At 51.5% G+C, this 141,369-nt stretch overlaps 3 protein-coding genes across 3 annotated transcripts; 1 reads left to right on the top strand and 2 right to left on the bottom strand.

Moving 5' to 3' along the window:
• Nucleotides 1–26,701: 26,701 nt before the first annotated feature.
• LOC136106431 (olfactory receptor 14J1-like) lies at nucleotides 26,702–73,743 on the bottom strand. The gene is made up of 2 exons (XM_071813657.1): nucleotides 73,191–73,743; nucleotides 26,702–26,814 (listed from the first exon to the last, which is right to left on the bottom strand). Exons 1-2 carry the CDS (start codon nucleotides 73,741–73,743, stop codon nucleotides 26,702–26,704), a joined length of 666 nt encoding a protein of 221 aa, XP_071669758.1.
• A 12,265-nt stretch (nucleotides 73,744–86,008) lies between these two features.
• LOC136106529 (olfactory receptor 14A16-like) lies at nucleotides 86,009–86,941 on the top strand. The gene has a single exon (XM_065846881.1). The coding sequence runs from the start codon at nucleotides 86,009–86,011 to the stop codon at nucleotides 86,939–86,941; it is 933 nt and encodes a 310-aa protein (XP_065702953.1).
• Nucleotides 86,942–98,423: 11,482 nt separating this feature from the next.
• LOC136106574 (olfactory receptor 14A16-like) lies at nucleotides 98,424–99,380 on the bottom strand. The gene has a single exon (XM_065846960.1). It carries the CDS (start codon nucleotides 99,378–99,380, stop codon nucleotides 98,424–98,426), a length of 957 nt encoding a protein of 318 aa, XP_065703032.1.
• Between the last annotated feature and the right edge of the window lie 41,989 nt (nucleotides 99,381–141,369).

The following is a 141,369-nucleotide window of genomic DNA, read 5'->3' as shown; positions in this document are numbered from 1 at the left end:
GTCCCACCCTGATACAGCACTGGTCACTTTATCTTGTCAATATTCAGAGTTATCTGATGGGTACATACCAGATGCGTGGAGGTCTGCCTGGGGACAGACAATGTCAGCTGAAGGTTGAGGAGTCAGCATGAGAGGGCAGAACAACATGGGCAGTGTTGTGGTGACTGGACATCAGCTGGAGGATCTCTGATGAGGAAGAGGAATTAGATGAGGCCTCCTTCAGACAAATGAAAGAAGCCTCATGTTTGCAGGCCGTTTCCTTGTGGCAGACCTGAGATATCCCAATATCTGCAAGGTAGCAGCCATCCAGGAGGGGTTGGAGCTCATTGACAACATCTTCCTGACACGGGTGACTGAGGAGTCAGTGGGGTGAGGTGCCCTGTGGGACTTCACACTTACAAACCAGAAAGAGTTGGTCAGGATGGAACAGTCAGGGATGGGAAAGTGGAGCTGAGGCTCCTGGGAGATGATCACAAGGCAAAGAGCACAGCTGTTGTGCAGCATTTTTTACCCTTTCTCAAATACAATATCACAAAGGTGCTGCCAGCACCACTGAGTGGCTCTAATTTGGCAAGGAGTGGGTCCAGCTGAAATCGACTCTGTCTGACATTGCTCAAACTCCTGTTGTCCTCTTAGAGAGGTGACAACTGTAGCACAGCCACACTCACCCCCTGTTCCAAGACTATGTAAATCCAGTACAGGGTGGCAATGTGTCAGATGTTACAAACTACTTGATCATGGAGAAGAAATGGAAAAGATCTTCTGTCAGTAACCTGACAAAGTCTTCTGTCAGTGAGCAGGTTCCTGTGGGGAACTGTAATTGCCCTGACTTTCACTGGCCAGGCAAAGCAGTGGGTGACAACAGTCCAGGATGCTGAGTTATCTTATTGACATGGCTGCCTGGCCAACAAGGGTGATGCTCACCTGGTTCTGAAACTGGGAAACAAGAAAGAGCTGGTGAGGGATGTGAACATCAGTGTCCAGCTTGGTTGTTGTGACCAGGACACAGTGGGGTCCCAGGCACCAGAGAGGAGGGAAGAAGGCCAGCAGCAGAGCACAGGCTGGTGGAATCCAGAGAAGTCTTGTACATAACTGGAGAACACCCAGGAGTGGATGGGGCTCAAGTCAAGTGTTACTTGAGAAACTCAGACAAAATTATAGAACAGGAGATGGGTCATTTGACCAGGTCCCTGAACACAAGTATCACTGTGCACAGCACCTGCGATTCCCAGGAACACCCACCTCTCGGTCCAGAGGAGTGTGACTCCTCTTGAGGTGTCCTGGCCTGTCTCCTCACCCACGTGGTGATTTAGGTACCCGCTTTTCCGATATATTCAGTCTTTATCAGGAGACACTCCGGATCAATATGAACAGGAGACTGCTGATGCCACCCGTTCTGGGAAGGGAGGGAAGGGTGAGCAGGGAATGAAATAGAGGAAATACTGCTTTGTTGCTGTTTATTATGGAAATGCTCACTGTTTGGCTGTTTCTGATATCCCCCTAATCATCCACACCAGACTTGAAGCCTTTAGGAAAGTGATCACAGAGCCTTGGCTTGTAAGAGCATTTTAGATGTTAGTGAGCCCTCTGCTGCCGTGATCCCGAACTGCAGGCGCTGAAGGAATGAAGAAACCTCTGATGAAGTGAAAGGCAGAAGCAAAACCCAAGTTCTGCGGGTGTGTGGGACCCCACGAAGGGCCATCACTGACACAGCTGTGAAGGAAACAACCAGTCCAGGTCCCTGTCCCTGGAGGCTGGTGAAGCAAAAGCCTTGAGACACTGGTTACGGGTGGGGAAGTTGATGTGGAAGTGGCTCTGATGCCATGTCAGCCCTTCATGTCTATTTACCATCAGGATGGCTGAGCCCTGACCCCAGAACCAGACCAAGGAGACCCTTTCTGTCTTATGTTTCTCAGGCTCTGACAGTGCTCACTGTGAGTGTTTTGTGTTTTGGGGGTGTGTTTGGTGCCAAGTGCTGTTGCTTTAACCACAAGGCTCTGGTTTTCTGACGATTTGGCAATGACTGTGAGATACTCAAAACCCATTGAGCTTCTTTCAGAGACCTGGCAATGGTCACCAATCACCTGAGCTGTCCCAGTCCCAAACTTGCTCGAATCCTCAATTTGGGTCCATGCTCCAGCACTGAAATGCACACGTTCCTTCTGTTGCTGCCCTAAAATCAAAAAGAAAAATCAGTCTATTCCACATTAGTATGACCAGCCCATGCTCTTCAGGTCTTCTTCTTTAACACACTTACTGCTACGCATGGACCTCTCTCTTCCTGCACTCCCATGTGTCTCACAAACCTTTCACTCTTGTCGTTCAGTAATGGGCCAACACTCCAGGAGGCTCCATCCAAGTGTGGGCAGTGTAAGAGAGGAGCAGAGCAGGATCAGTTCATGGGCCATGACTGAGCACAGCCACCCCAGCAGCAGCCATTTCCCATCTCCCAGGCACAACCATGCCCACAGTATGCAAATGGCACTGCCATATATGATTAGTCCGAGGGAAACCTACCTCCAAAAATATGCTTCCTATTCCCCTTCCACCCACAGACATCAGCCACATTCCACTTGTGTCTCAGACATGGTTGTAAGGATTTGCTGAAGTCATCAGCCATCACCCTTTTCTACCCCATGTTCCCTGATGTCCCCTCTCTCCCACACCACACATGGCCAGTCACTGCTGCTCAGGTCCTCTCGCTCTTCAGAAGAGGTCTTGAACTTCTTGGCTCTTCCTGATGCTTGTTATAGTCTTTCTCCCTCCAGATCTCACAGTGAGATTACTTGTTCATGACAGGGCCTTTGTAACCATCTTTTATGAAATTGTTGTCTTTTTGTGATCATCTGTGCAGGTGTTATCACCGAAAAGCACCAAATATATCAACTCTGATACAGAGTGAAATGCAATAAAACCTTGTTGAGTCACCCAAATAGCTGTGCCTTCCAGCAAGGAGTTTCTCCTGAGAAAGGGTTCCAACCTCTGCTACTCTCTGCAGAGGCACATGAGCAGTGTCCATGCACCTGGGGACACAAAGGGTGACTTTTGCAAGATCACCCTTTATCTGGATCATTTAGATATGTACCTGTGGATGGGGTATCAAGCCTTATAGTGCAGGAGAGACTGGAGTTCTGAGCTTCCTTCATCTGCCCTGTGTGACAGTCTGTAAAATACACTACCCCAGTCAAAAAGTTTGTTTTGATTCTCTTCACAGCTCTAAGCACCACATGGGTCAGGAGACAAGCCAGGATTCCCAATGAGGACTCACATGCTCTGCTCATCAAGTTTAGGTGTTCCCAGGTGTGGGAACGGTAGGATGTGCAGTTCCAGCCAAAGGATCTTGAACAGATTATACAAAAGTATGTGTTGTTTTTTTTTTTTTTTTATGAGTGTAAGAAGTGATAGCCCAGGACAGTGAGAATAACATCTCGGGTTGGAAAACCACCCCATATGTACGATGTGTGAATGTTGGCCCTGGGCACGTGGATGAGTGGGTCGGAATGTCGCCCACAAGATATGCATGGGAACGTGACTGAAAAGACTCACAGCATGAGAGTGGTGTGTTTACAATAACATTTATTGAAAAAACTGTTCAGCCTCTTGGCCGAGCCCTGTATCTGTAAACACATAAGTTGAGAACTGTTAATAAAAGAGAGTTCACCTCTGCCTGGCTCTGCTCTCACTGCTAACAAGAACCCTGTGCCTGTGTGTCTCTGTCTGTGTCTGTAAGAATCGTTCTCATTGCAGCACCCTGGAATCTCAGCAGACATGTCACACTGATCCGTGGGTTCAAGGAGCTGGTCAAATGCTTTGTCACCATTTCTGTAACGGTGGCTTTGCTGCCAGGCTGATGTGCAGACTCTGAACATGGAGACTGACACCTCTTGAACAACCTGCTCTGAAAGGATGAAGAAGGGGGCTGTTCTTTCTGGAAGGGTATTAAGACAGCAAAAAAGAACCTGGGTTGGGGCAAATGAAAAGGGGTGCAAAAGATGTGGTCTGGACTGATTGGGGGCACTTGCAAAGCAGCCCTGCACCTCATGTGAATTATTCCTATGGTCAGGGAGAACCTGAGAGCTTTGTCTAAATTGAAAACATGAAGGGGATGAAAGGACAGTGTCATTCAGGCTGGTTGGGATCTTGAGAGGTGTCTTGACCAACCTCCTGCTCAAAGCAGGGTCAGACCAGATTACTCAGGGCTTTATCCAAACACATCTTGGTCACTTTCAGTAACCAATGTCTACTGCCACCATGTCTCACTCATCTTGTCTCACTGTCCTGCTCAAGGCCAGGTGAACCAGGGGAGGTTGTTCAAGGCCTCAACCCACCTTCGCATCCAATCCCTTTCCCAGGGACAGAGGCAGGCTGACCCACTTGCAATTCTCCCAATGCCTGTTCTTACCATTCTTGAACATGGCTTTGATTTCTGCCTTTTCCAAGGACCCCAGAACCTCTCTATTTACCCTGGTTCTTATGAGAGCACAATCCAGAAACAGAGGCAAGGGTGACAGAGCAGACTGGAGCACTTGCAATGATCTTGTCCAAGGCAGCTGAGATCAATCTCATTGGGTCTGTCTTGTTTGTTCCTGGAGTCACACACAGAAATGTCAGGTTCTGTCAGGTGTCCACATCCGAGCTGTCCTCATGGACTCCTTATGCACCCAGGGATGCTCAGAGACAGAGTCTGTCCCTTTTACACAGAGGCAGGAGTCACAGTGTCCCTCTGGCCTCCTGTTGCCTCTCCCAAAGGACAGGAGGCACCTCAGCCCTGTGATGTGTCACCCTACTCTGGACTCAGCTGAGAAGTCCCATGTTGTGAGGAATGGATGCGGGGATCACAGATTCAGGAAGAAGATCCCAGTGGGTGGTTTCCCATTGGCTGTTACTTCCAAGTGACCTCGAGACACTGTCTGTCCCACAGGCCTTCATGGAACCCCCAGGAACAGCTGATGGTGTTTGTGCTCACTTGGGTTCATCTCACCTCACATACATGATGTGCATGCTCACATCTCATCTGAACAATGCAAACACGGACTTCTGACCTGCTCATTCAGTGTTCCTCCATGGAGGGAAGAACAATCTCTGTGAGCTGGGGAGAGAGGCCAGTGGTGGAAATGGTGGTTGTGAGGGGCCAGTCCATGACAATTGCCCTGGGGCAGCTTCCACGGGGTGTCCAGTGCACACAGGCACAGCCCAGCCCCTGCTCTGCTGGTCCTGCAGGTCTCTTTCAGGAGGCCTGGCTGTGAGAGGATGCTGCTGAATGCCCCAAACCTACAGGCCTATATTTTTTAGCTTGTTCAATCTCTCAGTCACTGTAATGGGCATGTTCTTGAGAGAATCTTTGGAAGAAGACCTAAACCTTCAGGCCCTTCCCTGAGGAGATCACCTTTCTATCTGGAACGGCTGTTCTGAGGCCAGTTCTGTCACACAAGTGCCCATTACTGTCCCTGCGTGTGGTCACAGCACTGACACACAGCAGGACGGGGACCAAGCTGCCAGAGCACTCAGGCCTTGCACCAACACAAGGGATGAGACGGAGAGTGTGGAAGTGGAACAAGAAGACCTCTGGAAGGCCAAGCGCTGGTGCTCCCTGGCAGTGCTGCCAGGCTGGACACCTTTCCCTACACCCATAGACACAGAGACAGTCCCTCTAGCTCAAAACAAGCCTTGGAGGAGGAATCTCAGAGAAAAAAAAAGCCACTGCAGAGGCATTTATTTTCTTTAAATACACAGAGAGCATGGCTCCATATTTACACAGCCAGTGGGTTTGAAAAGAAAAGCAGACAAGGAGTTAGAAAGAGGATGACAAAAATATCATGACTGATTAAAAAAAAACCACCACCAACAGACACACACACAAAAGTCTGGGCCTCTAATGAGTTACATTAAAGCTGTTATCTGTTAAAGAGAAGATGATGAACACTTTATTATTTTTGAAATGCATCCCACCATTAGTTTCCTCAGGGCATCCTTGACCTCCTTGTTCCTCAGGCTGTAAATTAAGGGGTTCAATGTTGGAGGTATCAGTGAGTATACAACAGACACCACCAGGTCCAAGGATGGGGAAGAGATGGAGGGGGGCTTCAGGTGGGCAAAAAAGGAGGTGCTGGCAAACAGACAGATGACAGCCAGGTGAGGGGGGCAGGTGGAAAAGGCTTTGTGCCGTCCCTGCTCAGAGGGGATCCTCAGCACGGCCCTGAAGATCTCCACATAGGACAGCAGGATGAAAACGCAGCAGATAAAAGCTAAAGATCCACTAAACACAATAAGCCCAAGTTCCCTGAGGTAGGAGTGTGAGCAGGAGAGCTTGAGAATCTCAGGGATTTCACAGAAGAACTGGCCCAGGACATTGTCCTTGCAGAGTGGTAGCGAAAATGTATTGGCTGTGTGCAGCAGGGCATTGAGAAACCCAGTAACCCAGACAGCTGCTGCCATGTGGACACAAGCTCTGCTGCCCAGGAGGGTCCCGTAGTGCAGAGGTTTGCAGATGGCAACGTAGCGGTCGTAGGACATGACAGTGAGAAGGAAATATTCTGCTGTAGCACAGAAAACAAACAAAAAAAAGAGCTGTGCAGCACATCCTGTGTAGGAAATGTTCCTGCTGTCCCAGAGGGAATTGGCCATGGTCTTGGGGACAGTGGTGGAGATGGAGCCCAGGTCGAGGAGAGAGAGGTTGAGCAGGAAGAAGTACATGGGGGTGTGGAGGTGCTGGTCCCAGGCTATGGTGGTGATGATGAGGCCGTTGCCCAGGAGGGCAGCCAGGTAGATGCCCAGGAAGAGCCAGAAGTGCAAGACCTGCAGCTCCCGTGTGTCTGTGAACGGCAGGAGGAGGAACTGGGTGATGGAGCTGCTGTTGGACATTTGCTGCCTCTGCTGAGGATCAGTCCAAAGAAGAAAAGACAGTGACAGTTTAGGTGAGACGTCTCTGAAGAAAAAAGGTCATTTCTCATAGAAAATCCCCTCCCTGAATGAGCAAAAATTCCACCTATTCTACTTGACTGCCAACTGAATGACATGGTTCTTCACAGTATAAAAAAGTAGCTTCAGCATCTAGTTTCCCTGAGGATACTTCTGGGACAGGACTCCCAGTGTTGGTGTCTGAGAAAAAACTGACCCACATCCCCACCCAAACCCTGGACAGTGAGAGCACCAGGGACAAGTGAAGAAACAGGGAAGAAAATGATAGTACTACAGAACAAATAAAGCAAGGACAGAAAGGCAGATGGGCATGCTGGGAAACCTTCTCCCTGCCCAGCTGTGCTCACCATCACTCACATGATGTCACTATAGGACAAGTGCTTTTACAACCTGTTTTGTGTACCCCATCCTAGGAACCCTTCACCTGAAGGTCCAGCTGCCAAGGTGGAGACTCATGCCCTGGACCCCATGGCTTTGGGGCAGAGGCTCTACTGGGGAGGAGACCAGGGGGTTGCACTGGAAAATGTGTCTGCACTGCAGGGGATGGCATTTCTGGTTGCAGCTCCCTCTCCCTGCCTGTGTTTCTGCTGCCTGGAGCTGTCCCTGCTGGGAGCTGTTTTTCTGTCCCTGGGTCTGCTCCTTGTCAGTGTCACAGACCCTGTCCCACCCACTGTGTGCTCAGTTCTGTCCTGCTCACACCTCCTGACACTGCCCAGGGGCAGCTCTGTGTGTGCAGGGGCTCAGGAGCAGCTCAGAGAACTCCTAAAAAGAACTAGGGTGTCAGGAGCTTCTCCAGGACAGAGAAATAAATTCCCATCTCCCACTGCCCACTCACCCAACGAAGAATCAAAAAAACTCCAACCTTAAAATCTTCCCTATCAGATAAATGCTGCCTCAGTGTCTCCTGAAGGAACCTCTGAAAATGTCCTGGGGGTGAGCTGGAGCTGTGAGCAGCCCTGACACACGGAGAACCCAGCAGCAGAAGGACCCTGACCTGATGGGAGTCACTCCTTCCCCCAACAGCTTCTCCTCTCAGTGTTGTTGGGATCTCCCCGGGCAGGCTGAGCGCTGATCCTGGCAGGCGGCAGAGTCCCTGCCCCGGCACAGCCCTGGGGTGCAGGGACCCTGCTCTGCAGGACAGCCCTGGGCACCCCTGCCTGCACATTTACATTTAAACCCCACAGCCATCCTGGGGACAACACAGCATTCACGTCTTATCACTCTGACAGTGCAGAAGGCAATCCCTGCTCTGCAGCACATCCTCTCCTCTGATCAGAGAATCTCTGAGAGTTGTACTTACATCTCTCATAGGCTCTGCAATGTGACAGCTCTCTGAGATCCTGCCAAGATTTGCAGATGCAATGCCCTGCAGCCACAGCTTTAATATCTGAGAAGATTTCTCATTCAGTGATCTCTCAGCATCCTCCCTCCCCAGACTGCATTTCCCTCTCTCTGCCTGGCTCCTGTGCCCTCGGTGCTGCAGGCAGAGCCCTCAGCCCTGCTGCGCTGTGCAGAGGAGCTGCTCCTGGGCAGAGCTGTCTCTCTGCAGCGCTGCCGCTTGCCATGAGCTCCCTCTGTCCCAGGAGCCCAGCCCAGCTCAGCAGCACAGGAGCAGCCCATCATGTCCCTTTCTCTGTCCTCTCTGGGCTCCCTCCAGGGGTCCCTGGGGCTCCAGGGGCACGTCCTTTGAAATAACCTGAAGTAATCAGTGATGTTGATTCTTTCTCCTCTTCAGAGACACTTCTTGCCAGCATTGTATTTTTCATTTTAAAAATAAATCGGTATGAGAATCATCTTTTCTTGTCCCATCATTAGACAGGACAACAGGAATATTACAGCAAAGTATCTAATTTCTCCAGGCTGGGGGAGGAATATCTTCAGTTGAATGAGTTCAGGCATTTTATTCTGGTTTTATATCCTCAGTCTAGAGAGACATTCATCAATCTTTGGCCATGTCATGTCTGTGCTCTGAAGCAAAGCCTTTGCTCACATGGGCTCTTGGACACTTGGTACCAGGTTTCTTGTGGCAGGTCAGAGCTGGGCTGGTGCCACAGCTGGGGTGGTTCAGCCCAGATGTGAGGCAATGGCCTCAGCCAGGGACCTGACTGGGGAGCTGGAGCTGTCAGTGCTGCAGACAGAGCTGTGACACGGGTGGAATGAACTGCCAGGCAGGGTGGCAGAAGTGAGTTCATCTGGTCTGCAAGGACAGCAGCCTCCAAGCACAGAACAGCCCAGATCAAAACTCAGTCTAGACCTGTAAGGCAATTCAAGTTCCCATAATGAGCTATTACTACAGGAGGAACAGTTAAAGCAGAAATAAAACCACAGTGTGGCCACTGATGAATATAATAAGAGTAAGAGGTGAGAATCTCTGTGTCCTCCTTGTCCTCCCTCTTCACCAGCAAGGTCTCCCAGGTCTCTGTGACTGGAGATAGAACAACCAGCAGTGGATAGGGATCAAGTCAGGGGTCACTGGAACTAACACAATCCCTTCCAGTCTATTGGACAGCAGGGGCAGCATCCCAGGAGCTGAGACAGCAGGACGATGTCACAGGGAGGCCACTCTCCACCATCTTGGAAAGCTCATGGACACTGGGGGGACTCCCTGACCACTGGCAGCTCTCACACAGTGTGTGCACTTTTCAAAATGGTCAGTGTGTGAGCAGGGGAACTAAGGGCTGTGCCCCAGAACATGTCCACTGGGACCCCATTTCTGGGTGTCTGGAAGAGAAGGCGATGGGGTTTACCCAGGGCAGGTTCTGCCTGTCCATCCTCTTTGCTTTCCATGAGGAAAGGACAGGGTTGTGGATGTAGGGAGAACATTGATGATCTATTACCTGGAAGTCAGCAAGGCATTCAGCATCATCCCCCACAATATTCTTGCGTCCAAGGTAGGATATCATGATCTGTGTCAGTGCGCAAGTAGATGAGTAAACAATCTGGATGGTTGGGCTTGGAAAGGTGCGATAGAAAGGGAGAAACTTTCCAGTGATGAGGACAGTCCAGCACTGGAAGCTGTTTCCTAGGAGTGCGCACTCACTCTGTCCAAGAAAGTGACCAAGATCTGTTTGGATGAAGCCCTGAGTCCTGGTTTGTTTCCCGACCCATGTGGTTCTTCAGGTTTTGAAGAGAATCAAAACCAACTTTTTTACTGGGGTAGTTCCATTTTACGTGTGTCACATAGGGCAGATGAAGGGAGCTCAGAGCTCCAGTCTCTGCTGCACTATAAGGCTTGATACCCCATCCATAGGTACATATCTAAGTGGTTCAGACAAAGGGTGGTCTTGCAAAAGTCACCCTTTGTGTCCCCAGGTGCATGGACACTGCTCATGTGCCTCTGCAGAGAGTGGCAGAGGTTGGATCCCTTTCTCAGGAGAAACTCCTTGCTGGAAAGACACAGCTATTGGGGTGACTCAACAAGGTTTTATTGCATTTCACTTGGTATCAGATTTGACATATTTGGTGCTTTTCTGTGATCACTCCTTCTGCACAGATGATCACAGAAAGACAACAGCTTCATAAGAGTTGGTTACAAAGGTCCTGTCATGAACAAGAAATCTCATCGTGAGATCTGGAGGTAATGAGGAAGATTATAACAAGCACCAGGCAAGAATCTCGAGGCCTCTTCTGAAGAGCGGGAGGCCCTGAGCAGCAGTGACTGGCCATGTGTGGTGTGGGAGAGGGTCAGGGGATGTGGGGTAGAAAAGGGTGATGGCTGATGACTTCAGCAAATCCTTATAACCATGTCTGAGCCACAAGTGGAATGTGGTTGATGTCTGCGAGTGGAGGGGGAATAGGAGGAAGATTTTGGGGGAGTTATATAAGGAAGGAAGGTATGCTTCTCTTGGACTAGTCATATATAACAGTGTCATTTGCATGCTGTGGGCATGGTTGTGCCTGGGAGATGGGAAATGGCTGCTGCTGGGGTGGCTGTGCTCAGTCATGGCCCATGAGCTGGCCCTGTTCTGCTCCTCTCTTACACTGCCCACACTTGGATGGACCTCAGGAATCATCAATGAGTCTGAAGGAAGCACCAACATCTTGGAGTGTTGGCCCATTACTGGTGGACAAGAGTGAAAGGTTTGTGAGACACATGGGAGTGCAGGAAGAGAGTGGTCTACGTGTAGCAGTAACTGTGTTAAAGAAGAAGACCTCAAGACCATGGGCTGGTCATGCTAATGTGGAATAGATTAATTTTTCTTTTTATTTTAGGGCAGCAGCAGAAGGAACGTGTGCATTTCAGTGCTGGGGCATGGATCCAAATTGAGGATTCGAGCAAGTTTGGGACTTGGACAGCTCAGGTGATTGGTGACCATTGCCAGGTTTGTGAAAGAAGCTGAATGGGTTTGGGGGACGTCACAGGCATTGCCAAGTCCTCAGAAAACCAGAGTCTTGTGGTTAAAGCAACAGCACTTGGCACCAAACCCATGCCCAAAACACAAATACCCTCCCAGTGACCACAGGCAGAGCCTGAGAACCACGAGAGTGAAAGGGTCTCCTTTGTCTGGTCCTGGGGTGAGGACTTGGCCATTCTGATGATGAACAAACATGAAGGGCTGACAGGGCACCAGAGCCACCTCCACATCACCTTTACCACCTCTGACCATTGTCTCCAGGCTTCTCCTTGTCCAGCCTCCAGGGACAGGGACTGCTTGTGTCAGTGATGGCCCTTCGTGGGCTCCCAAACACCCTCAGAACATGGGGCTGGGTTCCATCTTTTACTTCGTTAGAGGTTTGTTCATTCTTTCAGTAGCTGCAGTTCAGGATCATGGCAGCAGAGGGCTCATTAACATCCAAAATGCTCTTACAAGCCAAGGCTCTGTGCAGCACTCTCCAAAAGTCTTAAAGTCTGGTGTGGATGATTTCAGAGATTTCTGAACTGTAGCCAAACAGTGAGCATTTCCATAATAAATAGTAATAAATGCAAATATCTTACATCTCCGTCCCCCTCCCAAAGACCTCATTTCCAGAACAGCTGATATCAACAGTCTCCAATAAATATTGGTCTAAAGAGTCTCCTGATAAAGACTGAATGTGTTCGAGAAGTGGGTGCCTAAATCACCACTTGAGCGAGGAGACGGGCCAGGACACCTCAAGAGGAATCACACAACTCTGGACCTAGAGGTGGGTGTTCCTGGGAATCTCAGGTGCCACAGCACAGCGATACTTGTGTTCGGGGAGCTGGTCAAGTGACCCATCTCCTGTTCTGTAATGGTGTCTGAGTTTGCTCAGGTCACCCCTGACCTAAGCCCCATCCACTGCTGGGTGTTCTCCAGACTCCTGCCTTCAGGAACAAAGTCCCAGGAGACCTTGCTGGTGAAGATGGAGGCAAGGAAGCGATGAAGAACCTCAGTCCTGTCTGATTCTACTCGTATGAATTCAGCAGCAAGCCCATGATGGCCCTGTCTATTCTTTTACTGTGAGGAAGCTGTATCAGCTCATCTTGCTGCCCTCAGCCTCCCCTGCAGGTATCAAGTCCAGGGCAGCTTGGGCATCATCCCCACATCCATGGACAGGGTTTCTAAATTCCTGCATTGCAGCTTCCTCTGCTTCCACCTCCTGTGTGCTGCCTTTGTGCCCTGGAGCTCTATCAGTTCAGAGGAGGAGCCTCACGAGATAAATGCTTCTTTTCATGGGTACTCGGAGGGATCATTCTTGTGCTTGGAGCAGCCTGTCCTGTAAGGCTTGTCAGATTTCCTGAGCTCCTTCACCCTCCATGACTTTCTCATGTCACCACCTTTATTGGTCGCCATCCCCCAGTATGTCCAAGTCTTCTCCTCTGGAGCCCACCAGCCTGTGCTCAGCTGCTGTCCTTCCTCCCTCCCCTCTGGTGCCTGGGACCTCACTGTGTCCTGGTCACAACAGCCAAGGTGGACACTGATGTTCACATCCCTCACCAGCTCTTCCTTGTTTCGCAGTTCCAGATCCAGGTGAGCATCACCCTTGTTGGCCCATCAGGCAGCCACACTAAGACTTTGTCAGTAGATCTTCTGGACTGTTGGCACCTGCTAGGTTGCCTAGCCAGTGAATTTCAATGCAATTACAGATCCCCATAGGAACCTGCTCATTGACTGGAGAGTTTCTCAGGTTGCTGACAGAGACCTTTTCCATTGCTTCTCCATGACCAACTCATTTGTAACACCCCACAGGTTTTCACCCTGTATTGCGTTTCCATGACAAAGTCTTGGAACTGGGAGTGGGTGTGGGTGTGCTACAGTTGTCACCGCTCTGAGAAGACAGCAGGAGTCTGACCAACGTCAGACATAGCGGATTTCAGCTGGCTCCAAGATGGACCCACTCCTTGCCAAATCTGAGCCACTCAGTGATGCTGGCAGCACGTCTGGGATATTGTATTTGAGAAAGGGTCAAAAAAGCTGCACAACAGCAGGTGGGAGAGAGGAGGGAGCAGATGTGAGAGAAAAGCACTGCAGACACCAAGGTCATGTCCCATAGCACCCAAGCAGGTCCCTCAGCAGGCCAAAGCTTGCTCTCCTGAAATCCTGCTCTTGGCCTTGTGATCATCTCCCAGGAGCCTCAGCTCCACTTTCCCATCCCTGACTGTTCCATCCTGACCAACTCTTTCTGGTTTGTAAGTGTGAAGTCCCACAGGGCACCTCACCCACTGACCCATCAGTCACCTATGTCAGGAAGATGTTGTCAATGAGCTCCAAACCCTCCTGGATGGCTGGTGCCTTGCAGATATTGGGATATCTCAGGTCTGCCAGGAGGACACAGCCCTGGAAACATGAGGCTTCTTTCATTTGTCTGAAGGAGGCCTCATCTCATTCCTCTTCCTGATGTCCAGTGACCACAACATTGCCCATGATGTTCTGCCCTCTCATGGTGACTCCTCAACGTTCAGCTGACATTGTCTGTCCCCAGGCAGAGCTCCATACATTCCTGCTGTTCTCTGACATAAAGGACAACTTGCCCTTGGAGTCCAGACGTGACATTATGAGTACCGGGACCCAAGACCCCACAGTTTCTCCAGGAGATGGTATTTATAGTGCCCTGCAGCTCCTTATCTTGTTATCTTGGGAGACACACCCTCGTCAGGACAAGCCCTCTACATGCAAACAATAACAGCTGAGCAAATGGAGCTTCAGTCCAGGGAGAGTCACACCTTTGAGGATATCTGGGATTCACCCATTAGAAAGCTCTTCAGTTTTACAAGGAGAAGTGAAACATTCTGCATAAGGGTAGGAGAATTACCCCACCCACCAGGACAGAGCAGGACCCGACATGCTGAGCAGTGACCCTGAGGAGAAGGGCCTGGGCACTCCAAGGTCCCCACACCAGCCCGTGGTGCACGCTCACCATGAACAAGGGAGCTGCACACGGGGCTGCATGAGGAGGAGCGTGGGGACCCAGACACCTGCAGTTCTCATCCCATTCGGTTCAGCACTAGTGTGACCCCACACACACGGGAGTGTGCCAGTGTGCGGCTTCCCAGTTTGGAGAAGCAGGGAGGAACTGGAGAGTGCAGGGCTCTGCCAAGGCAGGTTCAGCACCTTGTGCACATGGTGTGGGATGCTGAGGGACCTGGGCTGCTTTGGCCCAGCAGCGCTGGGGAGGCTGCAGCAGTGCAGGAGTCGCCTGAGAGTGCTTGAAGGGTGGTTTCAGAGGTGGTGGAGGTTTTCTGCATAGTGGGAAAGAGCATGAGAAAGAAATAATGGCCCAAAGTGCAGCTGGGGAGGTCTAGGCTGGACAAAAGCAGCAAGGAATGTGACTGGAAGGGCAGTGCTGTGGTGGAGCAGGTCAGCAGAGGGAGTCTGCATCAGCCCAGGGCTTTGTGCTTCAAGGAACACCTGGGGAGGATGCAGAGATCTCAGCAAAGGAAGGAAGATGCTCAGACAAGAGCAAGGTGGGGCAGCAGGGGGGATGTCTGCAGCCTGTAGGGAAAGAGGTGCAGGGGATGCCACAGCACAGGACAGGCTGTGGTGGAGATGAGCAAGGGATGTAAAGAGGCTGAAAGCCCCAGCAGACATGAGCTCCTTCTCCCCTTGGCTATGGCTGTTGTCTGCACCTCTGATGCCTGTGAGGAGATGCCTTGTCCTTCCAGCACAGGGGCCTCATGGCCTCCTTGTCCCCAGCCAGGAACCTGGGAGGTGTGGGACCATAGTCCTGCCCTTGGCCTTGCACAGCCCCACATCACACTGTCCCAGGATGGGTGCATGGCAACATTGGTGGACAGGATCTGCCTTCGAAGGGGCTGGGGGTCAGTCTTGAGCCTTTGCTTAATGAAACACATACAGGTTTACTCATCCTCTAAGAGAACTTCACCTTGCTTTTCCTGACCTGTTGTCACTGCATCCCGTTTTCTTCTCTAACCAGACCCCAGGATCAGTTCCTCAGTAGTGATCCTCAGTGCGACTCATAAACATTGCAAGAAAGTTTGGAGTTTGAATCTGACTTCTTGAGAGGTTTCATCAGCTTCGCCTCGGGGTCTAAAGGCCCATGGACTCAGCACCAAAGCCACCAGAGGGGTCATTAAAGCGCCTTGGGCTGCTCCTGTGCTGCTGAGCTGGGCTGGGCTCCTGGGACAGAGGGAGCTCCTGGCAAGCGGCAGCGCTGCAGAGAGACAGCTCTGCCCAGGAGCAGCTCCTCTGCACAGCACAGCAGGGCTGAGGGCTCTGCCTGGGGATCTCAGGGAGACAAGCAAGGCAGAGAGAGATTAAAGGTGGTCAGGACTGGGAGGATGACTGAGAGCTCACTGGAGGAGAAACCTTTGCAGCCCTTGCCGTGGTAAGTCTCTGGGTGCAGGGCAATGCAGCTGTAGCTCCTGGAGGCATCTCCTCAAACTGGCACAGGCACAGCTGGTGGGATCTGTAAGGGCAGGGATCTTTATCAGCAGCTTTGAAAATCTGAGAAGCAAGTTGTGCACCCAGGGGTGCCCAGGGCTGTCCTGCAGAGCAGGGTCCCTGCACCCCAGGGCTGTGCCGGGGCAGGGACTCTGCCGCCTGCCAGGGTCAGCGCTCAGCCTGCCCGGGGAGATCCCATGGCAGAAGCTGCGGGTGGAAGGAGCGACCCCGGCAGGGCAGGCAGGGAACTTGTGGGGTTGAAGGGTGCTGTGTGGGTCAGGGCTGCTCAGAGCTCCAGATCAACCCCACAGACATTACATGGGGTCCTTCTGAACCACCACATCGAGAAAGGAACAGCTGCAAGGGAAGGAGCCTGCACTTCAATTTTCCACTGTTGGTTCTCTGGGTGTGCAGTGGGAGATGGGGATTTATTTATCTGCTTTGGAGAAGACACTGAGACCCCAGTTCTCGTTAGGACTTGTCTGAGCTGCTCCTGAGCCCCTGCACACACAGAGCTGCCCCTGGGAAGTGCCAGGAGGTGTGAGCAGGACAGAGCTGAGCACACAGCAGGTGGGATGGGGTCTGTGACACTGACAGGGAGCAGAGCCAGGGACAGAGACAGAGCTGCAGGCAGCACAGACATGGGCAGGGAGAAGGAGCTGTGACCAGAAATGCTGGGGAGGGGATTCAGGACCCCCTGCCATCCCATGCAGTGCAGACACATTTCCCAGTGTAACCCCTGGTGTCCTCTCCTCCCCAGCAGAGCCTCTGCCCCAAAGCCATGGGGTCCAGGTCATGAGTCTCCACCTCAGCAGCTGGAGCTCCAGGTGAAGGGTTCCTGGAACATGGTACAAAAAAGAGGTGCTAAAAGTACTTGATCTACAGTATCACTATGTGAATGGCAGCAGCACAGCCAGGTAAGGAGAAGGTTCCACAGCATGCCCGTCTGCCTTTCTGTTCTTGCTTTATTTTCTGGTAGCACGGCAGTGTTCTTCCCTGTTTCTCTACCTCTCCCAGGGAGGGGGTTTTCCCTGAGAAACAGCACGTTTAATTTCCAGAGAGAAGTCTCCTCTAACTCGTCACTGTCTTTTCCTCCTTGCACAGGTTCTCATGCCCACAGGCAGCAAATGTCCAACAGCAGCTCCATCACCCAGTTCCTCCTCCTGGCGTTCACAGACACACGGGAGCTGCAGCTCTTGCACTTCTGGCTCTTCCTGGGCATCTACCTGGCTGCCCTCCTGGGCAACGGCCTCATCATCACCACCATAGCCTGGGACCAGCACCTCCACACCCCCATGTACTTCTTCCTGCTCAACCTCTCCCTCCTCGATCTGGGCTCCATCTCCACCACTCTCCCCAAGACCATGGTCAATTCCCTCTGGGACACCAGGAACATCCCCTGTACAGGATGTGCTGCCCAGCTCTTTTTTTTCTTGTTCTGTGCTACAGCAGAATATTCTCTCTTGACTATCATGTCCTACGACCGCTACGTTGCCATCTGCAAACCCTTGCACTACGGGACCCTCCTGGGCAGCAGAGCTTGTGTCCACATGGCAGCAGCTGCCTGGGCCACTGGGTTTCTCAATGCTCTGCTGCACACGGCCAATACATTTTCACTGCCACTGTGCAAGGGCAATGTCCTGGGCCAGTTCTTCTGTGAAATCCCCCAGATCCTCAAGCTCTCCTGCTCACGCTCCTACCTCAGGGAAGCTGGGCTTATTGTTGTCAGTGTCTTCTTAGGTTTTTTATGTTTTGTGTTCATTGTGGTGTCCTATGTGCAGATCTTTAGGATTGTGCTGAGGATCCCCTCTGAGCAGGGACGGCACAAAGCCTTTTCCACCTGCCTCCCTCACCTGGCCGTGGTCTCCCTGTTTATCAGTACAGGTTGCTTTGCCTACCTGAAGCCCCCCTCCAACTCCTCCCCATCCTTGAATCTGGTGGTGTCTGTTCTGTACTCGGTGGTGCCTCCAGCAGTGAACCCTCTCATCTACAGCATGAGGAACCAGGAGCTCAAGGATGCCCTGAGGAAACTAATGGCGGGATGCATTTCAAGTGCTCATCAACTGCTCTCTAACAGATAACAGTTTTAATGTAACTCATTAGAAGCCCAGACTTCTGGGTGTATGTGTTAGTGGTATTTATTTTTTAATAAATCATGATATTTTTGTCATCCGCTTTCTAATCCATCACTTCAGACAAGCCAGAAGGGAAAAACTCCAGCCTGGCTGAACAGAGAGTTTCAGGTAGAACTCAGGAATAAAAGAATTCAAAACCTATAGAAGGAGAGACTGGCAACTCAGGAGATACACAGGGATGTCATGAAGCTGTTCAGGAAGGAATCAGAAGGGCCAAAGCCCAACTGGAGCTGAATCTGTCCAGTGCCATAAAGGAAAAATGATATTTCTATAAATACATTATCCACACAAGGAAGGTAAAGAGAAACGTCATCCTTTATTGGATGCAGGAGGAAACACAGTGACAAGGATTAGGAAAAGGCTGAGGTACTAAATGCCTTCTTGCCTCAGTCTTTAATAGTCAGAACAGTTTTGCTCCAGGTCCCCAGCCCCCTGAGCCAGAAAACAGGGATGGGGAGCAAATCGAAGCTCAAAAAATCCAAGGGAAGTGGTTGGTGACCTACTACAACACTTGAACACCCACAAGTCTATGGGGCCAGATGGGATACACCAAGGGTGCTGAGGGAGCTGGTGGAGGTGATCACTGAGCCTCTTTCCATTATCTACCAGCAATCCTGGCTAAGTGGGGCGGTCCCAGTTCACTGGAAGTTGGTGAAAGTGACACCCATCTACGAGACAGGACATAAGAAGGATCTAGGGAACTACAGTCCTGTCAACCTGACCTCAGTCCCAGGGAATAGTATGGATCATATCATCCTGAGTGCCATCACGTGGCAGACACAGGACAACCAGGTGATCAGTCCTAGGGGGCATGGGTTTAAGAAAGGCAGGTCCTGCTTGACAAACCTGACCTCCTCTATGACAAGGCACCCTGTATAGGGGATCAGGGAAGCTTTAGTAAGACTTTGACACTGTTTCCCACAGCACCTCCTGGAGAAGCTGCAGCTCATGGCCTGGATGGTGTATCTGCGATGGATAAAGAACTGGCTGGAGGGTCAGGCCCAAGGAGTTGTGGTGAACGGAGCCAAATCCAGTTGGTGGCCGGTTACGAGTGGTGTCCCCAGGGCTCACTATTGGTGCCAGTTCTGTTTAATCTCTTTATCAAGGATTTAGACAAGGGGATCACGTGCACCCTCAATAAGTTTGCAAATGACACCAAATTTGTTGGGAGTGTTGATCTGCTGGAAGGTAGGAAGTCTCTACAGAGAGATCTGGATCAGGTGGATCGATGGGCTGAGCCCAATTGTATGAGTTTCAACATGGCCAAGTACTGGGTCCTGCACTTGGGTAACAACAACCCATGACAAATGGGTCCCCATTGTGTCACAATGGCCCTGGGGACAAAGGGCGTCCCCAGGAAGTCACAATGGGCCCTGGGGACAAAGGGGGTCCTTTGTCCCCAGGGCCATTGCGACACAATGAGGACCCATTTGTCACTGGGGTCCATTGTGACATCCCAGGCGACCCCCTGGTCCCCAGGGCCCATTGTGACATTCTGGGGGCCCCCTTTGTCCCCAGAGCCCATTGTGAAGTCCTGGGGAGCCCCCTTTGTCCCCAGGGCCCATTGTGACACTGTGGGGACCCCGCTTGTCCCCAGGACCCATTGTGACATCCCAGGACCCCCCATTTTCCCCACGGCCCACGGTGACATCCTGGGGACCCCCTTTGTCCCCAGGACCCATTGTGACATCCTGGGGACCCTCTTTGTCCCCAGGGCCCATTGTAACACTGTGGAGACCCCGCTTGTCCTCAGGGACCATTGTGACATCCCAGGACCCCTCATTGTCCCCAGGGCCCATTATGAACATCCTGGGGAGCCCCCTTTTTCCCCAGGGCCCATTGTGACGTCCCAGGAACCCGCGTTGTCCTCAGGCCCCACTGTAACACCGTGGGGACCCCGCTTGTCCCCAGGGCCCATTGTGACATTTAGGGGACCCCCCTTTGTCCCTAGGGCCCATTGTGACATCCCAGGACCCCCCATTGTCCCCAGAGCCCATTGTGACATCCTAGGGACCCCTTTGTCACCAGAGCCCATTGTGATATCCTGGGGACCCCCTTGTCCTCAGGGCCCATCGTGGCCCCGTGGGGAACCCCCCTTTGTCTCCAGTACCCATTGTGACATCCTGGGGACCTCCCTTGTCCCCAGAGCCCATTGTGACATCCTGGGGAGCCCCTATTTGTCCCCAAGGCCCATTGTGATACCGTGGGGACTCCTTTTGTCCCCAGTGCCCATTGTGACAGGGTGGGACCCCCCTTGTCCCCCGGGCCCATTGTGACATCCTGGGGACCCCCCTTTGTCCCCAGGGCCCATTGTGACATCCAGGGGACCCTCTTTTGTCCCCAGGGCCAATTGTGACATCCTGGGGACCCCGTTTGTCCCCAGGGCCCATTGTGGCACCATTGGGACCCCCTTTGTCCACAGGGCCCATTGTGACATCCCAGGACCCCACTTTGTCCCCAGGGCACATTGTGACACCGTGCGAACCCCGCTTGTCCCCAGGGCCCATTGTGACATTCAGGGGACCCCTCTTTGTCCGCAGGGCCCATTGTGGCACTATGGGCACCCCCCCTTGTCACCAGGGCTCATTGTGACATCCTGGGGACCCCCCTTTGTCCCCAGGGCCCATTGTGACATCCAGGGGACCCTCTTTTGTCCCCAGGGCCCATTGTGACATCCAGGGGACCCTCTGTTTTATCCCCAGGGCCAATTGTGACATCCTGCGGACCCCGTTTGTCTCCAGGGCCATTGTGGCACCATGGGGACCCCCTTTGTCCCCAGGGCCCATTGTGACATCCCAGGACCCCACTTTGTCTCCAGGGCCCGTTGTGACACTGTGCGTTCCCCGCTTGTCCCCAGGGCCCAATTGTGACATTCAGGGGACCCCTCTTTGTCCGCAGGGCCCATTGTGGCACCATGGGGACCCCCTTTGTCCACAGGGCCCATTGTGACATCCCAGGACCCCACTTTTTCTCCAGGGCCCATTGTGACACCGTGCGTTCCCCGCTTGTCCCCAGGGCCCTTTGTGACATTCAGGGGACCCCTCTTTGTCCCCAGTGCTTATTGTGACATCCTGGGGAGCCCCTTTTGTCCCCAGGACCCATTGTGACACCGTGAGGACCCCCCATTGTCCCCAGGGCCCATTGTGACATCCTGGGGACCCCCTTTGACCCCAGGGTTCATTGTGAAACCGTCGGGACCCCCCTTTGTCTCCAGGGTCCTTTGTGACATCCTGGGGACCCCCTTTGTCCCCAGGACCAATTATGAACATCCTGGGGACCCCCCTTTTTCCCCAGGGCCCATTGTGACACCACGGGGACCCCCTTTGTCCCCAGGGCCCATTGTGACATTCAGGGGACCTCCCTTTGTCCCTAGGACCCATTGTGACATCCCAGGACCCTTCCTTGTCCCCAGGGTCCATTGTGACGTCCAAGGACCCCTCTTTGTCCCCCGGGCCCATTGTGACATCCTGGGGACCCGCTTGTCCTCAGGGCCCATCGTGGCCCCGTGGGGAACCCCCCTTTGTATCCAGTGCCCATTGTGACATCCTGGGGACCTCCCTTGTCCCCAGAGCCCATTGTGACATCCTGGGGAGCCCCCCTTTGTCCCCAAGGCCCATTGTGATATCGTGGGGACTCCTTTTGTCCCCAGTGCTCATTGTGACAGCGTGGGACCCGCCTTGTCCCAGGGCCCATTGTGACAAAAGGGGCTCCCCAGGATGTCACAATAAGCACTGGGGACAAAGAGGGGTCCCCTGAATGTCACAAAGGGCCCTGGGGACAAGCGGGGAATGCCCCGTGGGGAACTCCCCTTTGTATCCAGTGCCCATTGTGACATCCAGGGGACCCTCTTTTATCCCCAGGGCCAATTGTGACATCCTGGGGACCCCCTTTATCCCCAGGGCCCATCATGACACCATGGGTACCACCCTTGTCACTGTGGACCCATTGTGACATCCGGGGGACCCCCTTTCTCCCTAGGGCCCATTGTGACGTCCCAGGACCCTCCGTTGTCCCCAGTGCCCATTGTGACATCCCAGGACCCCACTTTGTCCCCACGGCCCATTCTGACTACCGTGGGGACCCCCCTTGTCACCAACGCCCATTGTGACATTCAGGGGACCCCTCTTTGTCCCCAGGGCCCACTGTGACTTCCTGGGGACCTCCCCTTGTCCCCAGGGCTGATTGTGACGTCCCAGGACCCCACTTTGTCCCCAGTGCCCATTGTGACATCCTGGGGACCCCCTTTGTCCCTAGGGCCCATTGTGAAACCGTGGGGACCCTCCTTGTCCCCAGAGCCCATTGTGACATCCTGGGGACCCCGTTTGTCCCCAGGGCCCATTGTGACATTCTGGGGACCCCCTTTGTCCCCAGGGCCCATTGTGATGTCCCAGGACCCCACTTTGTCCCCAGGGCACATTGTGACACCGTGCGGACCCCGCTTGTCCCCAGGGCCCATTGTGACATTCAGGGGACCCCTCTTTGTCCACAGGGCCCATTGTGGCACCATGGGCACCCCCCTTGTCACCAGGGCTCATTGTGACATCCTGGGGACCCCCTTTGTCCCCAGGGCCCATTGTGACATCGCAGGACCCCCCATTGTCCCCAGGGCACATTGCGACATCCTGGGGAGCCCCCTTTGTCCCCAGGGCCCATTGTGACATCCTGGGGACCCCTCTTTGTCCCCAGGGCCCATAGTGGCATCATGTGGACTTCACTTGTCACTGGGGACCCATTGTGACATCCTGGGGACCCTCCTTTGTCTCTAGGGCTCATTGTGACATCCTGGGGACCCCCGTTGTCACTGGGGACCCATTGTGACGTCCCAGGACCCTCTTTGTCTCCAGGGCCCATTGTGACATCCTGGGGACCCCCCTTTATCCCCAGGGCCCATTGTGACACCGTGGGGACCCCCCTTGTCCCCAGGGCCCATTGTGACGTCCCAGGGCCCCTTGTGACATCCTCGGGCCCCCCCCTTGTCCCCAGGGCCCATAGTGACACCGTGGGAACCCCCTTTATCCCCAGGGCCCATTGTGACTCTGTGGGGACCCCCATTGTCACCAGGGCCCATTGTGATGTCCCAGGACTCCCTTTGTCCTCAGGGCCCATTGTGACATCCTGGGCACCCACTGTTGTACCCAGGGCCCATTGTGACTCCGTGGGAACCGCCTTGTCCCCAGGACCCATTGTGACACCGTGGGGCCCTGCTTGTCCTCAGGGTGCATTGTGACAACGTGGGGACCCCCCTTGTCCCCAGAGCCCATTGTGACACCATGGGGACCCCCCTTTGTCTCCAGGGCCCATTGTCACTTCCCAGGACCCCCCTTCGTCCCCAGGGCCCATTGTGACACCATGGGGAACCCCTTGTCACTGGGGACCCATTGTGATATCCTGGGGACCCTCCTTTGTCCTCAGCGCTCATTGTGACAACGTGGGGACCCCCCTTGTCCCCAGGGCCCTGTTGTGACATCCTGGGGACACCTGCCGCGATTGAGAGACGGGATGCAGTTTGATGCAAACAAAACGTCCGCTTTATTCATGTGCTTCACGTATTTTTATACTTCTCCTCAGCAACGTGCTTTGAGCTGATCGTTGTTTCTGTTCGTGCGGTGCAGGCTGATGAGTTCACACTGTGCACCAGACATTCACAGAAGGCTGTTCTAGGACATTTTCTTAAACTGTTGCTACCTCAACCTAAGCAGTCTTCCCTGTGCAAAAACAAGAGTCCCCTTTTACAGGACAACTTTATTAACTTGTGAACCTTATCTAAATATGAAATCAACACTCTCCATTCCTTCCAATTAAGATTCTCGCCTCTATCCTTCCCATGGCCTGTGACCAACAAGTTCCAGCACATCTCCTTTTACCAGTTGGTAAGTGCTGGGAGTTTTGCTGAGGGCTGCCAAATCCTGTCCCACATAGCCCATGTTGTTAACCCTTTCAGGGCAGGTTGTTCAAGAGGTGTCAGCATCCACGTACAGAGTCTGCACGTCAGCCAGGCAGCAAAGCCACCGTTACAGAAATGCAGACGAGGCTCTTGACCAGCTCCTTGAACCCAGATATCAGCGTGACATGTCTGCCGAGATTCCCGGGAACACCTAAACTGTAAGTGCAGAGCATGTGAGTCCTCTTTGGGTATCCTGGTTCATCTCCTGACCCATGTGGTGCTTCAGGCTGTGAAGAGAATCAAAATCAGCCATTTGACTGGGGTAGTTCCATTTTCCACGTGTCACACAGGGCAGATGAAGGGAGCTCAGAACTCCAGACTCTGCTGCACAGCTGGGACTGCAGAGACTGGAAATCCAGGTGACAGTGTTGTTGAGAATAAGGAGTTCCCTGTTACTGTTATTAGTGACGGTACCACTGTTTAAAAACATCCTTCAGAGCGTATCAGTTTTCCCTTGGCTCCAAAGCTCAGCCTGCTCAGAGTTTGAAAGGATTGCTCCAAACCCCTGTGACCCAAATCTCTACAACTGTCTCTCCTCAACAGCCTTCTACGCCAGGAAGGGGAAAACTCCCAGTGCAGGCACCAAACCAGTGCCCAACCTGCCTGGAGAGCCAGGACAGTTGTGCCACGGAACAACCACCCTTGAAGAAAGCTGCGGGTAGTGGGAATTGAAATGGTTTCAAACCAAATCATGGAATCATAACATCATAGAATCATTTAGTTTGGAAAAGGGTGGTCTAGGAAAAGTCACCCTTTGTGTCCCCAGGCGCAGGGACACTGCCCATGTGCCTCTGCAGAGAGTGGCAGGAGCTGGATCCCCTTCTCGGGACAGACTCCTTCCAGGAGAGACACAGACACAGGGGGAACTCATCAGGTCTTTACAGCATTTCACTCAGTATCAGTTTGACACATTGGGTGCTGTCCTGTGACTGCCCTTTCTGCACAAATGATCATAAAAACACAACCATTTAGTAAGACATGGTCGGAAAGGGGCTGTTATGGACAAGAAAGCTCACCATGAACTCTGGAGAGGGTGAGGAAGTTTACAATAAGCACCAGCAAGAACCAAGAAGATCAAGGTCTCTTCTAAAGAGCGGGAGGCCCTGAGCAGCCGTGATTGGCCATGTGTAGGTGTGGGAGAGGGTCAGGGCATGTCAGGGAGAAGCAATGAGATGGCTGATGGCTTTAGTGAACCCTTAGAGCCATGTCTGAGCCCAGAAATGGAAAGCAGTTGATGTCTGCAGGTGGAGGAGGAACGGGAAGAAGATTTTCCTGGGAATATGGAAGGAAGAAAGGCCTTTCTTGGGCCAATCATATATGGTAGTGACATTTCCCTCCTGTGGGCATGGCTGTGCCTGGGAGATGGGGAATGGTTGCTGCTGGGGTGTTTGTGCTCAGTCATGGCCCATGAGCTGACCCTGCTCTGCTCCTCTCTTCCACTGCCCACACTTGGATGGACCTCAGGAATCATCCATGAACCTGGTGGATCCATGAAACTCCTGGAGTGATGGGGTATGGATCCAAATAGAGGATTCAAGCAAGTTTGGGACTGGGACATTGAGGTGTTTGGTGACCATCACCAGGTGTATGAAGGAAGCTGGATGAGTGGTGAGGAACTCACAGGCATTTTCAACTCCACAGAAAGCAGGGCCTTGCAGTTAAAGCAACAGCACTTGACATAAAACTCACCCCCAAAACACAAAACACTCACAGTGACCACAGGAAAAGCCTTGAAAAACATTTGAGAAAAATCTACCAGGTCCCAGGGGTCAGGGCTCAGCCATTCTGGTGATGAACAAGCATCAAGGGCTCACATGGCATCAGAGCCACCTCCACATGGCCCTCACCACCTGTAACCAGTGTCTCCAAGCCTTTCCTTCACCAGCCTCCAGGGACAGGGACCTGCACTTGTTGTTTCCTTCATAGCTGTGTCAGTGATGGCCCTTCATGGGGTCCCGAACACCCTCAGAAACTTGGGGTTTGCTTCTGTCTTTCACTTCCCTAGAGGTTTGTTCGTTCTTTCAGTAGCTGCAGTTTGGGATCATGGCAGCAGAGGGCTCACTAACATCTAAAATGCTCTTACAAGCCAAGGCTCTCTGCAGTATTTTTCTAAAGGCTTGAAGTCTACTGTTGATGATTAAAGAGATTTCAGGAATAGCCAAACAGAGGGTATTTCCACAATAAAAAGCAATAAAGCCAAATTTGTTCTATTTCTTTCCTTGCTCGCCCTTCCATCCTTTTCCAGAAGAGGTGGTATCAGCAGCCTTCAGTTCATATTGATGTGGAGCGTCTCTTGAAAAAGACTTAATTTGTCAGAAAAGTGGGTGCCCAAATCACCGTGTGAGTGAGGGGAAAGACCAGGACACCTCAAGAGGAGACACACTCCTCTGTACCAAGAGGTGGGTGTTCCTGGCAATCTCAGGTGCCACAGCATAGTGATACTTGTGTTTGGGAGCTGGTCAAATGAGCCATCTCCTGTTCTGTAATGGTGTCTCAGTTTGCTCAGGTCACCCCTGACTTGAGCCCTATCCACTGCTGGGTGTTCTCCAGACTCCTGCCTTCAGGAACAAAGTCCCAGGAGACCTTACTGCTCAAGATGAAGACAACGAAGCCATGAAGAACCTCAGTCCTGTCTGATTCTGCTCGTATGAAGTTCAGCAGCAAGCCCATGTTCTCCCTATTTATTTTGTTTGTAAGGAAGCTGTATCAGCTCATCTTGCTGCCCTCAGCCTCCCCTGTAGGTATCAAGTCCAGGAGAGCTTTGGCATCATCCCCACATCCATGGACAAGGTTTCCAAATTCCTCCCTTGCAGCTTCCCCTGCTTCCACCTCCTGTGTGCTGCCTTTTTGCCCTGCAGCTCCATCAGTTCAGACAAGCAGCCTCACGAGGTAAATGCTTCTTTTCACGGGTACTCGGAGAGATCATTTTTGTACTTGGAGTAGGTTGTCCTGTAAGGCGTCTCGGATTTCCTGAGCTCCTTCACCCTCCGTGACTTTCTCATGTTACCACCTCTACCTGCCATCCCCGAGTATGTCCAAGTCTTCTCCTCTGGAGCCCACCAGACTGTGCTCTGCTGCTGACCTTCCTCCTTTCCCTCTGGCGCCTGGGACCCCACTGCTCCCTCGTCACGACAGCCAAGGTGGACACTGCTGTTCACATCCCTCACCAGCTCTTCCTTCTTCGTTGGTACCAGATGCAGGTGAGCATCACCCTTGTTGGCCCATCAGGCAGCTCTCTTAAGCATTTGGCCCAAGATCCTTTGGACTGTTGGCACCTGCAGCTTTGCCTGGCCAGTGACTGTCACGGCAACTGCAGTGCCCCATAGGAACCTGCTCTTGACTGGAGACTTTCATGCGTTGCTGAAAGAAGATCTTTACAATTTATTCTCCATCATCAATTATTTTGTAACATCCAACATGTTGTAACCCTGTACAGGGTTTACATGGCAAATTCTTGGAACTGGGGGGTGGGTGTGGATTTGCTACAGTTGTCACCTCTCTAAGAAGACAACAGGAGTCTGACGGATGTCAGACAGAGCTGATTTCAGCTGGCTCCAGGTTCGACTCACTCCTTGCCAAATCTGAGCCACTCAGTGATGCTGGCAGCACCTCTGGGATATTATATTTGAGAAAGGGTAAAAAACACTGCACAACAGCAGGTGGGAGAGAGGAGGGAGGCGATGTGAGAGAAAAGCACTGCAGACACCAAGGTCATAGCCATAGGACCCAAGCAGGTCCCTCAGCAGGCCAAAGCTTGCTCTCCTGAAATCCTGCTCTTGGCCTTGTTATCATCTCCCAGGAGCCTCAGCTCCACTTTCCCATCCCTGACTGTTCCATCCTGACCAACTCTTTCTGGTTTGTAAGTGTGAAGTCCGACAGGGCACCTCACCCCACTGATTCCTCAGTCACCCGTGTCAGGAAGATGTTGTCAATGAGCTCCAACCCCTCCTGGATGGCTGGTACCTTGCAGATATTGGGATATCTCAGGTCTGCCAGAGGGACAGAGACCTGGAAACATGAGGTTTCTTTCATTTGTCTGAAGGAGGCCTCATCTAATTCCTCTTCCTGATCAGTGAGCCAGTAGCTGATGTCCAGTGACCACAACATTGCCGATGTTCTGCCCTCCCATGCTGACTGCTCAGCCTTTAGCTGACATTGTCTGTCCCCAGGTAGAGATCCTCGCATTTGCTATTTACCCATCAGAAAGCTCTGAATTTTGACAAGATGAAGTGATCAGTTCCGTATCAGGGTGGGACAATAACCCCATCCATGAGGACAGAGCAGGAACTGAGACTGTGAGCAGTGACCCTGAGGAGAAAGCCCTGGGCACTCCAAGGTCCCCACACCAGCCCGTGGGGCACGCTCACCATGAACAAGGCAGCTGCACATGGGGCTGCATGAGGAGGAGTGTGGGGACCCAGACACCTGGAGTTCTCATCCCATTCGGTTCAGCACTGGTGTGACCCCCCACACACACGGGGGTGTGCCAGTGTGCGGCTTCCCAGTTTGGAGAAGCAGGGAGGAACTGGAGAGTGCAGGGCTCTGCCAAGGCAGGTTCAGCACCTTGTGCACATGGTGTGGGATGCTGAGGGACCTGGGCTGCTTTGGCCCAGCAGCGCTGGGGAGGCTGCAGCAGTGCAGGAGTAGCCTGAGAGTGCTTGAAGGGTGGTTTCAGAGGTGGTGGAGGTTTCTTCATAGTGGGAAAGAGCTTGAGGAAGAAATAATGGCACAAAGAGCAGCTGGGGAGGTCCAGGCTGGACATGAGCAGGAAGGAATGTGACTGGAAGGGCAGTGCTGTGGTGGAGCAGGTCAGCAGAGGGAGTCTGCATCAGCCCAAGGCTTTGTGCTCCAAGGAACAGCTGGGGAGGATGCAGAGATCTCAGCAAAGGAAGGAAGATGCTCAGACAAGAGCAAGGTGGGGCAGCAGGGGGGATGTCTGCAGCCTGCAGGGAAAGAGGTGCAGGGGATGCCACAGCACAGGACAGGCTGTGTTGGAGATGAGCAAGGGATGTAAACACCAAAAACCCCACCAGACATGAGCTCCTTCTCCCCTTGGCTATGGTTGTTGTGTCCACCTCTGATGCCTGTGAGGAGACACCTTGTCCTTCCAGCACAGGGGCCTCATGGCCTCCTTGTCCCCAGCCAGGAACCTAGGAGGTGTAGGACCATAGTCCTGCCCTTGGCCTTGCACAGCCCCACATCACACTGTCCCAGGAAGAGCCCAGGGCTGGAGGTCAGGTCTTGGCCCTTTGGTTAAAGAAACACATCCAGGTTTAATCAGTATCAAAGAGACCTTTACTTTGCTTTTGCTGACCTGTCATCACTGCCTCCAATTTTCTGCTCTACCCAGATCCTGGATATGGTTTCTCAGTAGGTTCCCTCAGTGGGACTCATTAACATTACAAGAAACTTTGCAGTTTGAATCTGACTTTGACTTCTTGAGAAGTTTCTTCATCTTCCTCCAGGGTCTGAGGTCCATGGACTCAGCACCAAAGCCACCAGAGGGGTCATTAAAGCTCCTTGGGCTGCTCCTGTGCTGCTGAGCTGGGCTGGGCTCCTGGGACAGAGGGAGCTCCTGGCAAGCGGCAGCGCTGCAGAGAGACAGCTCTGCCCAGGAGCAGCTCCTCTGCACAGCGCAGCAGGGCTGAGGGCTCTGCCTGGGGATCTCAGGGAGACGAGCAAGGCAGAGAGAGATTAAAGGTGGTCAGGACTGGGAGGATGACTGAGAGCTCACTGGAGGAGAAACCTTTGCAGCCCTTGCCATGGTAAGTCTCTGGGTGCAGGGCAATGCAGCTGTAGCTCCTGGAGGCATCTCCTCAAACTGGCACAGGCACAGCTGGTGGGATCTGTAAGGACGGGGATCTTTTTCAGCAACTTCGAAAATCTGAGAAGCAAGTTGTGCACCCAGGGGTGCCCAGGGCTGTCCTGCAGAGCAGGGTCCCTGCACCCCAGGGCTGTGCCGGGGCAGGGACTCTGCCGCCTGCCAGGGTCAGCGCTCAGCCTGCCCGGGGAGATCCCATGGCAGCAGCTGTGGGTGGAAGGAGCGACCCCCGGCAGGGCAGGCAGCGAGATTGTGGGGTTGAAGGGTGCTGTGTGGGTCAGGGCTGCTCAGAGCTCCTGATCAACCCCACAGACATGGCAGAGGGTCCTTCTGAACAACGACATCAAGACAGCAACAGCTGCAAGGGAAGGAGTCTGTGCTTTCAGTTTCCCACTCTTGGTTGTCTGGGTGTGCAGTGGGAGATGGGGATTTATTTCTCACTTTGGAGAAGACATTGAGACCCCAGTTCTCGTTAGGACTTGTCTGAGCTGCTCCTGAGCCCCTGCACACACAGAGCTGCCCCTGGGCAGTGCCAGGAGGTGTGAGCAGGACAGAGCTGAGCACACAGGGGGTGGGACGGGGTCTGTGACACTGATAGGGAGCAGATCCAGGGACAGAGGCACAGCTGCAGGCAGCACAGACATGGGCAGGGAGAATTAAGTGTTACCAGAAATGCTGGGGACAGAATTTAGGAACCTCTCTCACATCCCCTGCAGTGCAGACACATTTCCCAGTGCAATCCCCTGGTCTCCTCTCCTCTCCAGCAGAGCCTCTGCCCCGAAGCAATAGGGTCCAGGTCACCAGTCTCCACCTCAGCAGCTGGACCTCCAGGGGAAGGGTTCCTGGAACGTGGTGCACAAATAAGGTGCTAAAAGTACTTGCTCTACAGTGTCACTATGTCAGTGGCAGCAGCACAGCCGGGTAAGGAGAAGGTTCCACAGCATGCCCGTCTGCCTTTCTGTCCGTGCTTTATTATCTGGTAGCACTGCAGTGTCCTTCCCTGTTTCTCCACCTGTCCCTGGTGCTCTTGCTCTCTGGGGTTGGGGTGGGAGTGTGGGTCAGTTTTTGTTCTGACACCACCTCAGGGGGTCTTGCCCCAGAGCTGTGTTCATGGAAACTGCATGCCCAACTGCATTTTAAACTGCGATGAACTGTTTTTCTCACTTGGTAGAAAGAGAGAATGAGCAGAAACATCCCTCCATTGTGGACAAGGTTTTCCATGAGAAACAGCCCTTTTATTTTCTTCAGAGATGTCTCCCCTAACTTGTCACAGTCTTTTGCTCCTTGCACAGGTCCTCACACCCACAGGCAGCAAATGTCCAACAGCAGCTCCATCACCCAGTTCCTCCTCCTGGCATTCACAGACACACGGGAGCTGCAGCTCTTGCACTTCTGGCTCTTCCTGGGCATCTACCTGGCTGCCCTCCTGGGCAACGGCCTCATCATCACCACCATAGCCTGGGACCGGCACCTCCACACCCCCATGTACTTCTTCCTGCTCAACCTCGCCCTCCTCGACCTAGGCACCATCTCCAGCGTTGTCCCCAAGTCCATGGCCAATTCCCTCTGGGACACCAGAGCCATCTCCTACACAGGATGTGCTGCCCAACTCTGTCTGTTTTTGTTTTTCATTTCAGCAGAATTTTATCTTCTCACCATCATGTCCTACGACCGCTATGCTGCCATCTGCAAACCTCTGCACTACGGGACCCTCCTGGGCAGCAGAGCTTGTGTCCACATGGCAGCAGCTGCCTGGGCCACTGGGTTTCTCCATGCTCTGCTGCACACGGCCAATACATTTTCACTGCCCCTGTGCAAGGGCAATGCCCTTGGCCAGTTCTTCTGTGAAATCCCCCAGATCCTCAAGCTCTCCTGCTCACACTCCTACCTCAGGGAACTTGGGCTTCTTGTGGTCAGTGCCTGTTTAGCATTTTCATGTTTTGTGTTCATTGTGGTGTCATATGTGCAGATCTTCAGGGCCGTGCTGAGGATCCCCTCTGAGCAGGGACAGCACAAAGCCTTTTCCACCTGCCTCCCTCACCTGGCCGTGGTCTCTCTGTTCCTCAGCACTGCCATGTTTGTGCACCTGAAGCCCAACTCCATCTCTTCTCCTTCCGTGGATCTGGTGGTGTCTCTTCTGTACTACTTTGGTGCCTCCAGCAGTGAACCCCCTCATCTACAGCATGAGGAACCAGGAGCTCAAGGATGTCGTGAAGAAACTGATCACTGGATTCTTTTCAAAGGCATTAAACATTCCATCTTCTGCATATCACTCATGACAAAACTCATGACAAATCCTACCTGTCTTTTTTATACTTTGTAGTCGTAGAAGACTGTTTGGAGTTGGAGCAAGGACTGATTGGTTTGCTTTTTAAACTATGATAATATTGCCCACAAAGAGATGTCATTAATCATCCCACTTCTAATTCTCTGTCCACATTTATAGTTCAAGTCATAGACCTTGTAAACGAGAAGTCTTGCTCTCTGTGTATTTAATCAAAATAAATGACCCTGCATTGAAATGTTTGTCTGAGATCTTTCCTCTGTGTGGAAAGATGGAGCAAACAGTCCCAGCAGAGCAGCTCTGCCAGGCAGCACCAGCCTTGTTCTTTCCAGAATCCTTCTCTTTCCACTCCCACACTCTCCTTCTCAGCCCTTGTGTTGGTGCAAGGCCCGAGCGCTCCCAAGGCTTGGTCACCGTCCTGCTGTGTGTCAGTGCTGTGACCAGGACAGGCAATGGGCACTGCTGTGACAGAGCTGGCCTCAGAACAGCATCTCCATCAGCAAGGGCATCTCCTTAGTACAGTGTCTGAAGGGTTAGATCTTCTTCCAGAGCTGCTTTAAAGAACATGCCTAAGGAATAGACTCTGAAGATGCTCGTTGCTTTGCTTGTTTCTCTGTGGACTCAGTGTGATGAAATCAGGGTCCCAGTGTGGCTTTTGAGGGACTTCAGGCTGTTTGTTCAGGTGTCGCTTGTTGGTGGCCAGCACCCACACAGATGGTGAATAAGGCAGGGTCCCTCTGAGCACCCTCCATGGCCACCCAAGAGTTTGTGTGGGAGGTTGTTAGTGGCAGTGACCACCATCAGCTGGGGCTGCCTCCCAGCCTGACCAGTATGGCCCCGCAGAGTCACCACAGCCCGGGCACCACAGCCCACTTGATCTACAGAGCAAAACCCCCAGCTCGGGGCTGTGGGGAGCGTGGGGACAGGGGGCAGGAATGGCAGCCAGGCCAGTGCAGGTGTACTCTCCTTGGGCAAAGGCTTTGTGGGAGATGGGATGTCCCAGGTGAAGAGCAGGACACAGTGTGTGTGCAAGAGAGACATGGAAACAGTCTGTCATGCTGCCAGGTGCTAGCTTGGGGCTGTTGCCTCTTGCAGCCACCATTTTGATCACTGTCCTCTCACCACAGCTCAGAGAGCTTGTTCTTCCCCCCATGGAAGGACAGCAGATGACTAGGTCAGAAGTCCAGGTGTGCACTGAGGGGACATGTGAGCATCCACATCCTGTGTGGGGAGAAATGAACCCAAATGAGCACAAATGCCATCAGCTATTCGTGTGGGGGCCATGGAGGCCTGTGGGGTGGTGTATTAATGTTACTTCATGTTGAAACTGACTTCTCCAAGAAACCACCTGAATGCAGTACTGGAATGTGCTTCCTTGAACCAAGGTCAGTGTGATCTCCCTGGAGACCCGATACAGCTCCACCATCCAGACCCAGCTGCTGCCCAGTTTTGTGACTGACAGCGGCACCATCTCTGCTCACAGACATGTTAAGATTATTTCCTGCAACTCTCGCATGTACTGTTTGCATTTTAGAGCCATTTGTCCCCTCCCTGTTCACATGGGCATCGCATGAGTGCATCACTGCTCTCTACCCCAGTGTAGACAGGCACAAGACCTTCTCCACCAGCTCCTCTAACCTCACCAGTGCCACTGTTTTCTACGGCACTCTCATCCTTGACTGTGGGATGCCCAAACAGCCCTCAAAAGACAGTTCGACACAGGTTTTTTTCTACACCATCCCCACATCCCTGCTCAATCCCCTCATCCACAGCTTAAGGACCAGAAAGGTTGAGTACAAGTGAGGCATTGAGAAAAATGGTCAGGAAAGCTTTGAGGTGCACAGAGAGCCCATCAACGTGCTGGCCTGCTGCTCTCTTCTGAACAGGCCCGGAGGACCTGGACAGCATTTGCTGTGTTCCAGAAACTCACCTGGAAGGTTGAAATATAGAGAAAACTTTTGGTGCGGGAAGGGACAGACAGGTGCTGGTGGAACTGGCTGGTGTGACCGTGAGACATCTCTCCAACATCTCAGAAAAGTCCTGGCTCTCAGGGAGGATGCATGGTCCTCTGAGAAAGAAAATATCCAAAATGACTTATCATAGAATCATAGAATAATTGTGGTTGGAAGAGATCCTCAAGATCATTGAGTCCAACCATAACCTAAATCTGGCATTAAACCATGTCCCTAAGAGCCTCATCTATCTGTCTTTTAGACACCTTCAGTGATGGTGACTCCACCACCTCTCTGAGCAGTCTGTTCCATTGCTTCAAAACCTCTCGGTGAAGAAAAGTTTCCCACTATCCAATCTGAACCTCCCCTGGCACAACCTGAGGCCATTTCCTCTTGTCCTGTCACTTGGTACTTGGCAGAAGAGACCAACACCCTCCATGCTCCAACCTCCTTTCAGATAGCTGTAGAGAGTGATAAGGTCTCTCCTCAGCCTTCTTTTCTCCAGACTCAATCCCCCAAGGTCCCTCAACTGCTCCCCATCACACTTGTGCTCCAGTCCCTTTAACAGCATTGTCACCCTCCTCTGATCTCTCTCCTGCACGTCGATGTCTTCCTTGTCATTTAAAGTGCGACCTCACCAGTGCGGAGTACGAGGGAATGATCACTCCTCTAGTCCTGCTGGCAACACTATTGCTGAAAGAAGTCAGGAGGCTGGTGGCCACCTGGGCACACACTGGCTAATGTTCAGCTGCTGTCAATCAACACCGCAGGTCCCTCCCTTCCAGGCAGCTTTCCAACCACTCTCCCTGAGACTGTAGCGTTGCCTGTGGTTGTTCTGACCCAAGTGCAGGATGCGGCACTTGGCCTTGTTGAACCTCATACAAGTGGCCTCAGCCCAACCCTCCAGCCAGTCGGATCCCTCTGCAGAGCCTTCCTACCGTCCAGCAGATGAACACTCCCACCCAATTTTGTGTCATTTGCAAACTTACTGAGGATTCACTTGATCCTCTCATCCAGACCATTGATAAAGAGATTAAACACAACTGACCCCAATACTGAGCCCTGAGGACACCACTCATAATCGGTCACCAACTGGATTTGACTTCATTCAACACAACTCTTTGGGCCCAGCTAAAGCATCCCTGTAGTCCCCTTGAGTCTCCTGCCAGTTCTTCCAAAAGTTATACATTCTCCTTTTATTCCCAAGTTCCAGCCACAGCTCTGTTCAGCCGGGCCGGAACTTCATCCCTGAGAGCTCGCCTTCTGGCACAAGGGCACAGCCGCTCCTGCACCTCTGAGATCACCTTCCTGAAGAGAGAACACCCTTCCTGGACTCCGTTGTCTTTCTGGACTGCCTCCCAAGGGACTCTGCCAACCAGCCTTCTGAACAGATCAAAGTCTGCCTTTCGGAAGGCCAAAGTAGCAATTCTGCTGACCACCCTCATCGAGTCCAACTCCTGTCCCTGCACAGGACACCCCACAGGTCACCCCGTGTGTCTGAGGACGTTGTCCAGTCTCTTCTTGAACACTGTCAGGTTGGGGCCGTGACACCTCCCTGGGGAGCCTGTTCAGTGTGCAGCACTTCTGGGTGAAGAACCTTTTCCTCATGTCCAACCTAAACCTCTCCCAGATCATATTCTGCCATTCCCTCGTGTCCTGTCACTGGTCACTAAAGACAAGAGTTCAAAGCCTGCCCTTCCTCCTCCCCCTGTGAGGAAGCTGTAGACCATGATGAGCTCAACTCTCAGTTTTCTCCAGGCTGAAAAAAAGAAGTGACTTCAGCCACTTCTCATACAGCTTCCCCTCCAAACCCTGCAATAAGTTCATAGCCTCTTCTGGACACTCTCTAGCACGTAATATCTTTTTAATACTGTGGCACCCAGCCCTGCAAACAGTGCTCCAGGTGAGGCTGCAGGAGAAGACTCTAGAACATAGGAGAGACCCTAGATCAGCATCAATGCTGCAATCACCTCTTCTCCACACTGAAAAATAATAAACTATACACTTTACTAGAAAGAAAAAATAATTTTATTAGAAGGCTTTTGAAATCTTTCTCTGTAACTAGACTAGGAAAACTCTTTAATTAACTGTACAAGGCTAAAAGGAAATTACACAAAGAGACAAAGTCAGAAGAAAAAAGTACTAAGTACCTTGAAGTATTAATGAGTTCCACTGAGGGCAAGTACCAGCAAAGCCTCCCCAGGGACTCGTTAGAGCAGAGAATTGGAGGTCATGATGGCAGATAAACAAAGGGAAATGTGCAGGCAGCTGAGGTGCTGAGAAAACCCTGGTTTTGTTGGGTGAAGCCGAGAGGTCAAGGCCTGACCCCCAGCCCCTGGGAAGGCAGATCCTGTCCCTCACACATTGCTCAGGGCTCTTCCTGGGCCAGGGGGATGTGGGCTGTGTGATGCTGAGTGAAGGACAATGGTGTGACAGTTCCCAGCCTTACTGGGGGTGTGCAAGGAGGCCATGAGGTGCCCCAGTGCCTGAGGACAACATGTCTCCTCACAGGCCTTGGTGGCAGAGGTGATGGCCATAGCCAAGGGAACAAAGACTTGGGTCATCTTGGTGACATCCAACCTTGCCAGTGCCCTTTGCCATCTCCACCACAGGTTGTCCTACACTGTCCCACAGCTGCTTCTGTTTCCCTGCGGGCTGTAAACACCCATCTTGCTTCCTCCCCTTGCTCTCACCCTGGTATTTCCATACATTGACTGATGTGTCTCCACTCTCATGCTCTGTTCCTTGAAACACAAGGAGATGGACGGATCTCATGCTCCTTCTGGGTGATTTCTCGTGCTCTGTGTCATCTTCTATGACATATCATAGAAGATGAGAATAAAGATGTTCAACAGTGTTGTCCAAGTGCTGATCACTGAGAGATGACACCAGTAACTGGCTGCATGGAGGACTTTGTACCACTGATGATATTTTTGCCAGCTTCCCACCCAGACAACATCCCACCTAGCATCCACTTCTTGAGCCCCATCAGCACCACTCTGGCCAGAAGGAGACCATGGCTGAGCTTTGCAAACACCCTGTACACAACATGCCTTTCTTTCCCCTGTCCATTTGGGTTCAGCAGTCCCTTCCTTGTCCTTCACATTCCTGGAAATGGCTTCAGGACCACCTGTCCCATCCCCTTCCCAGGGAGGGAGGTAGGGTGGCCAGCCTGTAATTCTCCGAGTTCCTATTCCTGCTCTACTTCAAGATGGGTCTGCATTTTCTGAAGACCCCAGAATCATTCTGGTTTCTATGACACATTTGAGAGCACAATCCGGAATCATGGCTAAGGGTGACGTAGCAGACTGGAGCACTTGCAATGATCCTGTCCAAGGCAGCTGAGATGAATCTCATTGATCCAACGAGGTTTGTTCCTGGAGTCACAAACAAATATCAGGGTTCCATCAAGCATCCGCATCTGAGCTGCCCTCCTGGACTCCTTATGCACCCAGGGATGTTCAGAGACTGAGTCTGTCCCTTTTTCACACAGAGGCAGGAGTCACAGTGTCCCTCTGGCCTCCTGGTACGACACTCAAAGGATGGGAAGTATCTCATCCCTTTGGTGTGTCACCTGCTCTGTACTCATCTCAGATCTCCCACATCATGAGGAATGGACACATGGACCTTGGTTGAAGGAAGAAGATCCCAGTTCAGGAAGCAGGCCTTCATGGTACCCCCAAGGAACAGCTGATGGCATTTGTGCTCACTTGGGTTCATCTCACCTCACATACATGATGTGCATGTTTACAACTCACCTGTACAGTGCAACATGGACTTCAGACCTATTCATTCAATGTATCTTCATGGAAAGAAGAACAACCTCTCTGAGCTAAGGTGGGAGGCCAGGGTTAGAAACGGTAGTCCTGAGGGGCCAGTGCATGATGATTGACCTGAGGCTCCTTCCAAAGGGGTGTCCAGTGCACACGTGCACCAGTCGTACCCTGCTCTGCTGGTCCTGCAGGTCTCTGGCAGGAGGCCTGGCTGTGAGGGGACACTGCTGTGTGCCAGCCCTGCACACACACAGTGCTCAGCTGTACAATGGTGTTTGCATCCGTGAGCAACTTTCTTGGGCTTGTTCTTGAGAGAAACTCTGTAAAAACACATAAACATACAGGCACTGTCCTGAGGAGATCACCCTTCATTATGCATGCCAGCTCTGTCACAGCAGTGCCCATCGCCTGTCCTTCCCTGCGGTTACAGGTCTCACACACAGCAGGATGGTGACCAAGCTGCCAGAGCACTCAAGCCTTGAACCAACACAAGGGGTGGGAAGGAAACTGTGGAAGTGGAAAAAAACCAGCCCCCCGAAGATCCAGAGACGGTGCTCCCCAGTGACACTGCCGTACCTGCACTTTATTTCCTTCCATACAAATGCACAAACTGTCCCTGCAGCTCCAAAAATACCTTGGAGTAAGGATTTCAGGAAATATTCCCAAATATTTGTGGTGGTCTTTATTATGGTTAAACACATAAAAACAACTCTTTATTTAAAAATCCACTCAGACAGAAAGGCACATAAGAGAGTGAATTACAAAGGGGATGACAATATTCTAGTGACTAAAAATAAACCACCATCACAAAAAAAAAAAAAAAAAGGAAAAATTAAAGAAGAAAAACAAACCACAAACAAAGAAACAAACAAACCACACAAAAAAAAAGAAGATGTAATGCAGTAAATTGTTTTATAACTGCTATGCAGAAGCTGAGGCGAAGACTATTGCTTCAGGAAAATATCAGTCATCAGTTTGCACAGGGCATCCTTGATCTCCTGGTTCCTCATGCTGTAGATGAGGGGGTTCACTGCTGGAGGCACCACCGAGTACAGAACAGACACCACCAGATCCAGGGATGGGGAAGAGATAGAGGGGGGCTTCAGGTAGGTGAATATGCCAGTGCTGACATACAGGGAGACCACGGCCAGGTGAGGGAGGCAGGTGGAAAAGGCTTTGTGTCGTCCCTGCTCAGAGGGGATCCTCAGCACGGCCCTCAAGATCTGCACATAGGAGAAAAGAACGAAAACAAAGCACGAAAATGCTAAACAGGCACTGACCACAAGAAGCCCAGCTTCCCTGAGGTAGGACTGTGAGCAGGAGAGCTTGAGGATCTGGGGGATTTCACAGAAGAACTGGCCCAGGGCATTGCCCTTGCACAGTGGCAGTGAAAATGTATTGGCCGTGTGCAGCAGAGCACTGAGAACCCAGTGGCCCAGGCAGCTGCTGCCATGTGGACACAAGCTCTGCTGCCCAGGAGGGTCCCATAGTGCAGGGGTTTGCAGATGGCAACATAGCGGTCACAGGACATGACCGTGAGGAAAGAATACTCTGCTACTATTAAGAATGCAAATGAAAAGAGCTGTGCAGCACATCCTGAGTACGAGATGGCCCTGGTGTCCCAGAGGGAATTGTCCATGGATTTGGGAACAGTGGTGGAGATGCAGCCCAGGTCGAGGAGGGAGAGGTTGAGCAGGAAGAAGTACATGGGGGTGTGGAGGTGCTGGTCCCAGGCTATGGTGGTGATGATGAGGCCGTTGCCCAGGAGGGCAGCCAGGTAGATGCCCAGGAAGAGCCAGAAGTGCAAGAGCTGCAGCTCCCGTGTGTCTGCGAACGGCAGGAGGAGGAACTGGGTGATGGAGCTGCTGTTGGACATTTGCTGCTGATGGTCATGGGAAACCTGTCATAGGAGGAAAAGACAGTGACAAGTTATCAGTGACTTCTCTGAGAAAAATCAAAGCCATTTCTCACACACCCTCCCCTCCTTCACAACCCCTTCTCCTTTTCCAGACCTTCCTCCAGCTCTGTGTCTGAGCCCTGGGTGGTGCTGGCTGGAGGTGCCGTAGGAGCAGGGCCTGTGTCCGCTGGCTGCCAAGGAGTCAGCCCTGCTCTGCAGCAGGGGGTCATGGTAACGGGGGGCAGGAGATAGTCCTGGGGTTCAGCATTGCCATATGGAGCCATGACATCTCACCCTTTCCTAAGATCTCAGCACCCCACGTTTAGTCCAAGACAGACACGGCTCATTTCACAAACCAAACAGCATTTTCAATGATAAAACATCTATGTGTTTCTCTGTGTTTCTTAGGCAACACTAAGGTGATATAGCACAGGTTTGCATCCTGATGTGGAGCTCACAGCTTTGAAGGAAACCTCAAAGGCATAGCAAAATGTCCTAATAATGTGATTTGATTCAGGGAGACTCACCTCATTACCCTGCCCCACAGACTGCATTGCCCACAGCCCCACAGGTCAGAGGAAAGCTGGGACATGTGTTCCCATGGACACACCTGCAGGAAAGGACCCACAAGATGAGGCTGTGACTCTGCAGCTGAAACTGCCATCCCCAGAGAGCCTGACAGCAAGAACAAGAACACAAGAGCAGTGACCCAGAGCAGGGGAGCAAGAAGGACAATGCGGTGAGGGTGGGTGTGAGAGAGGCCAGGGCAGAGGCAGCCGGGCACTCAGACAGCGTCACCCTTCCCCAGCTGTGCAGCCACCTCCCAGACACCAACATTGCCGGGCAGCTACTCTCAGCCCCTGTGCTCTGCAGAGGAACTGGAGCTCTGGCTGCACAGGAGCTGCTTCATGCCTTGGAGCCCCCGGCCCTGAGGGCAGAGGCTTTGCTGGGTGGGAAAGGCAGCAAGGAGGCTGCTCACAGGAGGGATCTGCATTGCAGGGGATCACAGGGACTTTTTTCTGTTCTCCCTCCCATAACAATTCCGAGTTTAGTTTCCTCTCATTTCTGATCATTTTCCTGCTGCCTGGAGATTCTCCCCCTGGGAGGTGTTCCCCTGTCCATGTCTCTTCCCTGTCAGTGCTCACAGACCCCATCCCACCCTCTGTGCCCTCCCCCTGGCCCTACAGATCCTGCCTGTTCACAGGGCACTGCCTGGGGGCATCTTCCTGTTTGCAGGCTGGAAAACAGGACAGATCAGACTAAGGCTGACGGGTCCAGCCAAGGTGATGCAGGTGTTGTGCACAGGCAGAGGGGTGGTGAAGGGATGTTATGAGCCTTCTGGCAGATGTGCTGATCACTCAGAGTTGCAGTTCAGGAGTCTCAGTGACTTGTTTAAGCATGAGAGCTCATTTTCATTTTATCCTTTCCTGCACCTCCCACCCCTTGGGATAGGACAGTGAAAAGACAGGCTCAGGAAAGCTCCTTATCTGTCTGGTAATCCTGGCATTGAACTTGTCCTTGAGGCATCCCCTTGGATCACCACGCTGGTGGTGATCTGGAGCTGTGAGCAGCCCTGACCCACACAGCACCCTCTCCACAGCAGAAGCACCTTTCGTGCCCTTATAGGATTTACTCCTTCATGCGACAGCTTCTCCCCTCAGTGTTGTTGTGATCTCCCTGGGCAGGCTGAGCGCTGACCCTGGCAGGCGGCAGAGTCCCTGCCCCTGGGTGCTCCCTTAGCAGAACCTGCTGTCATGCCCTGTCCCTCTGACAGTGCGGCAGGGAAGCCCTGCTCTGGACCATGTTCTTCTCCTCTACATGAGAAATACTGTGAGAGAGACATGACAGATGCTGTAAATTGTGGGATGTATCATCATTAGGGTCTCCCTCCAGGAAATACAGCTGCATTGTCCTACAGCCAGACACTTACCATGTTAGAACTGTGAAGATTTGTCTCATTGAATCCTCAGCAACCTACCACCCCACATTGCCTTTAATCTCTCTCTGCCTGGCTGCTCTCCCGTCAGCATCTCCAGGCAGAGCCCTCAGCCCTGCTTCGCTGTGCAGAGGAGCTGCTCCTGGGCAGAGCTGTCTCTCTGCAGCGCTGCGGCTCCCATGAGCTCCCTCTGTCCCAGGAGCCCAGCCCAGCTCAGCAGCACAGGAGCAGCCCATCATGTCCCTTTCTCTGTCCCCTCTGGGCTCCCTCCACATGTCCCTGGGGCTCCAGAGGCACAACTTCAAAGTTGAAGTAATCAGTGATGTTGATTCTCTCTCCTTTTCAGAAACACGTCTTCCCAGCATTGTATTTTTAAGTTTAAAAAATAAATCGATATGAGAATCATCTTTTCTTTTCCCATCATTAGACAGGACACCAGGAATGTTACAGCAAAGGATCTGATTTCTCCAGGCTGGGGGAGGAATATCTTCAGTTGAAGGAATGTAGGCATTTTATTCTGGTTTTATACTCCTAGGTCCAGAGAGACATTCATCAATCTTTGGCCATCTCATGTCTGTGTTCTATAGCAAAGCCTTTGCACTCATGGCCTCTTGGACACTTGGTACCAGGTTTCTTGTGGCAGGTCAGAGCTGTGCTGGTGCCACAACTCGCGTGGTTCAGCCCAGATGTGAGGCAATGTCCTCAGCCAGGGACCTGACTGGGGAGCTGGAGCTGCCAGTGCTGCAGACAGAGCTGTGACACGGATGGAATGAACTGCCAGGCAGGGTGGCAGAAGTGAGTTCATCTGGTCTGCAAGGACAGCAGCCTCCAAGCACAGAAACAGTCCAGACCAGAACTCAGTCCAGACCTGTAAGGCGATTCAAGGGCCCATAATGAGCTGTTACTACTGCAGGAACAGTTAAAAGAGAAACAAAGACCCTGTGTGGCCATTGATTAATTTAAGAAGGGAGAGAAGTGATATTCTCAGTGTGTCTTGTCCTCCCTCTTCACCACCAAGGTCTCCCAGTTCTCTGTGACTGGAGGCAGAACAACGAGCAGTGGATGGGGATCAAGTCAAGGGTCACTGGAACTAACACAACCCTCTCCAGTCTATGGGACAGCAGGGGCAGCATCCCAGGAGCTGAGACAGCAGGACGATGTCACATTGAGGCCACTCCCCACCATCTTGGAAAGCTCATGGAGACTGGAGGCACTCCCTGACCACTGGCAGCTCTCACACAGTGTGTGCACTTTTCAAAATGGCCAATGGGTGAGTAGGGGAACTAAGGGCTGTGCCCCAGAACATGTTCACTGGAACCCCATTTCTGGGTGTCTGGAAGAGAAGGTGACGGGGTTTACCCAGGGCAGGTTGTGTCTGTCCATCCTCTTTGCTTTCTGTGAGGAAAGGACAGGGTTTGGATGTGGGCAGAGCAGTGGTGGTCTGTTACCTGGAAGTCAGCAAGGCATTCAGCATCATCCCCAACAATATTCTTGTGTCCAAGGTAGGACATTATGGTCTGTGTCAGTGTGCAAGTAAATGGGTATAAAGCAATCTGGATGGTTGGGCTTAGAAGGACAGTAGATAAAGGGAGAAACTCTCCATTCCTGAGGACAGTCAAGCACTGGAAACTGTTTCCCAGGAGTGCGCACTCACTCTGTCCCAGAAAGTGACCAAGATGTGTTTGCATCAAGCCCTGAGTAATCTGGTCTGACCCTGCTTTGAGCAGGAGGTTGGTCAAGACATTTCCTGTCATCACATTCAGCCTGAATGATGCTGTCCTTTCATCCCCTTCATGTTTTCAGTTTAGACAAAGCTCTCAGGTGCTCCCTGACCACAGGAATAATTCACATGAGGTGCAGGGCTGCTTTACAAGTGCCCTAAACAGCCCTGACCACAACTTTTGCATCGCTTTTCCTTTGCCCCAACCCAGGGTCTTTTTTGCTGTCCTAATTCCCTTGCAGAAAGAACTGCCCATATTGCTAACCCTTTCAGGGCAGGTTGTCAGCATCCATGTACAGAGTCTGCACATCAGCCAGACAGCAAAGCCACCATTACAGAAACGGACACGAGGCTCTTGACCAGCTCCTTGAACTCAGATATCAGCATGACATGTCTGCTGAGATTCCCAGGAACACCTGAACTGTAAGTGCAGAGCATATGAGTCCTCGATGGGTGACTTGTCTCCTGACCCACGTGGTGCTTTAGGCTGTGAGGAGAATCAAAACCAGCCATTTGACATGGGTAGTTCCATTTTACAGGTGTCACACAGGGCAGGTGAAGGGAGCTCAGAACTCCAGACTCTGCTGCACAGCTGGGACTGCAGAGACTGGAAATGCAGGTGACAGTGTGTGTCAGTGCACACCACATAAAGATTCTGGCGTCCTTTGTGCCTTTGTACCAAAGCCCAGCCTGCTCAGATTTTGAAAGGATTGCTCCAAAGCCTGGTGACCCAAATCTCTACAACTGTCTCTCCTCAATAGCCTTTTACCCCAGGAAGGGGAAAACTGCCAATGCAGGCACCAAACCAATGCCCAACCTGCCTGGAGATCCAGGACAGTTGTGCCACACAACAGCAGCCTCTGAGGGAAGCTGGAGGTGATGGAATTGAAATGGTTCCAACCCAAATCATAGAATCATAGAATCATTGAGGCTGGAAAAGACCCTTAAGAACATGGAGTCCAACTGTAAATTAAACAGTGCCAAGATCACCACTAAACCATATCCCTCAGTGCCACATCTCCAATTCTTCTAAATACCTCCAGCAATGGAAGCTCCAGTCCTGAGCTGGCAGGACACCATTGGCTGCAGTTGGCCATAAGATACTGGTCATGACTGTGAGGTCAGCCCTCGCTGGCAGAATGTCTCACACATCACTGAGGAGGGCAGGGGGTTGGGAGATGGGAGCACGTTTCAGTTTCCAGATCCCAGCACAGAGCCCAAACCATCCTGCCTTTGAACTCTGGCATCCCAGTTCCTGAGATGCAAAACTGGTGGCCTTCTGTGGATAATCATGTTAAAAAGCATCAATAATCCTTCAAGTGTTTGTGTAATTTGCCTAGGAATGTCAGTTTTTAAACAAAAAAAAACCGTTTAATATGCTTATATTTAAATATCTGTAAAATAGAACCGTGCATCTGTGGAAGCCCCTCTCGCAATAACAATTAAACAGGTATTGGCACTATAAGGCTTCAAACCTCATCAACAAGCACACATCTAAGTGGTTCAGATGAGGGGTGGTCTGGCAAACGTCACCCTTTGTGTCCCCAGGTGCATGGACACTGCTCATGTGCCTCTGCAGAAAGTGGCAGGAGCTGGATCCCCTTCTCGGGACAGACTCCTTCCAGGAGAGACACAGACACAGGGGTAACTCATCAGGTCTTTACGGCATTTCACTCAGCATCAAGTTTGAGATATTGGGTGCTGTCACGTGACTGCCCTTTCTGCACAAATGATCATAAAGAGACAACCATTTAGTAAGACATGGTCATAAAGGAGCTGTTATGGACAAGAAAGCTCACCATGAACTCTGGAGAGAGCGAGGAAGTTTATAACAAGCACCAGGAAGAACCAAGAAGCTCAAGGCCTCTTCTGAAGAGCGGGAGGCCCTGAGCAGCCGTGATTGGCCATGTGTAGGGGTTTGCAGATGGCAACGTAGCGGTCGTAGGACATGATAGTCAGAAGACAAAATTCTGCTGAAGCTAAAAAGACAAACAGAAAGAGTTGTGTACTACACCCTGAATAGGAAATGACCCTGGTACCCCACAGAGAGTTGGCCATGGATTTGGGGACAGTGGTGGAGATGGAGCCCAGGTCAAGGAGGGAGAGGTTGAGCAGGAAGAAGTACATGGGGGTGTGGAGCTGCTGGTCCCAGGCTATGGTGATGATGATGAGGCCGTTGCCCAGGAGGGCAGCCAGGTAGATGCCCAGGAAGAGCCAGAAGTGCAAGAGCTGCAGCTCCCGTGTGTCTGTGAATGCCAGGAGGAGGAACTGGGTGACGGAGCTTCTGTTGGACATTTGCTGTCTGTGAACATGGGGACCTGCCATAGGAGAAAAAGACAGTGACAAATTAGGGGAGACTTCTCTGAGCAAAATAAACATGCTGTTTCTCATTAAAACCTCCTCCCTGAAAGAGGGATATGTCAGTTTATTTTGTTTCTACAAAATGAGAAACATGTTTCATCACAACTTAAAATACAGCTTAGGTACCTGGTTTCCATGAATCATCTCTGGGGCAAGACCCCCAGTGTTGGTGTCAGAACAAGAATGGAACCACACTCCCACGCCAATCCCATACAGCAAGAGGACCAGGGAGAGGTGGAGAAACGGGGAAGGACACTTAAGTGTTCCCGAAAATTAAAGCAATAACAGAAAGGCAGACGGGCATGCTGTGGAACCTTCACCTTACCCGGCTCTGCTGCTGACACTCACATAATGACACTGTAGAGCAAGTACTTTTAGCACCTTTTTTGTGTACCATGTTCCAGGAACCCTTCACCTGGAGGAGCAGCTGCTGAGGTGGAGATTCGTGACCTGGACCCCATGGCTTTGGGGCAGAAGCTCTGCTGGGGAGGAGAGGAGACCAGGGGTTGCACTGGGAAATGTCTCTGCACTGCAGGGGATGGCACAGGGGGGTCCCAAATCCCACCTCCCCAGCATTTCTGGTCCATCTCCCTCTCCCTGTCCATGTCTGTGCTCCTGCAGCTGTGTCTCTGTCCCTGGGTCTGCTCCCTGTCAGTGTCACAGACCCCGTCCCACCTGCTGTGTGCTCAGCTCTGTCCTGCTCACACCTACTGGCACTGCCCAGGGGCAGCTCTGTGTGTGCAGGGGCTCAGGAGCAGCTCAGACAAGTCCTAACGAGAACTGGGGTCTCAGTGTCTTCTCCAAAGTGAGAAATAAATCCCCATCTCCCACTGCACAGCCAGACAACCAAGAGTGAAAAACTGAAAGCACAGACTCCTTCCCTTGCCGCTGTTGCTGTCTTGATGTTGTTGTTCAGAAGGACTCTCTGCCATGTCTGCGGGGATGGTCTGGAGCTCTGAGCAGCCCTGACTCGCACAGCTGCTGCCATGGGATCTCCCCGGGCAGGCTGAGCGCTGACCCAGGCAGGCGGCAGAGTCCCTGCCCCGGCACAGCCCTGGGGTGCAGGGACCCTGCTCTGCAGGACAGCCCTGGGCACCCCTGGATGCAAATCTTGCTTCTCAGATTTTCAAAGCTGCTGAAAGAGATCCCTGCCCTGACAGATCCCACCAGCTGTGGCTGAGCCAGTTTTAGGAGATGCCTCCAGGAGCTACAGATGCATTGCCCTGCACCCAGAGACTTACCATGGCAAGGGCTGCAAAGGTTTCTCCTCCAGTGAGCTCTCAGTCATCCTCCCAGTCCTGACCACCTTTAATCTCTCTCTGCCTTGCTCGTCTCCCTGAGGTCCCCAGGTAGAGCCCTCAGCCCTGCTGCGCTGTGCAGAGGAGCTGCTCCTGGGCAGAGCTGTCTCTCTGCAGTGCTGCCGTTTGCCAGGAGCTCCCTCTGTCCCAGGAGCCCAGCCCAGCTCAGCAGCACAGGAGCAGCCCAATGTGCTTTAATGACCCCTCTGGTGGGTTTGGTGCTGAGTCCATGGACCTCAGACCCTGAGAGCAAGTTGAAGAAGTCAAACCAATATCCAAACGTCAATGTTTCTTGTGATGTTAATGAATCCCACTGAGGGACACAACTGAGAAACCATCCCCAGGGCCAGATTGGACAGAAAACTTGAAGGAGAACAAAGGGTAAACAAGTGAAAGGTGGCTCTGATGCTGAGTAAACCTGAATGTGTTTCATTAACCAAAGGACCAAGCCCTGACCTCCAGCCCTGGAAAGGCAGATCCTGTCCCTCCCACGTTGCCCAGGGCCCTTCCTGGACAGTGTGATGTGGGGCTGTGCAAGGCCAAGGGCAGGACTATGGTCCCACACCTCCCAGGTTCCTGGCTGGGGACAAGGAGGCCGTGAGGCCCCTGTGCTGGAAGGACAAGGTGTCTCCTCACAGGCATCAGAGGTGGAGACAACAGCCATAGCCAAGGGGAGAAGGAGCTCATGTCTGGTGGGGGCTTTCAGCCTCTTTACATTCCTTGATCATCTCCACCACAGCCTGTCCTGTGCTGTGGCATCCCCTGCACCTCTTTCCCTGCAGGCTGCAGACATCCCCCCTGCTGCCCCACCTTGCTCTTGTCTGAGCATCTTCCTTCCTTTGCTGAGATCTCTGCATCCTCCCCAGCTGTCCCTTGAAGCACAAAGCCTTGGGCTGATGCAGACTCCCTCTGCTGACCTGCTCCACCACAGCACTGCCCTTCCAGTCACATTCCTTGCTGCTCATCTCCAGCCTGGACCTTCCCAGCTGCACTTTGGGCCATTATTTCTTTCTCATGCTCTTTCCCACTAAGCAGAAAACCTCCACAATCTCTGAAACCACCCTTCAAGCACTCTCAGGCTACTCCTGCACTGCTGCAGCCTCCCCAGCGCTGCTGGGCCAAAGCAGCCCAGGTCCCTCAGCATCCCACACCATGTGCACAAGGTGCTGAACCTGCCTTGGCAGAGCCCTGCACTCTCCAGTTCCTCCCTGCTTCTCCAAACTGGGAAGCCGCACACTGGCACACCCCCGTGTGTGTGGGGTCACACCAGTGCTGAACCGAATGGGATGAGAACTCCAGGTGTCTGGGTCCCCACGCTCCTCCTCATGCAGCCCCGTGTGCAGCTGCCTTGTTCATGGTGAGCGTGCACCACGGGCTGGTGTGGGGACCTTGGAGTGCCCAGGCCCTTCTCCTCAGGGTCACTGCTCAGCGTGTCAGGTCCTGCTCTGTCCTGATGGATTCGGTTATTGGCCCACCCTGACACAGAACTGGTCAGTTCTCCTTTTAAAACTTAGGAGATTCCTTATGGTGGAACCCCAAATTTCCTAAACGTCTGGACCCTCCCTGGACTGAAGCTCCATTTGTTCAGCTGTTAATATTTGTATGCAGATGGTTTATCCTGATGATTGTGTCTTTCCCAAAATAACGGTGTGAGGAGTTAGAGAACACTACAAATACAACCTCCTAGAGAAATATGGGGTCTTGGGAGTCTGCTACTCATAATGTTATGTTTGGATTCCAAGGGGAATGTGTCCTTTATGTCAGAGAGCAGCAGGAATATGTGGAGCTCTGCCTGTGGACAGACAATGTGAGCTGAGAGCTGAGGAGTCAGCATGAGAGGGCAGAACAACATGGGAAATGTTGTGGTCACTGAACATCAGGTACAGACTCACTGATGAGGAAGAGGAATTAGATGAAGTCTCCTTCAGACAAATGAAAGAAGCCTCATGTTTCCAGGACCCTGTACCCGTGGCAGGTCTGAGATATCCCAGTATCTGGAAGGTACCAGCCATCCAGGAGGGGTTGGAGCTCATTGACAACATCTTCCTGACACGGGTGACTGAGGAGTCAGTGGGGTGAGGTGCCCTGTGGGACTTCACACTTACAAACCACAAAGAGTTGGTCAGAACGGAACAGTCAGGGATGGGAAAGTGGAGCTGAGGCTCCTGGGAGATGATAACAAGGCCAAGAGGAGGATTTCAGGAGAGCAAGCTTTGGCCTGCTGAGGGACCTGCTTGGGTCCTATGGGATATGACCTTGGTGTCTGCAGTGCTTTTCTCTCACATCTCCTCCCTCCTCTCTCCCACCTGCTGTTGTGCAGCGTTTTTTCCCTTTCACAAATACAATATCCCAGAGGTGCTGCCAGCATCACTGAGTGGCTCAGATGTGGCAAGGCGTGGGTCCATCTTGGAGTCAGCTGAAATGGGTTCTGTCTGATGTCAGTCGAACACCTGTTGTCTTCTCAGAGAGGTGACAACTGTAGCACATCCACACTCACCCCCATTTCCAAGACTTTACCACGTAAATCCATTAGATGTTACAAACTACTTTATCATGAAGAAAAAATGGAAAAGATCTTCTGTCAGTAAGCTTAGAATGTCTCCAGTCAATAAGAAGGTTCCTATGGGGAACTGTAGTTGCCTGATATTCACTGGCCACGCAAAACTTCAGGTGCCAACAGTTCAAAGGATCTTGGGCCAACTTATTAACATGCCTGCCTGGTGGGCAACAAGGGTGATGCTCACCTGGATCTGGTACTGACAAGGAAGGAAGAGCTGGTGAGGGATGTGAACATCAGTGTCCACCTTGGCTGTCGTGACCAGGAAGTAGTGGGGTCCCGAGCACCAGAGAGGAGGGAGGAAGACCAGCAGACAAAGGCAGGACACAGGAGGTGGAATCAGGGGAAGCTGCAAAGCAGGAATTCAGAAACCTTGGCCATGGATGTGGGGATGATTCCAAAACTGCCCTGGACTAGATACCTAAAGGGGAGGCTGAGGGCAGCAAGATGAGCTGACACTGCTTCATTACAAAAAAAAAGAATAGACAGGGAGAACATGGGCCTGCTGCTGAATTTCATATGAGTAGAATCAGACAGGACTGAGGTTCTCCATGGCTTCTTTGCCTCCATCTTCACCAGCAAGGTGTCCTGGAACTTTGTTCCTGAAGGCAGGAGTCTGGAGAACACCCAGCAGTGGATGGGGTTCATGTCGGGGTGACCTGAGCAAACTCAGACACCATTACAGAACAGGAGATGGGTCACTTGACCAGCTCCCTGAACACAAGTATCACTGTGCACAGCACCTGAAATGCCCAGGTACAACCACCTCTTGGTCCAGAGGAGTGCGACTCCTCTTGAGTTGTCCTGGCCTGTCTCCTGCCTCAACTGGTGCATCAGGTACCGACTTTACAGACATATTGTTTTGTCCTCATCTGTAAATGCTCCAGATCAATGCTCCAGAGGCTTGTAAGAGCATTTTCAATGTTAAGGAGCCCTCTGCTGCCACGATCCTGAACTGCAGCTACTGAAACAATGAACAAACCCCTAATGAAGTGAAAGGCAGAAGCAAACCCCAAGTTTCTGAGGGTGTTTGGGACCCCATGAAGGGTCATCACTGACACAGCTGTGAAGGAAACAACCAGTGCAGGTCCCTGTTCCTGGAGGCTGGTGAAGGAAACACTTGGAGACACTGGTTACAGGTGGTGAGGGCCATGTGGAGGTGGCTCTGATGCCATGTGAGCCCTTGATGCTTGTTCATCATCACAATGGGTGAGCCCTGACCCCTGGGACCTGGTAGATTTTTGTCCAATGTTTTTCAAGGCTTTTCCTGTGGTCAGTGTCAGTGTTTTGTGTTTTGGGGGTGGATTTTTTGTCAAATGCTGTTGCTTTAATTGCAAGGCTCTGGTTTTCTGTGGAGCAGCAAATGCCTGTGAGTTCCTCACAACTCATCCACCTTCTTTCATACACCTGGCGATGGTGACCAATCACCTCAAGGTCCCAGTCCCGAACTTCCTTGAATCCTCTATTTGGATCCACACCCATCACTCCAGGAGGTCCATGCATCCACCAGGTTCATGGAAGATTCCTGAGGACCATCGAAGTGTGGGCAGTGTAAGAGAGGAGCAGAGCAGGGTCAGCTCATGGGCCATGACTGAGCACAGCCACCCCAGCAGCAGCCACTCCCCATCCTCCAGGCACAGCCATGCCCACAGCATGCAAATGACACTGCCATACATGATTAGCCCAAGAGAGGCCTTTCTTCCTTCCATATTGCCAGGAAAATCTTCCTCCTCCTCCTCCTCCACCTGCAGACATCGACTGCTTTCCATTTCTGGGCTCAGACATGGCTGGAAGGATTCACTGAAGCCATCAGCCATCTCATTGCTTCTCCCTGACATGCCCTGACCCTCTCCCACACCTACACATGGCAAATCACAGCTGCTCAAGCCTCCCGCTCTTCAGAAGAGGCCTCGAGCTTCTTGGTTTTCCTGGTGCTTATTATAAACTTCCTCGTTTTCTCCAGAGTTCATGGTGAGCTTTCTTGTCCATAACAGCCCCTTTTTGACCATGTCTTACTAAATGGTTGTCTTTGTATGATCATTGGTGCAGAAAGGGCAGTCACAGGACAGCACCCAATGTGTCAAAACTGATGCTGAGTGAAATGCAGTAAAGACCTGATGAGTTCCCCCTGTGTCTGTGTCTCTCCTGGAAGGAGTCTGTCCCGAGAAGGGGATCCAGCTCCTGCCTCTCTCTGCAGAGGCACATGAGCAGTGTCCATGCACCTGGGGACACAAAGGTGACGTTTGCCAGACCACCCTTACTCTGAACCACTTAGGTGTGTGCTTGTGGCTGGGGTATGAAGCCTTATAGTTCAAATACCTATTTACTTGTTATTGCCAGAAAGGCTGCCACAGATGCAGAGTGCTATTTTACAGATATTTAAATATAAGCATGCTAAAAATTTATTATTTATTCTTTAAAAACTGACATTCTTAGACAAATCACACAAACACTTGAAGGATTATTGATGCCTTTTAACATGATTATGCACAGAAAGCCCACCAGCTTTGCATCTCAGGAAATGGGATGCCAGAGTTCAAGGGCAGGGTGGTTTGGGCTCTGTGCTGGGATCTGGAAACTGAAACGTGGTCCCATCTCCCAACCCCCTGCCCTCCTCAGTGAGGGTGTGAGACATTCTGCCAGCTGTGCTACAGCAGAGTATTCTCTTCTCACCGTCATGTCCTACGACCCCTACGTTGCCATCTGCAAACCCCTGCACTACGGGACCCTCCTGGGCAGCAGAGCTTGTGTCCACATGGCAGCAACTGCCTGGGCCACTGGGTTTCTCAATGCTCTGCTGCACACGGCCAATACATTTTCACTGCCCCTGTGCAAGGGCAATGTCCTGGACCAGTTCTTCTGTGAAATCCCCCAGATCCTCAAGCTCTCCTGCTAACAATCCTACCTCAGGGAACTGGGGCTTATGGTGGTCAGTATCTGTTTAGCATTTGGCTGTTTTGTGTTCATCGTGGTGTCCTATGTGCAGATCTTCAGGGCTGTGCTGGGGATCCCCTCTGAGCAGGGACAGCACAAAGCCTTTTCCACCTGCCTCCCTCACCTGGCTGTGGTCTCTCTGTTTGCCAGCACCTCTTTTTTTGCCTGCCTGAAACCCCCCTCCATCTCCTCCCCATCCTTGGACCTGCTGGTGTCTGTTCTATACTCGCTGATACCTCCAACATTGAACCCCCTCATTTACAGCATGAGGAACACGAAGCTCAAGGATGCCCTGAGGAAACTAATGGCGGGATGCATTTCAAAACTAATAAAGAGTTCATCATCTTCTCTTTAATGGATAACAGTTTTAATGTAACGTATTAGAGGCCCAGACTTGTGTGTGTGTGTGGTGGTGGTGGTTATTCTTTAATAAATCCTTTTATTTTTGTCATCCCCTTTCTAATTCACTGTCTGCTTTTCGTTTTCAACCGGCTAGCTGCATAAATATGAAGCCATCCTCTCTGTGTATTTAAATGAAATAAAGGGCTCTGCAGTGATGTTTTCCTCTGAGCTTCTTGCTCGAAGGCTTTTCTGGAGCTGCAGGGACAATTACTATGTGTGGGAGAAGGGTGAAAAATGTCCAGCATGGCAGCCCTGCCAGGGAGCACCAGCACTTGGTCTTCCAGAGCTGTTCTGGTTCCACTCCCCCACTCTCCTTCTCATCCCTTGTGTTGGTGCAAGACCTGAGTGCTCTGGCAGCTTGATCCCCGTCCTGCTGTGTGTCAGTGCTGTGAGCGCAGGCAGGGACAGGCAATGGGCAATGTTGTGACAGAGCTGGGCTCACAACAGCCTTCCCAGATAGAAAGGTGCTCTCCTCATGGCAGTGCACAATGTTTTATATCTTCTTGCAAATTTTTTTCTCAAGCATATTCCTACAAAAGTGGCCACAGATGAAAACACCGTTGTACAGCTGAACAGTGTATGTGTGCAGGGCTGGCACTCAGCAGTGTCCTCTCACAGCCAGGCCTCCTGCCAGAGACCTGCAGGACCAGCAGAGCAGGGGCTGTGCTGTGCCCCTATGCACTGGACACCCCACAGAAGCTGCCCCAGGGCATCGTCATGGACTGACCCCTCACAACCACCATATTCAGCACTGGTCTCAAACAACAGTTCATAGAAGTTCTTTGTCCCTCCATGGAGAGACACTAAATGAGTAGGTCAGAAATCCATGTTGCATTGTACAGATGAGACGTGAGCACGCACATCATGTACAAGAGGTGACATGAACCTAAGTGAGCACAAACAACATCAGCTATTCCTGGGGGTTCCATCAAGGCCTGTGGGACAGTGTCTCAAGGTCACTTAACGTTGGGAGTAACATCCCATGAGAAACCACCCACTGGGCTCTTCTTCCTTGAACTGAGGTCCCCGTGTCCATTCCTCATGACGTGGGACATCTCAGCTCAGTGCAGAGCAGGGTGACACACCACAGGGCTGAGGTGTCTCCCGTCCCTTTGTAGTGGCAACAGGAGCCCAGAGGGACACTGTGACTCCTGCTTGTGTGTGTAAAAGGGACAGACTCTGTCTCTGAGCATCCCTGGGTGCATAAGAATTCCTGAGACTGGCTCTGATGTAACCCTGGCATTTCTGTGTGTGACTCCAGGAACAATCCCCAGTGGCCCAGTGAGATTCATCTCAGCTGCTGGGACAGGCTCATTTCAAGTGCTCCTGTCTGCTACATCACCCTTGTCCATGATTCTGGATTGTGCTTTCAAAAGTGACTGCAGAATCAGAGAAGTTCTTATGACCTTGGGAAAGGACGATGTCAAACCCACCTTCAAGAAGGGCAGGAAGGAAAATCTGAAGAATTACGGGCTGGTCAGCCTACCTCCATCCCTGGGAAGGGGATAGTCCGCATCTTCCTGTACTGATCTCTAGGCACCTGAAGGACAAGGAAGGGATTGCTGAACCAAAATGAGTGGAAACCCCAGGGAGTCACAAGAAATGCTCTGAGCCCATTCTAGAGCTTTAGACCCCGGGGAATGAGCTCAGTGACATTGCAGCCCATCCAGTTGCATCTGTGTCCCTCACTGAGCAGCACAACCAGCGTGCAGTCACCCCATGGTTCTGTAGCCAACCTGCTCTGCAGAGCATCAGTGCCAGGTTGGGGTCCTGTGGGGGGCACAGGGAAGGGGCCAGGAGCACCAGAGCAGATCAGAGGAGGGATGGGGGAGATCAGACCGGAGCTGACCTGGGCTGGAAATTGCCCTGGAGAGAAAAATGCTGGTGTTCAGCTGCCCCAAGATAACATCCAGAGTTGAGGGTACAGGGCCAGAAGTCCTTGCTGTCCTGCTGCTTCACCAGGCCTGGGAAGTAGCTGGAGAAGGACTGGTGTCCCCCACTTGCCAGCTCTTAGTGCATTATTCCTCGTGAAGGGTGGCATGGAAAGCAAGTCTGGGACCCTGTGTCAGGACTTGCACTGCAGAAAGTATTCACCGGGAACCCACATGGCCATGGCACCCCATTGCCTCCTTGCACCCCCATGGAGTGTCACACCATTGTCCTGCACTGGGCATCGCACTCCCCACATCCCCAGGAGGAGCCCTGAGCCACACGTGACGGACAGGATCTCCCTTCCTAGGGGCAGGGGCTCAAGGCTTGGCCATTGTCCTTCATCAAACAAACCAAGGGTTTTCTCAGCATCAGAGCTGCTGCACTTTGCCTTTGCCTGATGCAATCACTGCCTCCAATTATCTGCTCTAACGAGTCCCTGGGAGGCTTTGTCAGTAACAACCCTCAGTGGGGCCCATTAATGCTTCAAGGTACTCTGGAGTTTGCTTCTGACTTGGACTTCTTGAGCAGATTCTTCAGTCTGTGCTTGGTATCTGAGGTTCATGGACTCAGCACCAAATATGCGATGGGGCTCATTAAAACACAGAAAGCCCTAGCGAGCCATGTTTCTTTCTCTCATTTTCTTCAAGTCTTCCAGACTTGTAGAACTAACTGGGGAGGTTTCAATGGGACACTTGCTGATGAAGATTTCAAAGAAGATCTCATAAAGGAGGGTTTTTTCTTTCAAGGGTGTTTTCTGTCATTTTTCAGTATATAAAGGAAGTGACAGCAGCATTCTACACTGGACATTGATCCAGGGGGTCTCCTGAAGACATCTGGACAGGCAGGAGAACAGTCCCTTGAGGCTGGACACTGTATGGACAACCTCGCTCCTCACCCCCACCTCCAGTCTACCGGTTCCCTCATTGACCACCAGAGACTGCATCACTTTTCCTCACATCAGACTTTTCCACTGAGCTGTGCAGGAGATGCTGCAGCTCCTGTGCACCAGCTCCACCTGCTCTCCTGTGCAAACACTGTACAGTTTAACAAACAGTAAAACACTTTCCTCAGCTGTGTGTGTAAGCTGGATCTGATGAGGTCCACCATCCACAAGGGACATCCACACAAGAACTGGTTTAGACAGAGATAGGAAAGGATAGAAATAAACACAATGAACGTGTTGACTGCCATGTTAATTAGAGCTCTGAAGAACAAGGTAAGTTTGTAACTCCCTGAAGCTCAAAGCAGAAACCAGACAGTTGAGAGGAACTGAATGACCAAAGAGCAAGTGGAGGAGAAACCTGAGAGCACTGGGAAGGGCAATCAGGAGAGGTGGAAAATCCTGAATGATGAGGGAGATGAAATAATAGAGTGTTGGTAATATAAGTACAGGGGAAGACCAATATTTCTTCTCCAATCGTTAGTACACTTCTTCCCCATAATTCACTTTTTGGCTTTATTCTTTTAAATTTTAGTAAGTTAAAAAAGAACTACAGAAAAATCTCCGATTAAACAAACAAACCAAACAAAAGGAAAAAAAAAAACAAACAAACAAACTCAAAACCAAAGCAAAGAAAACCCCAAACTAATTAAACTATAACAACAACCAAAACCAAACGGCAACAACAACAAAACAAACCACAAACGAAACAACAACGCAAAAGTGCACCTTTCCAGGCAGACATCAGTCATCAGCTGTCTCACCATAAACAGCCAGTGCCATTTTAGAGGCCCCAGTGCACTTGAGGTGCTGGTCTGGGATTGGCATCTATCGCACAGGACCTGGGAAACCAGAGCACCTTGCAATGCAGGTGGAGCCTGGGCAGGGGTTCCCAGAGCATCCACACTGGCTCCAGGTGTTTGTGTCCCTGGGGCTGAAGACATTTGTGTCCTAAATCCATGCCCAGTTCTAGAAAACTCTTTCCTATTCAAACAAATAAACCCCCCAAAAGGAAAAAAAAAAAAAAAAAAAGAAAGAAAAATAAATAAAAGTGTGTTGACACCTTCCTCTGCTTTGGATCTTTGTCTTCAGTTCTTCTTATTTTAATTTTCATTGACAATAACTGACATCTGATGGGCCTGCAGGCATGAAGCCAAGATCATTTTGTGTCCTGCATAGCGCCCCATGCCATCTAAACCTTCCCTGCCCAAGACTCCTCACACTTTGCCCAGAGCGAGTCACACTGAGGTGTTGGCTGGTTCGCTGGCTGAGATGTTGGTTTGATGGTCACCTACAGCACAGGTGGATCCTGCCCCATCATCGTCTGCTCTGCTCCAGTTAGAAACAGAGCCCAACATCACAATGGGATCATAAGAGAACTGAGGTTGAAGGGACCTCAGGAGTCTGCAGTCCAACCTGTCACCAACTGGGTCATACCAAGGTGTTCAAGCCTTGATTCAATCCGAGTTTCAGCAGGACTAGAGAAGTGATCATCCCTTTGTACTCAGCACTGGTGAGGCTGCACCCCGAATCCTGGGGTCAGTTTTAGGCCCCTCATGACAAGGAAGACATTGAGTTGTTGGAAAGAGTTCAGGGGAGGGTGACAAAGCTGGTGAAGGGTCTGGAGCTCCAGTCTTATGAGGAGCGGTTGAGGGAGCTGGGGCTGTTCAGCCTTGAGAAAAGGAGGCTGAGGGGAGACTTTGTCACTGTCTACAACTGCCTGAAAGGAGGTTTTATCATGGTGGGTGTTGTTCTCTTCTCCTAAGTAGCAAGTGATAAGACAAGAGGAAATGGCCTCAAGTTGCACATGGAGAGGTTTAGATTGGATATTAGGAATAAATTATTCAGGGAAAGGGTTTTGTAGCAATGGAACAGACTGCCCAGTGAGATTGTGGAGTCACCATCCCTGAACGTGTTTAAAGGACATACAGATGAGGCTCTTAGGGACGTGGTTTAGTGCCAGATTTAGGCTATGGATGGATTCAATGATCTTGAGTGTCTCTTCCAACCATAATTATTCTATGATTCTATGATAAGTCATTTTTGATATTTTCCATCTCAGAGGAAGCACATCCCAGTGCGGCATTTAGATGGTTTCTTGGGGAAGTTACTCTCAACATGAAGTGACCTCAAAACACCGCCCCACAGGCCTCCATGTCCTCCACAGCGATAGCTGAGGCATTTGTGCTCATTTGGGCCCATTTGCCCCCACAAACACTGTGTACATGCTCCCATCTGCTTGCTGTGCACACTCAGACTTCTGACCTAGTCATTCAGAGTCCTTCCAAGGAGGGATAAACAACCTCTCTCAGATATGGTGAGAGGACAATAATCAAAATGGTGGTTGCAATGGGCTGATCTGTGACGAATGCCTTGGGACAGCAGCCACAGCGCATCCAGGAACATGGGCACAGACCAGATCCTGCTCTCCTGATCTTTCATGTCTGTCCCAGCAGGCCTGGCCATGTGAAATCACTGCTGTGTGCCCCACAGAATCACAGCCTTGTTTGGGTTGAAGAGACCTCTGGAGATCATCCAGTCCAACTCACCTGCTAAAGTAGGTTCTCCCAGAGAAGATCGCACAGGATCATGTCCAGGTGGGTTTGAATGACTCCAGAGAAGGAGACTCCACACCTGCTCTGGGCAGCCTGTTTCGGGGCCCTGTCACCCTCCAAGTAAAGAAGTTTATCCTCATATACAGATGGAACCTCCTGTTCTTCAGCCTCTACCCATTGCCCCTCATCCTATCATTGGGCACCACTGAAAGGAGTCTGGTCCATCCTCTTGACACCCACCCTTGAGATATTTATAAACATTGATAAGATCCCCTCTCAACCTCTCTTCTCCAGCTGAACAAACCCCCTCTCTCAGGCTCTCCTCATCAGAAAGATGCTCCAGACCCCTTGTCATCTTGGTAGTTCACCACTGCACTTTCTCCAGTAATTCCTTGTCTTTCTTCAACTGGGGAGCCCAGAACTGGACCTAGTACATCCAGATGCGGCCTCACCAGGGCAGAGTAGAGGGGGAGGATTCACCTCCCTTGACCTGCTGGTCACATTCTTTGCAATGCACCCCAGGTACCATTGGCCTTCTTGGCCACAAGGGCACATTGTTGACTCATGGTCAACCTGTTATCAACCATAACTCCCAAGTCCTTCTCCACAGAACTGCCTTCCAGGTCTGCCCCTAACCTGTAGTGGTGCCTGGGGTTATTCCTCCTGAGGTGAAGGACACTACACTTGCCTTTGCAGAACTTCCTTGGGTTCTCCTCTGTCCAGTCCTCCAACCTGTCCAGGTCTTGCTGGATGCCAGCACAGCTGGTGTGTCAGCCCTTCCTCCCAGTTTGGTGCCCCCACCCTGCACACTCACACACTTCAGCTTTTCACTGGTGTTTCCCTCTCTGGGGCGTTTTCCAGCCCAGCCCAGCAGAGAAGATCCATCTGGGCAGGCCATGTAGAATGAAATGGAGGAAACAGAGGTCAGTGACAGTGCCTCTCTGTCTGCCACGCTCAGGATAGCCCGATGACAGGAAGCCTTCAGCTCCCTGTGCCAGTCCCGCTCCCCAGGACAGCACCAAGTCCTGACCCTGGGGCTCTTCAGGCAGCTCCTGCTGCCCCAGGGACAGGGCAGCCTGACCCAAGTTGTCACCCACAGGCAAAGGGTTTCTCTTTCCATGTCTGCACACAAACTCTGCCCTGCTCTCCTCCTGGGAGGTCCCATCTCCCCGCAGAGCCTTTGCCCAAGGAGAGCACATCCGCACTGGCCTGGCTGCCATTCCTGCATCCTCTCCCCACAGCCCTGAACTGGGGGTTTTGCTCGGTAGATCAAGTGGGCTGTGGTGCCTGGGCTGTGATGACTCTGCGGGGCCATACTGGTCAGGCTGGGAGGCAGCCCCAGCTGATGGTGGTCACTGCCACTGACCACCTCCCACACAAGCTCTTGGGTGGCCATGGAGGGTGCTCAGAGGGACCCTGCCTTATTCACCATGTGTGTGGGTGCTGGCCACCAACAAGCAACACCTGAACAACCAGCCTGAAGTCTCTTCTAAGCCGCACTGGGACCCTCATCTCCTCACACTGAGCCTACAGAGAAACAAACCAAAGAGCCTTTTCAGCATCTGTTACTAGGGAATGTTCTTCAACGAACTTGGGAAGAAGACCTAACCCTTCAGGCACTGTGCTAAGGAGATGCCCTTGCTGATGGAGTTGCTGTTCTGAGGCCGGCTCTGTCACACAAGTGCCCGCTGCCTGTCCTGGTCACAGGACTGACACACAGTACGACTGTGACAAAGCCTGGGGAGTGCTCAGGCCTTACACCAGCACAACGGCTGAGAAGGAAAGTGGGGAAGTGCAAAGAGAACGACTCTGGAAAGAACAAGGCTGGTGCTGCCTGGCAGAGCTGCTCTGCTGGGACTGTTTCCTCCATCTTCACACACAGACACCTTGTATTGAGCTTCACAAAGGTCTCAGAGGAAGGATCTCAGACAAACAATTCATGGAAGGGTCATTTATTTTCTTTACGTATACAGAGAGCATGACTTCTCATTTGCAAGATCTTTGACTCGATCTGTAACGGTGGACAGAGATGTGGGATGAATAATAACATTTCTTTGTTAGAAATATTATCAGAGTTAAAAAAGCAAACCCAAACAAGTCTTTCCCCAACTGCAAAAAATCATCTACAACTACAAAATATCAAAAAGACAGGTTGGACCTGTCATGAGTCATGTCATGAGTGATATGCAGAACATGGAATGCTTAACGCCTTTGAAAAGCATCCAGCCATCAGTTTCCTCAGGGCATCCTTGAGCTCCTGGTTCCTCATGCTGTAGATGAGGGGGTTCACTGCTGGAGGCACCACTGAGTACAGAACAGACACCACCAGATCCAGGGATGGGGAAGAGATGGAGGGGGGCTTCAGGTGGGCAAACATGACAGTGCTGACCAACAGGGAGACCACGGCCAGGTGAGGGAGGCAGGTGGAAAAGGCTTTGTGCCGTCCCTGCTCAGAGGGGATCCTCAGCATGGCCCTGAAGATCTGCATATAGGAGAGTAGGATGAAAACAAAACATCCAAATATTACTAATACACTAACCACAATAAGCCCCAGTTCCCTGAGGTAGGAGTGTGAGCAGGAGAGCTTGAGGATCTGGGGGATTTCACAGAAGAACTGGTCCAGGGCATTGCCCTTGCACAGTGGCAGTGAAAATGTATTGGCTATGTGCAGCATAGAATAGAGAAACCCAGTGGCCCAGGCAGCTGCTGCCATGTGGACACAAGCTCTGCTGCCCAGGAGGGTCCCGTAGTGCAGGGGTTTGCAGATGGCAACGTAGCGGTCGTAGGACATGATGGTGAGAAGAGAATACTCTGCTGAAATGAAAAACAAAAACAGACAGAGTTGGGCAGCACATCCTGTGTAGGAGATGGCTCTGGTATCCCATGTGGAACTGGCCACGGACTTGGGGACAATGCTGGAGATGGTGCCTAGGTCGAGGAGGGCGAGGTTGAGGAGGAAGAAGTACATGGGGGTGTGGAGGTGCTGGTCCCAGGCTATGGTGGTGATGATGAGGCCGTTGCCCAGGAGGGCAGCCAGGTAGATGCCCAGGAAGAGCCAGAAGTGCAAGAGCTGCAGTTCCGGTGTGTCTGTGAACGCCAGGATGAGGAACTGGGTGATGGAGCTGCTGTTGGACATTTGCTGTCTGTGAACATGGGGACCTGTGCAAGGAGGAAAAGACAGTGACAATTTAGGGGAGACTTCTATGAGGAAAATAAACGTGCTGTTTCTCATGGAAAACCCCCTCCCTGATGGAGGGATGTTTCAGCGAATTCTGTTTTTACTATCTGAAAAAAAACAGTTCATCACAGCTTAAACTGCAGCTTGGACATCTAGGTTCCATGAATACAGCTCTGGGTCAGGACCCCCTGAGCTGGCGTCAGAAGAAAAACTGATCCACACTCCCACCCCAACCCCAGAGAGCAAGAGCTCCAGGGACAGGTGGAGAAACAGGGAAGAACACTGCAGTGCTACCAGAAAATAAAGCAAGGACGGAAAGGCAGACAGGCATGCTGTGGAACCTTCTCCTTACCCGGCTGTGCTGCTGCCACTCACTTAATGACACTGTAGAGCAAGTACTTTTAGCACCTTATTTGTGTACCACGTTCCAGGAACCCTTCCCCTGGAGGTCCAGCTGCTGAGGTGGAGACTCGTGACCTGGACCCCATGGCTTTGGGGCAGAGGCTCTGCTGGGGAACAGAGGAGACCAGGGGTTGCACTGGGAAATGTGTCTTTGCTGCAGAGGATTTGAGAGAGGTTCCGAAATCCCATCCCCAGCATTTCTGGTAGCAGTTAACTCCTCCTGCCCATGTCTATGTGGCCTGTAGCTCTGTCTCTGTCCCTGGGTCTGCTCCCTGTCAGTGTCACAGACCCCGTCCCACCCACTGGGTGCTCAGCTCTGTCCTGCTCACACCTCCTGGCACTGCCCAGGGGCAGCTCTGTGTGTGCAGGGGCTCAGGAGCAGCTCAGACAAGTCCTAATGAGAACTGGGGTCTCAGTGTCTTCTCCAAGGAGAGAAATAGATCTCCATCTCCCACTGCACACCAGACAACCAAGAGTGGAAAACTGAAAGCACAGACTCCTTCCCTTGCAGCTGTTGCTGTCTTGATGTTGTTGTTCAGAAGGACCCTCTGCCATGTCTGTGGGGTTGATCTGGAGCTCTGAGCAGCCCTGACCCACACAGCACCCTTCAACCCTACAAGCTCCCTGCCTGCCCTGCCAAGGGTCACTCCTTCCACCCACAGCTGCTGCCATGGGATCTCCCCGGGCAGGCTGAGCAGAGTCCCTGCCCTGGCACAGCCCTGGGGTGGAGGGACCCTGCTCTGCAGGACAGTCCTGGGCACCCCTAGGTGCACAACTTGCTTCTCAGATTTTCGAAGTTGCTGAAAAAGATCCCCGTCCTTACATATCCCACCAGGTGTGCCTGTGCCAGTTTTAGGAGATGCCTCCAGGAGCTGCAGCTGCATTGCCCTGCACCCAGAGACTTACCATGGCAAGGGCTGCAAAGGTTTCTCCTCCAGTGAGCTCTCAGTCATCCTCCCAGTCCTGACCACCTTTAATCTCTCTCTGCCTTGCTCGTCTCCCTGAGATCCCCAGGCAGAGCCCTCAGCCCTGCTGCGCTGTGCAGAGGAGCTGCTCCTGGGCAGAGCTGTCTCTCTGCAGCGCTGCCGCTTGCCAGGAGCTCCCTCTGTCCCAGGAGCCCAGCCCAGCTCAGCAGCACAGGAGCAGCCCAAGGCGCTTTAATGACCCCTCTTGTGGGTTTGGTGCTGAGTCCATGAACATCAGGCCCTAAGGGGACGAAGAAGAAACTTCTCAAGAAATCAAAGTCAGATACAAACTCCAAAGTTTCTTGTAATGTTAATGGGTCCCACTGAGGGATACGATTGAGCAACTGTCCCCAGGGTCTGGTTACAGCAGAAAACTGGAGGCAATGATGACAGGTCAGGAAAAGCAAAGTAACTGTGTCTCTGAAGCTGAGTAAACCTGGATGTGTTTCATTAACCAAAGGGCCAAGCTCTGACCCCCAGCCCTGGGAAGGCAGATCCTGTCCGTCCCAAGTTTCCCAGGGCTCTTCCTCAGACAGTGTGATGTGGAGCTGTGCAAGGCCAAGGGCAGGACTACGGTCCCACACCTCCCAGGTTCCTGGCTGGGGACAAGGAGGGTTTTCGAGCTCATTGACAACGTCTTCCTGACATGGGTGACTGAGGAGTCAGTGAGGTGAGGTGCCCTGTGGGACTTCAAACTTACAAACCAGAAAGAGTTGGTCAGGATGGAACAGTCAGGGATAGGAAAGTAGAACTGAGGCTCCTGGGAGATGATAACAAGGTCAAGAGCAGGATTTCAGGAGAGCAAGCTTTGGCCTGCTGAGGGACCTGCTTGGGTCCTATGGGATATGACCTTGGTGTCTGCAGTGCTTTTCTCTCACCTTTCCTCCCTCCTCTCTCCCACCTGCTGTTGTGCAGCGTTTTTTACCCTTTCTCAAATACAATATCCCAGAGGTGCTGCCAGCATCACTGAGTGGCTCAGATTTGGCAGGAGTGGGTCCATCTTGGAGCCAGCTGAAATCCTCTCTGTCTGACGTTGGTCAAACTCCTGTTGTCTTCTCAGAGAGGTGACAACTGTAGCACACCCACACTCACCCCCAGTTCCAAGACTTTGCCATGTAAATTCAGTTAGATGTTACAAACTACTTGATTATGGAGAAGAAATGGAAAAGATCTTCTGTCAGCAACCTTAGGGTGTCTCCAGTCAATGAGCAGGTTCCTATGGGTAACTGTAATTGCCTGATATTCACTGGCCAGGCAAAGCTGCAGGTGCCAACAGTCCAAAGAATCTTGGGACAACTTATTAACATGCCTGCCTGGTGGGCAAAAAGGGTGATGTTCACCTCGATCTGGTACTGAATGAAGAAGGAAAAGCTGGTGAGGCATGTGAACATCAGTGTCCACCTTGGTTGTTGTGACCAGGAAATAGTGGGGTCCCAGGCACAAGAGGGGAGGGAGGAAGGACAGCAGCAGAGCACAGGCTGGTGGGCTCCAGAGAAGGCTTTGACATACTGGGGGATGGCAGACGAGTTGGTTACATGGAAGAAGGCCTGAAAGGTGAAGAAGCTCAGGAAACCTGAGCAGCCTTACAGGAGAGCCTGCTCCAAGCACAAGAATGATTTCTCTGAGAACCCATGAAAAGAAGCATTTATCTTGTGAGGCTGCTCATCTGAACTGATGGAGCTCCAGGACAAAAAGATACCACTCAGGAGGTGAAAGCAGGGGAAGCTGCAGAGAAGGAATTTAGAAACCTTGTCCATCGATGTAAAGATGATGCCAAAGCTGATCTGGACTTCATAGCTGCAGGGGAGAATGAAGGCAGCAAGATGAGCTTACACAGTTTCCTTAAAATAAGAAACCGGGCATATGTGGGCCTCCTGCTGAACTTTGCAAGAGTAGAATCAGACAGGACTGAGGTTCTTCATGGCTTCTTTGCCCTCATCTTCACCAGTAATGTCTCCTGGGAGCTCATTCCTAAACTCAGGAGTCTGGAGAACACCCAGCAATGGATGGAACTCAAGTCAGGTGTGACCTGAGCAAACTCAGACATTCAGACACCATTACAGAAAATGAAAACTGAGAAGAGAAGGAAAAAGAAGAAATTTGGCTTTATTGCTATTTATTATGGAAATGCTCTCTGTTTGACTATTCCTGAAATCTCCCTAATCATCCACACCAGACTTGAAGCCTTTAGGAAAAAGACTCACAGAGCCTTGTCTCGTAAGAGCATTTTCGATGTTAGTGAGCCCTCTGCTGCCATGATCCTGAACTGCAGCTACTGAAACAACGAACAAACCTCTGATGAGGTGAAAGGCAGAAACAAATCCAAGTTTCTGAGGGTGTGTGGGACCCCATGAAGGGCCATCACTGACACAGCTGTGAAGGAAACAACCAGTGCAGGTCCCTGTCCCTGGAGGCTGGTGAAGGAAAGACTTGGAGACACTGGTTACAGGTGGTGAGGGCCATGTGGAGGTGACTCTGATGCCATGTCAGCCCTTGGTGCTTGTTCATCACCAAAATGGCTGAGCCCTGACCCCTGGGACCTGGTAGATTTTTCTCCAATGTTTTTCAAGTCTTTTCCTGTGGTCAGTGTGTTTTGTGCTTTGGGGATGGGTTTTATGTCAAGTGCTGTTGCTTTAACTGCAAGGCTCTGGTTTTCTGTGGAGCTGCAAATGCCTGTGAGTTCCTCACAACTCATCCAGCTTCCTTCATACACCTGGCAATGGTCACCAATCACTTCAATGTCCCAGTCCCACACTTGCTTGAATCCTCTATTTGGATCCATACCCATCACTCCAGGAGGTTCATGGATCCAGCAGGCTCATGGATGATTCCTGAGGACCATCCAAGTGTGGGCAGTGTAAGAGAGGAGCAGAGCAGGGTCAGTTCATGGGCCATGACTGAGCACAAACACCGCAGCAGCAACCATTCCCCATCTCCCAGGCACAGCCATGCCCACAGGATGCAAATGTCACTGCCATACATGAGTAGCCCAAGAGAGGCCTTTCTTCCTTCCATATTCCCAGGAAAATCTTCCTCCTGTTCCTCCTCTACCTGCAGACATCAACTGCTTTCCCTTTCTGGGCTCAGACATGGCTGGAAGGGTTCACAAAAGCCAACAGCCATCTCATTGCTTCTCCCTGACATGCCCTGACCCTCTCCCACACCTACACATGGCCAATCATGGCTGCTCAGGGCCTCCTGCTATTCAGAAGAGACCTTGAGCTTCTTGGTTCTTCATGGTGCTTTTTATAAACTTCCTCGCTCTCTTCTGAGTTCATGGTGAGCTTTCTTGTCCATAACAGCCCCGTTATTACCATGTCTTACTAAATGGTTGTCTCTTTATGATCATTTGTGCAGAAGGGGCAGTCACAGGACAGCACCCAATGTGTCAAAACTGATGCTGAGTGAAATGCCGTCAAGCTCTGATGAGTTCCCCCTGTGTCTGTGTCTCTCCTGGAAGGAGTCTGTCCCGAGAAGGGGATCCAGTGTCTGCCACTCTCTGCAGAGGCACATGAGCAGTGTCCATACGCCTGGGGACACAAAGGGTGACGTTTGCCAGACCCCCCTTCATCTGAACCACTTAGATGTGTTCTTGTGGATTGCTTATGAAGCCTTATAGTGCAAATACTTATTTAATTGTCATTGCCAGAGGGGTTACCACAGATGCAGGGTACTATTTTACAGATATTTAAATATAACTACAGATTCCAAGACAAATTACACAAATACTTGAAGGATTATTCGTGTCTTTTGACATGATTATCCACATAAGGCCATCAGCTTTGCGTCTCAGGAAATGGGATGCCAGAGTTCAAGGGCAGGATCGTTTGGGCTCTGTGCTGGGATCTGGAAACTGAAACGTGCTCCCATCTCCCAACCCCCTGCCCTCCTCAGTGATGTGCGAGACATTCTGCCAGCGAGGGCTGAACTCACAGTCATGACCAGTATCTTATGTCCAACTGCAGCCAATGGTGTCCAGCCAGCTCAGGACTGGAGCTTCCATTGCTGGAGGTATTTAGAAGATGTGGAGATGTGGCGATTAAGGATTTGATTTACATTTGTATTCTATGTTGTAAAGGGTCTTTTCCAAAATAAATGATTCCATGATACTATAATTATATGATTTGGGTTGGAATCATTTCAATTCCATCACCTCCAGCTTCCCTCAGAGGCTGCTGTTGTGTGGCACAACTGTCCTGGCTCTCCAGGCAGGTTGGGCACTGGTTTGGTGCCTGCACTGGGAGTTTTCCCCTTCCTGGGGTAAAAGGCTGTTGAGGAGAGACAGTTGTAGAGATTTGGGTCACAGGGGTTTGAAGCAATCCTTTCAAAATCTGAGAAGGCTGAGCTTTGGAGCCCAGGATGAATGGAGATGCTCTGAAGGATGTTTTTGAACAGTGGTACTGTCACTAGTAACAGTAACAGAAAACTCCTTATTCTTGGTTATGCTAATGATCTAAAGCTCTTTAATGTCCTTCCCAACAGTCATTCTCAATTCTCAGAACAGATACTACATTTCAGTAGTTAGCCTCTTGTATGAAGTTCTTAGAACAGTGCTTTCTTTCACTTCTACCTTTTTTATCATTGAAAGAATACAACTCTTGAACAAAATTGCTCCCATATCATCCCTATTCCATACATTTTCTCCTTTGTTTTTCTGGTGTGAGGGGCAGGTGGCATAAGGGGGTTGTTTCCTTTTTAGCCGTAGAAAGCCAAACAGATCACGGGGTAGTGAAAAGGCACAAAGGAAGCCACAAACTTTATGTAGTGTGCACTGACAGAACATTTTATCCTACATTTCCAATCTCTGAAGTCCCAGTCGTACAGCAGAGATTGGAGTTCTGAGCTCCCTTCATCTGCCCTCTGTGACACATGTAAAATTCCTAAGTTCCTACTGCAGTCAAGGAGTTGGTTTTGATTCTCTTCACAACCTGAAGCACCACATAGGTCAGGAGATCGTTGCAGCCACAAGGTGGCACTAGCGACCTGGTTCAGTAACAGCACGGCGACCACCCTCTGGCCACTCGATCGATCAGCTCGCAGACACCGATGTGGTGGATGGCAAATGGCGTTTATTGATAGGTAACACAGCAATATATATACCTTGAGTTTTACAACGTCACATCCATCTGCTTAGATCACACACTACACACTACACCTATCAAGGCAGGGGCTACTATCTTTCCGTACAGCGCAAGATCTTCCGGCCGCCAGACAGGAGATGAACCAGGATGCTCAGATAGGACTAAAAATTCTCCGGTCCTAAACTTCAGGGCTTCCCTGTAATCTCAGCAGACCTCTCACACTGATATCTGGGTTTAAGGAGCTGGTCAGGAGCCTCGTCTCCATTTCTTCACTGGTGGCTTTGCTGCCTGGCTGATGTGCAGACTCTGTACATGGATGCTGACACCTCCTGAGCAACCTGCTCTGAGACACTTAACAACATGGGCAGTTCTTTTCGGAAGAGTATTAGGACAGCAAAAAAGACCCTGGACTGAAGCAAATGAAAAGGGACGAAAAAGTTGTCGTCAGGCCTGTTTACTGTTACTTGAAAAGCAGCTCTGCATGTGATGTGAGTTATTCCTGTGGTCAGAGAGAACCTGAGAGCTGTCCCTAAATGGAAAACATGAAGGCGATGAAAGAACAGCGTCATTCAGGCTGGATGGGACCTCAGGAGGTGTCTTGACCAACCTCCTGCTCAAAGCAGGGTCAGACCAGATTACTCGGGGCTTTATCCAAACACATCTTGGTCACTTTCTGGGACAGAGTGAATGCGCACTCCTGGGAAACAGCTTCCAGTGCTTGACTGTCCTCATGACTGGAAAGTTTCTCCCTTTCTGCAGCACCTTACCAAGCCCAACCATCCAGATTGCATTTCACCCATCTACTTGCACACTGACACAGATCATAATATCCTACCTTGGACAGAAGAATACTACAGGGGATGACACTGAATGCCTTGCTGGCTTCCAGGTAACAGACCACCGCTGCTCTGCCCACATCCACAACCCTGTCCTTTCCTCACAGAAAGCAAAGGGCATGGAGAGTCACAACCTGCCCTGGGTAGACCCCGTCACCTTCTCTTCCAGACACCCAGAAATGGGGTCCCAGTGGACATGTTCTGGGGCACAGCCCTTAGTTCCCCTGCTCACCCATTGGCCATTTTGAAAAGTGCACACACTGTGTGAGAGCTGCCAGTGGTCAGGGAGTCCCCGCAGTGTCCATGAGCTTTCCAAGATGGTGGAGAGTGGCCTCCCTGTAACATCGTCCTGCTGTCTCAGCTCCTGGGATGCTGCCCCTGCTGTCCCATAGACTGGAGAGGGTTGTGTTAGTTCCAGTGACCCCTGACTTGATCCCCATCCACTGCTGGTTGTTCTCCAGATTCCTGTCTCAAGCCACAGAGGCTTGGGAGGCAGAAATTCTTCAGAAGAAAGATTCTTCCTTTGAGAGTGCTGGTAGGAAATGTATTTTGCTGAGTAACTGGACACGATTATTTATTTTCCCTATATATTTACCAACACATAAATATATTTCTTTTTCCTTATGATCACTTAGAAAGACAGATAACACAGATCTGTTGAGGTCACTGTCAACATGGCCATCTAAACAGAGAACAGTTCAATTCACCTTTTTATCCTTATTTCCTCCATCAGGCAAGAGTGGCCAACAGCTTCCAGCATGACTCACTGTGTGCCAAGGGTAAAAAGTGGCACTGACAGTCAATGGCAGTGGATTGTTTGGTGCCTTCGACTCTGTACAAGACACAAGGATTGTCTTTCTTAATGCTGGAGGCTTTGGTAGGAGAGAAATCTAGAGAACATTAAAAAAAAATGAGAGAAAAACCAAATGGAAGATGTAGAGTGAAGGGAATGTATTCTTGCAACATGAGGTATGAAACGTTGTTGGTGTTTTAATTCTCCTTTCTTTGTTTTGAATACTTTAAATACCAGTGTTTTCAAAAGAGAGAAAACAGAGACTTTTCAGGATGTGCATTAAGAACAAGAGGAGAACTTCTGATCTTCGACAACATTTCCCTTCTCTGCACTCTCTCTGTTATCTGCACACAAGCACTTGCGATTGCTCTCTGGGTTTTCCTTCCTCTTACTGTTTGATCACTCAGGCACCTGTCAACAACCCAGTTGCTGCTTTCAGCTTCAAGGAGTTAAAAGCTTCCTTGTCTTTCAGTAGTCTGTCTAATTCTGTCTTTACACAACTCTTTTATTGTGTTTATTTTAGAGTTTCCTTTCTCTCTACAACATTACTTGCGTGGTTCTGCCTTGGAGAAGGTGAACCTCAGTGGTGGCAGTTTGTCCTTGGTGTACAGTTGAGGAGTGTGTTTTCTTTTAATCATGACTCTCATCAGTGTTATTTTGTTTGTTCAAAGGTAAAGCAAAGTCCCTCTTTGCTGTGTGCAGCCAGGTCTCCAAGGAGAGCAGGTGGGAGCTGGTGCAAAGGAGCTGGCACATCCAGCTGCAGACTGCAGTGGAGAAGTCTGGTATAAGGAAAAGGGATGCAAGGCCCAGGAGGCCATGAGAGAAATGATGGGGTTGGGGAGGTGAGGAGCAAGGTTGTGCACACGGTGTGAGAGCTCAAGGGACAGCTTCTCCAGCCAGTCCAGACCTCCTTAGGAGAGACCCTGGATCAACATCAGATAATGCTGCAGTCAGGTCTTCTGCAAACTGAAGAGTAATAAAATACACCCTTTACAATAAAAAAGACATTTTTTATTAGAAGCTCTTTAAATCTTTCGCCATGATTACAAAAAGAAAGCTTTCTAATTCACAGTACAAGACTGGAAGGAAATTACAAGAAGATACATGGTTTGTTAGAGCTTTCTTCTCTGTAATGAGCCCCATGGAGCATTTGGTGCTCAGTCCTTGAACATTACTACGGTGCTGAGAGGAGATTGCACAAACCTTTCCAGAAGTCAAAGCCAGAAGAAAAAAGTACTAAGTACCTTGAAGTATTAATGAGTTCCACTGAGGGCAAGTACCAGCAAAACCTCCCCAGGGACTTGTTAGAGCAGAGGATTGGAGGCCATGATGGCAGATAAACAAAGGGAAATGTGCAGGCAGCTGAGGTGCTGAGAAAAGCCTGGTTTTGTTGGGTGAAGCAGAGAGGCCAAGGCCTGACCCCCAGCCCCTGGGAAGGCAGATCCTGTCCTTCACACATTGCTCAGGGCTCTTCCTGGGCCAGGGGGATGTGGGCTCTGTGATGCTGAGTGAAGGACAATGGTGTGACAGTTCCCAGCCTTCCTGGGGGTGTGCAAGGAGGCCATGAGGTGCCCCAGTGCCTGAGGACAACATGTCTCCTCACAGGCCTTGGTGGCAGAGGCGATGGCCATAGCCAAGGGGACAAAGACTTGGGTTCTCTTGGTGACATCCAGCCTTGCCAGTGTCCTTTGCCATCTCCACCACAGGTTGTCCTACACTGTCCCACTGCAGGCTGTAGTCACCCATCTCACTTCCTCCCCTTGCTCTCACCCTGGTATTTCCATACATTGACTGATGTGTCTCCACTCTCATGCTCTGTTCCTTGAAACAAAAGGAGATGGACTGATCTCCTGCTCCTTCTGGGTGATTTCTCGTGCTCTGTGTTATGTCACAGAAGATGAGAATTAAGATGTTCAACAGTGTTGTCCAAGTGCTGGTCACTGAGAGATGACACCAGTAACTGGCTGCACAAAGGACTTTGTACCACTGATGATATTTGGGCTTGATGGTTCAGCCAACTTCCCACCCAGCATCCACTTCTTGAGCCCCATCAGCACCATTCTGGCCAGAAGCAGACCATGGCTGAGCTTTGAAAACACCCTGTACACAACATGCCTTTCTTTCCCCTGTCCATTTGGGTTCAGCAATCCCTTCCTTGTCCTTCACATTCCTGGAAATGGCTTCAGGACCACCTGTCCCATCCCCTTCCCAGGGAGGGAGGTAGGGTGGCCAGCCTGTAATTCTCCGAGTTCCTATTCCTGCTCTACTTCAAGATGGGTCTGCATTTTCTGAAGACCCCAGAATCATTCTGGTTTCTATGACACATTTGAGAGCACAATCCGGAATCATGGCTAAGGGTGACGTAGCAGGCTGGAGCACTTGCAATGATCCTGTCCAAGGCAGCTGAGATGAATCTCATTGATCCAACGGGGTTTGTTCCTCGAGTCACAAACAGAAATATCAGGGTTCCATCAAGCATCCGCATCTGAGCTGCCCTCCTGGACTCCTTATGCACCCAGGGATGTTCAGGGACTGAGTCTGTCCCTTTTTCACACAGAGGCAGGAGTCACAGTGTCCCTCTGGCCTCCTGGTACGACACTCAAAGGATGGGAAGTATCTCATCCCTTTGGTGTGTCACCTGCTCTGTACTCATCTCAGATTTCCCACATCATGAGGAATGGACACATGGACCTTGGTTCAAGTAAGAAGATCCCAGTTCAAGGAAGCAGGCCTTCATGGTACCCCCAAGGAACAGCTGATGGCATTTGTGCTCGCTTGGGTTCATCTCACCTCACATACATAATGTGAATGTTTACAACTCACCTGTACAGTGCAACATGGACTTCAGACCTATTCATTCAATGTATCTTCATGGAAAGAAGAACAACCTCTCTGAGGTAAGGTGGGAGGCCAGGGTTAGAAATGGTAGTCCTGAGGGGCCAGTGCATGATGATTGACCTGAGGCTCCTTCCAAAGGGGTGTCCAGTGCACACGGGCACCAGTCGTACCCTGCTCTGCTGGTCCTGCAGGTCTCTGGCAGGAGGCCTGGCTGTGAGGGGACACTGCTGTGTGCCAGCCCTGCACACACACACTGTTCAGCTGTACAATGGTGTTTGCATCTATGGGCAACTTTCTTGGGCTTGTTCTTGGGAGAAACTCTGTAAAAACACATAAACATACAGGCACTGCCCTGAGGAGATCACCCTTCATTATGCATGCCAGCTCTGTCACAGCAGTACCCATTGCCTGTCCTTGCCTGCGGTTACAGGTCTCACACACAGCAGGATGGTGACCAAGCTGCCAGAGCACTCAAGCTCTGGAAGTGAAAAAAAACAGCCCCCGAAGATCCAGAGACGGTGCTCCCCAGTGACACTGCTGTACCTGCACGTTATTTCCTTCCATAAAAACACACAAACTGTCCCTGCAGCTCCAAAAATACCTTGGAGTAAGGATTTCAGGAAATATTCCCAAATATTTGTGGTGGCCTTTGTTATGGTTAAACACATAAAAACAGCACTTTATTTAAAAATCCACTCAGACAGAAAGGCACATAAGAGAGTGAATTACAAAGGGGATGACAATATTCTAGTGACTAAAAATAAACCACCATCACAAAAAAAAAAAAAAAAGGCAAAATTAAAGAAGAAAAACAAACCACAAACAAACAAACCAACCACACAAAAAGAGAAGATGTAATACAATGAATTGTTCTATAACTGCTATGCAGAAGCTAACGAGAAGACTTGCTTCAGGAAAATATCAGTCATCAGTTTGCACAGGGCATCCTTGATCTCCTGGTTCCTCATGCTGTAGATGAGGGGGTTCACTGCTGGAGGCACCACCGAGTACAGAACAGACACCACCAGATCCAGGGATGGGGAAGAGATAGAGGGGGGCTTCAGGTAGGTGAATATGCCAGTGCTGACATACAGGGAGACCACGGCCAGGTGAGGGAGGCAGGTGGAAAAGGCTTTGTGCCGTCCCTGCTCAGAGGGGATCCTCAGCACGGCCATGAAGATCTGCACATAGGAGAAAAGAATGAAAACAAAACATGAAAATGCTAAACAGGCACTGACCACAAGAAGCCCAAGTTCTCTGAGGTAAGAGTGTGAGCAGGAGAGCTTGAGGATGTGGGGGATTTCACAGAAGAACTGGTCCAGGCCATTGCCCTTGCACAGTGGCAGTGAAAATGTATTGGCCGTGTGCAGCAGAGCACTGAGAAACCCAGTGGCCCAGGCAGGTGCTGCCATGTGGACACAAGCTCTGCTGCTCAGGAGGGTCCCGTAGTGCAGGGGTTTGCAGATGGCAACGTAGCGGTCGTAGCACATGATAGTGAGAAGAAAAAATTCTGCTGAAATGAAAAAGAAAAACAAAAAGAGTTGGGCAGCACATCCTCTGTAGGAAATAACCCTGGTGTCCCAAAGGGAATTTGCCATGGATTTAGGGACAATGGTGGAGATGGAGCCCAGGTCGAGGAGGGAGAGGTTGAGGAGGAAGAAGTACATCGGGATGCGGAGGTGCTTGTCACAGGTTATGGTGGTGATGATGAGGCCGTTGCCCAGGAGGGCAGCCAGGTAGATGCCCAGGAAGAGCCAGAAATGCAAGAGCTGCAGCTCCCGTATGTCTGTGAACGCCAGGAGGAGGAACTGGGTGATGGAGCTGCTGTTGGACATTTGCTGCCTGTGGGCATGAGGACCTGTGCAAGGAGGAAAAGATTGTGACAAGTTAGAGGAGACTTCTCTGGGAAAAACCAAAGCCATTTCCTATAGACCCCCCTACCCCATCACATATAGAGACACTTTTCTTTTCCAGGAGAACGTCCTGACTGGAGTCCTCGTCGGTGCTTGATGAGTGTGCAATGAAGAGCAGGGTCTCTGTCCAGGGGCTCTTGAGCAGTCAGCCTGACCCTGTGTGATTGGGTGGGGCAGGGGCCAGTCCTGGGGTTCAGCTTTGTCAGCTGGAACCGCTCCTGGTGCAGAAGGGACTGTCAGCATCTGTACCCCCAGGCCTGAGAAACTGAGTTTGAGAGGTTTGGTGTTTCTGCAGCTCCTTCTCCCCTCCCACCCTGGGGAGTGTTGTTGGGTGTCAGAAACCCTCAGCATTTCTGGTGCACTCAGGGAGAACAGAGCGAGTCCTGTGAGACCAGAGGATGCCTGTGGGTCAGTGCAGAGTGAGGGCAGCTGCTCTGTCCCTCTGTCTTGCTCCAGCTGCCCTGGGCTGGCACCTTTCTGAGATGGAGACTGATCACACTCCCAGGTTACCCTGAAAAGCCACCAGGCACTGCTGAGAGCAGAGGGAGCCAACTCAGACCATGACATGGCTCACCCTTTCCCAAGGTCTCGGCACTCCACATTTAGCCCTGGACACACGGCTCATTTCACAAACTCAACAACATTTTTGCTGTTGTAGCATCTCTGTGCATTTACATGGGGCTTTCAGATAACACAAGGATGCAGTAGGACAGGTTTGCATTCTAGGAGGAAACCTCACAGCTAGGAAGGAAATCTCAACGAGACAGTCAGGAATTCTAAGGATGGCATTTGATTCAGGGAGACTCACCTCATTCCCCAGCCCCACAGACTGCATTGCCCACACCCCACAGGTCAGAGCAAAGCTGGGACACGTGTTCCCATGGACACACCTGCAGGAAAGGACCCACAAGATGAGGCTGTGACTCTGCAGCTGAAACTGCCATCCCCAGAGAGCCTGAGAGCAAGAACAAGATCCCAACAGCAGTGACCCAGAGCAGGGGAGCAAGAAGGACAATGCGGTGAGGGTGGGTGTGAGAGAGGCCAGGGCAGAGGCAGCCGGGCACTCAGACAGCGTCACCCTTCCCCAGCTGTGCAGCCACCTCCCAGACACCAACATTGCCGGGCAGCTGCTCTCAGCCCCTGTGCTCTGCAGAGGAACTGGAGCTCTGGCTGCACAGGAGCTGCTTCATGCCTTGGAGCGCCCGGCCCTGAGGGCAGAGGCTTTGCTGGGTGGGACAGGAGGCCAGGGGGCTGCTCACAGGAGGGATCTGCACTGCAGGGGATCACAGGGACTTTTCTCTGTTCTCCCTCCCATAGAATTCCAGGCCTAATTTCCTCTCATTTCTGATCATTCTCCCCCTGGGAGGTGTTTCCCTGTCCATGTCTCTTCCCTGTCAGTGCTCACAGACCCCATCCCAGCCTCTGTGCCCTCCCCGTGGCCCTACAGATCCTGCCTGTTCACAGGGCACTGCCTGGGGGCATCTTCCTGTTTGCAGGTTGGAAAACAGGACAGGTCAGACTAGGCTGACGGGTCCAGCAAAGGTGAAGCAGGTGCTGTGCACAGGCAGAGGGGTGGTGAAGGGATGTTATGAGCCTTCTGGCAGATGTGCTGATCACTCAGAGTTGCAGTTCAGGAGTCTCAGTGACCTGTCTAAGCATGAGAGCTCATTTTTACTTTATCCTTTCCTGCACCCCCACCCCTTGGGATAGGAAACTGAAAAGAGAGGCTCAGGAAAGCTCCTTTTCTGTCTGGTAATCCTTGCACTGATCTTGTCCTTGAGGCATCCCCTTGGAAAAATCTTGGGGTGATCTGGAGCTGTGAGCAGTGCTGACCCACACAGCACCCTCTCCACAGCAGAAACACATTTCCTGCCCTATAGCGTTTGCTCCTTCATGTGACATCTTCTCCTCTCAGTATTGTTGGTCTCTCCCCGGGCAGGCTGAGCGCTGACACTGGCAGGCGGCAGAGTCCCTGCCCCAGCACAGCCCTGGGGTGCAGGGACCCTGCTCTGCAGGACAGCCCTGGGCACCCCTGGGTGCTCCCCCTGCAGTCACCCTCAGCAGAAGGTGCCATGATGCCCTTTCCCATTGATGATGCTGCAGGGAAGCACTGCTATGGAGTGTGTTCTTCTCTACAACAGAGATACTGTGAGAGAGACCTGACATATCCTGTAAATTTTAGGATGTATCATCTTTAGGGTCTCTCTCCAGGAAATGCAGCTGCATTGTCCTACAGCCAGAGACTTACCATGTTAGAACTGTGAAGATTTGTCTCATTGAATCCTCAGCAACCTACCACCCCACATTGCCTTTAATCTCTCTCTGGCTGGCTGCTCTCCCGTCAGCATCTCCAGGCAGAGCCCTCAGCCCTGCTGCGCTGTGCAGAGGAGCTGCTCCTGGGCAGAGCTGTCTCTCTGCAGCGCTGCCGCTTGCCAGGAGCTCCCTGTGTCCCAGGAGCCCAGCCCAGCTCAGCAGCACAGGAGCAGCCCATGATGTCCCTTTCTCTGTCCCCTCTGGGCTCCCCCACATGTCCCTGGGGCTCCAGGGGCACAACTTCAAAGTTGAAGTAATCAGTGATGTTGATTCTCTCTCCTCTTCAGAGACACTTCTTTACAGCACTGTATATTTAGTTTTTAAAAATAAATCACTGTGAGAATCATATTTTCTTGTCCCATCATTAGACAGGACACCAGGAATCTCACAGCAAAGTACCTAATTCCTCAAAGCTAGAGGAGGAATATGTTCAGTTGAATGACTTTAGGCATTTTATTCTGGTTTTATACTCGTAGGCCTAGAGAGACATTCATCAGTCTTTGACCATGTCATGTCTGTGCTCTGAGGCAAAGCCTTTGCACACATGGGCTCTTGGACACTTGGTACCAGGTTTCTTGTGGCAGGTCAGAGCTGGGCTGATGCCACAGCTGGGGTGGTTCAGCCCAGATGTGAGGCAATGGCCTCAGCCAGGGACCTGACTGGGGAGCTCGAGCTGTCAGTGCTGCAGACAGAGCTGTGACACGGATGGAATGAACTGCCAGGCAGGGTGGCAGAAGTGAGTTCATCTGGTCTGCAAGGACAGCAGCCTCCAAGCACAGCAACAGGCCAGATCAGAACTCAGTCCAGACCTGTAAGGCGATTCAAGGGCCCATAATGAGCTGTTACTACTGCAGGGACAGTTGAAGGAGAAACAAAGACAGTGTGTGGCCATTGATGAATTTAATAAGGGAAAGAGGTGAGAATCCCTGTGCCTTCTTGTCCTCCATCTTCACCCGCATGTGTCCCAGAACTCCATGACTGGAGACAGGAATCTGGAGAACAACCAGCGGAGGATGGGGATCAAGTCAGGGGTCACTGGAACTAACACAACCCTCTCCAGTCTATGGGACAGCAGGGGCAGCATCCCAGGAGCTGAGACTGCAGGACGATGTTACAGGGAGGCCACTCTCCACCATCTTGGAAAGCTCATGGACACTGCGGGGACTCCCTGACCACTGGCAGCTCTCACACAGTGTGTGCACTTTTCAAAATGGCCAATGGGTGAGCAGGGGAACTAAGGGCTGTGCCCCAGAACATGTCCACTGGGACCCCATTTCTGGGTGTCTGGAAGAGAAGGTGACGGGGTCTACCCAGGGCAGGTTGTGACTCTCCATCCTCTTTGCTTTCCGTGAGGAAAGGACAGGGTTGTGGACATGGGCAGAGCAGTGGTGGTCTGTTACCTGGAAGTCAGCAAGGCATTCAGCATCATCCCCCACAACATTTTTGTGTCCAAGGTGGGATATTCTGGTCTGTGTCAGTGTGTAAGTAGATGGGTAAAAAAACAATCTGGATCGTTGGGATGGAAACGTGCTATAGAGAGGGAGAAACTTTCCAGTCATGAGGACAGTCAAGCACTGGAAGCTGTGTCCCAGGAGTGCGCACTCACTCTGTTCCAGAAAGTGGCCAGGATGTGTTTGGATCAAGCCCTGAGTAATCTGGTCTGACCCTGCTGTGAGCAGAAGGTTGGTCAAGACAACTGCTGAGGTCCCTTTTAGCCTGAATGCAGCTGTGCTTTGTTCCACTTCATGTTTTCAGTTTAGACAAAGCTCTCAGGTTCTCCCTGACCACAGGAATAACTCACATAAGATGCCAGGATGCTTTACAAGTGCCCCCGAACAGTCTTTACCACAACTTTTGCATACCTTTTCATTTACCTCAACCCAGGGTCTTCTTGTTTGCTGTCCTAATGCCCTTCCAGGAAGAACAGCCCATGTTGTTAACCCATTCAGAGCAGGTTGTTCAAGAGGTGTCAGCATCCATGTACAGAGTCTGCACATCTGCCAGGCAGCAAAGCCATCATTACAGAAATGGAGAAGAGGCTTTTGACCAACTCCTTGAACCCAGATATCAGTGCGAAATGTCTGCTGAGATTCCAGTGAACACCTAAACTGTAAGTGCAGAGCATGCAAGTCCTCTTTGGGTATCCTGGTTCATCTCCTGACGCATGTGGTGCTTCAGGCTGTGAAGAGAATCAAAATCAGCCATTTGACTGGGCTAGTTCCATTTTCCACGTGTCACACAGGGCAGGTGAAGGGAGCTCAGAACTCCAGACTCTGCTGCACACCTGGGACTGCAGAGACTGGAAGTGCAGGTGACAATGTGTGTCAGTGCACACCACATAAACTTTCTGGTGTCCTTTGTGCCTTTGTACCAAAGCCCAGCCTGCTCAGATTTTGAAAGGATTGCTCCAAAGCCTGGTGACCCAAATCTCTACAACTGTCTCTCCTCAACAGCCTTTTATCCCAGGAAGGGGAAAACTGCCAATGCAGGCACCAAACCAGTGCCCAACCTGCCTGGAGAGCCAGGACAGCTGTGCCACACAACAGCAGCCTCTGAGGGAAGCTGGAGGTGATGGAATTGAAATGGTTTCAACCCAAATCATAGAATCATAGCATCATAGAACAATTAAGGCTGGAAAAGTCCCTTAAGAACATGGACTCCAACCATAAATCAAACACTGCCCAGTCTACCACTAAACCATATCCCAAAGCGCCACATCTCCAGGTCTTTTAAATACCTCCAGGGATGGAACCCCAAATACTGAGCTGGCAGGACACCATTGGCTGCATTTGGACATAAGATACTGGTCATGACTGTGAGTTCAGCCCTCGCTGGCAGAATGTCTCACACCCTCACTGAGGAGGGCAGGGGGTTGGGAGATGGGAGCATGTTTCAGTTTCCAGATCCCAGCACAGAGCCCAAACCATCCTGCCCTTGAACTCTGGCATCCCAGTTCCTGAGATGCAAAGCTGGTGGCCTTCTGAGGATAATCAGGTTAAAAGGCAGGAGAAGTCCTTCACATGTTTGCATAACTTATCTAGACACAGGGGTAACTCACCAGGTCTTTACGGCATTTCACTCGGCATCAGTTTTGACATAATGGGTGCTGTCCTGTGACTGCCCTTTCTGCACAAATGATCATAAAAACACAACGATTCAGTAAGACATGGCCATAAGGGGCTGTTATGGACAAGAAAGCTCACCATGAACTCTGGAGAGAGCAAAGAAGTTTATTATTATCACCATGAAGAACCAAGAAGCTCAAGGCCTCTTCTGAAGAGCGGGAGGCCCTGAGCAGCCGTGATTGGCCATGTGTAGGTATGGGAGAGGGTCAGGGCATGTCAGGGAGAAGCAATGAGATGGCTGATGGCTTCAGTGAACCCTTCCAACCATGTCTGAGCCCAGAAATGGAAAGCAGTTGATGTCTGCAGGTGGAGGAGGAACAGGAGGAAGATTTTCCTGGGAATATGGAAGGAAGAAAGGCCTCTCTTGGGCTACTCATGTATGGCAGTGTCATTTGCATGCTGTGGGCATGGCTGTGCCTGGGAGATGGGGAATGGCTGCTGCTGGGGTGTTTGTGCTCAGTCATGGTCCATGAGCTGGCCCTGCTCTGCTCCTCTCTCACACTGCCCACACTTGGATGGTCCTCAGGAATCATCCATGAGCCTGGTGGATCCATGAACCTCCTGGAGCGATGGGGTATAGATCCAAATAGAGGATTCAAGCAAGTGTGGGACTGAGAAATTGAGGTGACTGGTGACCATTGCCAGATGTATGAAAGAAGCTGGGTGAGTTGTGAGGAACTCACAGGCATTTCCAACTCCACAGAAAACCAGAGCCTTGCAGTTAAAACAACAGCACAGAAAACCCACCCCAAAACACAAAACACTCACACTGTCCATAGGAAAAGACTTGAAAAACATTTGAGAAAAATCTACCAGGTCCCAGGGGTCAGGGCTCAGCCATTCTGGAAATGAACAAGCATCAAGGGCTGACATGGCATCAGAGCCACCTCCACATGGCCCTCACCACCTGTAACCAGTGTCTCCACGTCTTTCCTTCACCAGCCTCCAGGGACAGGGACCTGCACTGGTTGTTTCCTTCACAGCTGTGTCAGTGATGACCCTTCATGGGGTCCCAAACACCCTCAGAAACTTGGGGTTTGCTTCTGCCTTTCACTTCATCAGAGGTTTGTTCATTCTTTGAGTAGCTGCAGTTCAGGATCATGGCAGCAGAGGGCTCATGAACATCGAAAATGCTCTTACAAGCCAAGCCACTGTGCAACATTTTCCTAAAGGCTTCAAGTCTGGTGTGCATGATTAGAGAGCTTTCAGTCCAGGACACTCAAGAGGAATCACACAACTCTGGACCAAGAGGTGGGTGTTCCTGGGAATCTCACGTGCCACAGCACAGCAATACTTGTGTTCAGGGAGCTGGTCAAATGACCCATCTCCTGTTCTGTAATGGTGTCTGAGTTTGCTCAGGTCACCCCTGACTTGAGCCCCATCCACTGCTGGGTGTTCTCCAGACTCCTGCCTTCAGGAACAAAGTCCCAGGAGACCTTGCTGGTGAAGATGGAGGCAAAGAAGCCATGAAGAACCGCAGTCCTGTCTGATTCTACTCTTAAGAAGTGCAGCAGCAGGCCCACAATCGACCTCTCTATTTAACTGCAAATGAAGCTATATCAGGTCATCTTCCTGCCCGCAGCCTCCCCTTTAGGTATCAAGTCCAGGGCAGCTTTGGCATCATCCCCACATCCATGGCCAAGGTTTCTAAATTCCTCCTTTGCAGCTTCCCCTGCTTCCACCTCCTGTGTGCTGCCTTTCTGCCCTGAAGCTCCATCAGTTCAAATGAGCAACCTCATGAGATAAATGCTTCTTTTCATGAGTACTTGGAGAGATCATTCTTGTGCTTGGAGCAACCTGTCCTGTAAGGCTTCTCAGATTTCCTGAGCTCCTTCACCCTTGAGACCTACTTCCATGTCACCACATCGCCCACCATTCCCCAGTATGTCAAAGTCTTCTTCTCTGGAGCCCACCAGCCTGTGCTCTGCTGCTGGCCTTCCTCCCTGCCCTCTGCTGCCTGGGACCCCAGTGTTTCCTGGTCACGACAGCCAAGGTGGACACTGATGTTCACATCCCTCACCACCTCTTCCTTGTTTCCCAGTTCCAGATCCAGGTGAGCATCACCCTTGTTGGCCAATCAGGCAGACATGTTAAGCAGTTGGCGCAAGATCTTCTGGACCGTTGGAACCTGCAGCTTTGCCTGGCCAGTGAATGTCAGGGCAATTACAGTTCCTTATACGAACCTGCTCATTGACTGGAGACATCCTCCTTGAGTTGCCGGCAGAAGATCATTTCGATTTCTTCTCCATGATCAAGTAGTTTGTAACACCCAAAACATTGTCACCTTATACTGGGTTTACAAGGCAAAGTCTTGGAACTGGGCATGAGTGTGGCTGTGCTACAGTTGTCACCGCTCTGAGAAGACAACAGGACGTTCACCGATGTCAGACAGAACCAATTTCAGCTGCTCCAAGATGGACCCACTCCTTGCCAAATCTGAGCCACTCAGTGATGCTGGCAGCACATCTGGGATATTGTATTTGAGAAAGGGTAAAAAACGCTGCACAACAGCAGGTGGGAGAGAGGAGGGAGGAAATGTGAGAGAAAAGCACTGCAGACACCAAGGTCATATCCCATAGGAGCCAAGCAGGTCCCTCAGCAGGCCAAAGCTTGCTCTCCTGAAATCCTGCTCTTGGCCTTGTTATCATCTCCCAGGAGCCTCAGCTCCACTTTCCCATCCCTGACTGTTCCATCCTGACCAACTCTTTCTGGTTTGTACGTGTGAAGTCCCACAGGGCACCTCATCTCACTGACTCCTCAGTCACCCGTGTCAGGAAGATGTTGTCAATGAGCTCCAGCCCCTCCTGGATGGCTGGTACCTTGCAGATATTGGGATATCTTAGGTCAGCCATGAGGACACTGCCCTGGAAACATGAGGTTTCTTTCATTTGTCTGAAGGAGGCCTCATCTAATTCCTCTTCCTGATCAGGGATCCTGTAGCTGATGTCCAGTCACCACAACACTGCCCATGTTGTTCTGCCCTGTCATTCAGACTCCTCAAACTTCAGCTGGCATTGTCTGCCCCCAGGCAGAACTTCAGGCATCTGGTATTTACCCATCAGAAAACTCTGAATTTTGACAAGATGAAATGACCAGTGCTCTATCAGGGCAGGAGAATAAACCCATCCATGAGGACAGAGCAGGACCTGACACGCTGAGCAGTGACCCTGAGGAGAAGGGCCTGGGCACTCCAAGGTCCCCACACCAGCCCGTGGTGCACGCTCACCATGAACAAGGCAGCTGCACACGGGGCTGCATGAGGAGGAGCGTGGGGACACAGACACCTGGAGTTCTCATCCCATTCGATTCAGCACTGGTGTGACCCCACACACACGGGGGTGTGCCAGTGTGCGGCTTCCCAGTTTGGAGAAGCAGGGAGGAACTGGAGAGTGCAGGGCTCTGCCAAGGCAGGTTCAGCACCTTGTGCACATGGTGTGGGATGCTGAGGGACCTGGGCTGCTTTGGCCCAGCAGCGCTGGGGAGGCTGCAGCAGTGCAGGAGTAGCCTGAGAGTGCTTGAAGGGTGGTTTCAGAGGTGGTGGAGGTTTTCTGCATAGTGGGAAAGAGCATGAGAAAGGAATAATGGCCCAAAGTGCAGCTGGGGAGGTCTAGGCTGGACAAAAGCAGCAAGGAATGTGACTGGAAGGGCAGTGCTGTGGTGGAGCAGGTCAGCAGAGGGAGTCTGCATCAGCCCAGGGCTTTATGCTTCAAGGAACAGCTGGGGAGGATGCAGAGATCTCAGCAAAGGAAGGAAGATGCTCAGACAAGAGCAAGGTGGGGCAGCAGGGGGGATGTCTGCAGCCTGCAGGGAAAGAGGTGCAGGGGATGCCACAGCACAGGACAGGCTGTGGTGGAGATGATCCAGGGATGTAAAGAGGCTGAAAGACCCAACAGACATGAGCTCCACTCCCCTTGGCTATGGCTGTTGTCTGCACCTCTGATGCCTGTGAGGAGACACCTTGTCCTTCCAGCACAATGGCCTCATGGCCTCCTTGTCCCGAGCCAGGAACCTGGGAGGTGTGGGACCATAGTCCTGCCCTTGGCCTTGCACAGCCCCACATCACACTGTCCCAGGAAGGGCCCTGGGCAACGTGGGAGGGACAGGATCTGACTTCCCAGGGCAGGAGGTCAGGGCTTGGTCCTTTGGTTAATGAAACACATTCAGGTTTACTCAGCATCAGAGCCCCCTTTCACTTGCTTACCCTTTGTTCTGCTTCAAGTTTTCTGTCCCAGTAGCCCCTGGGGATGGTTTCTCAGTTATGTCCCTCAGCAGGATTCATTAACGTTACAAGAAAGTTTGAAGTTTTGATTTGAGTTTCACTTCTTCAACTTGCCCTCAAGGTCTGAGTTTCGTGGACTCAGCACCAAACCCACCAGAGGGGTCATTAAATCACCTCGGGCTGCTCCTGTGCTGCTGAGCTGGGCTGGGCTCCTGGGACAGAGGGAGCTCCTGGCAAGTGGCAGCGCTGCAGAGAGACAGCTCTGCCCAGGAGCAGCTCCTCTACACACGCAGCAGGGCTGAGGGCTCTGCCTGGGGATCTCAGGGAGACGAGCAAGGCAGAGAGAGATTAAAGGTGGTCAGGATTGGGAGGATGACTGAGAGCTCACTGGAGGAGGAACTTTTGCAGCCCTTGCAATGATAAGTCTCTGGGTGCAGAGCAATGGAGCTATAAGTAGTGGTGGCATCTCCCAAAGTTACCACAGGCACAGCTGGTGGGATCTGTAAGGAGGGGGCTCTTGTCAGGCAATGTTGAACAACTGTGAAGCCGGGTGAGCACCCAGGAGTGCCCAGGGCTGTCCTGCAGAGCAGGATGTCTTAAGAGAAGGTCCACACAAGGATTACGACACAGATTTCCAGAGCCTGTCGTTTGAGTTTCCTCTCTCAAGGGGTGGGGGGTGCAAAAAAGGATAAAAGGAAAATGAGCTCTCATGCTTAAACAAGTCACTGAGACTCCTGAACTGCAACTCTGAGTGATCAGTACATCTGCCAGAAGGCTCATAACATCCCTTCACCACCCCTCTGCCTGTGCACAGCACCTGCATCACCTTTGCTGGACCCGTCAGCCTTAGTCTGACCTACCCTGTTTTCCAGCCTGCAAACAGGAAGATGCCCCCAGGCAGTGGGGAAACATGGACAGGGAAACACCTCCCAGGGGGACAATCTCCAGGCAGCAGGGAAATGATCAGAAATGGGAGGAAACTGAACCTCGAATTGTTATGGGAGGGAGAACAGAGAAAAGTCCCTGTGATCCCCTGCAGTGCAGATCCCTCCTGTGAGCAGCCCCCTGGCCTCCTCTCCCACCCAGCAAAGCCTCTGCCCTCAGGGCCGGGCGCTCCGAGGCATGAAGCAGCTCCTGTGCAGCCAGAGCTCCAGTTCCTCTGCAGAGCACAGGGGCTGAGAGCAGCTGCCCGGCAATGGTGGTGTCTGGGAGGTGGCTGCACAGCTGGGGAAGGGTGACGCTGTCTGAGTGCCCGGCTGCCTCTGCCCTGGCCTCTCTCACACCCACCCTCACCGCATTGTCCTTCTTGCTCCCCTGCCCTGGGTCACTGCTGTTGGGATCTTGTTCTTGCTGTCAGGCTCTCTGGGGATGGCAGTTTCAGCTGCAGAGTCACATGCCAACCTGTCCTACAGAATTTGTGTGTTATCTGAATCCCCATGTAGAAGCACAGAAATGAAGCAACAGAGAAAATGTTGTTTGCTTTGTGAAAAGAAGTCGTGTGTGTCCTGGTCTAAATGTGGGGAGCTGAGACCTTAGGAAAGGGTGAGACATGTCATGGTGTGAGATGGGTCCCTCTGGTCTCAGCAGTACCTGGTGGCTTTTCAGGGTAACATGGGAGTGTGATCAGTCTCCATCTCAGAAAGGTGCCAGCCCAGGGCAGCTGGAGCAGGACAGAGGGACAGAGCAGCTGCCCTCACTGTGCACTGACCCACAGGCATCCTCTGGTCTCACAGGACTCGCTCTGTTCTCCCTGAGTGTAGCAGAAATGCTGAGGGTTTCTGGCACCCAAGAACACTCCCCATGGTTGGAGGTGAGAAGGAGCTGTAGAAACACCAAACCTCTCAAACTCAGTTTCTCAGGCCTGGGGGTACAGATGCTGACAGTCCCTTCTGCACCAGGAGCGGTTCCAGCTGACACAGCTGAACCCCAGCACTGGCCCCTGCCCCACCCAATCACACAGGGTCAGGCTGACTGCTCAAGAGTCCCTGGGCAGAGACCCTGCTCTTCATTGCACACTCATCAAGCACCGACGAGGGCTCCAACCAGGACATTCTCCTGGAAAAAGAAAAGTGTCTCTTTGTGGGAGGGTCTGTTGGAAATGGCTTTGGCTTCTCCCAGAGAAGTCTCATCTAAAATATCACTGTCTTTTACTCCTTGCACAGGTCATCATGCCCACAGGCAGCAAATGTCCAACAGCAGCTCCATCACCCAGTTCCTCCTCCTGCCGTTCACAGACACACGGGAGCTGCAGCTCTTGCACTTCTGGCTCTTCCTGGGCATCTACCTGGCTGCCCCCCTGGGCAACGGCCTCATCATCACCACCATAGCCTGGGACCAGCACCTCCACATCCCCATGTACTTCTTCCTGCTCAACCTCGCCCTCCTCGACCTAGGCTCCATCTCCTCCATTCTCCCCAAGTACATGGCCAATTCCCTCTGGGACACCAGGGCCATTTATTTTATGGGATGTGCTGCACAAGTATTTATGTTTCTCCTTTGTATTGCAGCAGAGTATTTTCTTCTCACCATCATGTCCTACGACCGCTACATTGCCATCTGCAAACCCCTGCGCTACGGGACCCTCCTGGGCAGCAGAGCTTGTGTCCACATGGCAGCAGCTGCCTGGGCCACTGGGTTTGTCAATGCTCTGCTGCACACGGCCAATACATTTTCACTGCCCCTGTGCAAGGGCAATGCCCTCGGCCAGTTCTTCTGTGAAATCCCCCAGATCCTCAAGCTCTCCTGCTCACACTCCTACCTCAGGGAAACTGGGCTTCTTGTAGTTGGTGTCTGTTTAGCATTTGGGTCTTTTGTGTTCATCGTGCTGTCCTATGTGCAGATCTTCAGGGCCGTGCTGAAGATCCCCTCTGAGCAGGGACGGCACAAAGCCTTTTCCACGTGTCTCCCTCACCTGGCCGTGGTCTCCCTGTTTATCAGCACTGGCATGTTTGCCCACCTGAAGCCCCCCTCCATCTCCTCCCCATCCCTGGACCTGGTGGTGTCTGTTATGTACTCGGTGGTGCCTCCAGCACTGAACCCTCTCATCTACAGCATGAGGAACCAGGAGGTCAAGGATGCCTTGTGGAAACTCATATCTTATAGTTTCCTGAAGCAATAAATTGCCCATTTGCTTCTACATAGGAGTGAAATGTAGCTAATTACAAGTCCAGCCTGTCAGCTGTATTTTCTGTTCTTATTTTTGGGTTTTTTTATTGCATTAATGTCATCAGCCCCTTTTTAATTCACTGTCTGCTTTTGTTTTACAACCGCTGGCTGTGTGAGGAGCCGTGTTCTCCTTGTCTCTAAACAAAATAAATGGTCCTGTAGTGACTTGTTTTTCACTTTATCCTTCCTGAAAGGCCTTTTTAGTGCTGCAGGGACAGTTCCTGTGCATGAGTGGAGGGGAAAAGAGTCCAGCCTGGCAGCCCTGCCAGGGAGCACCAGAGCTTGTTCTTCCAGAGCTGTTCTGGTTCCACTGCCACACTCTCCTTCTCATCCCTTGTGTTTGTGCAAGGCCTGAGTGCTCTGGCAGCTTGGTCCCCGTCCTGCTGTGTGTCAGTGCTGTGAGCGCAGGCAGGGATAGAACTGGCCCCAGAACAGACTTTCCAGATAGAAGGGTGATCTTCTCAGGGCAGGGTGTGAAGCTTTAGGTCTTCTTCCAAAGATTCCCTAAAGAATATGCCCATGAATGTGGCCACAGGTGCAAACCCCAGGGCACAGCTGAACAGTGTGTGTGTGCAGGGCTTGCACACAGCAGTGTCCTCTCACAGCCCGGCCTCCTGCCAGAGACCTGCAGGACCAGCAATGCAGGGACTGGGCTGTGCCCCTGCGCACTGGACACCCCTCAAAATCTGTCCGAGGGCATCGTCATGGAGTAGACCCTCACAAACACCATTCCCAGCCCTGACGTCTCACCCCAGCTCGCAGAGGTTGTTCTTCCCTCCATGGAGAGACACTGAATGAGTTGGTCAGCAATCCATGTTTGCATTGTACAGGTGAGATGTGAGCATGCACATCATGTATGTGAGGTAGATGAACCAAAATGAGTGGAAAATCCAATGAGTCCCACGAAATGCTCTGAACCCGTTTGAGAGCTTTAGACCCCCAGGAAAGAGCTCAGTGACAGTGCAGCCCATCCAGCTGCATCTGTGTCCCTCACTGAGCAGCACAACCAGTCTGCAGTCACCCCATGGTTCTGCAGCCAACCTGTTCTGCAGAGCATCAGTGCCAGTTTGAGACCCTGTGGGGAGCACAGGGAAGGGGCCAGGAGCACCAGAGCAGATCAGAGGAGGAATGGGGGAGGTCAGACAGGAGCTGACCTGGGCTGGAAATGACCTTGGAGAGAAAAATGCTGGTGTTCAGCTGCCCCATGATTATACCCAGAGTTTAGGGTGCAGGGCCAGAAGTCCTTGCTGTCCTGGTGCTTCACCAGGCCTGGGAAGTAGCTGGAGAAGGATTGGTGTCCCCCACTTGCCATCTCTTAGTGCATCATCCCTCATGAAGGGTGGCATGGAAAGCAAGTCTGGGACCCTGTGTCAGGTCTTGCACTGAAGAAAGTATTCACCCAGAAGCCACATCATTTTGCTCTGGTACTTCGGTCCTGGTGCTCATCACATGTCCTGAAGACAAACTTATGCACCCCTCTTGTCAACATTACCCCAAAAGTCACGCCTAGACAAGGCTCCTGAGCTGGGTCTGAGCTGGAGAACTGGGGTCCAGCTGTGACCAGAGGAAGGACAAGGCCTGTCCTGGGTCCTCTAAAGGGCTGGCAGCCTCTGTGATCTCCACCAGAAAAGGAGCTATTCAGGAAACCGTAGACCATCCCCATGGCCATTGGAGGCCCTTAGTAAGAGTTCCTCTCTCCAAATATCCAACCTGACTTGTTTCTGCATGAACAACCTGGAGAAACTGCCCCAGGACCCTCATTCCAGACGCCATCTCCTCCACCCCATACAGTCAGTGCTCTTCCCATTATCACTGCGATGGTTCGAGGGGACCCAAGAGGGGAGGAGATGTTGGGTAGGGATATGGTGTCCTTCAGTCCTCATGGTACCTCCTGCTGGGCTTTGTGCCACTGCTCACAACCCTCTGAGCCTGGATGTTCAGCCAGTTCTCAGTGGTGCTAAACAGGAATATGCCCATGAGCACATTGGGCTGCACTGGGAGGAGCGTGGCCACACAGACAAGGGCAGTGATTGCCCATCTTGACTCAGCACTGGTGTGGTCACATCTGGAGCGGTGTGTCCCAGTGTGAGGTTCCCCATTCTGGAGGAACGGGGAGGAGCTGCCATGTGGTCAGAGAAAGTCTGGGTCACATGTGGAGATGTTGAGAGACCCAAACTTCTTTAGACTGGTGAAGGGGAGGCTGAGGAAATGTGCTGTTTTTACTGAAATTGAGTTAATATTCTTCATATATTTTCCTTCACATCCAGTACAGTCTTTTGTTTAGATTTACTATGAGAATAGTGAGATAGCGCTGTTTCTTCCCTGGGATAGAGTTCATTTTTTTCTTTTAGCAGCTTCACAGTGTTTGCCATTTGCTATGAAAGGAATGTCAGAACTCACTGAGAACTTGGCTGTTGTCAGGGAAACCAAGGACTTCTTTGGCCATCCAGCTGCAGATGCAGATTGGCAGGAGGGGACACAGACAGGACAGTCTGGATTGACATGCAGGCTGATCAATGAAATATTCTCTATGATTAGCGTCATGCTCAGTCTAAAGCTGGAGCCGGCTTTTAGGTCTTGTTACATCCGTTACTCTGGGTTTTCCAGCTGGTTTGTTTGTTCCATTCACAAGTTTCATTCTGTCAGGAGTTCGATGTCAGTTCGGCCTTTTGTGGTTCTACCATTCTGCAGTTGGCCTTTGGGCCTTTCTGCCTGTTGCCCTTCTGCTCTCTCTTGCTGGGATGGGCTGCTCAGGACCAAGGTGCTCCCTTCTGCAGGACTGGCTGTTCTGTGTGACCGAAGTTACACGGGGATAGCACTGAGTATATTTTTTTAATTTAATGTATCTATTTCTATTTAATTTACCTGGACTATTGTCAGGGAAACCAAGGACTTCTCTGGAGTCCAGCTGCAGGTGCAAATTGGCAGGAGGGGGCACAGACAGGACATCACCTTGACTGACATCCAGGTCAATCAATGAGCTATTCTTTACCATTGGTGTCATGCTCACTATAAAGCTGGAGATGCCTTTTCCAGCCAGTTAGTTTTGGTTTGCTGGCTGCTTTGGTTGGCTCTGTTTGGAAGTTCCATTCTATTGGGAGTTCAGTGTTAGTTCAGTTTTATGATGTTTTGCTGTTTTTCAGTTGGCCCTTGGGTCTCTCTGCCTTTTGCACTCTAACTTTCTCTTGCTGGGATCAGCTGTTCAGGGCCAGAGTGCTCTCTTCTTTTGGGCTGTCTTTTCAGCACAACTGGAGTTACGTGGGGGATTGCACTGAGTGTAATATATTTTACTTTATGTGTATTTTAGTATAAGCATATTAGTAGTAGCAATGTATTATCTTCATTGTCTTATTATATTTTTTCTAAACCCACAAGTTTCCCCTTCCCTTTCAGTTCTCTCCCTTATCCCACTTGGGGATTGGGAGCAGGATGTGAGCAGCTCTCATGGTCTTGGTTGGTGGCTCTGGCAAAACCATGACAAGAAAGGGCAGTGGTAGCTCCAGAAATCTTGAAAATCACTTTCCAAGATGACACATTTTATTTTATTTTATTTTATTTTATTTTATTTTATTTTATTTTATTTTATTTTATTTTATTTTATTTTATTTTATTTTATTTTATTTTATTTTATTTTACTTTTTTGGTAGAGGGAACAGCATGAGAAAGGAAAACCATCAGAAACTGCAGCTCTGGAGGTCCAGAGTGGAGCTCAGGATAGAGAAATGTCATTCTGAGCACAGTGCTGTGGTCATTCAGAAGGACTCTGGATCAGCCATGGCTTTGTGTTTCCAGGAGCAGCTGGTGAGGATGGAGAGAGAGCAGCACAGGTTGGGACACACTGGGGTGAGAACAAGGTGGGGAAGCACATGGGGTGTCTGCAGCCTGTGGGGAAACAGCCACAGGCCTGGGACAGTGTAGGCTGGACCGTGGTGGAGATGGCCAAGGGCACTGGCAAGGCTGGATGTCCCTGTAAGAGCCAAGGTCTTTGTCCCCTTGGCTATGGCTGATGTTCCTGCCACCGAGGTCTAAGAGGAGACACATTGTTGTCATGTCCATGGCACCCATTGCCTCCTTGCACCCCCTGGGAGTGTCACACCATTGTCCTTCACTGGGCATCACACTCCCCACACCCCAAGAAGAGCCCTGAGCCACACGTGAGGGACAGGATCTCCCTTCCTAAGGGCAGGGGCTCAAGGCTTGGCTATTGTCCTTCATCAAACAAACCAAGGATTTTCTCAGCATCAGAGCTGATGCACTTTGCCTTTGCCTGATGCAATCACAGCCTCCAATTATCTGCTCTAACGAGTCCCTGGGGAGGCTTTGTCAGTAACAGCCCTCAGTGGGACCCATTAATGCTTCAAGGTACTTTGGAGTTTTCTCTGACTTGGACTTCTTGAGCAGATTCTTCAGTCTGTGCTTGGTATCTGAGGTTCACATGGACTCAGCACTAAATATGCCATGGGGCTCATTAAAACTCAGAAAGCCCTAACGAGTGATGTTTCTTTTGGTAATTTCATTCAAATCTTCAAGACTTGTAGAACTAACTGGAGAGGTTTCAATGGAACACTTAGTGATGAAGATTTCAATAATTTCTTAAAGGAGGGTTTTTTCTTTCAAGGGTGTTTTCTGTCATTTTTCATTGTATAGAAGAAGTGACAGCAACATTCTACACTGGACATTGATCCCGAGGGTCTCCTGAAGACATCTGGACAGGCAGGAGAACAGTCCCTTGGGGCTGGACACTGTATGGACAACCTCGCTCTTCACCCCCACCCCCAATCTACCAGTTCCCTCATTGGCCACCAGAGACTTGCATCACTTTTCCTCACATCAGACTTCTCCACTGAGCTCTGCAGGAGATGCTGCAGCTCCTGTGCACCAGCTCCACCTGCTCTCCTGTGCAAACACTGCACAGTTCAATAAACAGTAAAACACTTTCCTCAGCTGTGTGTGTAAGCTGGATCTGATGAGGTCCACCATCCACAAGGGTCATCAACACAAGAAATGTTTCAGGCAGAAATATAGGAAAGGATAGATATAAATACAATTAATGATTTGACTATCATGTTAATTAGACCACTGAGTTAAGTTTATAACTCCCTGAAGCTCAAAGCAGGAACCAGACAGTTGAGAGGCCACTGAATGACCAAAGAGCAAGTGGAGGAGAAACCTGAGAGCACTGGGAAGGGCAAATCTCCAGACAGTCTGCCGGAAAGTTGTCCTTTGACAGAGACATTGAATCAGGAGAGGGGGGAACTCCTGAATGACGAGGGAGATGAAATAATAGAGTGTTGGTAATAGAAGTACAGGGGAAGACCGATATTTCTTCCCCTACCCTTAGTACACTTCCAGACAAACATCAGTCATCAGCTGTCTCACCATAAATAGCCAGTGTCATTTTAGGTGCCCCAGTGTACCTGAGGTGCTGGCCTGGGATCTCCATCTATCACACAGGACCTGGGGAGACCAGAGCACCTTTCAATGCAGGTGGAGCCTGGGCAGGGGTTCCCAGGGCACCTACACTGGTACCAGGTGTTCGTGTCCCTGGAGATGAAGACATTTGTGTCCTAAATCCATGCCCAGTTCTGGAAAACTCTTTCCTTTTCAGACAAAAGAAGCCCCCTCAAAGAAAAATAAACTATGTTGACACCTTTCTTTGCTTTGGATCTTTGTCTTCCATTCTTCTTATTTTAATTTTCCTTGAGAGTAACTGACATCTGATGGGCCTAAAAGAATTAAGCCAAGATCGTTTTGTGTCTTGCATAGCACCCCATGCCCTCTAAACCTTCCCTGCCCAGGATACTTTGCCCAGAGTGAGTCACACTGAGGTGTTGGCTGGTTCACTGGCTGAGATGTTGGGTTGATGGTCACCTACAGCACAGGTGGATCCTGCCCCATCATCGTCTGCTCTGCTCCAGTTAGAAACAGAGCCCAACATCACCATGGGATCATAAGAGAACTGAGGTTGAAGGGACCTCAGGAGTCTGCAGTCCAACCTGTCACCAACTGGGTCACACCAAGGTGTGCAAGCCTTGATCCAATCTGAGCTTTAGCAGGACTAAAGAAGTGATCATCCCTTTGTACTGGGCACTGGTGAGGCTGCACCTTGAATCCTGGGGTCAGTTTTAGACCCCTCATGGCAAGGAAGACATTGAGGTGCTGGAGAGAGTTCAGAGGAGGGTGACAAGGCTGGTGAAGGGTCTGGAGCACCAGTCTTATGAGGAGCGGTTGAGGGAACTGGGGCTGTTCAGCCTTGAAAAAAGGAGGCTGAGGGGAGACCTTGTAGCTGTCCACAACTGCCTGAAAGGAGGTTTCATCATGGTGGGTGTTGTTCTCTTCTCCCAAGTAGCAAGTGATAGGACAAGAGGAAATGGCCTCAAGTTGCACATGGGGAGGTTTAGACTGGATATGAGGAAAAAATTCTTTGGGGAAAGGGTTTTGAACCAATGGAACAGACTGCCCAGCAAGGTTGTGGAGTCACCATCACTGAAGGTGTTTGAAAGACATAGAGATGAGGCTCTTAGGGAGCTGGTTTAGCACCAGATTTAGGTTATAGTTGGACTCGATGATCTTAAGGCTCTCTTCCAACCACAATTATTCCATGATTCTATGGTAAGTCATTTTTGATATTTTCTTTCTCAGAGGACCATGCAACCTCCCTGAGAGCCAGGACTTTTCTGAGGTGTTGGAGAGATGTCTCACGGTCACACCAGCCAGTTCCACCAGCACCTGTCTGTCCCTTCCCAGACCAAAACTTTTCTCCATATCCCAACCTTCCAGGCTAATTTCTGGGACACAGCAAATGCTGTCCAGGTCCTCTGGGCCTGCTCAGAAGAAAGCAGCAGACCAACATGTTGATGGGCTCCCTGTGCACCTCAAAGCTTTCCTGACCATTTCTCTCAATGCTCCACTTACACCCAAATTTTCTGGTCCTTAAGCTGTGGATGAGGGGATTGAGCTGGGATGTAGGGATGGTGCAGAAAAAAGGCTTTGTCAAACTCTCTCAGGAGGGCTGTTCTGGACATCCCGCAGTCAAGGATGAGGGTGCTGGAGAAACCAGTGGCATTGGTTTGAGGTCCAGGTGGAGAAGGCCTTGTGCCTGTCTACACTGGAGGAGAGCAGTGATGCATTCATGGGATGCCCATGTGAACAGGAAGGGAATAAACGGCTCCAGGGAACAGAATGCCTTTGAACCAGTTCTTTGCCCATCGCAGATACACCATCCAGGCCATGAGCTGCAGCTTCTCCAGGAGATGCTGTGGGATACGGTGTCAAAGGCTTTACTGCAGTCTAAGGACACAGCACCCACAGCCTGTGTGGCGGATTCACTCCCCACCACAGACTTTCCCTCATCTGCTCAGCCGGTCACCTTGTCATAGAAGGAGATCAGGCTGGTCAAGCAGGACCTGCCTTTCACAAAGCCATGCTGATTGGGCCCGATTGCTCGTCTGGTATGTGTGACCTCACAGTCCTTTCCCAGCCATGTTCCTGCTGTTGACCTATCCCCTGCAGAGGCAGAAGTGACCTCACCGTCCCTTCCACAGCCATTGGCTTCCTACTGGACTATGAGTTCCTGAGACACAAGTGACCACATGGCATCGTACCCAGCCATCACCCTCCCTGTGCTCCAGTGTGTAAGCAGATAGAACTGAGCTGCTTTCATCAACTTTATCCAATATATTTCCTATCAAGGGTTTGAGTGGAGAAACGTTCCTCAGAGGAGCTGCTGTGTTTACTCTGGGGCATTTTATATCTCTCTTGAAACAGCTCTCCAAGGAAAAGATTTATGGAATCCTACAATAACACTGGTTGGAAGAGACCCCTGAACACCATCTCTGTCCCACTGGCCTTTATGGCACCCCAAGGAATAGTAAATAGCATTTGTGCTCCCTTGGGTTCATCTCACCACATGCACACAATGGACATCCACATGATGTGTATGGTTACAACTCATCTGCACAATGACACATGGACTTTTGACCTTGTATTTCATAGAATCATAGAATTTCTTGGGTTGGGAGGGGCGCACGAGGATCATTGACTCCAACTCCTGTCCCTGCACAGGACACCCCACAGGTCACACCGTGTGTCTGAGGACCTTGTCCAGTCTCTGCTTGATCACTGTCAGGTTGGGGTCGTGACTCCTCCCTTGAGCGCCTGGTCAGTGTCCAGCACCTCTGGGTGAAGAACCTTTTCTTCATGTCCAACAGCCGTCTTGTGGTCTTTCACCTGACCGGAGAAAAGTAACCTCACCATGATCTTCTAAATCCCGTGAGTGCTGCTGGCCTTTCAGCTTCTCTGGTAGACACAACCATGTCCCTGCTGCTGTCCCATAAAGTTCTCAGGTGGAATGGACATGACAACCCATCTCCAAGACCTCTTCCTGGGTAGGGCCTGTGGGTACTTTGGCAGAGATACCTTCCCAGCTCTATTCCTGCTGCTGGGCTGTCACCTCCATAAACAGAACTAATCTCACTGTCCCCTTCACAGCCATGGTCTTCCAACTCAGTTATGAGTTTCTGAGACACAAGTGACCTCATAATCCCATACCCATCCATCACCCTCATTATGGACCAGGACCTTACTAGATAAAAGCATGCTTGTTTTATCAAATTGATCAAATCTATTTCCTAGTAGAGATCTGAGTGGAGAAGCATTCTTTATGGGAATTTGAAATGTTGACACCTTTTCTATGTCCTCTCCTGCCTCTTTTATTTTATTTTTTTTCCTTTTTCCTGGTCTCTAATTGCGACCTTGGTATCCGAAGTGCAAAGCCAGTCTCACACCCAGAGATGAGATTTTGTTTATTCCAGAGTTGTGGAAGTCTGGATGCTGGAATAAAACCAGCACAATAGATAGAAAAGGAATATCTATTATATCCAAAATCTTATCCCTACATTCAGACCCTCTCGGCAGCCCTAAAGAGCCAAGTGTTTACACGTTGGCATATGGGTTACATAATCATTTTACCACTACACATGCTTGTTGAGGAAGGATCCCGGGCTGACCCCAATCTCTCATCCTGGGGATGTGAATTTTAGTACTACAATGAGTGTATAAGGAGCAAAGTTCAGCTAAAGGACACTTTATGTAACAGTCTTGAGACAGATGTTAAAACAAGGCTCAACTAACTGTGCAGGCTCCAGAGTGTCTGCACTGCAAGGACAGAATTCTTTGCAGGTTCTGATTAGGTGTCTTAAAAGTCACTTTTATCTCTGTTAGAGGAGCAGACTGACCAAAACTGTGAGGTTTTACATATTTTAGGTTAGCAATTGCAGGCAGGATTCATTCTTTTAACTGGAAAGGACTACATCTTCTGTCTTCAAACACCTCTCCAAGGTAAAAAGATTCATTGAATCCTAGAATAACTGAGGTTTGAAGAGAGCCCTGAACATCATCTTGTCTCACTCTCCTGCTCAAGGCAGGATCAACCAGGTGAGATTGTTCTAGGCCTCTGCCCAGCTTTGGATTATCGACAAAGGAGCTGAAAATGTGGTCCATGACACAATGCAGGGGGAGAATAAAGACATTCAACAGTGTTGGTCCCAGTACTCATCACCGAGGGATGCCACTAGAAACCGACTAAACACAGGACTTTGTAACAGTGATGATATTTGGGCTTGGTCATCCAGCCAACTTCCCACCCATCACAACATCCACATCTGCATCCCAGATGTCCCCAAGCTGCTCTAAGGCCACCACAGGAGACCATGTCTGGGGCCTTGCAAAACTCCATGTACACAACATGCCTTTCTTTCCTCTGCCCATTTGCGTTCAGCAATCCCTTCCTTGTCCTACAACTGCCTGGAGATGGCTGCAGGAGAATGTGACTTGTTACCCTCCCAGCGACAGACGTAGGCTGACCAGCCTGTCATTCTCCCAGTTCTCCTTCCTGCCATTCCTGAAGATGGGTTTGACGTCTGCCTTTCTGAGGGACCTCTGATCCTCTCTGGTTATTTTTGTACTTTTGAGAACACAATCCAGAATTTCCCAGAGAGAAAGAGGGGCAGGTGTAGGACTGTGTAGAACAACATGGGATGAAGATGGCAAAGGTGATATAGCAATCAGGGACACTTGCAATGAGCCTGTTCAAGGCAGTTGAGATGAATCTCACTGTGCCACTGGGGTTTGTCCCTGGAATCACACACAGAAATATCAGGGTTCTGTCAGGTGTCCACATCTGAGCTGGCCTCATGGATTCTTTAAACACATTGAGATATTCAGGAACAGACACTTTCCCTTTTACACACAGAGGCAGGAGTCACAGTGTCTCTCTGCGCTCCTGTTCCTGTTCCCAAAGGATGGGAGGAACCTCAGCTCTACGGTGTGTCACCATGTTCTACATTTATCTTTGATGTCCCTCATCATCAGGAATGGACATTGGCTCAAGGAAGCACATCCCAGTGCTGCATTCTGGTGATTTCCTACGGGAAACCCAACATGATGTGACCTCAACAAACTCTGTCTCACAGACCTTCATGGAACCACAAGGAATAGCTGATGGTGTTTGTACTGATTTGGGTTCATATCGCCTCACGTACATGGTGTGCATGCTCAGATATCATCTGTACGATGCAAACATGGACCTTAGACCTGTTCATTCAGTGTACTTCCATGGAGGGACAAAGTACTCTGAGCTGAGGTGAGAGGCCAGTGCTGCAAATGATGGTTGGGAGGGGCCAGCCCATGACGATTGCCCTGGGTGTCCAGTGCACAGGAGCACAGCCCAGCCCCTGCTCTGCTGGTCCTGCAGGTCTCTGGCAGGAGGCCTGGCTGTGAGAGGACACTGCTGTGTGCCAGCCCTGCACACACACACTGTTCAGCTGTACACTGGTGTTTCATCTGTGCCCACTTTTGTGGGCATGTTCTTGACAGAAACTTCAGAAAGACTTAAGTCTTCTGACACTGCCCTAAGAAGATCACTGTTCTTTATAGAAGTACTTTTACAAAGGCCAGCTCTGTCACAGCAGTGCCCATTGCCTGTCCCTGCCTGCGCTCACAGCACTGACACACAGCAGGACGGGGACCAAGCTGCCAGGGCACTCAGGCCTTGCACCAGCACAAGGGATGAGAAGGAGAGTGTGGGAGTGGAACCAGAACAGGTCTGGAAGACCATCCTCTGGTGCTCCCTGGCAGTGCTGCTATGATGGACATATTTCACCCTTCTCCCACGCACAGTAACTGTCCCTGCAGCTCCAGAAAAGCCTTGAAGGAAGAATATCAGAGAAAAACATCACTGCAGAGCCCTTTATTTCATTTAAACACACAGAGAGCATGGTTCCATATTTATACAGCCAGTGGATTGAAAAGGAAAAGCAGACAGTGAGTTAGAAAGGGGATGACAAATATAAAAGAATGTATTAAAAAATAACCACTACCACCACACACACGCACAGGTCTGGACCTCTAATAAGGTCCATTAAAACTGTTATCCATTAAAGAGAAGATGATGAACACTTTATTATTTTTGAAATGCATCCCGTCATTAGTTTACTCAGGGCATGCGTGAGCTCCTTGTTCCTCATGCTGTAGATGAGGGGGTTCAATGTTGGAAGTATCAGCGAGTATAGAATAGACAACAGCAGATCCAGAATGGGGGAGGAGACAGAGGGGTGTTTCAGGTGGGCAAACATGGCAGTGCTGACAAACAGGGAGACCACGGCCAGGTGAGGGAGGCAGGTGGAAAAGGCTTTGTGCCGTCCCTGCTCAGAGGGGATCCTCAGCACGGCCCTGAAGATCTGCACATAGGACACCACGATGAACACAAAACATCCCTCAAAAAAAAAAGCACTAAACATGAGAAGCCCAGCCTCCCTGAGGTAGGAGTTTGAGCAGGAGAACTTGAGGATCTGGGGGATTTCACAGAAGAACTGGCCCACGGCATTGCCCTTGCACAGTGGCAGTGAAAATGTACTGGCCGTGTGCAGCAGAGCATTGAGAAACCCAGTGGCCAAGGCAGCTGCTGCCATGTGGACACAAGCTCTGCTGCCCAGGAGGGTCCCGTAGTGCAGGGGTTTGCAGATGGCAACGTAGCGGTCGTAGGACATGACAGTGAGGAGAAAAAATTCTGCTGCAGCACAGAACAAGAGAAAAAAGAGTTGGGCAGCACATCCTGTGTAGGAAATGGCCCTGGTGTCCCAGAGGGAACTGGCCATGGACTTGGGTACAGTAGTGGAGATGGAGCCCAGGTCGAGGAGGGAGAGGTTGAGCAGGAAGAAGTACATGGGGGTGTGGAGGTGCTGGTCCCAGGCTATGGTGGTGATGATGAGGCCGTTGCCCAGCAGGGCAGCCAGGTAGATGCCCAGGAAGAGCCAGAAGTGCAAGAGCTGCAGCTCCCGTGTGTCTGTGAACGGCAGGAGGAGGAACTGGGTGAAGGAGCTGCTGTTGGACATTTGCTGCCTGTGGGTATGTGACCTGCCATAGGAGGAAAAGACAGTGATGGTTTAGATGAGACTTCTCTGGGAAAAACCAAAGCCACTTCCAAAACACCCTCCCAGAAAGAGACACTTTTATTTTTCAGGAGAACGTCCTGGCTGGAGCCCTCGTTGGTGCTTGATGAGTGTGCAATGAAGAGCAGGGTCTCTGCCCAGGGGCTCTTGAGGAGTCAGCCTGACCCTGTGTGATTGGGTGGGCAGGGGCCAGTCCTGGGGTTCAGCTGTGTCAGCTGGAACCGCTCCTGGTGCAGAAGGGACTGTCAGCATCTGTGCCCCCAGGTCTGAGAAACTGAGTTTGAGAGATTTGGTGTTTCTACAGCTCCTTCTCACCTCCAACCATGGGGAGTGTTCTTGGGTGTCAGAAACCCTCAGCATTTCTGGTGCACTCAGGGAGAACAGAGCGAGTCCTGCGAGACCAGAGGATGCCTGTGGGTCAGTGCAGAGTGAGGGCAGCTGGTCTGTCCATCTGTCTGTCTCCAGCTGCCCTGGGCTGGCACCTTTCTGAGATGGAGCCTGATCACACTCCCATGTTACCCTAAAAAGCCAACAGGCACTGCTTAGAGCAGAGGGATCCATCTCACACCATGACATGTCTCACCCTTTCCTAAGGTCTCAGCACCCCACATTTAGCCCAGGACATGCACGATTTTGTTTCACAAACCAAACAGCATTTTGTCTGTTGCTTCATTTCTGTGCTTCTACATTGGGATTCAGATAACACACAGATGCTGTAGGACAGGTTGGCATCCTGGATGGATGCTCACAGCTTGGAAGGAAACCTTAACGAGACAATCAAGAGTCCTAATGATAGCATTTGATTCAGGGAGACTCAGCTCATTCCCCAGCCCCACAGACTGCATTGCCCACACCCCACAGGTCAGAGCAAAGCTGGGACACGTGTTCCCATGGACACACCTGCAGAAAAGGACCCACAAGATCAGGCTGTGACTCTGCAGCTGAAACTGCCATCCCCAGAGAGTCTGACAGCAAGAACAAGATCCCAACAGCAGTGATCCAGAGCAGGGGAGCAAGAAGGACAATGTGGTGAGGGTGGGTGTGAGAGAGGCCAGGGCAGAGGCAGCCGGGCACTCAGACAGCGTCACCCTTCCCCAGCTGTGCAGCCACCTCCCAGACACCAACATTGCCGGGCAGCTGCTCTCAGCCCCTGTGCTCTGCAGAGGAACTGGAGCTCTGGCTGCACAGGAGCTGATTCATGCCTTGGAGCCCCCGGCCCTGAGGGCAGCGGCTTTGCTGGGTGCGACAGAAGGGAGGGGGCTGCTCACAGGAGGGATCTGCACTGCAGGGGGTCACAGGTCGTTTTCTCTATTCTCCCTCCCATAACAATTCCAGGTTTAGTTTCCTTTCTTTTCTGATCATTTCCCTGCTGCCTGGAGTTTCGGCCCCTGGGAGGTGTTTCCCTGTCCATGTCTCTTCCCTGTCAGTGCTCACAGACCCCATCCCACCCTCTGTGCCCTCCCCCTGGCCCTACAGATCCTGCCTGTTCACAGGGCACTGCCTGGGGGCATCTTCCTGTTTGCAGGCTGGAAAACAGGACAGGTCAGACTAAGGCTGAGGGGTCCAGCAAAGGTGATGCAGGCGCTGTGCACAGGCAGAGGGGTGGTGAAGGGATGTTATGAGCAGCTGTACTGATCACTCAAAATTGCAGCTCAGGAGTCTCAGTGACTTGTTTAAGCATGAGAGCTCATTTTCATTTTATCCTTTCCTGCACCCCCCACTCCTTGGGAGAGGAAAAGACAGGCTCAGGAAAGCTCCTTATCTGTCTGGTAATCCTTGCACTGATCTTGTCCTTGAGGCATCCCCTTGGAAAAATGCTGGAGGTGATTTGGAGCTGTGAGCAGCCCTGACCCACACAGCACCCTCTCCACACCAGAAACACATTTCCTGCCCTATAGAGTTTGCTCCTTCATGCGACAGCTTCTCCTCTCAGTGTTGCTGGGATATTCCTGGGCAGGCTGAGCGCTCACCCTGCCAGGCGGCAGAGTCCCTGCCCTGGCACAGCCCTGGGCTGCAGGGACCCTGCTCTGCAGGACAGCCCTGGGCACCCCTTGGTGCTCCCCCTGCAGTCACCCTCAGCAGAAGGTGCCATGATGCACTTTCCCCTTGATGGTGCCACAGGGAAGCCCTGCTCTGGAGTGTGTTCTTCTCTACAACAGAGATACTGTGAGAGAGACCTGACAGATCCTGTAAATTGTGGGATGGATCATCTTTAGGGTCTCCCTCCAGGAAATGCAGCTGCATTGTCCTACAGCCAGAGACTTACCATGTTAGAACTGTGAAGATTTGTCTTTCAATGAGCCCTCAGCAACGAACCACCTACATTGCCTTTCCCCTCTCTGTGCCTGGCTCCTGTGCCCTCAGTGCTGCAGGCAGAGCCCTCAGCCCTGCTGCGCTGTGCAGAGGAGCTGCTCCTGGGCAGAGCTGTCTCTCTGCAGTGCTGCTGCTTGCCAGGAGCTCCCTCTGTCCCAGGAGCCCAGCCCAGCTCAGCATCATAGGAGCAGCCCATCATGTCCCTTTCTCTGTCCCCTCTGGGCTCCCTCCACATGTCCCTGGGGCTCCAAGGGCACATGCTTTCAAGAAGCCTCAAGTAATCAGTGATGTTGATTCTCTCTCCTCTAAACAGACACTTCTTGCCAGCATTCTGTTCACTGTATTAAAAAATAAATCAGTATGAGAATCATATTTTCTTGTCCCATCATTAGGCAGGACACCAGGAATGTTACAGCAAATGATCTAATTTCTACAAACTGGGGGAGAAATATCTTCAGTTGAATGAACTTAGGCATTTTGTTCTGCTTTTGTACTCTTAGGTGCAAAGGGACATTCATCAGTCTTTGGCCATGTCATGTCTGTGCTCTGAGGCAAAGCCTTTGCACACATGGGCTGTTGAACACTTGATACCAGGTTTCTTGTGGCAGGTCAGAGCTGGGCTGGTGCCACAGCTGGGGTGGTTCAACCCAGATGTGAGGCAACGGCCTCAGCCAGGGACCTGACTGGGGAGCTCGAGCTGTCAGTGCTGCAGACAGAGCTGTGGCACGGATGGAATGAACTGCCAGGCAGGGTGGCAGAAGTGAGTTCATCTGCTCTGCAAGGACAGCAGCCTCCAAGCACAGCAACAGCCCAGATCAAAACTCAGTCTAGACATCTAAGGCAATTCAAGGGCCCATAATAAGCCGTTACTGCTTCAGGAACACTTAAAGCAGAAAGAAATACACTGTGTGGCCACTGATTAATTTTATCAGGGAAAGAAGTTATATTCTCGGTGTCTCTTGTCCTCCATGTTCACCACTAAGTTCTCCCAGACCCCTGTGACTTGAGACAGGAATCTGGAGGAGAACAACCAGGAGTGGATGGGGATCAAGTCAGGGGTCACTGGAACTAACACAATCCTTTCCAGTCTGTGGGACAGCAGGGGAAGCATCCCAGGAGCTGAGACAGCAGGACGGTGTCACAGGGAGGCCACTCTCCACCATCTTGGAAAGCTCATGGACACTGGGGGGACTCCCTGACCACTGGCAGCTCTCACACAGTGTGTGTAATTTTCAAAAGTGGCCAGTGGGTGAGTAGGGGAACTAAGGGCTGTGCCCCAGAACATGTCCACTGGGACCCCATTTCTGGAAGAGAAGGTGATGGGGTTTACCCAGGGTAGGTTGTGCCTGTCCATCCTCTTTGCTTTCTGTGAGGAAAGGACAGTGTTGTGGACGTGGGCAGAGCAGTGGTGGTCTGTTACCTGGAAGTCAGCAAGGCATTCAGCATCATCCCCCACAACATTTTTGTGTCCAAGGTGGGATATTCTGGTCTGTGTCAGTGTGTAAGTAGATGGGTAAAAAAACAATCTGGATCGATGGGCTTGGAAACGTGCTATAGAGAGGGAGAAATTTGCCAGTCATGAGGACAGTCAAGCACTGGAAGCTGTTTCCCAGGAGTGCGCACTCACTCTGTCCCAGAAAGTGGCCTGGATGTGTTTGGATAAAGTCCTGAAGTATCTGGTCTGACACTGCTGTGAGCAGGAGGTTGGTCAAGACACCTGCTGACGTCCCTTTGAGCCTGAATGACGCTGTGCTTCGTTCCCCTTCATGTTTTCAGTTTAGACAAAGCTCTCAGGTTCTCCCTGACCGCAGGAATAACTCACATAAGGTGCCAGGATGCTTTACAAGTGCCCCCTGAACAGTCTTTACCACAACTTTTGCATCCTTTCTCATTTACGTCAACCCAGGGTCTTCTTGTTTGCTGTCCTAATGCCCTTCCAGGAAGAACAGCCCGTGTTGTTAACCCATTCAGAGCAGGTTGTTCAAGAGGTGACAGCATCCACGTACAGAGTCTGCACATCTGCCAGGCAGCAAAGCCATCGTTACAGAAATGGAGAAGAGGCTCTTGACCAACTCCTTGAACCCAGATATCAGTGTGACGTGTCTGCTGAGATTCCAGGGAACACCTAAACAGTAAATGCAGAGCGTGTGAGTCCTCGTTGGGTATCCTGGCTTGTCTCCTGACCCATGTGGTGCTTCAGGCTGTGAAGAGAATCAAAACCAGCCATTTGACTGGGGTAGTTCCATTTTACACGTGTCACACAGGGCAGATGAAGGGAGCTCAGAACTCCAGACTCTGCTGCACAGCTGGGACTGCAGAGACTGGAAATGCAGGTGACAGTGTGTGTCAGTGCACACCACATAAAGATTCTGGCTTCCTTTGTGCCTTTGTACTGACCTGGGATCTGTTCCTTGGCTGCCTTGGTCTCAAAAAGGGACTGTTCCACTATGCCACCTCTACCTCAAGAGGTGTATTCTTTATATAATAATAATAAAAAATGTTTAAAAAAGTGCATTGTTCTACAAACTTCTTTCAAGTCACAACTACTGAGGTGTAGTAGATGCTTGGAAAAGCATGAATGACTGTTAGAACTGAAATTAAAGAGGTTTAGATCATCATGATCACCAGTGAGAATAAGGAGTTCCCTGTTACTGTTACTAGTGACAGTACCACCTTCAGAGCATCTCCATTTTTCCTGGGCTCCAAAGTTCATTCTGCTCAGATTTTGAAAGGATTGCTTCAAAGCCCTGTGACCCAAATCTCTTCAACTGTCTCTCCTCAACAGCCTTTTGCCCCAGGAAGGGAAAACTCCCAATGCAGACACCAAACCAGTGCCCAACTTCCCTGGAGAGCCAGGACAGTTGTGCCACACAACAACCGCCCTTGAAGAAAGCTGCACGTAGTGGGAATTGAAATGGTTTCAAACCAAATAACAGAATAATAACAACATAGAATCATTCCGTTTGGAAAGGGCGATCTAGCAAAAGTCACCCTTTCTGTCCGCGAGTGCAGGGACACTGCTCATGTGCCTCTGCAGAGAGTGGCAGGAGCTGGATCACCTTCTCGGGACAGACTACTTCCAGGAGAGACACAGACACAGGGGTAACTCATCAGGCCTTTATGGCATTTCACTCAGCATCAGTTTGACATATTGGGTGCTGTCCTGTGCTGCCCTTTCTGCACAAATGATCATACAAAGACAACCATTTAGTAAGACACGGTCATAAAGGGGCTGTTATGGACAAGAAAACTCACCATGAACTCTGGAGAGAGTGAAGAAGTTTATAATAATCACAAGGAAGAATCAAGATCAAGGCCTCTTCTAAAGAGCGGGAGGCCCTGAGCAGCCGTGATTGTCCATGTGTAGGTGTGGGAGAGGGTCAGGGCATGTCAGGGAGAAGCAATGAGATGGCTGATGGCTTCAGTGAACCCTTCCAGCCATGTCTGAGCCCAGAAATGGAAAGTAGTTGATGTCTGCAGGTGGAGGAGGAATGGGAGGAAGATTTTCCTGGGAATATGGAAGGAAGGAAGAAAGGCCTCTCTTGGGCTAATCATGTATGGTAGTGACATTTCCATCCTGTGGGCATGGCTGTGCCTGGGAGATGGGGAATGGCTGCTGCTGGGGTGTTTGTGCTCAGTCATGGCCCATGAGCTGACCCTGCTCTGCTCCTCTCTTCCACTGCCCACACTTGGATGGTCCTCAGGAATCATCCATGAACCTGGTGGATGCATGAACCTCCTGGAGTGATGGAGTGTGGATCCAAAGAGAGGATTCAAGCAAGTGTGGGACTGGGACATTGAGGTGTTTGGTGACCATTGCCAGGTGTATGAAAGAAGCTGGATGAGTGGTGAGGAACTCACAGGCATTTCCAACTCCACAGAAAGCAGAGCCTTGCAGTTAAAGCAACAGCACTTGACATAAAACCCACCCCCAAAACACAAAACACTCACAGTGACCACAGGAAAAGCCTTGAAAAACATTTGAGAAAAATCTACCAGGTCCCAGGGGTCAGGGCTCAGCCATTGTGATGATGAACAAGCATCAAGGGCTCACATGGCATCAGAGCCACCTCCACATGGCCCTCACCACCTGTAACCAGTGTCTCCAAGTCTTTCCTTCACCAGCCTCCAGGGACAGGGACCTGCACTGGTTGTTTCCTTCACAGCTGTGTCACTGACGGCCCTTCATGGGGTCCCAAACACCCTCAGAAACTTGGGGTTTGCTTCTGCCTTTCACTTCCTTAGAGGTTTGTTCGTTCTTTCAGTAGCTGCAGTTCGGGATCATGGCAACAGAGGGCTCACTAACATCTAAAAGGCTCTTACAAGCCAAGGCTCTCTGCAGTATTTTTCTAAAGGCTTCAAGTCTACTGTTGATGATTAAAGAGATTTCAGGAATAGCCAAACAGAGGGTATTTCCACAATAAAAAGCAATAAAGCCAAATTTATTCTATTTCTTTCCTTGCTCGCCCTTCCATCCCTTTCCAGAACAGGTGGTATCAGCAGCCTTCAGTTCATATTGATGTGGAGCGTCTCTTGAAAAAGACTTAATTTGTCAGAAAAGTGGGTGCCCAAATCACCGTGTGAGTGAGGGGAAAGACCAGGACACCTCAAGAGGAGACACACTCCTCTGGACCAAGAGGTGGGTGTTCCTGGCAATCTCAGGTGCCACAGCACAGTGATACCTGTGTTTGGGAGCTGGTCAAGTGACCCATCTCCTGTTCTGTAATGGTGTCTGAGTTTGCTCAGGTCACCCCTGACTTGAGCCCTATCCACTGCTGGGTGTTCTCCAGACTCCTGCCTTCAGGAACAAAGTCCCAGGAGACCTTACTGCTGAAGATGGAGGCAACGAAGCCATGAAGAACCTCAGTCCTGTCTGATTCTGCTTGTATCAAGTTCAGCAGCAAGCCCATGTTCTCCCTGTCTATTCTTTTTAGTTTGTAAGGAAGCTGTATCAGCTCATCTTGCTGCCCTCAGCCTCCCCTTTAGGTATCAAGTCCAGGAGAGCTTTGGCATCATCCCCACACCCATGGACAAGGTTTCTAAATTCCTCCCTTGCAGCTTCCCCTGCTTCCACCTCCTGTGTGCTGCCTTTTTGCTCTGCAGCTCCATCAGTTCAGACGAGCAGCCTCACGAGGTAAATGCTTCTTTTCACGGGTACTCGGAGAGATCATTTTTGTACTTGGAGCAGGTTGTCCTGTAAGGCGTCTCGGATTTCCTGAGCTCCTTCACCCTCCGTGACTTTCTCATGTTACCACCTCTACCTGCCATCCCTCAGTATGTCAAAGTCTTCTTCTCTGGAGCCCACCAACCTGTGTTCTGCTGCTGGCCTTCCTCCTTTCCCTCTGGCGCCTGGGACCCCACTGCTCCCTCGTCACGACAGCCAAGGTGGACACTCATGTTCACATCCCTCACCATCTCTTCCTTCTTCGTTGTTGCCAGATCTAGGTGAGCATCACCCTTGTTGGCACATCAGACAGTTCTCTTAAGCATTTGGCGCAAGATCCTTTGAACTGTTGGCATCTGCAGCTTTGCCTGGCCAGTGACTGTCACGTCAATTACAGTTCCCCATAGGAAACTGATCATTGACTGGAGACTTTCATACATTGCCGAAAGAAGATCTTTAAAATTTCTTCTCCATGATCAATTATTTTGTAACATCCAACATGTTGTCACCCTGTACAGGGTTTACATGGCAAAGTCCTGGAACTGGGCGGTTGGTGTGGATTTGCTACAGTTGTCACCTCTCTAAGAAGACAACAGGAGTCTGACCGACGTCAGACAGAACTGATTTCAGCTGGCTCCAGGTTGGACCCATTCCTTGCCAGATCTGAGCCACTCAGTGATGCTGGCAGTACCTCTGTCATATTGCATTTGAGAAAGGGTAAAAAATGCTGCATAGCAGCAGGTGGGAGAGAGGAGGGAGGAAATGTGAGAGAAAAGCACTGCAGACACCAAGGTCATATCCCATAGGACCCAAGCAGGTCCCTCAGCAGGCCAAAGCTTGCTCTCCTGAAATCCTGCTCTTGGCCTTGTTATCATCTCCCAGGAGCCTCAGCTCCACTTTCCCATCCCTGACTGTTCCATCCCTGACCAACTCTTTCTGGTTTGTAACTGTGAAATCACACAGGGCACCTCACCCCACTGACTCCTCAGTCACTCGTGTCCGGAAGATGTTGTCAATGAGCTCCAACCCCTCCTGGATGGCTGGTACCTTGCAGATATTGCGATATCTCAGGTCTGCTACAAGGACACGACCCTGGAAACATGAAGCTTCTTTAATTTGTCTGAAGGAGGCCTCATCTCATTCCTCTTCCTCATCAGTGAGTCAGTAGCTGACGTCCAGTGACCACAACATTGCCCATGTTGTTCTGCCCTCTCATGCTGACTCCTCAACCTTCAGCTGACATTGTCTGTCCCCAGGCAGAGCTCCTCGCATCTGCTATTTACGCATCAGAAAACTCTGAATATTGACAAGATCAAGTGACCAGTTCTGTATCAGGGTGGACAATAACCCCATCCATGAGGACAGAGCAGGAACTGAGACGCTGAGCACTGACCCTGAGGAGAAGGGCCTGGGCACTCCAAGGTCCCCACACCAGCCCGTGGTGCACGCTCACCATGAACAAGGCAGCTGCACACGGGGCTGCATGAGGAGGAGCGCGGGGACCCAGACACCTGGAGTTCTCATCCCATTTGGTTCAGCACTGGCGTGACCCCACACACACGGGGGTGTGCCAGTGTGCGGCTTCCCAGTTTGGAAAAGCAGGGACGAACTGGAGAGTGCAGGGCTCTGCCAAGGCAGGTTCAGCACCTTGTGCACATGGTGTGGGATGCTGAGGGACGTGGGCTGCTTTGGCCCAGCAGCGCTGGGGAGGCTGCAGCAGTGCAGGAGTAGCCTGAGAGTGCTTGAAGGGTGGTTTCAGAGGTGGTGGAGGTTTTCTCCATAGTGGAAAAGAGCACGAGAAAGAAATAATGGCCCAAAGTGCAGCTGGGGAGGTCCAGGCTGGACATGAGCAGCAAGGAATGTGACTGGAAGGGCAGTGCTGTGGTGGAGCAGGTCAGCAGAGGGAGTCTGCATCAGCCCAAGGCTTTGTGCTTCAAGGAACAGCTGGGGAGGATGCAGAGATCTCAGCAAAGGAAGGAAGATGCTCAGACAAGAGCAAGGTGGGGCAGCAGGGGGGATGTCTCCAGCCTGCAGGGAAAGAGGTGCAGGGGATGCCACAGCACAGAACAGGCTGTGGTGGAGATGATCAAGGGATGTAAAGAGGCTGAAAGCCCCCACCAGACATGAGCTCCTTCTCCCCTTGGCTATGGCTGTTGTCTGCACCTCTGATGCCTGTGAGGAGACACCTTGTCCTTCCAGCACAGGGGCCTCATGGCCTCCTTGTCCCCAGCCAGGAACCTGGGAGGTGTGGGACCATAGTCCTGCCCTTGGCCTTGCACAGCCCCACATCACACTGTCCAGGAAGGGCCCTGGGCAACGTGGGAGGGACAGGATCTGACTTCCCAGGGCTGGGGTCAGATCTTCGCCTTTTGGTTAATGAAACACATCCAGGTTTACCGATCGTCAGAGGGACATTTATTTTGTTTTTCCTTACCAGTCATCATTGCTTCCAGTTTTCTGTTCTAACCAGACCTGGGGACTGTTCCTCGATAGTGTCCTTCAGTGGGACCCATTAACAGTACAAGAAAATTTGGAGTTTGAATCTGACTTTGACTTCTTGAGAGGTTTCTTCACCTTCCTTCAGGGTCTGAGGTCCATGGACTCTGCACCAAAGCCACCAGAGGGGTCATTAAAGCGCCTTGGGCTGCTCCTGTGCTGCTGAACTGGGCTGGGCTCCTGGGAAAGAGGGAGCTCATGGGAAGCGGCAGCGCTGCAGAGAGACAGCTCTGCCCAGGAGCAGCTCCTCTGCACAGCGCAGCAGGGCTGAGGGCTCTGCCTGCAGCACCAAGGGAACAGGAGCCAAGCAGAGAGAGAGAAAGGTAGTCTGGGGTGGGAGAATGCTGAGAGATCACTGGAATCCACATCTTCACAGACATGAAGCCAGTGGCTGCAGGGCATTGCATCTGGCAATCACTGTAGGATCTCAGAAAGCTGTCACATTGAAGAGCCTGCAAGAGATGTAAGTACAGCTCTCAGAGATTCTCTGATGCAGAGGAGAGGATGTGCTGCAGAGCAGGGGTTGCCTTCTGCACGGTCACAGTGACAAGACGTGAATGCTGCGTTCTCCTAATAATGGCTGTGGGGTGTAAATATAAATGTGCAGGCAGGGGTGCCCAGGACTGTCCTGCAGAGCAGGGTCCCTGCACCCCAGGGCTGTGCCAGGGCAGGGACTCTGCCGCCTGCCAGGGTCAGCGCTCAGCCTGCCCGGGGAGATCCCCACGGTGCTGTAGGGTGAAGCTGTGAGAGGAAAGAACAAGCACTCTTGGGCAGGAAAGGTTCTTCTGCTTTGGAGAGGGTGCTGTGTGGGTCAGGGCTGCTCACAGCTCCAGATGACCCCCAGGATTTTTCCAAGGGGGGTGCAGGAAAGGATAAAACAAAAATGAGTTCTCATGCTTAAACACGTCACTGAGACTCCTGAACTGCAACTCTGAGGGATCAGCACATCTGCTAGAAGGTTCATAACATCCCTTCACCACCCCTCTGCCTGTGGACAGCACCTGCATCACCTTTGCTGGACCCGTCAGCCTTAGTCTGACCTGTCCTGTTTTCCAACCTGCAAACAGGAAGATGCCCCCAGGCAGTGCCCTGTGAACAGGCAGGATCTGTAGGGCCAGGGGGAGGGCACAGGGGGTGGGATGGGGTCTGTGAGCACTGACAGGGAAGAGACATGGACAGGCAAACACCTCCCAGGGGGAGAATCTCCAGGCACCAGGGAAATGATCAGAAATGGGAGGAAACTGAACCTGGAATGGTTATGGGAGGAAGAACAGAGAAAAGTCCCTGTGACCCCCTGCAGTGCAGATCCCTCCTGTGAGCAGCCCCCTGGCCTCCTGTCCCACCCAGCAAAGCCTCTGCCCTCAGGGCCGGGGGCTCCAAGGCATGAAGCAGCTCCTGTGCAGCCAGAGCTCCAGTTCCTCTGCAGAGCACAGGGGCTGAGAGCAGCTGCCCGGCAATGTTGGTGTCTGGGAGGTGGCTGCACAGCTGGGGAAGGGTGACGCTGTCTGAGTGCCCGGCTGCCTCTGCCCTGGCCTCTCTCACACCCACCCTCACCGCATTGTCCTTCTTGCTCCCCTGCTCTGGGTCACTGCTGTTGTGATCTTGTTCTTGCTCTCACGCTCTCTGGGGATGGGAGTTTCAGCCGCAGAGTCACAGCCTGATCTTGTGGGTCCTTTCCTGCAGGTGTGTCCATGGGAACACGTGTCCAGCTTTGGTCTGACCTGTGGGGCTGGGGACTGAACCATGTGTGTCTTGGGCTAAATGTGGGGAACTGAGACCTTAGGAAAGGGTGAGACATTTCATGGTCTGAGGTGGAACCCTGTGCGCTCAGCAGTGTCTGCTGGCTTTTCAGGATAACATGGGAGTGTGATCAGGCTCCATCTCAGAAAGGTGCCAGCCCAGGGCAGCTGGAGCAGGACAGAGGGACAGAGCAGCTGCCCTCACTCTGCACTGACCCACAGGCATCCTCTGGTCTCACAGGACTCGCTCTGTTCTCCCTGAGTGCAGCAGAAATGCTGAGGGTTTCTGACACCCAAGAACACTCCCCAGGGTGGGAGGGCAGAAGGAGCTGTAGAAACACCAGACCTCACCAACTCAGTTTCTCAGGCCTGGGGGTACAGATGCTGACAGTCCCTTCTGCACCAGGAGCGGTTCCAGCTGACACAGCTGAACCCCAGGACTGGCCCCTGCCCCACCCAATCACACAGGGTCAGGCTGACTGCTCAAGAGCCCCTGGGCAGAGACCCTGCTCTTCATTGCACACTCATCAAGCACCGACGAGGGCTCCAACCAGGACATTCTCCTGGAAAAAGAAAAAAATGTGTCTCTTTGTGGGATGGTCTGTGGGAAATGGCTTTGTTTTCTCCCAGAGAAGTCTCATCTACACTATCACTGTCTTTTCCTCCTTGCACACGTCCTCATGCCCACAGGCAAATGTCCAACAGCAGCTCCATCACCCAGTTCCTCCTCCTGCCATTCACAGACACACGGGAGCTGCAGCTCTTGCACTTCTGGCTCTTCCTGGGCATCTACCTGGCTGCCCTCCTGGGCAACGGCCTCATCATCACCACCATAGCCTGGGATCAGCACCTCCACACCCCCATGTACTTCTTCCTGCTCAACCTCGCCCTCCTTGACCTGGGCTCCATCTGCACCAGTCTCCCCAAGTCCACGGCCAATTCCCTCTGGGACACCAGGGTCATTTCTTATATGGGATGTGCTGCCCAACTGTTTTGCTTTGTCTTTTTCATTTCAGCAGAGTATTCTCTTCTCACCATCATGTCCTACGACCGCTACGTTGCCATCTGCAAACCCCTGCACTATGGGACCCTCCTGGGCAGCAGAGCTTGTGTCCACATGGCAGCAGCTGCCTGGGCCACTGGGTTTCTCTATTCTCTGCTGCACACGGCCAATACATTTTCACTGCCACTGTGCAAGGGCAATGCCCTGGGCCACTTCTTCTGTGAAATCCCCCAGATCCTCAAGCTCTCCTGCTCAGACTCCTACCTCAGGGAAATTGGGCTTCTCATATTTGGTGCGCTTTTTTTTGAGGGATGTTTTGTGTTCATTGTGTTGTCCTATGTGCAGATCTTCAGGGCCGTGCTGAGGATCCCCTCTGAGCAGGGACAGCACAAAGCCTTTTCCACCTGCCTCCCTCACCTGGCTGTGGTCTCCTTGTTTATCAGTACTGGCACGTTTACCTACCTGAAGTCCCGCTCCATCTCCTCCCCTTCCCTGGACCTGGTCGTAACTGTTCTGTATTCACTGGTACCCCCAACATTGAATCCCCTCATCTACAGCATGAGGAACAAGGATCTCAAGGATGCTCTAAGGAAGCTGCTGACTGGATGTTTTTCAGGAGCCACAGGCTGCCTGATTTTCCCTGCAAAGGCCTCCCTGTGTATGTCATGACTGGCCAAGTCTGATTTCCTTCACTACTTTTTTTTCCACTTGTGATATTCTTGCTCTCAAACAAATGTCACTATTCAACCCCTGTTGCTAAGGTATCTGTTCATCTTGGGTGACCCAGAGACTTGTGTGAATGGGGAGTTGCTCAGTGTAATTAAGTGAAATAAAAGAAGCTACAGCAACTTTTTTTTTTTTTTTTTTTTTTTTTGGTCAGAGATCCATCTTCTGCATAGTCAGAATTAATGGGAAATGAAAACAGCTTTCTGGCTGCACCAGGTTTGGAAAGGCTGCTCTGTGCCTGGAGCAGTAAGAGCTCTTGAGGATCTCAAGGACCAGGGCTTTTGTGCTGGCCTGGGGAGAGGGGATGGCATGGAGGGGCTGCAGACCTCTCAGGATCTGCTGGAGAGGAGAGTGAAGGACACACAGGTGCCTCCTTTTCCTATTGCTGTGCATGTTCACCCACCTCTGGGGTGACCCCTCTCTGAGCCCCAGGAGCTGCTGTGCCCTTCAGAGGGGCAGAGGCTGTGGGGTGAGTGCCCAGAGCACCTGCAATGGGCACTGGTGTGGGACCAGCCCTGACTGGGCTTTGCTGGGCAGAGGGCATTAGGGGTAGAGAGAGGGCGGGGGAGGTGGGAGAGACTCGAGGAGCTGGGCTGGGTTGGAAAGGACCTGAGAGAGAAACATCAACCTGTATCTCGTGCTGCATGGCCATGCAGGGTGAAGACTCACACCAGGGGTTGTGGTGCAGAGCCAGGGCTTGTGTGAGGGATCAAAGACATGCAGGTGCAGAAGAGAGGAGGCTGCTCTGTGCCCTTGGTATCATAGACAGACCAGGAAGGTGACCCAGGACTTTTGTCGCCCCCCAACCACTCATCATCTCTCGTGGGCCATGGTCCACCACTGGCTGCTCAGCCCAGGTTTACGGGTGAGGTTCCCTGCGAGACCATGTCCATCCTCCTACTGGGCTGAGGGCCTGTCTCAGGGAATGGCCAGCCCTGCCCAGCCTCTCTCCCGGCCCAGACCCTGGCAGAGCCTGGGGCAGGGTCGTCTGTGACCCCACAGCTGACACGGCCTCTCCAAGAGCTTGGAGAGGCTGCACAACAGGAAGACCATGGGCTGACAAAGCACAGGGACTTCTGTGTGCATCACATTGGGAGACCATTCCCCATCCCAAATACACCCTGCCCTGCGCTGAGCCTGCACTGTGGGGCTGTGGGAACATCTGTGGGGCAACAGAGAGGAGCCACAAAGCAGCTGCCAGGGGTGACAGCAAGGACAGGGGCAGACAAGGAGTTCATGTGCATTGGCTTTGCTGTGCAGGGATGACTTTGGGAAAGGCAAAGCTCACCTGCAGTTGGGGGCTGCAAGAAAAGTCCAGAGCAAAACCAAGAGCTTCAACAGCTGCATCAGAGACCACAGCTGAAGAAGGGAAACGGAGTGCTGAGGAACTCAATGCCTCCTGTACCTGGGTCTTTACTGAAACATCGCCCAGGCTTCTGTTCAAGGGGTTCAAGGAGGAGAACACTTCTTAGCAGGACCCTCAGGAAACCTCAGCAGGACCAACACCAGTGTCTGCCCCTTACAGGGGACTCACCCGGCAATGGCACAGGCTGGTACATCGTGGCTGGGAGCAGCTGTGGGAAAGGTCTGGGTGGGCAGGGAGCTGGACAGGAGGCAGTGTGTGCCCTGGTGCAAGGGAGGCCAGAAGCACCCCGGACTGTATCACCAGGCGCTCGGCCAGGAGGTGGAGGGAAGGGATTCTCTGAAATACTCCATCCAGATCTCATATCCCAATTCAGGAAGGATATTGGCAAGCAGAAGTGGGTTGAGCAAAGGGCCTCAGGACAGCCAGGGACTGGAGCACTTGTCCTGTGGGGAGAAACTGAAGGAGCCGGGCCTTTCCAGCCCAGAGAAGGGAAGGATGACAGGGACCTCATCACAGCCTGTCAGCACCAATGAGGAGGTCATGGAGAACACACAGCCAGACTCTTCACCGTGGTGTGTGGCAGAAGGACAAAAGAGGATGTGTGGAAGGTGAAAGAGGAGAGGTTCAGCCAGGACATCAGGAAAAGCTTTTTGCCTAGGAGAAGGGTGGCAAATTCATTTTCACCGGGCGTCACATCAGCCTCACAGTTGCCTTCAAAGGACCGAATGCAATTTTAGGACCATACAAAAGTAACTACTCCTACATTTATACAGTCCTTAAACTACATTCGGCCCTTTGAAGGCAACCATGAGGTAGACGTGGCCTCCAGTGAAAATGAACTTGATACCCCTGCCCTAGGAGCTCAACCAAGTGCTGTCTCAGGTCACTCAGAGAGGCTCTGCAGCCTCTGTCCTTGCAGGTTTTCAATCTCTGATTGAATCAAGGCTTGAACACCTTGGTGTGACCCAGTTGGTGAACAGGTTGGACTGCAGACTCCTGAGGTCCCTTCAGCCTGAGTTCTCCTATGGTTCCTTTGTGATGTTGGGCTCTGTTTCTAACTGGAGCAGAGCAGATGATGATGGGGCAGGATCCACCTGTGCTGTAGGTGACCATCAAACCAACATCTCAGCCAGGGAACCAGCCAACACCTCAGTGTGACTCGCTCTGGGCAAAGTGTGAGGAGTCCTGGGCAGGGAAGGTTCAGAGAGCATGGGGCGCTATGCAAGACACAAAATGATCTTGGCTTCATGCCTGCAGGCCCATCAGATGTCAGTTAATGTCAATGAAAATTAAAATAAGAAGAACTGAAGACAAAGATCCAAAGCAAAGGAAGGTGTCAACATACTTTACTTTACTTTTTCTTTAGGGGAAGTTTCTTTTCATTGAAAAGGAAAGAGTTTTCCAGAACTGGCCATGGAGTTAGGACACAAATGTCTTCAGCTCCAGGGACAAAACCACCTGGTGCCACAAACACCCTGGGAACCCCTGCCCAGGCTCCCCCTGCATTGCAAGGTGCTGTGGTTTCCCAGGTCCTGTGTGATAGATGCCAATCCCAGGTCAGCACCTCAGGTGCACTGGGGCCCCAAAAATGGCACTATCTGTTTATGGTGAGACAGCTGATGACTGATGTCTGCCTGGAAACGTGCACGTTTGTGCAGTTGTTTTGTTTGTAGCTTGTTTTGTTGTTGCTGTTGTTGCTGTTTTGTTTTTGGTTTTGGTTGTTGTTATTGTTTAGTCGGTTTGGGGGTTTTTTGCATCCGTTTTCTGGGTTTTTTTGTTTCTTTTGTTTGGTTTGTTCATTTGTTTAATTGGAGATTTTTGTGCAGTTGTTTGTTTAACTTATTAAAATTTAAAAGAAAAAAGCCAAAAAGTGAATTATGGGGAAGAAGTGTACTAAAGATTGGAGAAGAAATACTGGTCTTCCCCTGTACTTCTACTACCAACACTACTATTTCATCTCCCTCATCCTTCAGGAGTTCCCACCTCTCCTGATTAAATGTCCCTGTCAAGGGACAACTTTCCAGCACTGTCTGGATGTTTGCCCTTCCCAGTGCTCTCAGGTTTCTCCTCCACTTGCTCTTTGGTCATTCAGTTCCTCTCAACTGTCTGGTTTCTGCTTTGAGCTTCAGGGAGTTACAAACTTGTCCCATTCTTCAGAGCTCTAATTAACATGGCAGTCAACACATTCATTGTGTTTATTTCTATCCTTTAATGTCTCCCTGTCTAAACCAGTTCTTGTGTGGATGTCCCTTGTGGATGGCGGACCTCATCAGATCCAGCTTACACACACAGTTGAGGAAAGTGTTTTACTGTTTGTTAAAATGTGCAGTGTTTGCACAGGAGAGCAGGTGGAGCTAGTGCACAGGAGCTGCAGCATCTCCTGCAGAGCTCAGTGGAGAAGTCTGATGTGAGGAAAAGTGATGCAAGTCTCTGGTGGCCAATGAGGGAACCGGCAGACTAGGGGTGGGGGTGAGGAGCGAGGTTGTCCATACAGTGTCCAGCCTCAAGGGACTGTTCTCCTGCCTGCCCAGATGTCTTCAGGAGACCCTCTGGATCAATGTCCAGTGTAGAATGCTGCTGTCACTTCTTCTACACACTGAAAAATAACAGAAAATACCCTTGAAAGAAAAAACCCTCCTTCATGAAATCTTCTTTGAAATCTTCATCACTAAGTGTCCCACTGAAACCTCTCCAGTTAATTCTACAATTCTTAAAGATTTGAAGAAATCATGGAAAAAAACACTCGTTAGGGCTTTCTGTGTTTTAATGAGCCCCATGGCATATTTGGTGCTGAGTCCATGAACCTCAGATACCAAGCACAGACTGAAGAATCTGCTCGAGAAGTACAAGTCAGAAGCAAACTCCAAAGTACCTTGAAGCATTAATGGGCCCCACTGAGGGCTGTTACTGACAAAGCCTCCCCAGGGGCTCGTTAGAGCAGATAATTGGAGGCAGTGATTGCATCAGGCAAAGGCAAAGTGCAGCAGCTCTGATGCTGAGAAAACCCTTAGTTTGTTTGATGAAGGACAATGGCCAAGCCTTGAGCCCCTGCCCCTAGGAAGGGAGATCCTGTCCCTCACATGTGTCTCAGGACTCTTCCTGGGGATGTGGGGAGTGCGATGCCCAGTGCAGGGCAATGGTGTGACACTCCCTGGGGGTGCAAGGAGTCGATGGAGTGCCACGGCCAAGAAGAGAGTGGACAATCTCCTCACACACACGATGTGAACTGTCTTCGTTGTCCCGCGCAGGGACAGGAGTTGGACTCTATGATCCTGTGGGTCCCTTTCTACTGAAGACATTCTATGATTCTATGAAATACTAGGTCAAAAGTCTGTGTTTTCATTGTACAGATGAGATGTAAGCACACACGGCTTAGGACTCTTCCTGGGACGCTGGGAGTGCAAGGTTGAGGGAAGGACAACACTGGTACAACAACTTCCAGCTTCCCCATGGGGCTGCAAGGAGGCAATGAGGCCCCAGTTCCATGAGGACAACCTGTCTTCTCCTGGGCCTCCATGACAGAGACAGCTGCCATGGCCAAGTGGACAGAGATCTGGGTTCTTTGAGTGCCTTCCAGCCTTGCCAGCGCCCTTTGCCATCTCCACCACAGGCTGTTCCACACAGTCCTACCCCTGCCCCTCTTTCCCTGCAGGCTGCAGACACCCATCTCGCTTCCCCACCTGCTCTCACCCCAGCATTTCTGCACCTTCACTGCTGTGTCTGCACCCTCACTGGCTGCTCTTTGGAACACAAACCATGGGCTGATCCAGCTCCCTCTGGGTGACCTCTTGCACCACAGCACTGCCTTTCCAGTGACATTTCTTCCTCCTGATATCCAGTCTCTACTTCCCAGTCTGCACTTTGTGACTGTTGTTTTTCTCTGCCGCTTTTTCCCACTTCTTGAGAAACCTTTACCATCTCAGAAACTGCCCATCAAGCAGGGATCCCAACCTGTTAGTCTTCTTGTGGTCTTGCACTTGACCAGAGAGAAGGAACCTCACCATGATCTCCTAAATCCCATGACTGCTGCTGGTCTTCCAGCTTCTCTGATAGACACGACCATGTTCCTGCTGCTGTCCCGTCATGTTCTCAGGTGTGATGGACATGACAACCCAGCTCCAACCCCTCTTCCTGGGTAGGACCTGTGGGCATGTTGACAGAGGTTCTTTCCCAGCCATGTCCCTGCTGCTGGCCTGTCCCCTCCGGACACAGAACTGACCCTACTGTCCCCTTCACAGCTGTACCCTTCCAACTCAGTTATGAGTTCCTGAGACACAAGTGACCTCATAATACCATACCCACCCATCACCGTCCTCATAACCCAGGCATAACACAGGACCTGACCGGATTAAACAAATATATTTCCTTCTAACTATTTGAGTGGAGAAAATTCTCTTCAGTAACTACTGTTTTTATGTTGATACCATCTCCTCCTCTGCCTTTTTTTTTTCTTTTTTCATCCTCAAACATTTGTCCAGGGGAAAGATTCATTGAATCATAGAGTAGGTCAGATTTGAAGAGATCCCTGAACATCTTCTTGTTTCACTCTCTTTCTCAAAGCATGGTGTCCAAGTGAGGTTGTTCAAGGTCTCCACTCAGTTTTGTGTCATCTCCATCACATCATAGAAAGGAGAATAAAGACTTTCAGCAGTTTCGGCCCAAATGTTGGTCACTGAGGGATGACACAAATAACTGCGCAGAGGACACTGCATCACAGATTATATTTGGGCTTGATATTTCAGTGAACTTCCCACCAAGCATCCAGTTCTTCAGCCCAGACAGCATCAATCCAGCTCTAAGGACACCAGGGGGGACCATGTCCAAGGCCTGGCACAATTTCATACACATAACATGTCTTTCTTTCCCCTGCCCATTTTGGTACACAAGTCCCTTTCTTGTCCTTCAAGTGCTTGCGGATGGCTGCAAGAGGACTTGTGCCATCACCTTCCCAGGGACAGAGGCAGGCTGAGCAGCCTGTGATTCTTCCCATTCTCCTTCCTACCTTTCTTGAAGATGGGTTTGACAGATGCCAGGTCCTCCTTAGTTGCACTGTCATTTTGAAAGCGCAATCCAGAATCACAGGCCAGGGTGACGTAACAGACAGGAGCACTTGCAATGAGCCTGTCCAGGGCAATCGAGGTGAATCTCACTGGGTCAGTGGGGTTTGTTCCCAGAGTCACACACAGAAATGTCAGGGTTCTGTCAGCGTCCACAACTGAGTTGGCTTTGTGGACTCTCATGTGAGGTAGAATCATAGAATCATAGAACACTCTGATTGAAAGAGACCCTTGGGATCACTGAGTCCAACCACAACCCAGCTCTTGCACAAAACCATGTCTCTAAGAACCTTGTTTAAACACCTTTTAAACCCCTCCAGAGATGGTGACTTCACCACTGCCCTGGGCAACCTGTTCCACCACCTGACAACCCTTTCTGGGAAATATTTTTTCCTAATATCCAAAATAAACCTCTCCTGGTGCAAGCTGCGGCCATTTCCTCTTGTCGTATCACTTGCTTCTTGGGAGAAGAGACCAAGACCCTCCATATTCCAACCTCCTTTCAGGCAGTTGTGGACAGTGAGAAGGTCTCCCCTCAGTCTCCTGTTCTCCAGGATGAACAGCCCCGGTTCCCTCAATTGCTCCTCGTCAAACTTGTGCTCCAGGCCCTCAGCAGCTTTGTCGCCTCCTCTGTGCTCTCTCTAGTGCCTCAATGTCCTTCTTGAGATGAGGGGCCCAAAACTGAACAGAGGATTCAAGATGCAACCTCACCAGTGCCCGAAACAGTGGCACAACTGCTTCTCTAGTCCTGCCGGACACGCCATTCCTGATACAAGCCAGGATGCTGGTGGCCTTTTTGGCCACCTGGGAACATTCTGGCTTATGTTCAGCAACTGTCAGTCAACACCCGCAGGTCCCTTTCCTACAGGCAGCTTTTCAGCCCCTCTTCCCTGAGCCTGGAGCATTCACAGGGTTGGTGTGACCCAAGTGATGGACCCAGCACTTAGCTTTGTTAAACCTCATACAATTGTCCTCAGTCCAATGATCCAGGTGTCCCATGACATGGGACATGAGAATTGGACATCGGGAGCTCAGTTCAAGGCAGTACATCCCAGTGCTGCATTCAGCTGGTCTCCCATGGGATGTTACAGGCAACATGAAGTGACCTCATGACTGACTGTCCAACAGGCCTTCATGGAACCTGCAGGAGTAGTTGATGGTGTTTGTACTGAGTCGGGTTCACCTTATGTACGTGATATGTATGCTCATATCTCATCCGTACAATGAAAACACAGACTCAGTGTCCTTGTGTTGAGGGATGAACAACCTCTCTCAGCTGGGGTGAAGGGCCAATGCAGGAAATGGTGGTTTTGAGGGGCTGGTCTGTGATGACTGGGGAAGCTGCCCCAGGACAGTCCCATGAACATGAGCACACACCAGACCCTGCTCTGCTGGTCCTTCAGGGCTCTCCCAGGAGCCTGGCTGGGAGAGGACACTGCTGTGTGCCAGCCCTGCACACTCACACACTTCAGCTGTTCACTGGTATTTTCTTCTCTGGGGCATTTGCCAGTTCAACCCTCGCACCTCCTCCTGAATCGTGCCCCCCCACCGTATTGCCAGTTGAGCCCAGCAGAGCAGCCACACTGGAACTGGTCCCACAGCAGTGGGGTCCAGTGAGAATGAAGGACACCGAGAATGTTCATCCAGTCGGCATGCTGAGCAGATCTCCAGCCCAGGCAGCTTGCAGACCCAGGTCCAGACTTGCCCCCCAGGACAGTATGAGACATTTGGCCTCGGAGATCTTCAGGAAGGTCCTGCTGCCACAGTACCAGGGCCACCTGCCCCAAGCTGCCACCTGCAGCAAAGGGTTTCTCTTTCCACCTCTTTTCTGCACACATTCCGTGCCACACGCTTCTCCTGGAACATCCCATCTCCCCACAGAGCCCTTTCCCAAGAGAGCTGAGCTATGCTGACCTGTCTGGTTGTTCCTGCACCCCTTTCCCATGCTCCATACAGCCTCGAGCTGCCGGTGCTGCTCTGCAGAGCAAGTGGGCTGTGGTGCCCAGGACCATGGGGTGAGTCCACAGATTCATGTTGGTCAGGATGGGAGGAAGACCCAGCTCAGGGCGGCTCCTACTCACTCCCCCTCAGCACACAGACATGGCTTCTGCAGCTCCAGAGATCTCAGAGAGAGGATTCTGGGCAAACAAGTCAGTGCAGGGTCAGTCCTTTATTTCATTTAAACACACAGAGAGTACAGATCTTTATTTACACAAAGATTAAAGGTCCAATGAGACAGGTACAGAGAGACATAGACATTAGACGATAAATACTTTTCCTTGTGGATAGCATTAATACAACCAAGAAAAGCAAACACCAAAGAAGACAAAAAAACCCTGAAAAACTCAGGCTGAGCTTGTAATGAGCTATATTACAAGTGACATGCAGAAGAAGAAGGTAGGTAACATACTGCTTTTGAAAAGCAAACAGTCATCAGTTTCCTTATGGCATCCTTGAACTTCTGGTTCCTCATGCTGTAGATGAGGGGGTTCACTGCTGGAGGCACCACTGAGTACAGAACAGACACCACCAGGTCCAGGGATGGGGAGGAGATGGAGGGGGGCTTCAAGTGGGCAAACATGGGAGTGCTGAGGAACAGGGAGACCACGGCCAGGTGAGGGAGGCAGGTGGAAAAGGCTTTGTGCCGTCCCTGCTCAGAGGGGATCCTCAGCACGGCCCTGAAGATCTGCACATAGGACAGCACAATGAAAACAAAACACACAGAAGCAAAACAGGCACCGACCACAATAAGCCCAAGTTCCCTGAGGTAGGAGTGTGAGCAGGAGAGCTTGAGGATCTGGGGGATTTCACAGAAGAACTGGCCCAGGGCATTGCCCTTGCACAGTGGCAGTGAAAATGTATTGGCCGTGAGGAGCAGAGCAAGGAGAAACCCAGTGGCCCAGGCAGCTGCTGCCATGTGGACACAAGCTCTGCTGCCCAGGAGGGTCCCGTAGTGCAGGGGTTTGCAGATGGCAACGTAGCGGTCGTAGGACATGATGGTGAGCAGATACAACTCTGCTGAAAATAAAAAGACAATGCAAAAGACTTGGGCAGCACATCCCATAAAAGAAATGGCTCTAGTGTCCCAGAGGGAGTTGGCCATGGACTTAGGGAGAGTGGTGGAGATGGAGCCCAGGTCGAGGAGGGAGAGGTTGAGCAGGAAGAAGTACATGGGGGTGTGGAGGTGCTGGTCCCAGGCTATGATGTTGATGAGGAGGCCGTTGCCCAGGAGGACAGCTAGGTAGATGCCCAGGAAGAGCCAGAAGTGCAAGAGCTGCAGCTCCCGTGTGTCTGAGAACGGCAGGAGGAGGAACTGGGTGATGGAGCTGCTGTTGGACATTTGCTGTCTGTGAACATGGGGACCTGTGCAAGGAGGAAAAGACAGTGACAAATTAGGGGAGACTTCTCTGAGCAAACTAAACATGCTTTTTCTCATTAAAACCTCCTCCCTGAAAGAGGGATATGTCAGTTTATTTTGTTTCTACAAAATGAGAAACATGTTTCATCACAACTTAAAATACAGCTTAGGTACCTGGTTTCCATGAATCATCTCTGGGGCAAGACCCCCAGTGTTGGTGTCAGAACAAGAATGGAACCACACTCCCACGCCAATCCCATACAGCAAGAGCACCAGGGAGAGGTGGAGAAACAGGGAAGGACACTGAAGTGTTCCAGAAAATTAAAGCAATAACAGAAAGGCAGACGGGCATGCTGTGGAACCTCCTCCTTACCCGGCTGTGCTGATGTCACTCACATAATGACACTGTAGAGCAAGTACGTTTAGCACCTTTTCTGCGTACCACGTACCAGGAACCCTTCACCTGGAGGTCCAGCTGCTGAGGTGAAGACTCATGACCTGGACCCCATGGCTTTGGGGCAGAGGCTCTGCTGGGGAAGAGAGGAGACCAGGGCTTGCACTGGGAAACATCTCTGCACTGCAGGAGATGGCAGGGGGGGTCCTGAATCCCGCCTCCACAGCATTTCTGGTAGCAGTTAACTCTTCCTGCCCATGCCTGTGCTGCCTGCAGCTGTGTCTCTGTCCCTGGCTCTGCTCCCTGTCAGTGTCACAGACCCCGTCCCACCCGCTGTGTGCTCAGCTCTGTCCTGCTCACACCTCCTGGCACTGCCCAGGGGCAGCTCTGTGTGTGCAGCGGCTCAGGAGCAGCTCAGACAACTCCTAACTAGAACTGGGGTCTCAGTGTCTTCTCCAAAGAGAGAAATAAATCCCCATCTCCCACTGCACACCCAGGCAACCAAGAGTGGAAAACTGAAAGCACAGACTCCTTCCCTTGCAGCTGTTCCTGTCTTGATGTCATTGTTCAGAAGGACCCTCTGCCATGTCTGTGGGGTTGATCTGGAGCTCTGAGCAGCCCTGACCCACACAGCACCCTTCAACCCCACAAGCTCCCTGCCTGCCCTGCCGAGGGTCACTCCTTCCACCCACAGCTGCTGCCATGGGATCTCCCCGGGCAGGCTGAGCGCTGACCCTGGCAGGCGGCAGAGTCCCTGCCCTTGCACAGCCCTTGGGTGCAGGGACCCTGCTCTGCACGACAGCCCTGGGCACCCCTGGGTGCTCACCCGGCTTCACAGCTGTTCAACACTGCCTGACAGAGCCCCCTCCTTACAGATCCCACAATCTGTGCCTGTGCCAGTTTTAGGAGATGCCTCTAGGAGCTACAGCTGCATTGCCCTGCACCCAGAGACTTACCATGACAAGGGCTGCAAAGGTTCCTCCTCCAGTGAGCTCTCAGTCATCCTCCCATTCCTGACCACCTTTCATCTCTCTCTGCCTTGCTCGTCTCCCTGAGATCCCCAGGCAGAGCCCTCAGCCCTGCTGCGCTGTGCAGAGGAGCTGCTCCTGGGCAGAGCTGTCTCTCTGCAGCGCTGCCGCTTGCCAGGAGCTCCCTCTGTCCCAGGAGCCCAGCCCAGCTCAGCAGCACAGGAGCAGCCCAAGGTGCTTTAATGACCCCTCTGGTGGGTTTGGTGCTGAGTCCATGAACATCAGACCCTGAGGGGAAGGTGAAGAAACTTCTCAAGAAGTCAAAATCAGATTCAAACTCCAAAGTTTCTTGTACTGTTAATGGGTCCCACTGAGGGAACCTATTGAGAAACAATACCAGGTGTGGTTACAGAAGAAAACTGGAGGTCAGGAAAAGCAAAGTAAAGATGGCTCTGATGATCAGTAAACATGGATGAGTTTCATTAACCAAAAGGTCAAACCCTGACCCCCAGCCCTGGGAAGTCAGATCCTGTCCCTCCCACGTTGCCCAGGGCCCTTCCTGGGACAGTGTGATGTGGGGCTGTGCAAGGCCAAGGGCAGGACTATGGTCCCACACCTCCCAGGTTCCTGGCTGGGGAAAGGAGGCCATGAGGCCCCTGTGCTGGAAGGAGAAGGTGTCTCCTCACAGGCATCAGAGGTGCAGACAACAGCCATAGCCAAGGGGAGAAGGAGCTCATGTCTGCTGGGGCTTTCAGCCTCTTTACATCCCTTGATCATCTCCACCACAGCCTGTCCTGTGCTGTGGCATCCCCTGCACCTCTTTCCCTGCAGGGTGCAGACATCCCCCCTGCTGCCCCACCTTGCTCTTGTCTGAGCATCTTCCTTCCTTTGCTGAGATCTCTGCATCCTCCCCAGCTGTTCCTTGAAGCACAAAGCCTTGGGCTGATGCAGACTCCCTCTGCTGACCTGCTCCACCACAGCACTGCCCTTCCAGTCACATTGCTTTCTGCTCATGTCCAGTCTGGACCTCCCCAGTTGCACTTTGTGCCATTATTTCTTTCTCAAACTCTTCCCACTATGAAGAAACCTCCACCACCTCTGAAACCACCCTTCAAGCACTCTCAGGCTACTCCTGCACTGCTGCAGCCTCCCCAGCGCTGCTGGGCCAAAGCAGCCCAGGTCTCTCTGCATCCCACACCATGTGCACAAGGTCCTGAACCTGCTTTGGCAGAGCCCTGCACTCTCCAGTTCGTCCCTGCTTTTCCAAACTGGGAAGCCGCACACTTGCAGAGCCCCGTGTGTGGGGGGTCACACCAGTGCTGAACCGAATGGGATGAGAACTCCAGGTGTTTGGGTGCCCACGCTCCTCCTCATGCAGCCCCGTGTGCAGCTGCCTTGTTCATGGTGAGCGTGCACCACGGGCTGGTGTGGGGACCTTGGAGTGCCCAGGCCCTTCTCCTCAGGGTCACTGCTCAGCGTGTCAGGTCCTGCTCTGTCCTCATGGATGGGGTTATTGTCCCACCCTGATACAGAACTGGTCACTTCTCTTTGTACAGCTTCAGAGCTTTCTGCTGGGCGAATACCAGATATTCACAAGATCTGGACTCTCCCTGGACTGAAGCTCCATTTGCTCAGCTGTTAATGTTTTCATGCAGATGGTTTATCCTGATAGGGGTTTCTCTCCCAAGATAACAGGATAAGGAGTTACAGGACACTACAAATTCCATCTCCTGGAGAAACTGTGGGGTCTTGGGGGTCTGCTACTCATAATGTCAGAGGTTTGGACTCACAGGCGTAGATTCCCTTCTTGTGAGAGAACAGCAGGAATCCATGAAATTCAGCCTGGGGACAGACAATGTCAGCTGAAGGTTGAGGAGTCAGCAAGAGAGGGCAGAACATCATGGGCAGTGTTGTGGTCACTGGACATCAGCTACTGACTCAGTGATGAGGAAGAGGAATGAGATGAGGCCTCCTTCAGACAAATGAAAGAAGCCTCATGTTTTCAGGGCCGTGTCCTCATGGCAGACCTGAGATATCCCAATATCTGCAAGGTACCAGCCATCCAGGAGGGGTTGGAGCTCATTGACAACATCTTCCTGACAAGGGTGACTGAGGAGTCAGTGGGGTGAGGTGCCCTGTGGGACTTCACACTTACAAACCAGAAAGAGTTGGTCAGGATGGAACAGTCAGGGATGGGAAAGTGGAGCTGAGGCTCCTGGGAGATGATCACAAGGCAAAGAGCAGGATTTCAGGAGAGCAAGCTTTGGCCTGCTGAGGGACCTGCTTGGGTCCTATGGGATATGACCTTGGTGTCTGCAGTGCTTTTCTCTCACATTTCCTCCCTCCTCTCTCCCACCTGCTGTTGTGCAGTGTTTTTTACCCTTTCTCAAATACAATATCCCAGAGGTGCTGCCAGCATCACTAAGCGGCTCAGATTTGGCAAGGCGTGGGTCCATCTTGGAGCAGCTGAAATCGGCTCTGTCTGACATTGTTCAAACTCCTGTTGTCTTCTCAGAGAGGTGACAACTGTAGCACACCCACACACTCTCCCCAATTTCAAGCCTTTGCCATGGAAACCCAGTTAGATGTTACAAACTACTTGATCATGGAGGAGAAATGGAAATGATCTTCTGTCAACAATTCAAGGAAGTCACCAATCAATGAGCAGGTTCCTATGGAGAACTTAAGTGCCCTGACAGTCACTGGCCAGGCAAAGCTGCAGGTGCCGACAGTCCAGAGGATCTTGGGCCAACTTCCTAACATGTCTACCTGGTGGGCCAATAGGGGGTGATACTCACCTCGATCTGGTACTGATCAAGAAGGAAGAGCTGATGAGGGATGTGAACATCAGTGTTTACCTTGGCTGTTTTGACCTGGTAACAGTGGGGTCCCAGGCAGCAGAGGGGAGGGAGGAAGGCCAGCAGCAGAGCACAGGCTGGTGGGCTCCAGAGGAGAAGACTTTCACATACTGGGGAATGGTGGGTGAGGTGGTGACATGGAAGTCGGTCTGAAGGTTGATGGAGCTCAGGATATCTGATAATCCTTACAGAACAGCCTGCTCCAAGCACAACAATGATCTCTCCAAGTACGCACTAAAAGAAGCATTTATGTAATGAGGCTACCCGTCTGAACTGATGGAGCTCCAGGACACAAAGGCAGCACACAGGATGTGGAAACAGCGGAAGCTGCAAATGAGGAATTTAGAAACATGTTCCACATGTGTGGGGATGATGCCAAAGCTGCCCTGGACTTGATACCTGCAGGGGAGTGCAAGGGCAGCAAGATGAACTGATACATCTTCCTTACAGCAGAAGAAGAGACAGGGAGAACATGAGCCTGCTGCTGAACTTCATAAAAGGAGAATCAGACAGGACTGAGGTTCTTCATGACTTCTTTGCCTCCATCTTCACCAGCAAGGTCTCCTGGGACTTTGTTCCTGAAGGCAGAAGCCTGCAGAACACCCAGCAGTGGATGGGGCTCAAGTCAGGGGTGACCTGAGCAAACTCAGACACCATTCCAGAACAGGAGATTGGACACTTTACCAGCTCCATGAACAGAAGTATCGCTGTGCACAGCACCTGAGATTCCCAGGAGCATCCACCTCTTGGTCCAGAGGTGTCTGACTCCTCTTGAGGTGTCCTGACCTTTCCCCTCACTCACACGGTGATTTGGGCACCCAAATTTCTGACAAATTAAGTCTTTTTCAAGAGACACTCCACATCAATATGAAGTGGAGGATGCTGATACCACCTGTTCTTGAAAGGGAGGGACAGAAAAGCAGGGAAGGAAATAGAAGAAATTGGGCTTTACTGCTATTTATGATGGAAATGCTCTCTGCTTGGCTGTTTCTGAAATCTCCCTGATCATCCACACCAGACTCGAGGCCTTTAGGAAAATGACACACAGGGCATTGGCTTGTAAGAGCATTTTTGATGTTAATGAGCCCTCTGCTGCCATGATCCTGAACTGCAGATGCTGAAACAATGAACAAACCTCTGATGAAGTGAAAGGCAGAAGCAAACCCCAAGTTTCTGAGGGTGTGTGGGACCCCATGAAGGGCCATCACTGACACAGCTGTGAAGGAAACAACCAGTGCAGGTCTCTGTCCCTGGAGGCTGGTGAAGGAAAGACTTGGAGACACTGGTTACAGGTGGTAAGGGCCATGTGGTGGTGGCTCTGATGCCATGTCAGCCCTTGATGCTTGTTCATCACCAGAATGGCTGAGCCCTGACCTCTGGAACCCTGTAGATTTTTCTCCAATGTTTTTCAAGGCTTTTCCTGTGGGCTTTTTGCCCATCTACTTACACACTGACACAGACAATAATGTCCTATCTCGGACACAAGAAAACTACAGGGGATGATGCTGAATGCCTTGCTGACTTCCAGGTAACAGACCATCAATGTTCTCCCCACATCCACAACCCTGTCCTTTCCTCACAGAAAGCGAAGAGGATGGACAGGCACAACCTGTCCTGGGTAAACCCCGTCACCTTCTCTTCCAGACACCCAGAAATGGGGTCCCAGTGGACATGTTCTGGGGCACAGCCCTTAGTTCCCCTGCTCACCCATTGGCCATTTTGAAAAGTGCACACACTGTGTGAGAGCTGCCAGTGGTCAGGGAGTCCCCCCAGTCTCTGTGAGCTTTCCAAGATGGTGGAGAGTGGCCTCCCTGTGACATCGTCCTGCTGTCTCAGTTCCTGGGATGCTGCCCCTGCTGTCCCATAGACTGGAAAGGGTTGTGTTAGTTCCAGTGACCCCGGACTTGATCCCCATCCACTGCTGCATTGTTCTCCTCCAGATTCCTGCTTCCAGTCACAGAGGCTTGGGAGGCAGCATTTCCTCAGAAGAAAGATTCAGAGTGCTGGTAGGAAATGTATTTTGCTGAGTAACTGGACACAAATATATATTTTACTATATATTTGCCAACACATAAATGTATTATTTACCTCATGATCATATAGAAAGACAGATAACACAGATCTCTTTAGATCACTGTCAACATGGCCATCTAAACAGAGAACAGTTCAATTAACCTTTTTATCCATCTTTCCTCCATCAGGCCAGAGTGGCCAAGAGCTTCCAGCAGGACTCACTGTGTGCCAAGGGTAAAAAGTGGCACTGACAGTCCATGGCAGTGGATTGTTTGGTGCCTTCGACTCTGTGCAAGACACAAGGATTATTTTTCTTTATGCTGGAGGCTTTGGTAGGAGAGAAATCTAGAGAACATTTTTTTAAAAATGAAGGGAAAAAGAAACCAATTGAAAGATGTAGATGAAGGAAATGTGTTTTGTAACTTTAAACATCAAAAGTTGTTGGTGTTGTAATTCTCCTCTCTTTGTTTTGAATACCTTAAATAGAAGTGTTTTCCCATGAGATCAAAATGAGACTTTTCAGGATGTGCATTAAGAGCAAGAGGAGAACTTCTGATCCTCCACTACATTTCCCTTCTCAGCACTCTCTCTGTTATCTGTGCATCTGATCTCCCTCATCCTCCAGGTATTTCCTCCTGCCCTAACTAAACTGACCATGTCTGAAGTCCCATTTCCAGCAGCTGATCTGCACATAAGCACTTGTGATTGCTCTCTGGATTTCCCTTCCTCTTACTGTTTGATCACTCAGACACTTGTTAACAATCCAGTTGCTGCTTTCACCTTCAAGAAGTTAAAAGCTTCCTTGTGTTTCAGTAGTCTGTCTAATTCTGTCTTTACACAACACTTTTATTGTGTTTATTTTTAAATTTCCTTTCTGTCTACAACATTTCTTGCATGGTTCTGCCTTGGAGAAGGTGAACCTCAGTGGTGGCAGTTTGTCCTTGGTGTACAGTTGAGGAGTGTGTTTTCTGTTAATCATGAATCTCATCAGTTGTATTTTGTTTGTTCAAAGGTAAAGCAAAGTCCCTGTTTGCTGTGTGCAGCCAGGTCTCCAAGGAGAGCAGGTGGGAGCTGGTGCAAAGGAGCTGGCACATCCAGCTGCAGACTGCAGTGGAGAAGTCTGGTGTAAGGAAAAGGGGTGCAAGGCCCAGGGGGCCATGAGAGAAACGATGGGGTTGGGGAGGTGAGGAGCAAGGTTGTGCACACGGTGTGAGAGCTCAAGGGACAGCTTCTCCAGCCAGTCCAGACCTGCTTAGGAGAGACCCTGGATCAACATCAGATAATGCTGCAATCACCTCTTCTCCACACTGATAAGCAATAAAATACAACCTTTACAATAGAAAGACATTTTTGTCAGAAGTTTTTTGAAATCTTTCTTCATAATTACACCAAGAAAATTCTCTAATTAACTAGACAAGACTGGAAGACAATTATAAGAAGAGACATGGTTTGTTAGAGCTTTCTTCAGTGTAATGAGCCCCATGGTGCATTTGGTGCTGAGTCCTTGAACATTACTCATGTGCTGGGAGGAGATTGCACAAACCTTTCCAGAAGTCAAAGCCAGAAGAAAAAAGTACTAAGTACCTTGAAGTATTAATGAGTTCCACTGAGCGCAAGTACCAGCAGAACCTCCCCAGGGACTCGTTAGAGCAGAGGATTGGAGGCCATGGTGGCAGATAAACAAAGGGAAATGTGCAGGCAGCTGAGGTGCTGCGAAAAGCCTGGTTTTGTTGGGTGAAGCAGAGAGGCCAAGGCCTGACCCCAGCCCCTGGGAAGGCAGATCCTGTCCCTCACACATTGCTCAGGGCTCTTCCTGGGCCAGGGGGATGTGGGCTGTGTGATGCTGAGTGAAGGACAATGGTGTGACAGTTCCCAGCCTTCCTGGGGGTGTGCAAGGAGGCCATGAGGTGCCCCAGTGCCTGAGGACAACATGTCTCCTCACAGGCCTTGGTGGCAGAGGCCATGGCCATTGCCATGGGGACAAAGACTTGGGTCCTCTTGGTGACATCCAGCCTTGCCAGTGCCCTTTGCCATCTCCACCACAGGTTGTCCTACACTGTCCCACAGCTGCTTCTGTTTCCCTGCAGGCTGTAGACACCCATCTCGCTTCCTCCCCTTGCTTTCACCCTGGTATTTCCATACGTTTACTCATGTGTCTCCACTCTCATGCTCTGTTCCTGGAAACACAAGGACATGGACTGATCTCATGCTCCTTCTGGATGATTTCTCGTACTACAGCACTGCCCTTTGGGTGACATTTCTTTCTGCTCATGTCCAGTCTCCACGTTCCAAGCTGTGCTGTGTGGCAGTGTTTCTCTGCTGTAGAAAGGAGGACCCTGAAAACTACTGACCTGCCAGCCTCATACCTGTGCCTGGGAAGATCATGGAACAGATCCTCCTAGAAACTGTGCTAAGGAACAAAGAATGGTGACTCAACCACTTCCCTGGGCAGCCTGTTCCACTGCTTCACAAACTTTTCCATTAAGAAATGTTTCCTAATATAAATTCTGAACCTTCTCGGGCACAATCTGAGGCCATTTCCTCTCATCCTGTCACTTGCTACTCAGGAGAGACCAACACCCTCCATGCTACAATCTGTTTTCAGATAGTTGTAGAGGGCGAAAAGGTCTCCCCTCAATCTCCTTTTCTCCAGGCTAAAACCCCTCAGATCCCTCAGCTGCTCCTCAGCAGACTTGTGCTCCAGACCCTCAACAGCCTTGTCCCCCTTTTCTGCACTCAGTCCAACACCCCGAGATCTTTCCTATAGTGAGGGGCCCAAAACTGAACTGAGTATTCGAGTTGTGGCTGCACCATCGTCGAGTACAAGGGGATGATCGCTGCCCTGGTTCTGCTTACTACACTATTCTTGATGCACACCAGGAGGCCATTGGCCTTTTTGGCCACCTGGGCACACAATGGTTCATGTTCAGTCATTGTCGATCAGCACCCCCAGGTCTTTTTCTGCCAGGCAGCTTTCGAGCCACGCTTCTCCAAGCCTGTAGGGTTGCAGGGAGTTGTTATGACCCCAGTACAGGAACTGGCACATGGGCATGTTAAACTTCAGACAACTGTCCTCAGCTTAATGAACCAGCAGCTCCAGATCCCTCTGTAGAGCCTTCCTACCCTCCAGCAGATCAACACTCCCACCCAATTTGGTGTCATCTGCAAACTTAATGAGGGTGCACTCGATCCCTTCATCCAGATCATTGATAAAGAGATTAAACAGAACAGGCCCCAGTACTGACCCCAAGAAACCACCACTCATGACCAGCCACCAACTGGATTTGGCTCCATTCACCACAACTCTTTGGGCCTGGCCCTCCAGCCAGTTCTTTACCCATTGCAGATACGCCATCCAGGCCATGAGCTGCAGCTTCTCCAGGAGATGCTGTGGGATACGGTGTCAAAGGCTTTACTGCAGTCTAAGGACACAACACCCACAGCCTGTGTGGCGGATTCACTCCCCACGACAGACTTTCCCTCATCTGCTCAGCCGGTCACCTTGTCATAGAAGGAGATCAGGGTGGTCAAGCAGGACCTGCCTTTCACAAAGCCATGCTGATTGGGCCCAATTGCTCGTCTGGTATGTGTGACCTCACAGTCCTTTCCCAGCCATGTTCCTGCTGTTGGCCTGTCCCCTGCAGAGGCAGAAGTGACCTCACAGCCCCCTCCACAGCCATTGGCTTCCTACTGGACTATGAGTTCCTGAGACACAAGTGACCACATGGCATCGTACGCAGCCATCACCCTCCTTGTGGTCCAGTGTGTGAGCAAATCAAACTGAGCTGCTTTCATCAAATGTATACAATAGATTTCCTATCAAGGGTTTGAGTGGAGAAACGTTCCTCAGAGGAGCTGCTGTATTTACACTGCTTCTGACTCTGTTTTTTTCTTCATCTTCCTTTGTCTCTTCTGACGTGAAAGAGCTCTCCAAGGAAAAGGTTAATGGAATCATACAATAACACAGGTTGAAAGAGACCCCTGAACACCGTCTCTGTCCACTGACCTTTATGGCACCCCAAGGAATAGCTGACAGCATCAGTGCTCCCTTGGGTTCATCTCACCACATGCACACAGTGGACATGCACACGATGTGTATGGTTACATCTCATCTGTGCGATGAAAACATGGACTTTTGACCTATTATTTCATAGAATCACAGAATGTCCGGAGTTGGAAGGGACCCACAAAGATCATGGAGTCCAACTCCTGTCCCTGCACAGGACACCCCACAGGTCACCCCGTGTGTCTGAGGACGTTGTCCAGTCTCTTCTTGAACACTGTCAGGTTGGGCCGTGACACCTCCCTGGGAGCCTGTTCAGTGTCCAGCACCTCTGGGTGAAGAACCTTTGCCTCATGTCCAACTGACCCTCCCCTGGCACATCTTTCTTCCATTCCCTTGGGTTCTGTCAATGGTCACCACAGAGAAGAGATCAGTACCTTCCCTTCCTTCTCCCCTTGTGAGGAAGCTGTAACCACCATGAGGTCTCCTTTTAGTCTTCTCTTCAGCTCTGATGCTCAGAAACCCCTTGGTTTGCTTTCTGAAGCAGAAAGGAGAAGCCATGACCTGCAGGCAATGGGAACGGGGATCCTGTCCCTCACACACGGCTCAGGGCTCTTCCTGGGACCGTGGGATGTGGGTGTTCAAGGCCCAGGGAAGGACAACACTGGGACAACAACTTCCAGCTTCCCCATGGGGCTGCAAGGAGGCACCGAGACCCCAGTGCCATGAGGACAACATGGCTTCTCCTGGACCTCAGTGGCAGAGACAACTGCCATGGCCAAGGGGACAGAGACCTGGGTTCTGTGGGTCCCTTCCAGCCTTGCCAGCGCCCTTTGCCATCTCCACCACAGGCTGTTCTACACGGTCCTACCCCTGCCCCTCTTTCCCTGCAGGCTGCAGACATCCATCTCGCTTCCCCACCTGCTCTCACCCCAGCATTTCTGCACCTTCACTGCTGTGTCTGCACCCTCACTGGCTGCTCTTGGAACACAAACCATGGGCTGATCCAGCTCCCTCTGGGTGACCTCTTGCACCACAGCACTGCCCTTCCACTGACATTTCTTCCTCTGATATCCAGTCCTCACTTTCCAAACTGCACTATGTGATATTTGTTTCCCTCTTCTGCTTTTTCCCACTACAAAGGAATACTCAGCCACCTCAGAAACTGCCCTTCATGCAGGGAACCCAACCCATTAGGCTTCTTGTGGTCTTTTACCTGACAGAAGACAAGTAACCTCACCATGATCTTATAAATCCCAGGACTGCTGCTGTTCTTTCAGTTTCTCTGACAGACACGACCATGTCCCTGCTGCTGTCCCGTCGTGTTCTCAGGTGGGATGGACATGACAACCCATCTCCAAGGCCTCTTCCCGGGTAGGGCCTGTGAGCACTTAGGCAGAGGTTCTTTCCCAACCATGTCCCTGCTGCTGGGCTGTCACCTCCAGAGACAGAACTGACCTCACTGCCCCTTCACAGCCACACGCTTCTGTCTGGATTATGAGTGTCTGAGACACAACTGACTTCATAATACCATAATCATCCATCACCGTTTGGTCCAGGACCCTATCAGAAAACAGTATGATTGTTTTATCAAATTTATCAAATATATTCTCTACTAGTAATTTGAGGGGAAAAATACTCTTCTGAGGAACCGTTGTGTTTATGTTGACACCTTTAGAACTCCTTTTCTGTCTCTTATTCTTTTTGTTTTTCCTCTGCCTATTCTGTCTTCAAAATCCTCTTCAAGGGAAAGATTCATTGAATCGCAGAATAACTTGAGGTTTGAAGAGAGCCCTTGTCTCACTTGTCTCACTGTCCTGCTCCAGGCAGGGTGAACCAGGTGAGGTTGTTCAAGGGTTCAAAGTGCACTCGTCACATCATACAGAGGGAGAATAAAGACATTCAGCAGTGTTGGCCCAAGCGCTGGTCCCTGAGGGATTGCACTGGTAACCGGCTATGCTGGGGGCTTTGTACCACTGATGACATTTGGCTCGATTGTCCAGCCAACCTCCCACCCAGCTTCCAGTTCTCCAGCCCAGAGATCACTGATCTGGCTACTAGAACACCTTGGAACACCATGTCTGTGACCTTGTAAAATTCCAGGCATGGAGGCAGGCTGACCAGCCATTAATTCTCCTTCATGCTTTTCTTGCAGAAGGGTTTGACATTTGCTTTTCCCGAGGGCCTCGGAACCCTTCTGACTGTTTTGTCACTTTTGAGAGCACAATCCAGAATCACAGGCAAGGGTGGCAGAGCAGACTGGAGCACTTGCAATGATCCTGTCCAGGGCAGCTGAGATCAATCTCACTGGGGCAGTGAGGTTTGTTCCTGGAGTCACACACAGAAATGTCAGGTTCTGTCAAGCATCCATGTCTGACCTGGACTCGTGAACTCCTTCTGTACCCAGGGATGCTCAGAGACAGTGTCTGTCCCTTTTACACACAGAGGCTGTAGTCTCAGTTTCTCTCTGGCCTCCTGTGACCACTCCCAAAGGATGGGAGGCACCTCAGCCCTGTCGTGTGTCAGCTGCTGTGCACCCATCTGAGATGTCCCGCGTCATGGGGAATGCACACGGGGATCACAGCTGGAGGATGCACAACCCAATGCTGCATTCAGGTGGTTTCTCAAAGGATGTTTCTTCCAATATGAAGTGACCTCAAGAGCTTGTTTGTGCCACAGGCATTCATGGAGTCCCCAAGAACAGCTGCTGATGTTTGTCCTCACTTTGGTTCATCACACCTCACATACATGATGTGCGTGCTCACATCTCATCTGTACAATGCAAATGTGGATTTCTGACCTGCTCATTCAGTGTCCATCCATGGAGGGAAGAGCTGTGAGCTGGGGAGAGAGGCCAGGGCTGGAAATGGTGGTTATGAGGGGCGTGACGACGCCCTGAGACAGCTTCTGAGGGGTGTCCAGTGCACAGGGGCACAGCCCAGCCCCTGCTCTGCTGGTCCTGCAGGTCTCTGGCAGGAGGCCTGGCTGTGAGAGGACACTGCTGTGTGCCAGCCCTACACACACACTCTGTTCAGATGTACAATGGTGTTTGAATCTGTGGTCACATTTGTTGGCATGTTCTTGAGATAACCTTTAGAAGAAGACCTAAACCTTCTGGCCCTTCCCATAGGAGATCACCTTTCTATCTGGAAAGGCTGTTGTGAGGCCACCTCTGTGACACAAGTGCCCATTGCCTGTCCCTGCCTGCGCTCACAGCACTGACACACAGCAGGACGGGGACCAAGCTGCCAGAGCACTCAGGCCTTGCAGCAACACAAGGGATGAGAAGGGGACTGTGGGAGTGGAACCAAAACAGCTCTGGAAGACCAAGCGCTGGTGCTCCCTGGCAGGGCTGCCAGGCTGGACTCTTTTCCCCTCCACCCATGGACACAGAAACTGTCCCTGCAGCAAAAAATAGGCCTTGCAGGAAGAATCTCAGAGGAAAAAAATCACTGCAGAGCCCTTTATTTTGTTTAAATACACAGAGAACATGACTAAATATTTATACAGCCAGTGGGTTGCAAACAAAAAGCAGAAAATGAATTACAAAGGGGATGAACAAAATATCATGACTAACTAAAAAATGAACACCACCAACACACTAAGAATTCTCGGCGTGTAATGAGTTACATTAGAACTGTTATCTCTTAAAGAGAGGATTACAGCCAGTTTTCTCTTTTGGAAAAGCATCCCGCATTAGTTTCCACAAAGTATCCTTGAGCTCCCGGTTCCTCATGCTGTAGATGAGGGGGTTCACTGCTGGAGGCACCACCGAGTACAGAACAGACACCACCAGATCCAGGGATGGGGAGGCGATGGAGGGGGGCTTCAGGCAGGCAAACATGGCAGTGCTCACAAACAGGGAGACCACGGCCAAGTGAGGGAGGCAGGTGGAAAAGGCTTTGTGCTGTCCCTGCTCAGAGGGGATCCTCACCACAGCCCTGAAGATCTGCACATAGGACAGCACAACAAAAATGAAACACATAGAAAATAAACAGGCACTAACCAAAAGCAGCCTAAATTCCCTGAGGTAGGAGTGTGAGCAGGAGAGCTTGAGGATGTGGGGGATTTCACAGAAGAACTGGTCGAGGGCATTGCCCTTGCACAGGGACAGTGAAAATGTATTGGCCGTGTGCAGCAGAGCAGTGAGAAACCCAGTGGCCCAGGCAGCTGCTGCCATGTGGACACAAGCTCTGCTGCCCAGGAGGGTCCCGTAGTGAAGGGGTTTGCAGATGGCAATGTAGCGGTCGTAGGACATGATGGTGAGAAGAAAATATTCAGCTGAAGCACATAAAGAATAAAAAAAGAGTTGGGCAGCACATCCTGTGTATAAAATTGTGCTGGTGTCCCGGAGGAAATTGTCCATGGATTTGGGGAGAATGGTGGTGATGGAGCCCAGGTCGAGGAGGGCGAGGTTGAGCAGGAAGAAGTACATGGGGGTGTGGAGGTGCTGGTCCCAGGCTATGGTGGTGATGATGAGGCCGTTGCCCAGGAGGGCAGCCAGGTAGATGCCCAGGAAGAGCCAGAAGTGCAAGAGCTGCAGCTCCCGTGTGTCTGTGAACGGCAGGAGCAGGAACTGGGTGATGGAGCTGCTATTGGACATCTGCAGCCTCTGGGCATAGGACACTGACAAGTTAGGGGAGATTTCTCTGAGCAAAGTCAAAGCCATTTCTCACACACCCTCCCCTGCTCCACGCTCCCTTGTCCTTTTCCAGACCTTCCTCCAGCTCCGTGTCTGAGCCCTGGCTGGTGCTGGCTGGAGGTGCCGTGAGGAGCAGGGCCTGTGCCCACTCTCTGTCGAGGAGTCAGCCCTGCTCTGCAGCAGGAGGCATGGGAACAGGGGGCAGGGGACAGTCCTGGGGTTCAGCTTTGTCAGATGGAACCAAAACAAGTCTCATCCTTTCCTAAAAAGCATTTTCTTGGTTGCAGCATCTCTGCACTTCTCTGAGGGGCTTTCAGATAACAAACAGATGCTGTAGGACAGGTTTCCATCCTGGATGGAACCTCACTTCTTGGAAGGAAACCTCAATGAAACAGACAAGGGTCCTAATGATGGCATTTGATTCAAGGGGACTCAGATCATTCCCCAGGCCCACAGACTGCATTGCCCACACCCCACAGGTCAGAGCAAAGCTGGGACACATGTTCCCATGGACACACCTGCAGGAAAGGACCCACAAGATCAGGCTGTGACTCTGCAGCTGAAACTCCCATCCCCAGAGAGCTTGAGAGCAAGAACAAGATCCCAACAGCAGTGACCCAGAGCAGGGGAGCAAGAAGGACAATGCGGTGAGGGTGGGTGTGAGAGAGGCCAGGGCAGAGGCAGCCGGGCACTCAGACAGCGTCACCCTTCCCCAGCTGTGCAGCCATCTCCCAGACACCAACATTGCCGGGCAGCTGCTCTCAGCCCCTGTGCTCTGCAGAGGAACTGGAGCTCTGGCTGCACAGGAGCTGCTTCATGCCTTGGAGCCCCCGGCCCTGAGGGCAGAGGCTTTGCTGGGTGGGACAGGAGGCCAGGGGGCTGCTCACAGGAGGGATCTGCACTGCAGGGGATCACAGGGACTTTTCTCTGTTTTCCCTCCCATAGCAATTCCGGGTTTAGTTTCCTCCCATTTCTGATCATTTCCCTGGTGCCTGGAGATTCGCCCCCTGGGAGGTGTTTCCCTGTCCATTTCTCTTCCCTGTCAGTGCTCACAGACCCCATCCCAGCCTCTGTGCCCTCCCCCGGCCCTACAGATCCTGCCTGTTCACAGGGCACTGCCTGGGGGCATCTTCCTGTTTGCAGGCTGGAAAACAGGACAGGTCAGACTAGGCTGATGAGTCCAGCAAAGGTGATGCAGGTGCTGTGCACAGGCAGAGGGGTGGTGAAGGGATGTTATGAGCCTTCTGGCAGATGTACTGATCACTCAGAGTTGCAGTTCAGGAGTCTCAGGGACTTGTTTAAGCATGAGAGCTCATTTTTGTTTTATCCTTTCCTGCACCTCCCACCCTTTGGGAGAGGAAACTGAAAAGACAGTCTCAGGAAAGACCCTAATCTGTCTGGTCATGCTTGCATTGATATTGCCCTTGGAAAAATTCTGGATGTGATCTAAAACTCTTAGCAGCCCTGACCCACAGAGTACCCTATCCACAGCAGAAGCACCTTTCCTGTCCTTATGGGGTATGCTCCTTTCCCCAGAACCTTCTCCCCATAGCACTGTCGGGATCTCCCCGGGCAGGCTGAGCGCTGACCCTGGCAGGCGGCAGAGTCCCTGCCCTGGCACAGCCCTGGGGTGCAGGGACCCTGCTCTGCAGGACAGCCCTGGGCACCCCTGGGTGCTCACCCGGCTTCACAGCTGTTCAACATTGCCTGACAAGATCCCCTCCTTACAGATCCCACCAGCTGTGCCTGTGCCAGTTTTAGGAGATGCCTCCAGGAGCTACAGCTGCATTGCCCTGCACCCAGAGACTTACCATGGCAAGGGCTGAAAAGGTTCCTCCTCCAGTGAGCTCTCAGTCATCCTCCCATTCCTGACCACCTTTCATCTCTCTCTGCCTTGCTCATCTCCCTTAGATCCCCAGGTAGAGCCCTCAGCCCTGCTGCGCTGTGCAGAGGAGCTGCTCCTGGGCAGAGCTGTCTCTCTGCAGCGCTGCCGCTTGCCAGGAGCTCCCTCTGTCCCAGGAGCCCAGCCCAGCTCAGCAGCACAGGAGCAGCCCAAGGCCCTTTAATGACCCCTCTGGTGGGTTTGGTGCTGAGTCCACGAAACTCAGACCTTGAGGGCAAGTTGAAGAAGTGAAACTCAGATCAAAACTTAAAAGTTTCTTGTAACGTTAATGAATCACGCGGAGGGATACAACTGAGAAACCATCCCCAGGGGCTACTGGGACAGAAAACTTGAAGCAGAACAAAGGGTAAGCAAGTGAAAGGTGGCTCTGATGCTGAGTAAACCTGAATGTGTTTCATTAACCAAAGGACCAAGCCCTGACCTCCAGCCCTGGGAAGGCAGATCCTGTCCCTCCCACGTTGCCCAGGGCCCTTCCTGGACAGTGTGATGTGGGGCTGTGCAAGGCCAAGGGCAGGACTATGGTCTCACACCTCCCAGGTTCCTGGCTGGGGACAAGGAGGCCATGAGGCCCCTGTGCTGGAAGGACAAGGTGTCTCCTCACAGGCATCAGAGGTGCAGACAACAGCCATAGCCAAGGGAAGTGGAGCTCATGTCTGTTGGGTCTTTCAGCGTCTTTACATTCCTGGATCATCTCCACGACAGCCTGTCCTGTGCTGTGGCATCCCCTGCACCTCTTTCCCTGCAGGCTGCAGACATCCCCCCTGCTGCCCCACCTTGCTCTTGTCTGAGCATCTTCCTTCCTTTGCTGAGATCTGTGCATCCTCCCCAGCTGTTCCTTGAAGCACAAAGCCTTGGGCTGATGCAGACTCCCTCTGCTGACCTGCTCCACCACAGCACTGCCCTTCCAGTCACATTCCTTTCTGCTCATGTCCAGCCTGGACCTCCCCAGCTGCACTTTGTGCCATTATTTCTTTCTCATGCTCTTTCCCACTAGGAAGAAACCTCCACCACCTCTGAAACCACCCTCCAAGCACTCTCAGGCTACTCCTGCACTGCTGCAGCCTCCCCAGCACTGCTGGGCCCACCAGCCCAGGTCCCTCAGCATCCCACACCATGTGCACAAGGTGCTGAACCTGCTTTGGCAGAGCCCTGCACTCTCCAGTTCCTCCCTGCTTCTCCAAACTGGGAAGCCGCACACTGGCACACCCCCGTGTGTGTGGGGTCACACCAGTGCTGAACCGAATGGGATGAGAACTCCAGGTGTCTGGGTCCCCATGCTCCTCCTCATGCAGCCCCGTGTGCAGCTGCCTTGTTCATGGTGAGCGTGCACCACGGGCTGGTGTGGGGACCTTGGAGTGCCCAGGCCCTTCTCCTCAGGGTCACTGCTCAGCGTGTTGAGTCCTGCTCTGTCCTGATGGACGGGGTTATTGTCCCACCCTGATACATCACAGTTTATTTTTCCTTGTACAAAGGAATAGTTTTCTGTTGGGCATATCATAGATTTTCTCAAGGTCTGGACTCGCCCTGGACTGAAGCTCCATTTGCTCAGCTTTTAATGTTTGTACACAGGTTGTTTATCCTGATAAGGGTGTCTCTCACAACTTAACAGCATGAGGAGTTACAGGACACTACAAATACCACCTCCTAGAGAAACTCTGGGGGCTTGGGTGTCTGGTGTTCATAATGGCAGCGGTCTGGAGTCAAAGGGATAGTTTCCCTTCATGTGGGAGAGCAGGAGAAATGTGTGGAGCTCTGCCTGGGGACAGACAACGTCAGCTGAAGGTTGAGGAGTCAGCCTGAGAGGGCAGAACAACATGGGCAATGTTGTGGCTACTGGACATCAAATACAGGCTCACTGATCAGGAAGAGGAATTAGATGAGGCCTCCTTCAGACAAATGAAAGAAGCCTCATGTTTCCAGGGCAGTGTC

The sequence above is a fragment of the Patagioenas fasciata genome, chromosome 11 (assembly GCF_037038585.1).
Source record: "Patagioenas fasciata isolate bPatFas1 chromosome 11, bPatFas1.hap1, whole genome shotgun sequence".
NCBI lineage: Eukaryota > Metazoa > Chordata > Aves > Columbiformes > Columbidae > Patagioenas > Patagioenas fasciata.
Note: the sequence above shows the minus strand (reverse complement) of the source record. Positions and strands in the feature narration are given on the sequence as shown.

Bases quoted from the DNA above. Each gene is read 5' to 3' on its own strand.
- LOC136106431 (XM_071813657.1), bottom strand. From the start codon at position 73,743: ATGTGCTACGACCGCTACGTTGCCATCTGCAAACCCCTGCACTACGGG. The intron at 26,815-73,190 runs GCAAACTGATGA...CGGGGATGGCAG, and splicing joins GGAGATCAAGGATGCCCTGT to GTAGAGGTGGTAACATGAGA.
- LOC136106529 (XM_065846881.1), top strand. From the start codon at position 86,009: ATGTCCAACAGCAGCTCCATCACCCAGTTCCTCCTCCTGCCGTTCACA.
- LOC136106574 (XM_065846960.1), bottom strand. From the start codon at position 99,380: ATGTCCAACAGCAGCTCCTTCACCCAGTTCCTCCTCCTGCCGTTCACA.